The 128,143-nt window shown below is 50.1% G+C and overlaps 2 protein-coding genes and 1 pseudogene across 6 annotated transcripts; 2 read left to right on the forward strand and 1 right to left on the reverse strand.

Annotated features, from left to right (window-relative positions):
• The first annotated feature begins 36,582 nt into the window (after positions 1-36,582).
• On the forward strand, positions 36,583-82,951 carry NSMCE1 (NSE1 homolog, SMC5-SMC6 complex component). Of its 2 annotated transcripts, none has more exons than XM_081132976.1 (8): positions 36,583-36,772; positions 54,187-54,332; positions 74,186-74,307; positions 75,243-75,320; positions 76,728-76,874; positions 81,215-81,331; positions 82,157-82,277; positions 82,757-82,951. In XM_081132976.1, the coding sequence occupies exons 2-8, from the start codon at positions 54,197-54,199 to the stop codon at positions 82,834-82,836; spliced, it is 801 nt and encodes a 266-aa protein (XP_080989102.1). In that variant the 5' UTR covers positions 36,583-36,772; positions 54,187-54,196; the 3' UTR covers positions 82,837-82,951. The 2 variants fall into 2 exon arrangements, with proteins under 2 accessions (XP_080989102.1, XP_080989101.1); XM_081132975.1 differs by having other exon boundaries at positions 36,625-36,772; positions 82,760-82,951.
• A 5,064-nt stretch (positions 82,952-88,015) lies between these two features.
• Positions 88,016-106,656, reverse strand: KDM8 (lysine demethylase 8). Of its 3 annotated transcripts, XR_013998510.1 has the most exons (9): positions 106,563-106,656; positions 103,461-103,983; positions 101,386-101,552; positions 100,933-101,065; positions 96,205-96,249; positions 90,342-90,491; positions 89,504-89,596; positions 89,128-89,424; positions 88,219-88,524 (listed from the first exon to the last, which is right to left on the reverse strand). XR_013998510.1 is itself a non-coding variant. In XM_081133162.1 (8 exons), exons 2-8 carry the CDS (start codon positions 103,953-103,955, stop codon positions 89,260-89,262), a joined length of 1,248 nt encoding a protein of 415 aa, XP_080989288.1. In that variant the 5' UTR covers positions 103,956-103,983; positions 106,563-106,653; the 3' UTR covers positions 88,016-89,259. The 3 variants fall into 3 exon arrangements, 2 of the variants coding, with proteins under 2 accessions (XP_080989288.1, XP_080989289.1); XM_081133162.1 differs by having other exon boundaries at positions 88,016-89,424; positions 106,563-106,653; XM_081133163.1 differs by lacking the exon at positions 96,205-96,249 and having other exon boundaries at positions 88,016-89,424; positions 106,563-106,653.
• On the forward strand, positions 96,732-97,765 carry LOC308555202 (heterogeneous nuclear ribonucleoprotein A1 pseudogene; annotated as a pseudogene). Its single transcript has one exon. The product of its transcript is annotated as a heterogeneous nuclear ribonucleoprotein A1 pseudogene (transcript).
• Positions 106,657-128,143: the final 21,487 nt, after the last annotated feature.

Here is a 128,143-nt window from a genome sequence, read left to right on the forward strand (position 1 = left end):
CTGCCTCCTGCAAGCCCCCAACTGGGAATCAAGCCCGCAACCCGAGCATGTGCCCTGACCGGGAATCAAAGGGCAATCTCCGGGATCCTAGGTCGATGCTCAACTGCTGAGCCACACCTGGCAAGGAATGATGGATTTTTATACACCAATAATGAATTCTCAGAAAGAAAAACTAAAAAAAAAATCGTATTTACCATTGCAACAAAAAAAATAAGATACTTAGGAATAAACTTAACCAAGGAGACAAAAAACCTGTACTTGGAAAACTACAGGACATTGCAAAAAGAGACAGAGTAAGATATAAACAAGTGGAAGAATATATTGTGTTCATGGATTGGAAGAATTAACATCATTAAAATGTCCATACTACCCAAAGCAATCTACAGATTCATTGCAATCCCTATTAAAATATCAAAAGCATACTTCACAGATCTAGAACAAATACTTTAAAATTTATATGGAACCAAAAGAGACCCCAAATAGCCATGGCAATCTTGAAAAAGAAGAACAAAGTTGGAGGGATCAGAACACCAGATATCAAGTTATACTACAAAGCCACTGTAATCAAAAGAGTCCGGTACTGCCCCGGCCGGTTTGGCTCAGTGGTTAGAGTGCTGGTCCACAGGCTAAAGGGTCCCGGGTGTGATTCCTGTCAAAGGCACGTACTTCAGCTGCAGGCTCAATCTCCGGTTAAGGTGAGTGCAGGAGGCGACAAATCAATGTGTCTCTCACGCCGATGTTTCTCTCTCTCTCTCTCTCTCTCTCTCCTTTCCAGTCTCTCTGAAAAGCGATGGAAAAAATATCCTCTGGTGAGGATTAAAAATAAATAAATTAATAAAAACCACCACCAACAAAAAAACAGCCTAATACTGGCACAGGAACAGGCATATAGATCAGTAGAACAGAACAGAGAACCAAGAAGTCAACCCACGCCATTACGCTCAGTTAATATTTGAGAAACGAGGCAGGAGCATCCAATGGAGTAAAGACAGCCTCTTCAATAAGTGGTGCTGGGGAAATTGGACAGATACATGCAAAAAAATGAAACTAGACCACCAACTTACACCACACACAAAAATAAACTCAAAATGGATAAAAGACTTAAATGTAAGACATGAAGCCATAAAAATCCTAGAGGAAAACATAGGCAGCAAAATCTCAGACATCTCTCAGAGCAATATGTTTGCTGATACATCTCCTAGGGCAAGAGAAACTAAGGAGAAAATAAACCCATGGGACTGCATCAAAGTAAAAAGCTCCTGCACAGCAAAGGAACCACTAACAAAACAAAAAGGGGGCCCACTGTGTGGGAGAACATATTTACCAATGACACATCTGATAGGGGGCTAATTTCCAAAATATATAAGGAACTCATACAACTTAATAAAAGGAAGATAAATAATCCACTTAAAAAATGGGCAAAGAACCTAAATAGACACTTCTCCAAAGAGGACACACAGGTGGCCAAGAGACATATGAAAAAATGCTCAACAATGCAAATTAAAACCACAATGAGGTGTCACCTCACACCTGTCAGAATGGCTCCATCAACAAATCAACAAACAACAGGTGCTGGCGAGGGTGTGGGGAAAGGGGAGCCTGGTGCACTGCTGGTGGGAATGCAGACTGGGGCAGCCGCTGTGGAAAACAGTGTGGAGGGTCCTTGGAAAGTTAAAAATTGAACTGCCATTTGACCCAGCAATCCTACTTCTGGTCATATATCCTAAGAATCCCTAAACACTAATCAGAAAGAATTTATGCTCCCCTATGTTCATAGCAGCACAGTTTACAATAGCTAAGATCTGGACACAGCCCAAGTGCCCATCAGGAGGTGAGTGGATAACAAAGCTGTGGGACATTCACACGCAGCTGTGAAGAAGGACCTCGTACCCTTTGGGACAGTGTGGATGGACCTGGAGAGTATGATGCTGAGTGAAATAAGCCAGGCAGGGAAAGAAAAGTATCACATGGTCTCATTCATATGTGGAATCTAATAAACAATATAAACTGATGAACAAAACAGATCCAGAGACAGAAGCATGGAAGAGACTGAGGGATCTCAGAGGGAAGGCGGGGTGAGGGAGAGGGTGGGGAGAGATTAACCAAAGAACTTACATGGTTACATGTATAACCCAGGGACACAGACAATGGTATGGAGAAGACCGGGGGGGGGGACCAATGGGGGAAAAAGGGACATCTGTAATACTTTCAACAATAAAGATAAATAAAAAATAAGAAAGAAAATGGAAAAAGATGACAGCCTGTCTACCAGGCAATTATGGCTCCTTCCCCAGGGCAAAGGGGAGCCGCTTTCCAGAAACACGGTTCAGCCAGTGTGTGCAGAGATGCAGGGTGAGAGAACGAGATGCTGCTGGAGCTGGAGAGGAGGGCAGACTCTAGCCCTGGGCTTGGCAGAGCTTGGTGGCAGCTGGCGGTGGGCAGTTGAGAGTGGGGAGGTGGCCGTGGGCAGATGGTGGTGCTGGAAAGGGAGCTGGCTTGCTGGGGGAGACCCTGCACTCTACCACACTGCGACGGGGCAACTTCCTGTGGGCAGTGGGCCCCAGGAGCCATCCAGGAGGCCAGATGTCCTAGTGGCCAGGACTCAGGAGGAAGGCTCCGGCTGGAGACAAATTTGAGGGTCACCAGCTGTGGCTGAAGACTGAGGGTTATACAGAGTGGGACAGGACTTGGAGAGGGACAGGAGAGGACTGGAGACCATAACCTCCTTCATGGGGCACGGTGGGCCAGACCCCCCAGAGGGGAGTTGCCATCTTGGGGACTGGCTGGCATCTTGTGCTAAGGGGCACTTTATGGCAATGTGTACACGCATGTGGCTGTGGACTTGTTGAGTCCAAGCGGCCAGTGGGGCCCCTGGGGAGGCATAGGTGACTCCCATCTAGGATTCTGGAAGCAGAAGGCACTGGAGGCCCAGGGAGGAGGCTGAGACAGCAGCTGACCTCCATCACCCTACAAGCCCTTCTGCTTCATTTCTCTGCACAGCACTCGCTCCCTGCAGCATTATCACACAGGCACACCGGAGCGCCAGCTCCCACAGGGCCAGAGCCTGTGGGCACCACCTTCCCTGCTGTAGCCCCAGAGCCCCGGCCAGTGCCCAGCACAGAGTAGGTCCACAGATACTTGCAGAATGGAAGAATGAATGAACAAACTCCTGCTGGCCATCCGCAGGGCGCCCGGTCAGCAGGCATTTTCCACCTCTCAGTGTGGAATAAACACTGTCCACTTCTGGCTTGGAGTCCCATTAATACCCTAATGCAGGCACGATGGCCACCCGGGAGAGATGACCTCCAGGGAGTGGTAATCGGGGCATACCACGATTATTACTCATTTCCCTGAAGAGAAGACACTGGCGTCAGGCTTCAGGGCACAGATTAGATTTTGGCTGTGTTAGCGAAGTTGCAGCTTCTTGTGGGCCTCCTTCCTGAGGTCCACAGAAGTCACCACAATTGCCCCTGCATGTCCCCAGTCCCTTGAGCCATTAGGACCATGGGTTCTACCCTCCCCAACCCAAGGACCATGGCAGGTGCTGGCTGTGATTCTCGTTCCCGTTGTAGACATGGGGAAACCGGGGCCCAGGAAGGCTCAGAAACCTGCCTGAGAATGCACAGCTGCTAAGTGGTGGAGCTGGGATTTGATCTTAGACCTGGCTCTGGAGCCCACGGCACAGAGCCTGGCAGAGAGGAAGCACTGTAAACACGGTCCCGTTACACCGCTCTGTGTGCTCCTCCAGCCCGCCCTCTGTGAACGATGCAGCCAAACACCCCCCTCACAGAGGGGAAACCAAGGCTCAGGGGGGTTCAGAAGTAGTTCCAAGGTGATGAGGCAGGAAGTGACCAAGCTAGAACTTGGCCTCCATCCCCTCTGCCCAGGCCTCACCAGGGAACGTTTCTCCACAGTGACCAGGACTCTGTCCCCAAGCAAACCCAAAGCCTGTAACATGTAGGCAGAGATAAGAGCGCCCTGTTCATTTTCTGTCCGCAGATAGGCTGTGGGGGTGGGAGGGGAAGGCACTCGCCCCCAAGTTCTTCCTGTTGTCTCACCCCAGATCACTCCTGGCAGTCAGGACACACAAACATGTGGGGCCACTCATATTAGCAGGGACTCCAGGACACCTAAGACACGGAGCATAATTCTGGGCCTGAGTGTGCAGGCCCCCTCGACTGTCTGAGACTGGCAGGCTGAGCCTCAGTCTCCTCCTCTGTGAAGTGCGGCAGTGCCACTGCTAATGGGGTGGTTGCAGGGAGGCAGAGACCACGGCGGGCGAAGAGGCCTCCGACTGCTGCTGGAGCAGGTGGCCAGCACTAATCTCCAAGCTCCAAGTAAGCTCTCTGAGCCCCTGAGTAAATGGAGCTGCCCTGGCAACAGGCAGGTCTCACGGGTACAAGCAAAAGAAGGGCAGTGCCGATGCCGCTCATATAAAGTGGGAAGGAGCTACAGTAGAGACTCCACACCTTCCCCAGGCATCAGCACCCCCAAAGGTGAAAGGCTGTTTTCAAATGTTCCCTGCCTTCTGTCCCTATTACCTCTTGCTCACTATGGGGTGCTGGTTGCCATGGTGATGAGAAAGGAGGGGGTGCTAGTGTCAGTGAGGATTTTAAAAATTCTGCAAGTCCCACTGCCTTCCTCCTTAGAGGGGGAGCACAAGGGGCCAAGAGCAGTCCTTACACATCTGCACTCTCCCACCAATCCCCAAAAGGGCCACAGGCTCTCCCACCTGTGCACTGCACTTGGGCCAGTCCCTCTGCCTCTCAGTGGCCTCCTCCTGCGCCGCCCCCTCAGGATATTCCAGGTCAAATCCTGCTCTTCCTCAGCCCACTCAGCGCTCTGCCTGTCCCTCTGTCCCAACACCCTTTCCATCCTCGTAACAGCAAGCAGCACCTGACACTTCTCTCCATCTCCAGACTGAAAGTTCCTCCAGGCCCACTAGGGACTGGGTCTCACGCACGTCCCTTTGTGAATAGAGGAGGCAGCCAAGCAAAGGTGGCCAAACTGAAGCCATCCGGCGTCTCATTTGGCGCTGTCCCACCTCCAGGCCTTTGCACGTGCGTCCTTACTGCCTGGAATGTTGGCCAATGTTTACATCCAATGACCAATGTGTACAGGGACGTTTGCCATGCCTTTCATATTCACTGCTGTAGCTATTTTCACAAAAGCCCAGAGGAAAGGGCAAAGCAGGCCACATCCCCATTTTATGGATGAGGGAACTGAGGCCCAAACAGGGAAGTGACTTGTCCAAGATTACTAAGCAAATGGGTTGCAGAGCTGAGACTGAGATGCAAGTTTTGTTTTCTTTTAAATTCATCTGGCTGCCAAACTTGGATCAAATAAAAGTCCTACAACTTTAGAATTGAAGGAAAGAAAATGAAGAATTGGAAAATTAGTCAAGAAAAATGCAAATAAAGTAATAAGTATAGAGATATTAATACCGAATAGAACAGAATCCAAGGCATCAAAGTATTAAATGAATGGTGGCTGTTTTATACTGATAAAGGAGCAATTGATCAAAAAGTTATAACACATGAGCCCTTCTTCTATTCCTATATTCTATTTATATGCACCTAATAAAGGCTTTGAAATGAAAGCAAAAACGAGAAGGCCAAGGAGAAAAGAACAGAACCTCTATCACAAGGGGGCATAAATCAGGGAGACACAGCACAGACAATATACATGCTATTGTTAGCAAGCATAAGCTAATACATATATTTCTAGAACTTTATATCCAACAGAAAATGTGCCTCCTTTTAAATGCAAGAGGATCATACATAAAAATTAATGAGGAAGTCTTATGAAGAAAAGTCTCAACAAATTCTCCATCTTGATATCATAAAAGCCACAAATATTTTCCATAATGCAATAAATTTAGAAATTAAGAGTAAAGAAACTTTCAAAAACGTCACCCACCTTTAAACATTTAGAAGCACATACACTTTTAGACAAAAGAGAAGTTGTACACTATGTTAGTAGTGAATGACATTGTGCAGCAAGACCTGTGGAATAAAGCCAAAGCAGTACTCAGAGAAAAAAACATAGCCTCTTAGCCTTAAGTACATTTATTAGAAATTAAGAAAGACTAATAACAATTGTTAGCCTCAAACAAGGAATCTCAAAATGGAAGAAACTTTAATAGCAGCGTATGTAGAATAGAAACCTGGAGGTTTTAACTGACAAGCCCAAGCCCCAAGTGGGATGTGTCTGCTACAAAGTATCACTGCAGGTTGCATCAATAGAGGTATGGGCTCCAGATCCAAGGAGGTGATAGTATCTCTTCTCCCTGACTGGGCAGGCTTTGGGGGAAGTAATAGGTTTTTTTAAAAAAATATATATCTTTATTGATTTCAGAGAGAGAAAAGGAGAGGGAGAGAGAGATAGAAACATCAATGATGAGAGTCATTGATCAAGCCCGCAACCGGGCATGTGCCCTGACTGGGAATCGAACCCTGATTGCCTGGATCCTAGGTCAATGCTCAACCGCTGAGCCACGCCCGGCTGGGCGGAAGTAATGGGTTTTATATGGGAATCTGACCAACTGGATATGTCCAGAGACAGACTGAACTCTTTACAATTCCCTGAGTCAAGAAGAATGATTAAAAGAACTATGGCTGTGTAGTCTGAAAAAGAAAAGAAAAATTGGGCTATTTTTGGAGTGTGATGGTTACTACCTCCAAGGGGCAGGTAAGCTCCTAGAAACCTCATTTGGCTTAATCTCAAGAAAGATCTCCTCCCAGTCTGAGCTGTCCAGCTGTGGAAATCACTGGAAGGCCTAAGCTCCACCATTGCAGGCAAGACTGTCAGGAGACTGTGGCCCTGAGGGCTCGGAGGGCTGCCAGCCAGGGACCTGGTGCCTCTCCTCTCCAGAGAAATTCGTGTCCTCTTCTGAAAAGGCAGAATACTTCCCAGCTGCTCCAGGAAAACCTTGGGCCTTCTTCCACTCTCCAAATGTTCTCAGTGACTGTGCTCCCTTATCTCCAACCAAGAAATTCGGGTCTCTTGCTCTACTCCTTGTGGGGGGTGGGTCAGAACAGCGGGTAAGTGCAAATCGGACTTCCCGGTCAGCAGCCCTGGGTTTGAATCCAGACTCTTCCACTTCCAAGGTGTGTCACCAGGTAAGTCTCCACCGTGAACCTCAGTTTCTTCCTCAGGGCAATGGGGAGGCACCCAGTCATCTACCTGCCTCCCCCAGCACAGTGTCTGGCCAGTCGGGCCCTCACTGGTCGTATCTGCCTCCCCCCACCCCGCATCCCCTCTGCTTTGGTATGTCCTCACTGTCTGACCCTAGGGAAGGTGCTCATTGGTAAAATGATCTGTAAAATGATTCACACAATGACTGAATCGGCTGTAATGCCAATCCTGGCCTGACCACACCCACACGGTTGCTGGGCTGACCGGTAGCTGGAGGGCACCCCAGCAATAGTGGGAGTAGTAGGTGGGCCTTCAGCATTGGAGCCCCATTTCCATTATCTGTTTAAGCACAGTGGTGAGGACTGAGGACTCTGGAGCTGCAGACTCACCACCCTGCCCTGCCATTCTCCAGCTGTGACCCTGGACAAGTTACCAGACCATCTGTGTCTGCTCCTCTGTGAAATCTGAAGAAGAGCAGTTCCTGCTCTGTAGGGTTATTCTGCAAGTCCAATGAGAATGCAGGTGGCTGCCTCCTGCTTACCTCCCTGACTATGTGCCTGCCCCTCTCCATCTGGCCCAATTTCATCCAACCGCATCAGTTTCCTTGCTGTGGGTCAAACACACCAAGCCTGTTCCCACCTCAGGGCCTTTGCACTTGCTTTTCTTTACTGAGAACACTCTTTTCCCAGATATCCACATGTCTTTTTACTTCAGGTCTTAGCCCAAAAGTCACCTCCTCGGAGTCACCTCCCCCACTAGACTCAGCTCCACAAGAGCCCTGGCTTGGCTGCTGTGTCCCCAACCCCTGGCATGTTTGCTGAGTGAATGTGAGCCATGAGCCCGGGGCTGGCGTTCGAGACACCTTACTTTTAGCTTGTAAGCTGCTCTTTGGGCTGGAGGCTGTGAGTCCCTTGATAAGTCTTCTGCTCAAAACTACACACCTCCCCTCAGAAAACCTGCTCCACCAAACCCTTGAGGGCCAAGCCCTCTTGCCCCACCAGCCCCACATCCTTACTCTTTCCGGGCAGGGGGGAGAAGGGGACTCAGATGCCGGCCCTGCTGCTGATTGTGCCCAGCAAGTCACAGTGCCCAGGCCTGCTTCAGCCAAGACCCTGGATTTCTTAAGCAACCTGGAGACAAGGAGGCCCACGGGGGCCCCAGAGTAAGAATGAGTCTGTCAGAGCCAAACCTGAAGCTCAGGCATCAGCGCTTCTGGGAAAGACACAGACATGCAGTGAGACGGAGCTGCTCACATGGAGCAGGGCGAGCAGTGGCGGAAGTGGGTGGGCGACGGATAAGACTCCTTCCACTGGCCGTCCTCCCAGGCCTCTGTCCCAGCCTTTCTAATGTTCCTCCTCAGAGAGGCCCCTGGCCCTGCCTCACCCTGCTCCACTTGTCCCCCCAGCATTGTCACTACCTGGTGGGACATCGCAGATCCACCTTCTCTTGCGTGAAATCCTGGGGCCAGGCATGTTTCAGGATCCAGAATCCTCAGATGATACAAGGATACCTTGTACAAAATACCAGCCGACGGAAGCACCCCACCCCGCGTGTCCAGAGCAGCACCCCGCATCCCATCACGTGGACATCATCTCTGCAGGACAGACGCACCAGGCAAGGAGGAGAAATAAAGGCCCCAAAGGCCCTGCACTTAGCTCACATCAGGTCAAGCTCCCAATGGAGCTGTGAAAAAACTGCATTTTCCGGGCCATGGACTTCGGAAGTATAGATAAGGGGTGTAGGTCTGTGTATATCTGTTTGTTTGTGTATAGCCTGTCTTTTCAACTAGAATTTAAACTCCAGGAGGCAGGGACTTTGTCCAATGCTCTGTTGTTGGCAGCACGTGCCTGGCACAGGTAAGTGCTCAGTAAGTATTTGAAGAAGAAATGACTGAGGATGTGTTGGATGTGGAGAAGTGACTCAGTCCTAAATGGGGACAGAAATGGCAATCACTGAGCCATGGGCAAGGTGCCTACAAAAATTATCTCATGAACACCCCTCATACCCATTTAACTGACAAGCAAACTGAGGTTCAGAGAGGTTAAGCAGCTGCCCCAGATCACAGACAGGAAGCAGCAAACTTACATCTGATCCTGAGCCCCTGTCTTCAAGTCTGTGCCCTTCTCTGTGTCTCCAGCTCAGAGGAGCAGAATGACTTTCTGGAAGTCACACAACAAGCAACAGGAATATGGCCCATTCAGTGCTGGCTCCTGCAGGACCCTCCAGCCAAGGAAAGTCTGGCCAAACTGTGGGGAGCCGCTGTGGCCCCAGGCAGAGAGGAGCCGCCTGGGTGAGCTGCAGAGGTGCTCTCCTGCTCCCTGACCCAGACCTTGAGGCACCAAAGCAATACTAAATTCTAGAAAGGCTAATTAGGAAGCTGGCCCTGGCCTGAAGGGTTAAGGGATAGTCAAGCCACATACCAAGCCAAGGACTCAATCCTCCCCAGAAGTTCCCATTAGAAGCCGAGATAAAGATAGTTTCCAAGGCCTGAGCTCCTGCAGGAGGCAGGGTGTTTACTCTGAAAAGGCATTCCTAGGACCTTGGAGGAATTACTTTGTATCCGGCAAAGGGAAGGAATGCGGGGCGGGGTGCTATTCAGCACAGTCAACAGGGCCTGTATATATTGAGCAGAGAAAATAAACTCGGGGCTGCGGCAGCCACGAGCTGCAGCCCTCCCGATCCCATCTTTTTTGTGTCTGTCTTTTCTCCATCCTCACCCCTTCCTCAGGACCGTTCGACTCTGCCGGCAGGCTCCGGCACCAAACGTGACCAGGCATGTCTCCGCAGTGCCGGCCATGAGGAATGCTGAGAAAGATGTCCATCTCGGTCACCCCAGCGAACTGGGACAGCGGGAAAGAACACAGGCTGGGAAAGAAAGCAGGTCTGAATCTCTCCGTCAATCCTAGACCAGGGACCCTAGGCAATGCCACCGCGCACATCGCTGATTCTGTTTCCCCACCTGCAAAATGCGTAGACTAAATCCATCCAATGGGGTCCATTTCTTTATTTAACAAATACATAGTGCTTACGCAGCACCGGGCATTGTTCTGTATGACTGACACTTAATAATTCATTTCATCAACACTACAATGTATACAGTAGTCACTATAATTTCACAACTGGGGAAACTGAGGTCCTGAGAAAGCTATTTAGCAAGTAGAAAGCTGGCCTCTGCATGGGCAATGTGGCTCCAGAGCCCCAGCTCTGAACCTCCAGCTATATTTCTTGACAGTAATAATAGACATGAGTTCTTATTGTGGAACTACTATGTGTTGGAAATTGTGTTAAGTATTTTATAAAACAAGATGCCCAGTTTTACAAAAGTAAGGAAACAAAGCACCGAGGGGCCTTTGGTCCCTGCCCCCCTCCCAGGTGCATGGAAAGTAACTGAGAGCAGTGGGCTATTTGATCCCAAACTCCTCCATCCTGGGTGGAGGCAGGAGATAGGAAGTACGGAGAGCAAGGGTCCAGGAGAGGTTCTCTTCCCACTTCTCTGACACCTCACTTCAGCTCCTTTCCAAATCTGAGGATCGGAACTGAATGCCTTAGGGGACAACCTCCCTAACCCTGCCTGGGCTTTCTGCAGTCCCGGGATCCACTGTACAAAACACATCAGTACTGGGTCACTGCTCAGAATGTGGAAATCCTGAGGTCACCCCACACCTGCTGGTAAATGGGTGTGTTGTAACCAGGGTGACTCACAAGTGGTTTTCCCCCGCTGCCTTCCCAGGGCCTCCCTCCAGATTCAACTCCAAAGGTCGGGGTGGGGCCCAGGAGTCTGCATGGTGACTCTTATGGCTCCGGCAAAGGTAGAACACAATGACCTACTCCTCAGCATAGCATTCGAGACCTTCCACGAGGTGGCCAAGCCCACCTTCCCATCCCTCTCTGGCCTCTCCCTGCTCCCTCGGCACCACACACCACTCCCCTCACACCTCCCAGCCTTTGTCCACGCTGCTCCCACTGCTCAGCCTACCTTTCCCTCCCACGCTCCCCCTGCCAAGCTCCTCTGCTCCCCTTCCAAGCCTGGCTCTCCCTCCCCAGAGGGAGACCTCCTTCAGGGCAAACACCAGTGCCCAGAACAGCACTGGAGCAGCGCCCCGGAGGAGCCCTGTGAGTGCTGGTGAGTGAGGGGAAGGCTGGGCTGGGCTGGCCGCCCCCCAGTCCACACCTCAGCATCCGCTAACCACAGCTGGACCAGCCGAGTCCAGGGGCCTTTGCAAGACTCTGGAATCCCGACTGTGTGGGACACTCTGGCGAAATGGACACCAGAGCCTGTTTCCCCAACAGGCTTTAGGATTTTAATAAAGGCACTGATGTCCCAGCAAATGCTCCAGCTCCTAAGAGGCCCCCATAGGGAAGGAGCTACAGGGGGTCACAGCTCACGGAGGACTGGGGACAGTCAGAGCCTAGGGCGCAAGCAGGATCAGTCATTAGTGCTGGCCTGGGGGACCTGTGAACCCCAGCATCGGCCACCAGCATTTTGGTTTTTGTCTTTAAACGGTTTATTTGAATCTCACAGAAGGGAGCCTGGGAATCTGCAGTTTAATCAAATCCCCTGGACAATGAGTTTATGGGGTAGTTTGACAAATCCCGCTGGCGGGGGGGGGCAGCGGGCTCCGGCGGCGGACGGCCTGGGCTCCCACCCTGACCCACGTTCCACCGGCGCCTTAGCCGGGCACGTTGTTCACGCCGCCTGTGCCCACGCGCCCTCATCGGGAACCGGCCGCGACGCGTCGCACTGTGAAAAGTTATCATTATTTTTTAAAATGTGTTTTATTGATTTCAGAGAGGAAAGGAGAGGGAGAGAGAGAGGAGCACCAATGATGAGTCGCTGCCCGCTGCCTGCTGCCCACCCCCGGTCCGGCGGCCACCCCCGCACGTGCCCCGGGATCGAACCGCGACCCCCGGGCTCAAGGTCCGGCCCGCCGCTGGGCCGGGAGACAGGCTGTGTGGAGGTTTAACTCAGACCACTTTCAGTGTTCAGAACAGACAGGCCGAAATACGCCCAGACACTGTGCCCAGTGCGGGCCCATCCGCCGACCTTCCCACGAGGAGGCCACGGCGGGAAGGGCTGCCGTCGGACGCCCGGCCCCCCGCAGCGCGCAGCCCCGGGGCCCACCCTGCCGAGCCCGGCGCGAGTCTGGTGCGGGTCCGAGCGCGCGGGCGGCCTCCCGCCCAGCCCCGCGCGGCCGCTCCCCGCGCCTGGCCCGGCCGCGGCTCCCCGGGCGCCCCCCGCGCCCCCGCCCCCGCGCGCCCCGCGTCCCACCTGCGTGCTCCGGCCCATTCCTCCCGGCGCCCCGGCGGGAAATGAGGACCCGGCGGCTCGGCCCGCCGCGCGGCGCGGGGCTTTCCGGGGGCAGGACCGACCCCGCGGCTGCCAGCGCCCGCCCCCAGAGTCGCAGGCACCGCCCCGACCGCCGCGGCCTCGGGCCGCCCTCCCAGGGCCGTCCCTGCGCCCTCCGACCCGGCCGCTGACCTTCCCTGGGGCGCCCCCGGCTCGCCCCCGCGCAGCAGCCGAGGTCACCCCCCGCGGAGACCCCCGCAGCCCCCGGCGCGCGGAGTGAAGCCCGCCCCGCCCCGCGCCCCACGTGCCCCAGCCCAGGCCCCGCCCCGCGCCTCCCGTGCCCCCGCCCAGGCCCCGCCCCGCCCCGCCCCGCCCCGCGCCCCCCCGTGCCCCCGCCCAGGCCCCACGTCCCCGCCAGCAGCGCGCTCCTCCCGCGCGCAGGTGCCCACTGGGCGCCCGCTCTGGGCACGTCGGGCTTCGGAAAGTTTTAGGTCGTAAAGCAAACTTCCAGTGGGCAGCTGGCGCACTGACGGGCCCGCGCTCACCCCGAAAGCTCACAGCTGCCCTGGGGGCTCCGTTACTCCGCCCGCTTCCCAGACGGGTAAACGGAGGCCCGGGAGCTCGGAGGCGCAGCGCGCGGGGCCTCCAACCAGGCTCCACAGGCCGCTGGCCGCGGACACCGCGGGAGCCCGGGGGCAGCCAGAAGGCAGGGAGGACACTGAATGGCTCAGTGTTCCCGGTAACAAGCGTTCCCAAGAAGAAGGGGAAAGGAGAGGGCCCTAGTCGGCCGCGGGTGTGTGGCCTGAGCGCGTCCTTGAAGCCGAGGCATCTGAGCTGAGCGCCGGGGGAGACATGCGGGAGCGAGAGGGCAGCCAGCGCGAAGGCCCGGGAGGGCACGGGCTCGGCTTGTTGTGGGCACTGCCTGGGCCCAGGTTGGCCGGAGCCGGAGGAGGGAGAGCCAGGAGGGGAGGCGGGAGACGGAGGACTCGGGCCCAGCAGTGCTGGGCACCCAGGGAGAAGCCTGACCCCACCTTGCCCGCGGGCGCCTGGTCTGAGAGTGGACGCTCCCAGGAGCCGGAGCCCGGCTCCGTGCGGCCTGGGCGGGGAGCGGCGCGGCCCCTGGCCGGAGGGCCTGGCCGGAGGGCGGGTTGGCCTGGGCCCTCCTGACTGGCTCCCCACACTCATCGCTCTGGGCCCTGCTCCGTGCCTCGCCCGTGGCAAGTGCTGAGGACGCAGAGATGAAGACACAAAACACGAGTCCCACTCAACACACACGTTCGTGGCCACTCACACTGACCCACACACCCTGCACACACACCCAGGCACACCCACACACGGACTCAAACTTAACTCACGCATTCCTCCCTACACACGCGTGCTCCCTCGCACTCCCCAGCCACGCTCGCGCGCGCCCACGCCCACGCCCACGCAGTCCGTCCGAGCCCGGGCGGCTCCGTGAAGAGCCCTTCTTTCCCCCAGGCCTGGCGTCGGAGTTTGCGCCCAGCCTCATCTGGACGCGACGGCAGAAGCCTCGCTCGCTCGGGAGCGTGTGGTCCGGGCTGCCCGCCCCGTTTTCTGCGTCCTTAGGTCGTTCTTGGCTCTTCCTCGCTCTGGCCCAGCCGCCCGCGCCGCACTCCATCTCTGCTACTTGCTGACGGTGAGACTTTGGGGAAAGCGGATCAGTGGCTGTGCCCCAGCTTCTACGTTTCCAGAGTGGGGGTGGGGGTGGACCACACCCCAGACGGCTGTGTGAGGGTGGAGGGGTGAAATAGGTGAAAAGTGCCGGGGACAGTGCCTGGGACATACCAGGCGCTGGATCAGTGTTCACTGCTGTCCTCATGAGAATGAGAGAAAGAAGCCAGGGCAGAGCCTGGCCCTACAGCTGTTTGCTTGGTTGTGAAAAGGGGGCAGAAACTGAAAAGATAGGAAAGGGTTGAGCAGATGTGGTTGGGTGTGAAGACGTTTGAGAAATCTGGGGGAAGGGAATATGTGAATTCTTTGTACTTTTCTTGCAACTTTTCTGTGAGCCTGAATTACGCCAAAACAAAAAGTTAAAGAAAACAGGGCATTGTCCTGAGGCCCACGAGAGAGGGCAAACACGAAGTCTGCATCTCGAACACAGGCCCTGCCCAAGCTGCCCACTGTATCAGGGGCTGCTGTGTCAGGCCTGGAGAAGGGCCTGGAGGCCCCCACATAATGAAACCTAAGGCCCTCAAAGGGGCTTCCCAAGTGTTGCTGCAATACTAGCTCTGCTCAGATACGTCACAACGCGCTCACTTGTTTGCAAGCCTATCCTTTAGATTTTAAAAAATTAATTGTAAAATTTTACAATTGTAGATGTACAGAAAAACTGATAGTACAGAGAACATCCATAAATCCCCTCCCCTGTACACAATCTCCCTTTTTATTAACATCTGGCATTAATGTGGTACATTTGCTACAATTTGTGAACTGATATTCGTGCATTATTATTAGCTAAAGTCCATAGTTTACATTAAGGTTCACTTTTTCTCTGTACAGTACTGTGGGTTTGACAAATGCAGAATAGCTTGTGCCCACCAATATAGCCAGGTAAAGAATAGTTCTGTATCAGAAGATTGCATAGGTGGGATTCCTCTGTTGCTGGTGGGAGTGGGGTTCTTGCAATATCTTGAAAAAAAAAAAGAATTTTCAAAGACTTGCATGAGGGAATTAGATGTAGTAGAAAGCTTTGTGTGTTTGAAATTATATCCCTCAGTTTCCAAAGTCCCATTTTTCTTAAACCAGTCCTGAAAAATATGCAGCTGGGGCTTCAGCAAAGCTAGGAGCAAAGCCAGTGTCCAGAGTTTCCATTCCATGGTAGAGCCGGGTCCTAGGTAGCATCAGGCTAGTCATAGTCCATTAGTCCATTGTGTGTGGGGTCTACATGGCCATGAACCACGTGGGCCAGTGCAGAGCATGAGAGACCTCCAAGCCAGGAGTCAGGTGCAAGCAGCAGGAGAGAGAGGGGAGCTCCTTTGTTCGGGAGCTTAAATAAAAAATCTTCGAGCACTGCAGTGGCCACACCTACATTCCTACTCTGGCCAATGCTCGGTTCCCAAGTGTGAAGGACAGGCAAGCACCCTGTCTTATGGCACTTAGACTTTACTGAACATGCATCTAAATTGCAGCTTCCCTTTGCTCCTTTCCAGTTATTCATTAATAACCAGGTATCACAATGGTGCCCCTTTCACCTCCTAAAAGTCTCCTAGGTTTCACCTCTCTGTCTCCCTCCCCTGAATCCTGGATACCACGGATCATTTTATTGTCCCTGGTGTTTTGCCTTCTCTAGAATGTTGTATAGTTGAAACCAGACAGTGTAGTCTCCTAAGACTGGCTTCTTTCACTTAGTAATATGCTTTTAGGTGCCTCCATGTCTTTTTGTGGCTTGATACCTCATTCCTTTTCAGTGCTGAATATTATTCCCTGGTCCGCAAGCACCACAGTTTATGTGTCCAGTCACCCGCTGAAGACTCCTTGGTGGCTTTCAGTTTTGGGCCATTATGAATAAACCTACTCATGTGCAGGTTTTTGTGTGGGCATGTTTTCAACTCCTTTGAGTAAATACCAGTGTGGTTGCTGGATCTTATGGTAGGAATATGTTTCGTTTTGCGAGAAACCCAAACTGTATTCCACAGTGGCTGCACCACTGGCCTCCCTGCCAGCAATGAGCAAGAGCCCCTGTTGCTCTGCATTCTCGCTGGCATTTGGTATTGTCAGTTTTTGAAATCTTAGCCCACCCAGTAGACGTGTATCTCATGACTGCTTTAATTTGCAATTCCCTTAAAGACATATGTTGAGCATCTTTCCATGTGCTTATTGGCCGTCTGTATATTTTCTTTTTTGCTTTTTGAGATCTTTTTCCCATTGTTAAATTGGGGTTTTTTCCTTCTTGTTGAGTTTTTAAAATTTTTTGTGTAGTTTGGATGTAAATCCTTTATTGAATATGTGTTTTGAAAAGATTTTTCTCCAAATCTTTGGCTTATTTTTTTGTTCTATTAAGTATTTTTTCCCCAAAGCAGAGGTTTTAAATTTTAATGGAGTCCAACTTAACAAAGTTTTTCTTTCATGGATCATGCTTTAAGTGTTGATCTAAAAACTCATTGCCAAACCTAGATCCTAGATTCTCTCCTAGGGTATGTTCTAGAAATTTTATTGTTCTTTAAAAAATGTATTTAGAGTTTTTGTGGAAGGTAGAAGGTCTGTGTCTAGATTCTCCTTCCTTCCTTCTTTGTCTTTTCTCAGATGGGTGTCCAGTTGTTCCAGCACCATTTGCTGAAAAGTCTCCTTTTCTCCATCAAATGGTCTTTGCTCCTTTGTCAAAAATCAGTTGACTCTATTTGTGTGGGTCTCTTCTGGGGTTTTAGTCTGCCCCCGGCCTGTGTTCTTCCCTCACCAGTACCACACTGTTCTGATTACTGTAGCTATTCCATTGTTTGCTAACCCTCCCTGTTGATTAACAGAGGGAGTGGAAAGGAGGGAAGGAGAGACATCAATGTGAGAGAGACACAGCTGTTGGTTGCCTCACACACACTCCCTGACGGGGGGGGGGGGGGGGTTGGGGGTCGAACCTGCAACCCAGGTACGTGCCCTTGACCGGGAATCGAACCCGAGACCTTTCAGTCCGTGGGCCGATGCTTAACCTTTGAGCACACCAGCCAGGGCTATTTAGATCTTTGATTACCATGTACCCAGTGCTGTATAATCAGTTGTCTCATTTAATATTTAAATAACCGCGTATATTCCCATTTTATAGATGAGGAAATTGAGGCTCAGACAGGTTAAGTAACTTGCTCAAGGTCTCACAGCTAGCATGTGGAAACACTAGACCACCCCCCACACCTGCTCTACTCCACAACCTGTGCTCTCACCCACTCTGCTCTACTTCCTCTCTGGGATTCTACCCAGAGGTGGCACCTATGGGCTCGAGAGAAGGACCCAGACCAAAATGAGCCAATGTCCTAACAACTTGTTGGCATCACGACCTGCTTTTCCCACTGTAGTAGACCCTGTCTATGCCCCGCCCGTATCGCCTCACACTTACCAGTCCCAGCTTCTCGATGCCAGCACCTGAGATTCTGTCCAGGGGCATTCTCTGGCCACAGGTGCCAGCTTCACCTGAGCAGAGGGTGTATGGAGAGTTTACGCCTACAGGGGCAGGCCTCAGCAATGATGATGGAACTGAAGGATAAATACCCAGTGTCCTCACATGTCAGGGGATGTGGGGAACAACTCTGAGATATGTTCAGCAGTCTCCCAGAGGTCCCGGAGAGATTGAGCCCCAGGCCCCCAGCTCATGAGCGCACCTGCACTGGCTTCTTTCCCTCCTCCTTTCACTTTCCCACTCTCACAGTGTCTTCTGGGATCATCCCCCATGTAAATGAAGTGCACTCCAGTCCTGCTTCAGGGACCTCTGGGGCTATCTAATCTAAGTCAGCCTCTCTTAAAGCATCCTTGATATTCCTCTGAAGAGCCACCCTCTCCAGCTCTCAGTCCAGATAAATCAGGTAGAATTGACTCTACCCCAACTCCATAAGTGGGCAGGTAACTCAGGAGTGGCCAATCGGAACACTGTGATCCCTTAGCCTTAGTGATTTGGGCAGAGATGGCCATGTGATCCATCAGAGCCAATGGGACACTTTGAGATTTTTTTGGGCTGCTAAATAGTCACCTCCCTGTACACAGGTGTCTCTCACCTGTACCACCTGGAGGTTATAGGGCAGGAGCTCTGGCAGTCATCTTGCCTGACACCAGATTCACTACTTTTTCTGAATATAAAGATAGAACATGTTTGTAGGAGATTGCAGTGATGGTCCCAATTCTTTACCGCTCTCTGTACCCACACTCCATGCCATGTAACTTATAAGTGTCTCTCACTTGGACTGTGAGCTCAGCCATATGACTTGTTTTGGGAAATGGGCTAACAGATGTGATGGGGCAGAAACTTGAAATTCGCTTCCATGATTTGACTTATTTGCATTTATGCCATGGTCATGAGGATGTCTCCAGGCTGGGTTTGCCCACTGGATAAGAAATAATGTGGCACAGAGTCACCTCCACTGCCCCAGCCACAGCCAGTCCAGATGAGCTAGTCTATGCCCAGACATGAAAAAGCCCAGCCAGGGTCAGCAGAGCTACCTAGTCAACAACCGAGTGTGAGCAATAACAGCGGGCTTGTGGCCGCACCACTATAGCAGAAGGTAATGGATGCAGTTCTCAGAAAGTTAAAGCCATACAGAGAAGTATAAAAAAATTAAGTGAAATCATCTGAAGTCTCAGAGGTAGCCACTGTGACATTTTGGTGAACATCTCTCCATGTCCTTGTGGACACCTCAAACACTCCTCCCATATCCACAGTCACAGAATTACTATGACTTTGGTGAGATTGGGGAGGATCCTGGGGCAAAGGCCACAAAGACAAGGCAGTGATGTTATCCTTATAATAAGAGTTCTTTGCCTCAGCATGTCTGGGAGGGAGTAACAATGGCCTAATACTGGGCATAGAAAATTGAAAGACTAAGGTTTCCGGGTGATTAAAGGAGGTTGTAAAACATGGTGGTTAAAAAGTCAGAGACATGTGGGATGATAAAATAAGCAGGAATGGGGCCTTGGGAAAGAATCAGGCTCATTTATTTAAAACCCAGTTACCCAGAACCCTGGGGTTCATTCATTCATTCATTCAGTGAATATTTATTGATGCCTATTATGAATCATGACATCCTAGGAGCTGGGGACTGCAAAGGTGAATAAGGCATGATATCAGTTCTAAAAGGGAAGGATGGGAACAGAGAGTCTTCTAGAAGAAGGGCCAACTAAGAGGGCATCTGATGGATGAGAAGGAGTTCTCCAGTTTAAGGGTGAATGAGACCAGGTGGGGAGTGACCCAAGGGAAGGAACAGAACTTGCAAACGTATTAAGGGGAGACCAATCACTGGGGTAATTGATATGAGATCAGAGGTGCTGAGGGGGCAGGGAGAGTGACAAGACAGGAAGGAGAGATGCAGGATTCTTATCCAGGAGAAGAGTAGCTTTTAAATCTCTTTGGCTACAACCCACGGTAAGAAATGCATTTTCTATTTTGGCTCAGTATTACCACACACACACATACACACACAGATCAACAAAGCAGTATTTCACCCTGCGACATGCCATTCGTTCTTATATTCTCTATTCTGTCCTACAGGGGCAAAATAAGCTGATCACAAAATAGTACACATGATATCATTTCATTTATGTGAAATCCTGTAACAGCAAAACTAAGCTATAGTGGTTGAAATGAGATCAGTGGCTGCTTGGGGTGTGGGTGGGGTGGGGCAAGGTCAACTGCAAAGAAGTGAAAAAGAACTTCCTTAGGAGATGGAAATGTTCTATATCTTGGTTGGGGTGGTGGTTACACGGGCACATGCATTTGTTAAAAATAAATACACAAAAATAAGTGCATGTGAGGGAATTTTCTGGGGTGGTGTTGATGTTCTATATCTTGATAAGGGATTTGCATTGCACAGGTGAATGCTTTTGTCAAAACTCATCAAATAGTACACTTAAGATTGGTACATTTCATTGTATGTAAATTTTACTTTAAAATAGTGGACAGATATTGAACTGTAGTTGATGGTATTCATGCTGAAGTGTTAGGAGGAAGTATTCTGGTATCTGCAACTCACTTTTGAAATGCATAAAAAAATAAGATCGGTTGATGGATGGATAGAGGAATGGGCAAATCAACAGAAACATCATAAAGCAAATATAGTAAAATGTTAAGGCATGTCAAGACAATTCAATGAGGAAAGACTAACCTTTTCAATAAATGCCGCTGGGATAACTGCATATCCACATGCAAAATAATGAAGTTGGATCCTTGCCTCACATCCTATAGAAAAATTAACTCAAAATGGAACAAGGACCTAAATATAAGAGCTAAACTGCAAAATTCTTACAAGAAAACAGGTGTAAATCTTCCTGAATTTGGATTAGGCAATGGTTTCTTAGCTGTGACACAAAAGCACAAGCAACAAAAGGAAAAATAGATGAACTTGAAATTATCAAATTTAAAAGCTTTTGTGCTTTAAAGGAAAGGACACCACCAAGAAAGTAAAAAGACAATCCACAGAATGGGAGAAAACTTTACAACATTACAATTCAGTAATAACAACACAACTCCATTTAACAATGGGCAAAAGATCTGAACAGACAGTTCCCCCAAAAAAGATACACGTGGCCAAGAAACACATGAAAAGATTCTCAGCATCACTAGGGAAATAAACATCAAAACCACAGGAGGTATCACTTCACACTGACTGTGTCGGCGGTTATCGGAAGACAGACCATAGCAGGCATTGGTGGGGATGCGGGGAACTGGAACCCGCATACTGACTGCTGCTGGGGATTCATTCAGATGGTGCAGCCCTTGGAAGGCAGTCTGGCAGTCCTTCAGATGGTCTAAACATAGAGTTACCATATGATCCAGCAATTCTGCTCCTAGGTATATACCCAAGAGAAATGAAAATGTGTCTGTATAAAAACTTCTATGTGAATGTCCACAGAAGCATTGTTTACAGCAGTCAGAAGGTTAAAGATGACCCCAATGTTCAACCAACTGATAGTGGACAAGTAAAACGTGGTGCATCCACACACGAAAATATTATTGGGGAATTTATCTACAACGCGGGTGAACCTTGGAAAATGATGCTAAGTGAAGGCAGCTGCTCACCGAGGATCACATGCTGTGGGATCATATTTCTGTGAAGTGTCTGTGACAGGCAAATCTGTGGAGGCAGGAAGTAGACGAGTGTTGTCCAGGGCTGGGGGTGGGACTGGAAGAGTAACGGGGAAGGGCTGCGGGGCTGCTTCTTGGGTGGCGAAAATGTTCTAAAATTGATTGTGGTGAAGGTTGTCCAAACCTGTGAATATACTAAAAAAATTGTGTTGTACACTTTAAATGGATGAATTATAGGGTTTATATCTCATAAAAGCTGTTTTAAAACCTTCATGTGGATATAAATGAAAAGTGGAGAAACTCCACTTCAGCAAACACGTCTGCTCTTCAAAAGACACTACTCAGGAGATGAAAAGATAAGCCATGGGCTGTGAACAATATTTGCAAATTATATATCTGATAAAGGTCTTATATCCATAATACATAAAGAACTCTCAACACTCAATAGGAAAACAACTCAGTACATATAGATGTATAGCAAGTAAGCACACAAAAAGGTGACCAACACCATTCGTCATCAGGGAATTGCAAAATAAATCCACAGTGAGCTACCTCCACACACAGCTTAGACTGGCCCTGATGTAGACAACGCCGGCTGAAGGCGAGGCCTGAGACACTGGACTCCTCACAGTCGCTGCTGGGAATACAAAGTGGTACAGCGGTCACTGGGAAAATAGTTTAGCAGTTTTTCTTTTTTCTTCTTTTTTTTAAATCCTCACTGAGGATATTTTTTCATTGATTTTTAGAGAAAGTGGAAGGGAGGGAAGGGGAGAGAGAGAGAAACATTGATGTGAGAGAGACACATCGGTTGGTTGCCTCCCGCATGTGCCCTGACCAAGGCTGGGGACGAACCTGCAACCCAGGTATGTTCCCTGGACCAGGAATTGAACCCGATGCCCGTTGGTGCACCTGGCCGACACTCTGTCCACTGGGCCGCATGGCCAGGTGGGCCATTTCTTATAAACCTAGAACATTTTACCACACAGCCCACTTGTCTAGGTATTTACCCTAGAGAACTTAGGTTCACACAAAAACCTGTCTGCAAATGTTTACGGCGACTTTATTGTAATTGCCAAATAATGAAAACAACCGAGATGGTGAATGGACGAACAGTACATCTGCACGATGGAATACTATTTGGCAATTTTAAAAAGTCTTCTGCTGTACACACACTACAGAAGAATCTCCAGTGCACTGAGCCTTATGAAAGGAGCCAGACTCAAAGTGCTACGCACTGTACGACTGTTTAACCTGGCAGAGCACAGGGAGAGGAGATAGACCCTCGTAGGGGGGCGGGGAGGGGGGAGAGGGGGGAGGGGCGGAGGGCGCTGCAAGGGGCAGGGGAGAATCTTTCGGGCTGAGGGAGCTATTCTGTATCACGGCTGTGGTGGTTGCTACTCGACTGTTTGTCAAAACTCATAGAACTGTGCCCTAAAACAGGTGAATCTCACTGCATGTAAATTATACCTTAATCTAAAAAATTAAAAAACATATGTTAAGGATAGATTCTAAATGGGAATATGGGTGTTGACCATACAATTCTTTCAACTTTTGATATGTTTGAACGTGTTCATAATAAAATGTTTGGCAAAAAACATCAAAAAGATGGTAGATAGTTGGAAAAAAGTAAATGCATACATGACCAAAACAAACAAATGAATAATTAAATAAAAAGTAGTGAGTCATTTCATCTTTCAAATCTTAATAATAAATAACAAATATAATAATTACAGCATTAGGTCATGATCCATGAAATTGATTTTATAAGCTATTGATGGGCCATGACCTTCAGTTTGAAAAACACTGCTTTAGACCAAGGTTAGGCACTTGAACTTTAACCTGAGAGGGCCTGGGAGAGACTGAGGCCCCCAGAAGCGGGCTGAGCTGGCTGATTCCCTGCTCTGGGGCCAGGGCCAGTTGGAGGTCCTGGGGAGTAGCTGGGGCCTGTGCCCAGCTCAGAGGCAATGGCTGCCTGGTGTCCCCAGGGAAGCTGGACCAGGGAAAGGGCCTGAGTCCTGCATCGGGGAGCCAGCTCGGGCAACAGCAGAAGGCAGTGGCCACTCTCGACACCATGCGGGTGGACTGAAACCGCAGGCCCTCCAGCACCGTCTGAACTCAGTCAGATCCTGCATTCTCATGCGACTCTGGGTGGGGAAGGGTCCCAGAGTGACAGTGATTAGCTTTTCACTGGCCTTGTCACTGGGCACACAGGTCAGGCTTAATTTAATTTACTAGTAAAATCATGTTTCCTGCATCCAAGACAATTGTGGTCAGGAAATTTATCCCTATTATGTCTGATTTATATATTGGAGTTACAGTTAATTTCAATTTATACATCAGTTCATGAGTAAGAAAATGTTCTGCCACTTAAAAGTGCCAGTTTAGAAACTTTTATTCCAACTCATTTCTGCAGTTTTAAGCCCACAATTAGACTTGTTTCCGCATATGGGTCTTACCTGGCCCATGTCTTGGAGCTTAAGATGAAACCGCAGTGTCTTCCTCAGCAGCCTCATCTCCCGACCCTGTGCCGTGCACCCAGTGCTCAGGATGCTCAGGATGCTCACAGCTCTGAGGAGTGGCCATGTCTTTCATACCTCTTTGCCTTTGCTTGGACCCTTTTTCCTCTCTTGTTCCCCTGGTGAACTCCTGTTCATCCTTCAGTACCCTGCTTAAGCTGCACCTCATCCATGTGGACTTCCATGGAGTTTTCTCCTTATGACAGAAGCAGCGATCCCTTTTTCTGCATGTCCACCTATCTGTGCAGCTGTAAAGCCAGGCTGGCCTTCTCTCTGGGTTTACGAGACACCATAGGAATTTGTTGTTCCAAGTAATATTAAGTCTGATGCCAAGCCCTCTTGCCCCAGAGTACAATAAATTACTCTCAGTGGTTGCTGGAGTCTCTCCCTGCCTCCAGGCTGAAAGAGAGGGTGGAAGAGTCATATGCAGGGCAGACACTTATGGAGAGCCTTCTGGGCTCTGATCTGAGCAGCCATGGTCCAATTCTGCCTGCCCCTGGTAGGTGGGGTCTTCTCTGCTCCTTCCCAGCTTGAGCCTGAGTGTCCAGGCAGTGCTGGGTGGGGCCTCCTCTCAGAGCATCACACAGTCATTCCCACTGGGGTCCTGTCACCTCCCTGGGCAGTGAGGCTCACTGCATTGTCATACAACCCAGAAATGCCTGCACCCCTCCTCCCAGTTTGGGGAGCTCACCCCCTCCTGAGGCCCCTGGGACTTTCACTGGAAGCACAACATAGTCTCTCTCGCCTAGAGGGAGGGGACAAGGGATGCTGAGGCCAGCAGTTTCTTACTAACTCAGACCCTGTTACACATCGATAGCATTTACATCACCACTAGGCACTGATTAGTTCCCGCCTGGGCCTTCCTCTGAACTGTAGGTCTTTTGAGGTCAAGGACAGTCTCACTGACCTTAGCTTTCTAATTGTGCACTTGTGGAAAGTATTTTAAATCTCTTGGAGCCTCAGTTTCCTTGCCTATAAAATACCAACCTCCTACTAGTGTGGTTGGGATGAACCAAGGGAACGCACGTTAATCCCTTAGAACAATGCCTGACACGTCTCGATAGCTCAATGAAGATCAGCTGCTGTTATTACTTTTCATTCGCATTATTGTTACTTGCAGTGGATGGTTAGTTGCCTATCCAACAGTCATTCCAGCTCCTTTTTTCCACTGTAGAGACTGGAAATGCAAAGAACTCACCTTGCCATCCTTGCTTGCAGCTGGAACATGGCCATGTGACCCAATCTTGGACTTGGATGGAAGTATGCAAAAGTCTTCTGGGAAAGATTTCCTCTCTGATGAAAAGTCAGAGAGACAGAAAGAGACTTTGGACGTAGTCATGGAGAGAGGTGATGCTTGGAGCTGTGGCAGCTATCTTGTGACCATGAGGGTAGAGCTAAGAATAAAAGTCAACATGCTGAAGATGTTAGAGCAGAAAGGAAGGAAGGCTCAGGGGTCTTTACAACATTGTTGAATTGCTTCCCCAATCCTGGGACCTCCTACCTTTGAACACTTTGTTAAGTTATATCTGAAATGTCCTTATTATAAAGGCCACTTTTTGTTGGGTATTCTAGTATCAGCAGCTGAGAAATAGTTCACTGAATACATTATTATAGAAAATGACACTCAGTAACTCTAAAAAGAACATGGCAGCGCCAGGATGGAAACCTTGAACCCTGAGGCCCGGGTGGGTGGGCTTCGGAGGAGTGCCCCCTGCTCTCCAGCCCCGCGCCCCCAGCCAGACTCACATTCACAAGAGCTGGCTGCCAGCTGAGGGCAGACACGGGTGGTGCCTCTTGGTCCACTGGGCAAGGGTGTTGGCCTCTGCGCATAGGAAAGTGAGTGAACACGTGGCAAAGGAAGTGCGGGGCAGTGGGAATCACAGGTGAACAGTCCGAAATCCTCGGCGTTGTTTTTGCTCAGTCTTAGCCCGAGTTCATTCAGTGCGGGCATCTGCAGTCTAAACTGCACCCTTGGGCGCAGCCCGCTGCTGCGCGCCAGGGGCCTCCGCAGGTCCTGCGGCCTCCCCGCCGGTATTTCTGAGTGCTGGCCCGCTGTTGGCTCCTGTCCTGGAGACTCTGCCTTTCTGTTGCTGAGAAAAGGGGGAGGAGGTTGTGGTTCTCTCGCTTCTGGTTAATTTTGTGGCTAGAAAAAGCCCGTGGGAAAGAGGAGCGCACAGCCTGGCGGTCCCGCGGTGCTGCAGGTGCTGCGGGCGCGGGGGCGGCGCCTCGACGGGCGGGCGCGGGGCACCTGAACCAGCGGCTCGGGTCCCGGCCCACGCAGGTCAGAGACCAGCCGGCACGGCGGGCGGGCGGGCGGCGGGATCACGCATTTTAAGAATGCGACCTGTCGCCTGTCGCCCAGCAGCACGTCCCAGCGCCCGGTCGGCCCTGCGCCCTGTTCCTCCCGCCGTCGCGCCGTCTGGGCCCAGCGCCCTAGGGCGGCAGCGTCGCCGCGGGCACGGGGCCTTCCCTCCGCCCCATCTGCTCCTCGCGGAGCGTCCCCGCGCCCACGGACAGGCCTCGGCCGGACCCCCACCCACGGCTTCCTTCCTCCCTCCTTCCCGCCTCCGAGCGGAGCCGGCCCGTCCTCCCTGGCCCCCGGCGCCCGTCGGCGCGGCGCAGGCCTAGGCTCACGCTGCGCCCGGGCGCGGCCGCGCGACGCTTCCGCGCGTGTAGGTGCCGAGCCCGACCCTCCCCTCTGCTCCCGCCGCCTCGACCCCGAGGCTCCCGGAGGCGTCGGCGGAGATGCGGGCTGGAGAGATGCGGGCTGGAGAGATGCGGGCTGGAGAGATGCGGGCTGGCGGAGTCGGTGCAGATGCGCCTCCTGCGCGCAGGGCCCCCCAGGCGGCGGCCCCGCCCCCTGCCGCCCCGCTCCCGCCCACGCGCGGGTGTTCCCCGCCGTCCGGCTCAGCCTCGGGCTCCAAAGGCCTAAGACCAGGCTTCTCCTCCCACCTGCTCCTCTGCGCTCTCAGCCGCCGGCGGCCGTGTCCACGTTGGAGGCCGTGTCTTGCCTCCAGCGTCCCTCTGTCCCCCCCTTCCCCTCCTCTCTCAGGACAGCCTGAGCCCCGGTCCGCCGGCCCCAGGCCCGCACTTCTCCCCACACCGGGCCCTCCCTCTCCCGCGGCTCTGCCGCGTCCAGGCCCGACGGCCCCTGCTCTCTGGCCGCGGCCTCTGGACCCTCTCGCCCTGCTCCCGCCCGAGCGCGCTGACAAGGCCCGCAGGGCGACCGCAGCGCTTCCACAGGGCCTCACTTCCCGCTCCTCGGCCCAAGGGGCGGCCGTGAGACTCCGCTGCCCAGACATGCAGGGCAGAGCTGCAGAGAGGCCCACGGAGGGGAAGACCTCTGCTCACGGCCTCCCACCCCGGCCACGCCATCAAAGGACACGAAACACTTACGTTTTAGAAGTTTAAAGCCTTCAGGCTGGCGTGCAAGGCCCGAACGGCCTAGCTCTCCATTCACTTTTCCTCCAACACCACCCACTTCTCACCACGTACCCCACTTGGCTTGGGGGGTAGGAAGGCCAAGTGCAGGTGTGTCCTCCATGGTAGCTGGTCCCAAAGAGGGCCTCCAATGAACCCATCTCCCAGGGTCAGGATCCTGTGCAGCCCTCCCCCCCAAATCTGCACTGGGCCTATGAGGTAGTTTAACTCCTGGAATGCAAAGGACCCGATGCTGTGCCGGCCTGGGCCACAGGGACTGAGGACTTTGCTTCTGCCCCTCAGGAGCCCAGAGCCGCCGTAGAAGCAGCCCAGCGGTGCCCAGACGGCCAGCAGTGAGGAAGTCTACCGTGACCACGGAGGCCACCGCAGGGAACTGAGTCTCAGCCGCCACAGAAGACCAAGGCCCCAGGCTGGTGAGGGCGCGGGAGCCATGCCAACCAGCTCTCCCCCACTGTGGCCTGAGATGACTCCATGTGGAACAGACAGGCAGGGCAAGTGGGGGTAAGAAACTAAAAATAACTTCTAGTCAAAGTCAACTAGTCTTCTCTTTCCTGCAGAGGGTGGCTACTCTTCTGCATCCGCATGTTGCTCATTCCCTCTTTCAGCTGACCATCGTCTCCCATCCTTCAAGGCTCTTCGTGAGTGCCTCCTCTTCTATCAAACCTTCTCCATTACGTCAGCTCTGCGCACTTGGGGTTTTGAAGAGCTCTGGAGCAGGTATGTTTTTGTCCACCTCAGCAGCACAATTTTGTCTGGATAAATGGTCCCTCCCCTTTGTGGTAGAACTGTCAATCAAGCTGTCCACAGACCTCTGTCCTGGGTGGGACATAAAACCTGACCCCGCCGATCCGCTGCTCTCTCCCTCCAGGGCAGAGCCTGACGTAGGGGACAGAGAACTACTAAAAGGAGCACAGCCTGACTGGGGCTCCTGCCAGCCTGTCTCCCAGCTGCTCTGATCCCTGTCCAGATCCAAAGCTGATGCTTCAGGTTTTCCTTTGAGTCTCTGTACCCCCCTGAAGCAGAGACAGTAAGCTCACCAATTGTTCCATTTGTCCTCTTATATTTCCCAGCCCCCTGCGGTGAGGACAGACCTTGTGACTAGTCCTGACAGATGACATTAGAGTAGAAATGACACATGCCGGCTCCAGGCTGAGGCAGTAAAAAGCCCCCATGCAAACCTCCATCTCTAGAGATCCATCTACATGGCCATTGTGTTTCAGGCTTCGTGTTTCAGGTGATGCAGCTGCAAGATCACGGATCCCCTGTAGGCTGAGTCCCTGAGTGAGTGCAGAGCAGAGCCTGCAATATGTAGCATGACCTAGAAAGAGCGATTTGGAGGATGTTTGTCACAGCACCGTAACCTGGCCTATCCCGAATAACCCATACCCAATACCCTTCCAATAAACTGTTTTGTTTTTTTTTCCTCAAATTACCCGTCAGTTTCTTGCACCTAAAATTGCTAATAAATTCTTAGCACTTAGCAGTTTCTTCTTATTGCATTTACTAATGTGCATCCGTCTTATTTTTTCCTAATCAGCTGAGAGCATCTTTGCATCCTATCACACTACTTACCATACACTTTAAGGCTCTGGATAATTGTTAGGATGAATGCAAAAATGAAAGAAAATGAAAAATTTGATGAGTCAGTTAGATGCTTTCTGTTCAGCCTTGCTCTCTGAATCCATTTTCAAGTAGCATTAAGAGATCCAAAAATATGATTGCACCTCTGTTTCTATGATGCTGGTGGCATATATATATTTTCAATCATATTATGATGTCATAACTTCAAAAGCTTTATTAAATGCCAAAGAATAAGATACTTTTGAAACATCAGAACAACAGCAAAAGTCAGTGAGCTCTGAACTCCTGGCAGACACTACATACAGGTTTTAGTCACTCATCTACCTGTCCTACGCCACTCGCAACCCTGGTGTTTAACATTGTATTGTAGACAGAGGGAGAAGCAGCAGTTTGGAAGTATTTGTCTATTGTTCCTAAAGAAATTAATAATTTTCATATCAGTAAAAAAGTGCCTCAGGAATCTGCTAGACCAGATCCTCCACTTTTGTCCACTTTAAAAGAAACACCTATAGCCCTGGCTGGTGTGGTTCAGTGGGTTGAAGTGTCATTCAGTGCACCAGAAGGTCTCAGGTTCAATTCTTGGTCAGGGCATGTACCTGGGTTGCAGGTTCGATCCCTGGCCTCAGAATGTCTTTGGGTGAAGGTTTAAAAAAAAAACACACACAAAACATTTGTAAGTGAAAATGATTTACAGTCTGCTCCCAATGAGAGAGAGAGAGAGGGTGGGGGGAATGTTTTTGTTAGAATAAACTTGAATGGCATTGGAATAAATTGAAGTGTGCTCTAGATCACGTGCACGTGATTCACCTGGGGAATCTTGTTAAAAGGCAGATCCTGCTGCAGCAGGTCTGGGCAGGGCTGCAGACTCACCAGCTGCTGCTGGCCCACTGCCACCCTGGAAGAGCAGCTGTAGGTGTGATAAGAATCACACCTTCCTTGTGTGATGAGAACCATGACTGCAATTCAGGAGCTCCTGACAGGCCTACCTGGGGCCACACTGAATTTGGGGTTTTGTTCAAGTTGCCTTGAATTGAACCTTTGATCAGTTTTCTTTAAATCTGTTAGGATATCACTTTGTATCTTATCTTGAAATCACTTCTCTGGTAACTTCACTATCTCTTTAGAAACTAGTTGAGGAGAGATTAAAGATGGCTGCAGACTGAGTGGAAGCTACACTAACACTCTCCCAGACTGGAATTACAATATAGAAAAACCATCCTGAATAATCAACTGAAGACAAGCTGGAGAGAATCCTCATAACCAAGGAGGAAAAGGGGAGACTACATAGAGACTGGTAGGAAGTGTGGAAGAGAGAGAGAGGGCTGGCTGAGCGCCCACAGGCAGCAGCTGAAGATCCAGAGGGAGATCTCAGCTGTGGGGGGTTCCCACTGAGGACTCTGGGGCCTAAACCCCAGGCTGGGCTTCCCAGCCCAGAGCACCGAACTGAGAAAGCTGCCCACATAACATCTGGCTGTGAAAAGCAGCTGGATTTCTGTCTCCCAGGGAGAGATGGCTGGAAATGCAGGCACCCTCTTAAAGACCCAACACACAAAGTTTCTTGTGCAGCCATTCACCTTGGGCTCTGACAGAGGGAGGATAGAGTGGACTGGAGCTGTATGAAGAGAATCTAGGGTTGTGGGCTCTGGAGATAGAGTTCGGAGGTCACCCCTCTGGACTCCTGTGCTGTCATTTCCCCAGACTATGAAGGACATCTTTCTTAGGCAGACATTTACCTTTCAAGCAGCTTTTGTCTCAGGGGGGAGCAATTGCCCCACCCAGCTGGAAAACCTCTCCTCTTACCCCATGGAGTTTCTACAGCCTGAGGCTCATTAAGAGAGTCAGATTAATCAGCATGCAGGCAGAGGCAGACCTTAGAGTGCTTTGAGTCTTTGCCCAATCTGCTTCTGAACCCAGACCTTGGAAAAGCAGACTTTGGTGGGCATCTTAGTCCTGTCCAAATGCACCAGCCCCAACAGAGGGGACTTCAAGCTGTGGGTTGTTGATTGCTTCAAACAGGGTATACTCAAGGCCAGCCCCAAACAGCGTCTGACATTGGCCTGCATGAGAGACTGTCCAAAAAGACTGAGAGTCCTAGCAGGCCTACCTAATACATAGAAACAAATGCAAATAGGCAGCCAAAATGGGGAGACAAAAAAACAAGCCCCAAATGAAAGAACAAGAGAACTCTCCAGAAAAAGAGCTAAATGAAATGGAGATAAGCAATCTCTCAGATATAGAGTTCAGAATACTGACTGTAAGGATGCTCAACAGCATGAAAAAAGATATGGAAATTATGAAGGAAATTAAGAATGACATAGCAGAAATAAAGAATACATTGGAAGGAATAAATAGCAGATTAGAGGAAGCTGAGGATCAGATCAGCAAATTAGAAGACAGGGTAGAAAAAATCACTCACTCAGATATACAAAAAGAAAAAACAATAAAAAAACAGGACAGTCTAAGGGAGCCATGGGACAATATGAACTGTAACAATATTTGTATTATAGGAGTACCAGAAGGGGAAGAGAATAAGCAAGGGCTAGAGAACCTGTTTGAAGAAATAATGGCGGAAAACTTCCCTAATCTGGTGAAGGGAAAGTCACACAAGTTCAGGAGGCACAGAGAGTCCCAAGCAAGAAGAAGCCAAAGAGGCCCACGCCCAGACATGTAATTAAAATGCGAAAAATTCAAGACAAAGAGAGAATCTTAAAGGCAGCAACAGAAAAACAATCTGTTACCTACAAAGGAGATCCTATAAGGCTATCAGCTGACTTCTCATCAGAAACTCTACAGGCCAGCAAGGGAATGGCATGAAGTATTCAAGGTAATGAAAGCAAGGATCTGAAACCAGGACTACTCTATCTGTCAAGGCTATCATTCAAAATAGATGGTGAAATAAAGAGCTTCCCAGGCAAAACAAGGCTAAAGGAGTTTATCACCACCAAACCAGCATTGCAGGAAATGTTAAAGGGACTGCTGTAATTAGAAGTAGAAATAGAAGCATTGCAAGAAATGTTAAAGGGATGGCTGTAATAATAAGAAGAAACAGAGAGAAACACAGGCTTTAAGAATTAAAATGGCGCCCGGCCAGGCGTGGCTCAGCAGTTGAGCGTCAACCTGGGATCCAGGCGATTGGGGTTCGATTCCCGGTCAGGGCACATGCCCAGGTTGTGGGCTCGATCAATGACTCTCTCACCATTGATGTTTCTATCTCTCTCTCTCCCTCTCCTTTCCTCTCTCTGAAATCAATAAAGATATATATTAAAAAAAAAAAAAGAATTAAAATGGCAATAAATAAGGACCTATCAATAATAGCCTTAAGGACTTTAAAGGGGAGATCAACAGCAATACAGGCATAGTTGTGGACTTGAACACCTCACTGATGTCACTGGATAGATCCTCCAGACAAAAAGTCCACACAGAAACACTGAATAAATGACACACTAGATCAGATGGATTTAACTGATATTTATAGAACATGTCACCCCAAAGCTGCAGAATATACATTCCTCTCAAGTGCACATGCAACATTCTTAAAGACAGACCACATGCTAGGACACAAAACAAGTCTCTACAAGTTCAAGAAGATTGAAATCATATCAAGCATCTCAGGTCACAAGGGCATGAAATGAGAAATCAACTACAGTAAAAACACTCAAAAACACTGAAACACATAGAGGCTAAATAGCATGTTATTGAACAAGGAATGGGTTACCAACAAGATAAGAAGGAATCAAAAACTTCCTGGGAACATGAAAATGAACACACAACCCCAAATCTATGGGACACAAGGAAAGCAGTCCTAAGAGGGACGTTCATAGCACTGCAGGCCTACAACAAAAAGCAAGAAAAACTTTTAGTAAACTATTGAGTTCTACAACTGAAAGAATTAGGAAGCTCCCCTGTGAGGCCGTCTGGACCAGGGCTTTTGTTTGCTGGGAGTTTTTTTAATTTTTATTTTTTTACTGCTTCGATTTCATCAGTTGTTATTGGCCTATTCAGGTTTTCTGATTCTTCCTGAATCAGTTTCACATGATCTCACTCACATGTGGAACCTAATAAACAAAATAGACTGAGGAACAAAATAGATCCAGAGACATAGAAGCATGGAACAGACTGAGGGGATCTCAGTGGGAAGGTGGGGGTGGGGGAGTAGGTGGGGAGAGATTAATCAAAGAGCTTATATGCATAACCGATGGACACAGACAATAGTGTGGTGAAAGCCTGGAGGGGGAGCCAGTGTGGGGTGGAGGGGGTCAATGGGGGAAAAAAGGGGATATCTGTAATACTTGCAATAAGATAAATTAAAAAAAACCAAAAAACTAGTTGAGCACACAGAAGCAGGCAAAACAGAGGCCTGAGAAGTGAAAGGGGTGTAACCAATTCCAGACACTAAAACGTGTACATTTTACCGATATTTAGGTTTATTTATTTTGCCCATTTTTCAATAAGACTGGCTTTTTATTCGCTTAGGCCAAGGATTGTTAAAAGAAGGCAATTATAAGAAGAGATTAGGACTGCTGGTAGCTTGACAGAGGGAAGGAGATGAAAATATTATGAAAAGCTGACTTTATAATTAAAAATTAAAAACTTATGATAGTCTTGGGGTAAAGGCAAAAAGCCTGAGATGTAGAAATTGTCCTTAAAAACATCCAGGTACTCGTTAGGTCATAAAACAGCAGAAAAGTATATATTTTAGGAATATTAATACAGAAAATAGAAAAACCTTTAAAAATGTTGGTGCTTAAAGGGATAACCTAGTCTTATAGGAAATTCCCTAATGTATAACAATTCTCTGATGATGCTGGATAAATATGGCTGTAAGTATATTCCAATTTTATATAGCATCGATTTCATTATATCCATCTAAAATCTTTGTGATCACATAGAGTCCATTTATTTTGAAAAATATTTCTTGTGATTATAAGACATGCCTCTGGAGACAGTTGAAAAACATTAAAAAGTGACAAGGAAAAGTTTCCTTATAATCCCCCCAATCAGGAATATTCACCAATAATATTTTGGTATATATTCTTCTGTTTTTCTCTCTTAAAATATTCTGCATTATGTTTTTTTTCCTGACCTCAAGTATTCTTTGAAAACATGATTTTCAGGTTACGTAAGATTCTGCAAAATTTTTACTTATTTCTACCATTTTCTTTTGTAAGTATTTGGAGATATTTGAGCTGTTGCCAGTTCCCCTGAAAGAATCAAGGCTGTGATGCACTTCTTTGCACATTTACCTTTGTGAGCATCTCTGATTATTTCCTCAGACAGGTTCCCCAAAGTGGAATCACTGGGTCAAACAACATTTATGCTCAGTCTCTTGAAGAACACAGCCACACTGCCCTTTAGAAAGACTGAGTGGTCTGCACTGCTTCAGGCAGTGTGCATCTTTCCCCATCCAGCGTGAGTCTTCCCCAGACTTCACAAAGGAACCGTTTTTAAAGATGACCTTTGGGGCCGTCACCATCCCTTGCAGGTGAGGGGCGAGTAGAGGGGAATCACTGCCTCTCCTGCTTCACCGGCCCACACCCATTGCCTCCACCAGATCCAACTGAGAATGCAATAAATCAAAAAAAAATGTGAGTATATGGTTTCCATAATCAACTTTCTTTTGTTTCTTGTTTTACTCACTTCTGCTTTTTGCTTTATTATTTCCTTCCGTTTTCTCTAGGTTTATTTTTCTACCTCTTAAATGGAATACAAATTAAATTTTGTTTTCTTGTTTTGTAATAAGTACACTGAAAGCTATAAATCCCCCCCAATTATTGTTTTAGTTGGATCCCACAGGTTTAATTATGTAAGGCTTTTATTGTCATTCACTACTAAATATCTTATAATTTCCATACTGATTTTTAAAAAACCATATGTATTTTTCATATGGTTTTCAAATGTATTATTTTTCCTTTAAAAATGTATTATAAAGTCTGTCTACAAAATGTATAATAAAAATAGAACATATAATTTTGAAGGTTATTGTTCATAAGTCACAGATGTGTAAGATACACCATCCCTCCTCAGAAGTAACTGCAGTTACTAATTTAAGGTGTATGCTATGAATTGCATGGGGTTCTTTTTGGATGTCTTTTTTTTGGTTGATTTTTAAAAAATATATGTTTTTATTTCTTTCAGAGAGAGGGAGGGAGAGAGAGAAACATCGATGTGAGAGAAACATTAACTACAACTGAAGGGCAACCTGGGCAGTACCCTGACCGGGAATGGACCTGGTGACCTCGTGGTGCACAGGACATCACTCAACTGAGCCACACCAGCAAGACTTGCTGTTGATTTTAAATTTTACTTCACTGTGGTTTGTGACTGTGATCTATAGATTCTTCAGAATCTTTTGAGGCTTCCTTTGTGGCCAGTACACAGTCATTTCTGTAATGTTCCCAGTATGTTTGAAAAGGAAAGATGTGCCGATGTTCTTTTTCTGAATTACAAACCTGATCTCACCACTTCCTCTCGGAGCTTCAGTGGTATTTAGGAAAAAACTCGAGCCCGTTAGCCTGTGACCTGGCCCTAAGCTTCCTCCCTAGCAAGGCCTCAGCACCTCCCCATGCACAAAACACTTCTGTCCGCACAGCTTCTGCCTCTCTGGGCCAGCCTGCAGCAGCGCGCTCCTGCCAGGGCTGTCCTGAGGCGGAGGCCAATGTCTGGCGCCTCAAAGGCGACAATCTCACCAGGCACCTGGAGGATGCGCCGTCCTCGGAAGGTGGAGTCCCGCCGGGTCGGCCGGGCCCCTCCCGCAGGGCAGCTCCAGCCCTCACGCGCCCCTTTCTCCCGAGCCCGCTGGCGCCCGCAGGCTGCTCTCCGCACCGCCCAGACCGCGGGGCATCGCTTCAGGGACCCTCTCAGTGTCCAGGCGCTTTGCCCTCTAGAGCCAGCTGCACAAGCCCGACCCAGACCTGCCCCCGGGGATGCACAGCGAGCTCTGGCGCCGGGACGGGAGGCGCAGGACGGTCCTTGGCCCGCACCTCACTTTTGCATTTCCTTTGGCATCAGTTTCAAACTTTTCGTGGCCCCCCAACCCCTCCAGCATCTCCCGGCCCCTTTATTCAGCAGAATGATTGTTGGCCACTTTATGGAGAGGACAGAAGCATCGGGGGAGCCCTCATCTAGCCGTTTCCACCTCCTCTCCTGCTGTTCCAAGTGTCTGTCTGCTCTCTAGGGTAAGAAGAACCCCGTCCCCATATGTCCTTGACCCCGTCCTGCCCGGTCTCCCGTTTTTATCTGCTCGTTCCTCTGCTCCCGAGTCTCCCTCTCCCAAACACCAGCCTTCCTAAGGGTGACCGGCGCCCCCCGAGGCCGCGGCAGCCCCCCGCGACCGTCCCTTTGGGGGTCAGTGTGCCGGTCGTTCCTCCCCGGGCGCCCAGTCCCGCCGCAGCCCGGCCCCCGCGCGCCTCGGGCCCGCGTCCGTCCCCGCGCAGCGGGAGCGCGCGCCTCGTCGGCGGAGGGGGTCGGGGCTCGCGGCCGGCGGGCACTTGGGACGCGGGGGACAGAGGCCGCGCGCTCCCCCGGCCGGGCGCGGGCAGCCGCGGCGCGCAGTGCCCGAGCCCCAAAGCCCGTCCTCGCCGCGCCTCCGCGCGCCTCCCAAACCCGCTCGTTCACGGCCCCCCCTCCCCCCGAGCAGCGAGGCGGGCCGGGGAGCCGGCGCTCGGGCGGACCTGCGACGCAGGGCGCTCGGTGCCCGCCGCGAGCTCGCGCCACGCGCGGTCCGACCGGGAGCCTCGCCGCGCCGGCTCCGTCCGCAGCGCAGGACGCGGAGGCGGCCGGCCGGGGGCGCGCGGCCCCTTCTCCACGCCGCCCCGCGCACGGGGCGGAGCCGGCGGCACCACGGCAACGGGCCGGCGGGAGCACAGGAAGTGCGTCACCGGGGGCGGGGAGACGGGCAGGACTCCCTCGCGAGCGCCGCGAGCGCGACCGCCCCGCCCGGAAGGAGGGGCCGAGCCGCTTTGCCGCCGCCGCCGCCCGGTGACCTGCGCTCCGGGGCCGCGGAGGGTCGCCGGCCGCGCGCACGCGAGGCCGACGGGGACGCCGAGCGCCGCCCCGAGGGGCGAGGGAAGGCGGAAGGTGGGGTCCGCCGCGCGCCGCGAGCGTGGGCGGGGTGCGGGGCGGGGGGCTGAGGCCGAGAGCCGCGGAGGGACGCGCCCCGCGCGCACAGGCTGGGCTCGTGATGCTTGGTGGGGGGAACGCTTTTCATCGCAGGCGAAGGCGACACACAAAGCGTCCGGGCCGAGTGCGCGGAGGCCGCGCCGCCGCAGGCCCGTGGCCGCCCGCGCCGTGGGTGCGCGAAGCCCCCGCGAGGCCCGCGCGTGCAGCCCGGGGCGGCGTCTGTGGTCGGGACGCTGGTATTTTCACCGAGGGGGCAAAGAACGACCGCGGGTGGCCTCACCTGAGGTCGGGTCAAGTTTAAAACTTACGGGACTGGGTTTTCAGAAAGAAGATTAGAGACTTGCCGAGGGACCAGACCATTAACCTTTTTACTCATTTCCCGCCGCCTGGGGTGCCCCGGTCCTTGGAGCTGCCTTGGTGTCCTCGCCCGCTCCCCCATCGCCGACTGCCTGTCGCCTCCCGCTCGCGGCCTCAGTGTCCTCCTCTGTGAGATGGGTCAGCAGGCCCCCAGCCTCAGTGTCCTCCTCTGTGAGATGGGTCAGCAGGCCCCCCGGCCTCAGTGTCCTCCCCGGGGGGCGGGTCAGCATGCCCCCAGCCTTAGTGTCCTCCTCTGTGAGATGGGTCAGCAGGCCCCCAGCCTCAGTGTCCTCCTCTGTGAGATGGGTCAGCAGGCCCCCAGCCTCAGTGTCCTCCTCTGTGAGATGGGTCAGCAGGCCCCCCGGCCTCAGTGTCCTCCCCGGGGGGCGGGTCAGCATGCCCCCAGCCTCAGTGTCCTCCTCTGTGAGATGGGTCAGCAGGCCCCCAGCCTCAGTGTCCTCCTCTGTGAGATGGGTCAGCAGGCCCCCCCGGCCTCAGTGTCCTCCCCGGGGGGCGGGTCAGCAGGCCCCCAGCCTCAGTGTCCTCCTCTGTGAGATGGGTCAGCAGGCCCCCAGCCTCAGTGTCCTCCTCTGTGAGATGGGTCAGCAGGCCCCCAGCCTCAGTGTCCTCCTCTGTGAGATGGGTCAGTAGGCCCCCCGGCCTCAGTGTCCTCCCCGGGGGGCAGGTCAGCAGGCCCCCAGCCTCAGTGTCCTCCTCTGTGAGATGGGTCAGCAGGCCCCCCGGCCTCAGTGTCCTCCCCGGGGGGCGGGTCAGCAGGCCCCCCGCCTCAGTGTCCTCCTCTGTGAGATGGGTCAGCAGGCCCCCCGGCCTCAGTGTCCTCCCCTGGGGGCGGGTCAGCAGGCCCCCAGCCTCAGTGTCCTCCTCTGTGAGATGGGTCAGCAGGCCCCCCGGCCTCAGTGTCCTCCTCGGGGGGCGGGTCAGCAGGCCCCCAGCCTCAGTGTCCTCCTCTGTGAGATGGGTCAGCAGGCCCCCAGCCTCAGTGTCCTCCTCTGTGAGATGGGTCAGCAGGCCCCCCGGCCTCAGTGTCCTCCCCGGGGGGCGGGTCAGCAGGCCCCCAGCCTCAGTGTCCTCCTCTGTGAGATGGGTCAGCAGGCCCCCAGCCTCAGTGTCCTCCTCTGTGAGATGGGTCAGCAGGCCCCCCGGCCTCAGTGTCCTCCCCGGGGGGCGGGTCAGCAGGCCCCCAGCCTCAGTGTCCTCCTCTGTGAGATGGGTCAGCAGGCCCCCCGGCCTCAGTGTCCTCCCCGGGGGGCGGGTCAGCAGGCCCCCAGCCTCAGTGTCCTCCTCTGTGAGATGGGTCAGCAGGCCCCCAGCCTCAGTGTCCTCCTCTGTGAGATGGGTCAACAGGCCCCCAGCCTCAGTGTCCTCCCCTGGGGGCCGGTGAGCAGGCCCCCAGCCTCAGTGTCCTCCTCTGTGAGATGGGTCAGCAGGCCCCCCGGCCTCAGTGTCCTCCCCGGGGGGCGGGTCAGCAGGCCCCCAGCCTCAGTGTCCTCCTCTGTGAGATGGGTCAGCAGGCCCCCCGGCCTCAGTGTCCTCCCCGGGGGGCGGGTCAGCAGGCCCCCAGCCTCAGTGTCCTCCTCTGTGAGATGGGTCAGCAGGCCCCCCGGCCTCAGTGTCCTCCTCGGGGGGCGGGTCAGCAGGCCCCCAGCCTCAGTGTCCTCCTCTGTGAGATGGGTCAGCAGGCCCCCAGCCTCAGTGTCCTCCTCTGTGAGATGGGTCAGCAGGCCCCCCGGCCTCAGTGTCCTCCCCGGGGGGCGGGTCAGCAGGCCCCCAGCCTCAGTGTCCTCCTCTGTGAGATGGGTCAGCAGGCCCCCAGCCTCAGTGTCCTCCTCTGTGAGATGGGTCAGCAGGCCCCCCGGCCTCAGTGTCCTCCCCTGGGGGCGGGTCAGCAGGCCCCCAGCCTCAGTGTCCTCCTCTGTGAGATGGGTCAGCAGGCCCCCCGGCCTCAGTGTCCTCCCCGGGGGGCGGGTCAGCAGGCCCCCAGCCTCAGTGTCCTCCTCTGTGAGATGGGTCAGCAGGCCCCCCGGCCTCAGTGTCCTCCCCGGGGGGCGGGTCAGCAGGCCCCCAGCCTCAGTGTCCTCCTCTGTGAGATGGGTCAGCAGGCCCCCAGCCTCAGTGTCCTCCTCTGTGAGATGGGTCAACAGGCCCCCAGCCTCAGTGTCCTCCCCTGGGGGCCGGTGAGCAGGCCCCCAGCCTCAGTGTCCTCCCCGGGGGGCGGGTCAGCAGGCCCCCAGCCTCAGTGTCCTCCCTGGGGGGCGGGTCAGCAGGCCCCTGGGCCTCAGTGTCCTCCCCTGGGGGGGGGGTCAGCAGTGCTGTCCTGGGGAGGTCCTGGGGAGTGCGGGAGACCCGCGGGGAAGCGCTACCGCTATGCCCCGCCCGCGGCGCCGATGCTTAGGATGGAGATGTGCTTACTCCGCAGACATTTCTATTTTAAAATGAACTGGATGGTAGTAAATGCGCATGGTTAACCTCCCCTACCCAGTCTGTCTTCAGGGACCACTAATTTCTGTGTATAAACAAGCCTGTGTGCTCTCACCCCCATTTTCCTCCCTCTTTCCCCACATTGTAGCTTTCTATACCATTCTGTACTTCCCTCTTAATGTTTATTTTAGCTGTTAACACGTTTACATAATTTTCTTCTCTATTAAGATATGTAACCTACCTAGAAAAATGTGTAAAAATGTAAGTTTGAAGAATGAAAATTAAATGAACACCACAACTTAAGAAATAGAACATTTTCATATCTCAGAGCTCCCACTGAATCTTTTACTTTCCTTGCCAAATACTGTATAAGCACTGCCCTGGATATTGTTATTCATTTTCCTGTTTCCCTTTGTAGTTTCCTTACTGTTGATGTATCTCTAATGCAAGAGTGGGGAACGTCCTGCCTGCTGGCCATAATCATTTGATCTGGGCCTGCCAAGGCAATTGCAGGCGGGACTTGAAATTCAATAAATCTAGGAGTTTTTTTTCATAGCTAATTTTTAAGTTGATAATTTTGTATGGCCCTCAAATGATGTTATAAATATCCAAGTGGCCCTTGGCAGAAAAATGGTTCCCACTCCTGCTTAATGAATGCAATGCACTGTTTCACTAAGTTTTGAATTTTATATAAAAGGAATCCCAATATATATTTTGTGTGACCTGACTTTTGCATGTAACGTATATGAGATGCCGCCTTGTTGATCTGAGCTCTACTTGGTCTTCCTCGCTTTGAATTCCGTGGTGTGATTGCACATGCTTTCTGCAGGCGTTCTTCAGCTGCTCATCGTTTCTGCTCTTGCCTGAGTTTTGCTGTTACGTGGTGCTTTTATAAACCTATTTCCTGGGGCGGATGTGGAAAAGTTTCTGTAAAGTGTATATCTAATAGATTTCTAAGGACACCCAAATGAGCTACTGATACCAAGTTGTATACAGTGGTTATAAGAGTTTATGCTCTACCAGTGGTGGATGAAAGTTTCAGTCTCAGCCATTCCTAAGGATTTTTACCTACCTAGCGATGGTTAAGACATTAATCACTGGTTTTAATACTCATTTACCTGAAGACATTGAGGTTGGTCATCTTTTTATGTGTTTGTTAATCATTTGTGCATGCTCTTTGTAAAATTTGTTGCTTGTTTTCTCTTACGGTTGTCTTCCCGTTACTTATTTGTAGGAATTCTTTATATGTTTTTTCTGAATATAAATCTTTTGTGGCTTAATGTGTTTCAAATACTTTCAATTTGTAGCTTGTCTTCTCTTTCTCTTTCCCACTCTCGGGTGTTTTTGGTGAACAGATTTAGCAAGGTTGAATATATCACTGTAATCCTTTATGGTTTGTACTTTTTTTATTCATTACTATAGCTTTATAATAGCTTTGCATCTGTTAGGACAAGCCCTCCTTTATCTTCTCCGAGAACGTCTTTGTTGTTTTGCCTTTTTGTTTTCCATGTAAATTTTAGAATCATCTTGTCAGATCACACACAGCACAGACACATGAAGCCTGTTGGGAATTTGACTGGAATTGTGTTGATTTAGTTGCATTGGATTAATTTGGATTTAATTTTTTAAAATCCTCACCTGAGGATATGTTTTTACTGATGTTAGAGAGGAAGGGAGAGAGAGAGAGAGAGAAAGAGAGAAACGTCAATCAATTGCCTCCCACACACACCCTAACCAGGGATGGAACCTGAAAGCTAGGCATATGCCCTGGTCTGGAATTGAACCCACAACCTTTTGGTGCACAGGAGGGTGCTCCAACCAACTGAGCCACCTGGCTGGGGCTGGATTTAATTTTTTTAAAATTAATTGAGTTTAGAAGAAGGGGGGTGGGGGGGGAGAGAAATAAAAAGATCGATTTTTTGTTCCACTTATTTTTTATTTTTTGTTAGTCCTCATCTTAGAATAATTTTTCCATTGATTTTGTTTTGTATTTTATTTTTTAATTATTTTATTTTATTTTTGTTTAAAATATTACAGATGTCCCTTTTTCTCCCCAATGACCCATTCCACCCCACTCCATGCCCCTCCCCAGTCCCTCTCCCCACCATTGTCCATGTCCTTGGGTTGTACATAGATGCATATAAATTCTTTGGTTACTCTTTCCCCCTCCACCCACCTGCCCTCCTTCATCCCTCTGACATTCGCCAGTCTCATCCATGCTTCCATGTCACTGAATCTATTCTGTTCATCAGTTTATTGAGTTCTTTAGATTCCACGTATAAGCGAGATCATGTGATGTTTGTCTTTCTCTGCCTGGCTTATTTCACTTAGCATAATATTCTCTAGGTCCATTCATACTGTCATGAGTTGATTCTTGAATGTGCCCTGTGCCCTGATGGAGGATCGAACCCGCAACCTTCAGAATGATGCTCTAACCAACTGAGCTACCTGGCCATGGCCCAATTTGGATTTTATTTAATTTATTTTTTAATTGTTATTTTTTAAAATATATCTTCATTGATTTCAGAGAGAGAAAAGGAGAGGGAGAGAGAGAGATAGAAACATCAATGATGAGGGAGTCATTGATTGAGCCCACAACCCTGGCATGTGCCCTGACTGGGAATCAAACCCCGATTGCCTGGATCCTAGGTCGACTCTCAACCGCTGAGCCAAGCCCGGCCGGGCCTAATTTGGATTTTAAAATGATTGCTTTCAACATTTTATCCTTAAGTATTATGTTTGTTATAGGTTTTTGTAGATGTCATTTAGTAGATAAAGGAATTTTCTTCTGTTTCAAGTTTAAGAGTTTTTATTATTATTATTTTGTTAATCCTCACCTGAGGGTATTTCATTCTATTGATTTTTAGAGAGAGTGGAACGGAGGGGGAGAAGAGGAGAGAGAGAAAGAGAGAGAAACATTGATATGAGAAAGACACATCGATTGGTTGCCTCCTACATGTGCCCTGACCAGGGCTTGTGATCTGACCTGCAGCCCAGATACAGGCCCTTGACCTGGACTAGAACCTGCGACCCTTCAGTGTGCAGGCCGACGCTCTAACCACTAGCCATATCGGCCAGGGCTAAGAGTTTTTAGTATGAGTAAATGTTGAATTTTATCAACTGTAAGAGATGGTATACTTTTTTGTCTTTATTTGTTATTAGTGTGACTCACATTGATTGATTCCCCCCTCCAGCTTTGTTATTTACTTATTTTTACTTTTTTTATTCAATTTATTGAGGTGACAATGGTTAATATGAACATATAGGTTGCAGGTGTGGTTGTACCAGTCTACATTCCCACCAGCAGTGAATGACAGTTCCTTTTTCTCTACAACCTCTCCAGCACTTGTTATTGCTTGTCTTGTTGGTTATAGCCACTCTAACAGGTGTGAGATGATATCTCATTGTAGTTTGATTTGTGTTTCCCTAATTGCAAGTGAGGTTGAACATCTTTTCATATATCTATTGGCTCTTTGTATGTCTTCTTGGGAGAGGTGTCTGTTCAGGTCCTCTGCCCACTTTTTGATTGGGTAGGTTGTTTGGTGTTGAGTTTTATGAATTCTTTATATATCGTGGAAACTAAAACTTTGTGGGAGCTACTGTTTGCAAATATCTCCCGTCTGGTTATCTGCCTCTTTGTTTTCTTGTCAGTTTTTTTTTTTTTTTTTTTTTTGCTGTGCAGAAGCTTTTAGTTTGATATAGTCCCATTCATTAATTTTTGCCTTTGAGGTCAAGTTTATAAAATGTTCTCTGTGACCAAGGTCTGTAAGTTTGGTACCAGTGTTTTCTTCTATGTAGCTTACTCTTTCAGGTCTCACATTTAGGTCTTTGATCCATTTTGAGTTCATTTTTTATACATATGGACAAACTGTAATCCAGTTTCATTCTTTGGCATGTGGCTTTCCAGTTTTCCCAGCACCATTTATTGAAGAGACTACCTTTACTCCGTTGTGTGTTTCTGGCTCCTCTGTCAAAATGTATCTGCCCATCTATATGCAGTTTTATGTATTGGCTCTCTATTCTGTTCCACTGACCTGTGTGTCTGTTTCTGTGCAGATACCTTGCTGTTTTTATTACCATAGCTCTGCAGTATCATTTGAAGTCAGGTAGCGTGATACCTCCAGCTTCCTTCTTTTTTCTCAGGATTGCTTTGGCTCTTCGGGGTCTTTTGTGGTTCTATACAAATCTGATGATTTCTCGTTCTATTTCTTTAAAAAATGACATTGGGATTTTGATGGGGATTGCACTAAATATGTATATTGCTTTGAGTAATATGGCCATTTTAACTATGTTGAGTCTTCCAATCCATGAACACGGGATATTTTTCCATTTTATTATGTCTTTTTCAATCTCTTTTAATAATGCTTTGTAATATCCAATATATAGGTCTGTCGGGCTCTTTAAGTTTATTCCTAGGTACTTTATTCTTTTGGTTGCAGTTGCAAAAGGAATTGCCTTTGTTTTTTTTGTTTAATTTCATTTTTTTTTCTGAAGTTCTGTTGTTAGTATACAGGAAGGCAATGGATTTTTGTACATTGATTTTGTATCCTGCAACTTTACTGTATTTGTTTATTGTTTCTAATAGTTTTTTGGTGCAATCTTTAGGGTTTTCTAAATACAGAATTGTGTTATCTGCAAAAAGTGGCAGTTTTTCTTCTTCTTTCCCTATGTGGATGCCTTTTATTTCTTTCTTTTGCCTGATTGCTCTGGCTAGGACTTCCAGAACTATGTTGAATAAGTGGTGAGAGTGGACATCCTTGTCTTGTTCCTGATCTTAGAGGAAAAGCTTTCAGGGTTTCACCATTGAGTATGATATTAGCGGAGGGTTTATCCTATATGGCCTTTATTATGTTAAGGAACTTCCCTTCTGTTCCTATTTTATTGAGTGTGTTCATCATAAATGGATGTTGTATCTTACCTAATGCTTTTTCTGCATCTATTGATGAGTTCATATAATTTTATTCTTTTGTTAATGCAGTGTACTACATTGATTGATTCATGTATGTTGAACCACCCTTGTGCCCCTAGAATAAACCCCACTTGATTGTGATGTATTATTTTTTGATGTACTGCTGTATTTGATTTTGTTTAGGATTTTTGCATCTGTAGTCATCAGAGATATTGTTCTGTAGTGTTTTTTTGTGTTATCCTTGCCAGGTTTTGGTATCAGGTTATATTGGCCTCATAAATGTGTTAGGAAGTATCACCTCTTCTTCAATTTTTGGAAGAGTTTGAGAAGGACAGATGTTAAATCTTCTTTGAATGTTTGGTAGAATTCACTGGTGAAGCCACCTGGTCCTGGATTTTTATTTTTTGGGAGATTTTTGATGGTTGTTTCAGTTTCCTCACTGCTGATCAGTTTATTTAGATTTTCCATTTCTTCATGATTCGGTCTAGGAAGGTTATATATTTCTAGGAACTTATACATTTCTTCTAGGTTATTGAAGTTGGTGGCATATAGTCTTTCATGATATTCTAGTATGATCCTTCGTATATCTGTGATGTCTGTGGTGACTTCTCCTCTCTCATTTCTGATTTTGAATATAGGGGTCTTTTCTCTTTTTTCCTCAGTGAGTCTAGCCAGGGATTTGGCAATTTTATTAATCTTTTCAAAGAACCAGCTCTTTGTTTTATTAATTTTTGTGTAGTCTTTTTGTTCTCTATTTCATTCAATTCTGCTCTGATTTTTATGATTTCTTCTGCTGGCTTTGGGCTGTTTTTGTTCTTTTTCTTATAGTACTTTAAGACGTAATGTTAGGTTGTTTACTTGGGATTTCTCTTGTTTCTTGAGATAAGCCTGTAATGATATTAAACTCCCCCTTATCACTGCTTTGGTTGCATCCCAGAAGTATTGATATGTTGTATTGTCATTTTCATTTGCCTCTATATATCTTTCGATCTCATCTTTTCTTCTTTGACCCAGTCATTTTTTTGTAGTATGTTGTTTAATCTCCATGTATTTGTGGGTTTCTTTACTTCCTTTTTATAGTAGATTTCTAATTTCAAGGCCTCGTGGTCAGAGAATATGCTTGGTATAATTTCATCTTGAATTTGTTGATGCTAATTCTGTTACCCAACATATGGTCTATACTTGGGAATGCTCCATGTGCCCTGGGGAAGAGCGTATAATCCGATGTTCTGGGACGAAAGGCTCTGTAAATGTCAATTATGTCTGTTTGGTCTAGCGTTTCATTTAAGGCCGATATTTCTTTATTGATTTCCTGTTTGGTTGATCTGTCTAGAGCTGACATCCAACTATTATTGTGTTTTGGTCTACTACGCCCTTTCATTCTGTCAGTAGTTGCTTTATGTATTTAAGAGCTCCCTGGTTGGGTGAACATATATTAAGAAGTGTTGAGAGATTAAAGATGGCAGCAGACTGAGTGAAAGCTACACTGACACTCCCAGGAACAAACTGGATTTACAACTAAAATATAGAAAAACCATCCTGAATAATCAATTGCAACTGAAGACGAGCTGGAGAGCACCCTCATAACCAAGAAGGAAAAGAGAGACCGCACAGAGACTGGTACGAAGTGTGGAGGCATGAGAGGGCTGGCTGGGCTCCGACAGGCAGCAGCTAAAGGTCCAGAGGGAGGTCTCAGCTGTGGGGGGTTCCCACTGAGGACTCTGGGGCCTAAACCCCAGGATGGGCTTCCCAGCCCAGAGCACCAGAACTGAGAAAGGTGCCCACATAACATCTGGCTGTGAAAAGCAGCCAGGTTCTGTCTTCCAGGGAGAGATGGCTGGAAATGCAGGAACTCTCTTAAAGTCTCAAAGCACAAAGTTTCAGGTGCAGCCACTTACCTTGGGCTCCAGCAGAGGGAGGGCAGAGTGGACTGGAGTTGTGTGAGGAGAATCTAGGGTAGTGGCCTCTGGAAATAGAGCTCAGAGGGCACCCCCCCTGGATTCCAGTGTGAGTCATCCCCCCATACTGCAGAGTCAGACATTTACCTTCCGAAGAGCTTTTGCCTGAGGGGGAAGTAATTTCCCCACCCTGCTGAAAACCTCTCTCCCTACCCCGTGGAGTTTCTACAGCCTGAGGCTCATTAAGAGAACCAGATTAATCATCCTGCAGGCAGAGGCAGACTTCTGAGTGCTTTGAGTCTTTGCCTGATCTTCTGGACTGGGCCTTGGAAAAACAGACTTCGGTGTGCATCTTGGTCGTGCCCAAATGCACCCAGCCCCAACAGAGTGAACTCACGCTGGGGGTTGTTGATAGCTCCAAAAAGGGTACTCAAGGCCAGTCACAAACAGTGTCTGACCTTGGCCTGGACCAGAAACCTTCCAAAAAGAATGAGAGTCTTGGCAGGCCTACCTAATACATAGAAACAAATCCACACAGGCAGCCAACATGGGGAGACAAGAAAACAAGCCCTAAATGAAAGAACAAAAGAATTCTCCACAAGAAGAGCTAAATGAAATGGAGATAAGCAATCTATCAGATATAGAGTTCAGAATACTGATTGCAAGGATCCTCAACAGCATATAAAAAGATGTGGAAACTATAAAGGAAATGAATAACATAGGAGAAATAGAGAATACATTGGAAGGAATAAACAGCAGATTAGAGGAAGCTGAGGATCGGATCAGTGAATTAGAAGACAGGGTAGAGCCAAGCTGGGCATGGCTCAGCCGTTGAACATTGACCAAGAATCCAGGAAATCACAGTTTGATTCCTGGTCAGGGCACATGCCTGGGTTGTGGGCTCAATCCCCAGTTGGGGGCATGCAGAAGGCAGCTGATCAATGACTCTCTCATTATTGATGTTTCAAGTCTCTCTCTACTTCTCCCTTCCTCTCTCTGAAATTAAAAAAAGGAAAAGAAAAAGAAGACGGTAGAAAAAATCTCTCAGATCCAAAAAGAAAAAAACACACAAAACAACCAGAAGGACATTCTATGGGAGCTGTGGGACAACATGAAACATAACAACATTCACATCATAGGAATGCCAGAGGAGGTAGAAAGTAAGCAAGGGATAGAAAACCTGTTTGAAGAAATAATGACAGAAAACTTCCCTAACCTGGTCAAGGAAAAATCATGCAAGTTCAGGAGGCACAGAGAGTCCCGAGCAAGAAGGATCCAGAGAGGCCCACACCCAGACACATCATAATTAAAATGCCAAGAATTCAAGACAAAGAATCTTAAAGACAGCAAGAGAAAAGCATTCTGTTACCTACATAGGAGCTCCCATAAACCTGTCAGCTGACTTCTCATCAGAAACTATAGGCCAGAAGGGAATGGCATGAAGTATTCAAGGTAATGAAAGCAATGATCTGAAACCAAGACTACCCCATCCATCAAGGCTATCATTCAAAATAGATGGTGAAATAAAGAGCTTCCCAGACAAAACAAAGCTAAAGGAGTTTATCACCACCAAAACAGCATTGCAGGAAATGTTAAAGGGGCTGGTGTAATTAGAAGTAGAAATAGAGAAACACAGGCATAAAGAACTAAATTGGCACTAAATAAGGACCTATCAATAATAGCGTTAAGGACTTTAAAGGGGAGATCAACAGCAATACAGTCATAGTTGTGAACTTGAACACCTCACTGATGTCACTGGATAGATCCTCCAGACAAAAAGTCAACACAGAAACACTGAATAAATGACACACTAGATCAGATGGATTTAACTGATATTTATAGAACATGTCACCCCAAAGCTGCAGAATATACATTCCTCTCAAGTGCACATGCAACATTCTTAAAGACAGACCACATGCTAGGACACAAAACAAGTCTCTACAAGTTCAAGAAGATTGAAATCATATCAAGCATCTCAGGTCACAAGGGCATGAAATGAGAAATCAACTACAGTAAAAACACTCAAAAACACTGAAACACATAGAGGCTAAATAGCATGTTATTGAACAAGGAATGGGTTACCAACAAGATAAGAAGGAATCAAAAACTTCCTGGGAACATGAAAATGAACACACAACCCCAAATCTATGGGACACAAGGAAAGCAGTCCTAAGAGGGACGTTCATAGCACTGCAGGCCTACGACAAAAAGCAAGAAAAACATTTAGTAAACTATTGAGTTCTACAACTGAAAGAATTAGGAAGCTCCCCTGTGAGGCCGTCTGGACCAGGGCTTTTGTTTGCTGGGAGTTTTTTTAATTTTAATTTTTTTATTGCTTCGATTTCATCAGTTGTTATTGGCCTATTCAGGTTTTCTGATTCTTCCTGAATCAGTTTCACATGATCTCACTCACATGTGGAATCTAATAAACAAAATAGACTGAGGAACAAAATAGATCCAGAGACACAGAAGCTTGGAACAGACTGAGGGGATCTCAGTGGGAAGGTGGGGGTGGGGGAGTAGGTGGGGAGAGATTAATCAAAGAGCTTATATGCATAACCGATGGACACAGACAATAGTGTGGTGAAAGCCTGGAGGGGGAGCCAGTGTGGGGTGGAGGTGGTAAATGGGAAAGTAAGGGGGGGTATGTGTAATACTTCCAACAATAAAGATAAATTTAAAAAAAGATAGTGCCCTAGAAAGTAAAAAAGAAAAAAAGTATGTAGTGTCCCCTTTATCATTATCAAGTGTCCATCTCTGTCTCTTGTTATCTTTGTTGTCTTGAGATCTATTTCATCAGATATAAGTAAGGTTACACCTGCTTTTCAGTGGATGTTATTTTTCTTGGAGAATCATTTTCCACCCTTTTACTTTGAATCTACTTTTGTCTTTGCAGCTTAGATGTGCCTCTTGTAGGCATCGTATGGTTGGGTTTTGTTTTTTGATGCACTCTGCTACTCTGTGCCTCTCTATTGGTGAATTCAGACTATTTACATTTAGGGTAATTAGTGATGCAAGAGGATTTCCTGTAGCCATTTTATCTTCTGTTTTCTGGTAGCTCTGTGCCTCCATTGGTTCTTCTCCTTTGTACTTCTGCCTGTTGTTTTGTTTGGTGGTGTTTCATATGTCTTTCCTCTGTGTCCTGTTGTCTTAAGCTATGTGTCCTGGTTTGGGGATTTTTGAGTGCGGTTACCATTAGGTTTATAAAAAATAAAGTTGCACATATACAATAGTTTTTTTTCTTTCAAGTTCATCTGATGTTGATGGTCCTTTTCTGGTTCAGGCCTTTACCCGCTCCCCTTTTATGTTTTTGTTGTCACAAATTACCCCTGTTAAGCTATACGTATTTTGGTGATCTTACTGGTAGTGTTGTGACCTTATGTTCTTTGTTTCAGATAGAATAACTCCCTTGAGTATTTCTTGCAATGGGGGTTTTCTGGTGATAAAATCTTTCAGCTTCTGTATGTCTGGGAAAGTCTTTATTTCTCCTTCATATTTAAAGGATAATTTTGCTGGATATATTATTCGTGGCTTGTAATTTCTCTTTCAGATGTTTGAATATTTGGTTCCAGTCTCTTCTGGCTTGTAGAGTTTCTGTTGGGAAGTTGGATAAAATTCTGATGGGTTTTTCTTTGCAAGTCACATCTTTTCCCTGGCTGCTTTGAGAATTTTTTCTGTGCCATTAATTTTTGACAGTTTCAATACAATGTGCCTTGGAGAGGGCCTCTTTGGATTGAGGTAACTAGGTGTTCTGTTTGCTTCTTGGATTTGAGGATCTAGTTCTTTCCATAGGGTTGGGAAGTTCTCACCCAGTATTTGTTTGAATAGTCTCTCTGTTCCCTTCTGCCTCTCTTCTTCTTCTGGAATGCCTGTTATTCTAATATGCTTTTTCTGATGGCGTGAGATAGTTCTCTTAGAGCTTTTTTGTTTTTCTTTATCCTCAGGTCTCTCTTTTCTTCCCTCTGCATCATTTCTAGATTCCTATCTTCAGTATTACTAATTATTTCCCCCATCTGGCTGGCTCTGTTTTCTATGCTCAGTAGCTCATTGCTAATCTCCTTAATTGCATGCTTCATTTCCAGGACTTCTGATTTGTTCTTTTTTAAAGTTTCAATCTCTTTGTTAAAGTACTTGTTTTGTTCATTGGTTTGTTTTCTGAGTGCACTGAATTGCCTGTCTATATTTTGTCACATCTTGTTGAGTATTTTCAGAACTGCAATCCTGAAATCTGTTACTTACATCACATATTTCCATGTGCTCCAGCTTGTTTTCTGGGAATTTTCATTTTCTTTCTGATCATCCTCGTTACAGTGGTTGTTCATGGTATTTGCTTCTCTCTTTTGTCTAGGCATAAATGTCCCTTCTATAGCAACGTTCTCTAAAGAGGTCTTTTTACTACTTTCCAGTAGATGGTGCTGTATGGCAAGATTTTTTTCTCACGTCTGTGATCTCCCAGACTTGACCTCCAGGGTCAGGCATCTGCTGGCTCAGTCACTGTTCTCTTCAGTCACCCTGCTGGGCTCCCCCTCCAGCTCTCTGTTCCTCCTGGCCAGCTGAAGAAAGCACCTGTTACTACCGGCTTCCTCCCCTCTCCTGGCCGTGCTGAGAGCTCCCGGCTACAGGGCTGTGTCTGTGGGGCATCTGAGCTTTCCTCCCTTCTTATCTCCCCGCTCTTTCCCAGTTGCCCACCTTTAGATGTTTTAGTGCATGGGACTCTCAGGCTTACCTCTGTATTGAGTAGGGAATTCTTTATTGGATTATAGTTGGTTAATTTCTTGAATTTTCAGGAGGAGAGGGCAAGGGTATCTCTCATGCCTCAATTGGTCTTCCCATCCAGCTTTATTAAGATACTGACATATAGCATTTAATTGATTTTTAAATGTGAACCATTGCTAGGGTAAACCCACCTTGGTCAAGATGTATCACCCTTTTCCATGGCTCGATGTGGTTTGTTAACATTTTGCTTAGGAAGGACTATAGCAATTATGTTTCTGAAATATGCCAGCTTTTCATTTTCCTTTCTTTTGAAGACTTTGTCAGATTTTAATGCCCAACTTTTGTCAGCCTTATTAGATGGTTTGGGAAGGGTTGCCTGTTTTCTGGCTCTGGGATATTTTGTGTCACACTTGAGATTATTTGTTCCTAGAATTTTTTGTAGGACTTCTGGATAAATCCTTTGGTACCTTTATTTGTGGGAAGTTGGATTTCCCATAAAATGTCTTCAATGGTTATAAAACTTTTTAGATTTTCAAATTATTCTTTAGTCAATTGTGAATGAATTTTTAAAAAATACATTTTTATTGATTTCAGAGAGAGGAAGGGAGAAGGAGAGAGAGATAGGAACATCACTGATGAGAGAGTTGTCATTGATCGACTGCCTCCTGAAGGCCTCCAACTGGGGATCGACCCCACAACCTGGGCATGTGCCCTGACCGGGAATCGAACTGCAATCTCCTGGATCCTAGGTCGAAGCTCAACCGCTGAGCCACACCTGGCCGGGCGTGAATGAATTTTTTTACGACTTTGTACATATTTAAAACTACATATTGCTGTGTTACTTATAATATTTTTAAAAAATGTTTGAATCTGCAGTCAGTTTCCCCTTTCATTCCAAATGCGATTTATTTGTAAATTCTCTGTTGGAAGATCTTGTCAGAGGTTTGTCACTTTCATTACGTTTTTCAAAGAATAATTTTGGTTTTGTTGATCTCTTCTGGTATGCATTTATTTTTTATTTCATCAATTTCTATTCTTCATCATTTACTTTCTTCGGATTTAATTTGCTATTCTTTTTATAGCTTCCTTAGATGCAGGTCTTTCATGCCTTCCCCTTTTAAAAAATACGAACATTTAATACTGTTAATTTCCCTTAACTGTTTTAATTGCCTCTCAGCAGTGTTCATGTATAATATTTTGTTATTTTTTAATTTCCATTAATAATTCTTCTTTGTTAATGGATTATAAATTTGTTTCTTAAATTCTAAGCAAACTTTTTCCTGCCATCTTTCTGCTTCTGTTTCCAGCCTATTGTAGTGTGGTCAGAGAACATGTTCTCTGTGAGAGCACTCCTTTACCTTTTGCTAAGACTTGCTTCCTGGCCTAGTATGTGGTAATTTACATGATCATTCTGGGCTCTTTGAAGATTTTGTATTCTGTAGCAGTGCAGTGTTTTTTGCATGTCCATCAGATTAAACTTTTTGCTTTGTTGTACAAATTATTCTAACCTTACTGATTTTTAATTCATTTTATTAATTGTTGATAGGGATATGTTAAAATCTTCTACTGTGATTCTAGATTTGTATGTTTATCTCTGTAGTTCTGATCATTTTTGCCTTAACCATTTTGAGTCTCTGTTATCAAGTTGCACAAACATTTAAAACTGTCGTATGTCACTGGGGTTTGAGCCTTTCCGTTTGACGCTCAGGTCTGTGGAGTTTGCATTCCGTGTGGACTGTACCATCTAAACCAGGTGGTTTGCAAAGAGGACTGAGGAGAAAAAGGGTTGAGGATGCTGGAGAAGGAGTCCAGTTTAGGATTTGTTGAGGCTGAGATGCTGGTGAAATAGTGTCAAGGAAATCTAGTAGGTGGTCAGAGAAACTCATCCTGTGACAGTGCATCTTCCCAGTTCTGAGCTCCAGTTGGTGCTGCTGTTCAAAAGAACAGTAACTAGTCCTTTTGTGTATCTCCTATGTGCCAGGTCCTTGGGAAACCTGTGGTAGTCATATCTCATTTAAACTTATGCCTTAAATATAGTTATATTACCCCCATTTTATAGATGAAAAGACTGAGGCTTAGGGAAATTAAATGTGTTAGCTAAAAATGTTTCTGTGCTGTATTTGCCTAGGTAACAGCAAATTTCTTATCAGATCATGGGATAAGCTGAAGTGAATGTGAAAACCTCAGAATTCCAGGACCCTCTGCATTCAGAACCTCCAGAAAAGAGGACATGGATGTGTATTTTTAATACACAGGTTAGGTGATTCATAAGACCAGGCAGGCCTAGCAAGAACTGGTCTCAGAGCCTGTCTAGTTCTGAACTCACACACTTAGCCCCACAGAGCAACAGAGGTTCATTCTGGCAGGAGAGGCTTTTTGATCAGGGCTTGTGTAGTACTTTGTCAGCTCTGATCTTTGTGGTTTGTGGAAAGGTAATGTTTTACTAGACAGCAGGAGATATTAAAAATACCCTGCAGTCCTATAATGTCAGTTTTATTAGTGGTTTGAGAGAAGGGAAGGAAACTGACATTTAAGTGTTTACTAGTAGTTCTCTAAGCAGTGAACATTATTCTAATTTTTTAGTGAGAAAATGGGACCTCAGCTAAATTTATCCAGGGCCATAGATCTGGTAAGTGGCTGAGCCAAGTTTCAGACCCAGAATCATCTAATAGTGAAAATAGCTAACACTTATTTAGTGCTCAGTCTGTTACCAGGCTTTTATGTGTATTATCTCATTTAATCCTCCTGGTAATTGTGTGGAGGACGTTTCTATCATTATTCTGATTTTACAGGTCAGAGACTGAAGCCCAGGGAGGTGATGTTTCTCCATTTCACACCCTAAGTGGGGGAGCAGGCTGTGAATGCTTGCCACTGCCCAGTACTCATTTGACTAGCCCCTGGCTTGTCCTGTTCATTTTTGTACTGTTCAGCATGGTGACCTTTATTTTAAAATCCATAACAAATTTATATTTGTTAATGCAAAATCATATAAAACTTAGAACATTGCCTTTGGTGTGCTCACAGGTAACTTGATTTCATTGACTTCCTTTTAGCCCCTTCACCATGCAGGGTAGCACAAGAAGGACGGGCGTCATGACTGATGTCCACCGGCGGTTCCTGCAGTTGCTGATGACGCATGGAGTGCTGGAGGAGTGGGATGTCAAGCGCTTGCAGAAGCACTGCTACAAAGTCCATGACCGTAAGTGTCGGTTCTGTTCCCAGGCACTCTGGTACTGTGTGATCAGGGACATACTGTGGTTCAGAGGGATAAGAGACACGATACGTACAAAATACCTGGCACAGTGAAAGTGCTTGGTTGGCTATTGGTAGTCAGAGGGCAGCTTAGCGTAGGCTGGGACTCAGCCGTCCCTGGAGAAAGCGCGTTTCCTGCCCTGTGCCGGCTGTATGCATTTGGAACTTCTTCTCAGTGGTTGTCCAGGGGGTAAATAAGATAATACATGTGAAGCACTTGGGGACAGGACCTGGTGCATACTAAGTTTTCAGCAACTCAAGGTAGCAATAAAGCCATGGGATCAATGTTGATAGATTGATAAAATGAGTATTAGTAGATCTTGTTGAGTGAAAAGGAAAGTTTATAAGTTATACTTTATACTTGTAAGACGTCATTGTATTAAGGTTTGTGTAAAATGTAATGATTTTTATTGTTCATGAATATATCTGCTTGTAGGAAAAGGCAACTGGACTGGAAGGATATGCAGCACACTCACGCTCTTGCCTCTGGGGAGAGGAGGAGGTTAGGCTTGTCACAAGAAATCAAAGGACACCTCATCTTTACCCTGTTCTGTTCTTTTATTGCCAAAAAAAGATGAGGCAAACCTGGCATTATTAGTCCAGGCCAATGGTTGTCACTCCTGATGAATGGGAATATAGGGTTTTTATTCTGTATTTTTGTCTTTTCTCTATTTAAAAAAAATTTTTTTTAATCCTCACTTGAGGATATGTTTTTTTATTGATCCGAGAGAGAGAGAAAGGAAGAGAAAAAGAAACATCAGTGTAAGAGAGAAACATCGATTGGTTGTTTCCTGCATGCACCCCAACCAGGAATCAAACCCACAACCTGGGCATGTGCCCTGACCGGGAATCAAATCCCCCACTTTCTGGTGCACAGGATGATGCTCCAGCCACCTGAGCCACACCGGCCAGGGACTCTCTGTGTTTTTAATTTTCAAAAGGAGAGTGGAAAAACAGGTGACAGGAAGAAAACATAAAAGGTATCCAAATTGGAAAGGGGGAAGGAAAACTGTCATTATTTGCAGATGACATGATATTGTACATAGAAAACCCTAAAGACTCCATCAAAGTACTTCTAGATTTGATAAACGAATATGGCAAGGTAGCTGGATACAAAATCAACATCTGGAAAACAATGGCATTCTTATACACCAACAATGAACTTTCAGAGAGAGAAACTAAAAAAACAATGCCATTTACCATTGCAACTAAAAAAATAAGATACCTACGTATAAACTTAACTAAGGATGTAAAAGACCTGTACTCAGAAAACTGGGACACTGAAAAAAGAAATAGAGGAAGATACAAACAAGTGAAAGAGTATACCATGCTCATGGAATGGAATAATTAATATCATTAAAATGTCCATACTACCCAAAGCAATTTATAAATTCAATGCAATTCCTATTAAAATACCAACAGCATATTTCATAGATCTAGAACAAACATTTCGAAAATTTATATGGAACCAAAAAAGACCCCAAATAGCTGCAGCCATCTGGAGAAAAAAGAACAGAGTAGGAGGGATCACTTTGCTGGACATCAAACTGTACTACAAAGCCATTGTAATCAAAATGACCTGGTATTGGTACAACAACAGACGTAGATCAATGGAACAGAACAGAGTTTCCATAAATAGACCCACGCCATTATGGTCAGTTAATATTTGACAAAGGAAGCAAGAGCATACAATGGAATAAAGACAGTCTCTTCAATAAGTGGTGCTGGGAAAATTGGACAGATACATGCAAAAAAATGATACTAGACCACTAACTTTCACCATACACAAAAATAAACTCAAAATGGATAGAAGACTTAAAACGTTAAGTCATGAAACCATAAAAATCCTGGAAGAAAACAGGCAGTAAAGTCACAGGCATCCCACGTAGTGGAATTTTCACTGATGTATATCCTAGGGCAAGAGAAACAAAAGAAAAAATAAACAGGGGACTACTTCAAACTAAAAAGCTTCTGCACAGCAAAAGAAAACAGCCTCAAAATACAAAGGAAGCCCTCGGTCTGGGAAAACATATTTGCCAAGGATGTATCTGATAAGGGGCTAATTTCCAAAGTGTACAAAGAACTCATAGCACTCAGCAAGAGGAAGACAAACAACCCAATTAAGAAATGGGCAAAGGCCCTGAATAGACACTTCTCCAAAGAGGACATGCAGATACCAAGAGACACATGAGAAAATGCTCAATGTCAATAATCATCAGAGATGCAAATTAAAACCACACTGAGGTATCACTTCACACCTGTCAGAATGGCTCCATCAACAAATTAACAAATAACTTTTGCTGGCGAGGGTGTGGAGAAAGGGGAACCCTAGTGCACTGCTGGGGGGAATATAGACTGGTGCAGCCACTATGGAAAACAGTATGGAGTTTCCTCAAAAAATTAAATATGGAGCTGCCTTTTGACCCAGTGATCCCACTTCTAGGAATATATCCTAAGAATCCTGAAACACTAATCAGAAAGAATATATGCACCCCTATGTTCATAGCAGCACAGTTTACAATAGCTAAGATCTGGACACAGCCCAAGTGCCCATCAGTAGGTGAGTGGATAAAAAGCTGTGGGACATTCACACCGTGGATACTACGAGCTGTAAAGAAGAAGGACCTCGTACCCTTTGGGACAGCGTGGAGGGACCTGGAGAAAATTAAGCGAGGCAGAGAAAGACAAACATCACATGATCTCGCTTATACATGGAATCTAAAGAACTTAATGAACTGATGAACAGAATAGATTCAGTGACATGGAAGCATGGATTAGACTGACAAATGTCAGAGGGATGGAGGAGGGGGGTGGGTGGAGGGGGAGAGAGTAACCAAGGAATTTATATGCATATATGCACAACCCAAGGACATGGAAAATGGTGGGGAGAGGGACTGGGGAGGGGGATGGGACAGGGTAGAATGGGTCAATGGGGAGAAAAAGGTACATCTGTAATATATATAAAAAAAAGAATAAAATAAAATAGTCAAGTCAAACATAGGAAAACAAAAAGCCAAGCCAAGAGGGGTGAGGAAAGGTATGGGAGAGGCTCCAAGTTCTTAGATGAAGGGACACGAGAACCAGTGTCACATTTGAAGAACTGCAGTCTGTGGCATGATAGAGGCGGAGGCCAGGTCCCAGAGGGTAGAGAGGTGTGCGTGTCAGAAAGGAGAGAGTGAGTACGGAAACAATTCCTTTCATGATGGCAGAACAGTGGAGAGGGTGGTGTGTTAGAGAAGAGGCAGGGATGAAGCCACTGGCCATTGAGGTGTCTGGGGAATTCTGGAAGCTTTGGTACATGGCCACAAATAAAGGCTTGGCGGGTTCGACAGTGAGGAAACCTGTTTACCTTTGTGAATCCTGTGTATCCAAACTTAATTGACCTACAAGTGACATGCTTTGGGAAACCGTAGATAAGACTGTGTGATATGTGGGAAGAAAATAAGTGTTTTTGGTGTGTAGGTTTACAGATCCGGGAAAACCCATAGTGCGTGTGCCGTAGTAGTGCTTGTTATTTTAATCCTCACCTGAGGATATGGTTTTACTGATTATTTTAGACAGAGAGAGAAACATCGTATGCACCCCTGCCCTGCAGCCTTTCGGTGTATGGGACGATGCTCCAACCAGCTGGGCCACCCAGCCAGGGCTGCCATAGTTGTGTTGTTGTTTTTTCTTATTCTGCAGACAGTGCAGATCTTGGGAAGGATTTGAAGCAGGGAGTGAGATAGGTAGTGCTGTGCTTGGGAACGTTCCTTCTGGCGAGGACACACCTGCTCTAATTGCCTGCTCTGTGGAGGACGGGGTCTTTGGTGAGGGCCTCCCTCATGGAAAGGGAATATTATACCTGTCAAGCTAGCTTCTCTTGCTCTTTAAAAAGCACAACAGGGCTTTAAACCTACCCCTCAATATTCTCCAGTGATGGGCATAGTAGGCTTTTCTTGTATCTACATCACAGTCCATTCCTTTTGCCATTAGTATCTTACAGATGTCTGGGATGTGGACTTTACTATTGATGGGGAGGTTTCATATCTCATTGCAAAGAGCCACGAAGGTATTTTTGCCTTTACTTGACCTTTAAAGTTGTTCTGATCTGATATAGGAAAGTCCTGTAGGACGTGTCTAAGAATTCCCTTATTCTCACACTTTACGTATCATTTCTGCACATCAAGGTGTAGTTATGCTGTGATCATCAGGATAGGACTAGTTTGTTTTCTCCTCTCCTTCATTTTAAAAAAAGTTGTTCACAAACATTATTCTTGTTTGAGAGATTTTAAACTAGGAATGATGGAGGAAAAAGTCTAAAATTAAGTAAATACATATAAAACCCAATATTGATATCTTGAAGAAATACCCAGGAAAGGCCCCTTTTACCAACTAGAAACATATTTAGCTTCTAAGAGAATTAAAAACAAAAGAGTAATTGAAACTGCAAGTTACTCTAGTTGTTGTTTCCCGTGGGGCTTGTCCAGTTTATCAAAGCACTTCCTATTCTGGGCTTTGTTTTGGGCTCTCTTCTTACGGTCACTAGGGGAAAACAAATTTCCCGAATCTCCTGGCTAGTGAAGAATTTAGACTTTGTTCTGATGTCCTGGTGGAAAGCCTTGGGTTTGGTCTTTCTGAATGGCACTAGGACCTGTGTTCTTAGTGCCCCTTAGATTCTGTGCTAGGGTTTGTGCACATGCATGTGGTCCTGCACAACTTCCTGAGACTCTCCTGGGTGCCAGGCCTCTGTGCTAGGGACTGGTAGCACAGAGACAAAGTTTTTGCTTCACCTTGGGTCTTGCGCATCCTACAGATACAGAATCAGTTGATTCCAGTAGACATCCCCGATGGAGGTGGGTACAGGAGGCCGCAGGAGTGGTGGTTAAGAATACTTGGATTTGAGGATTTCTGCTTTGGACTGAGACAAAGTAACAGGGACCAGTTTACCTTCTGTCTGAAATGGTTAAAAAATGGACAGAATATATGAAACATTGGATATTAGTCAGTGAAGGACAGTGATCTTTTGACATACAGGCAATGAGGGTTTTTTCAGTCTTTTTTCAATCCTCACCCAAAGATATGTTTTTCATTGATTTTAGAGAAAGAGGAAGGGAGAGAGAGAGAAACATTAGTGTGAGAGAGAAACACTGATCGGTTGCCTCCTGTACGCACCCCAACCAGGGATTAAACACACAGCGTAGGTGTGTGCCCTGACTGGAAATCGAACCCAGAACCTTTTGGTGCACAGGATGATTCTCCAACCAACTGAGCCACCCACCCAGGGTGTTTTTTTCCCTCTTGACACCAAGTACATGCTGTCTTTTCTAACACCACCTCTCCAAGTCCCTGGACACCAGATGGATGTCCAGTAACTTAATTCAGTTCTGACAGTATCTGCTTGGTGTTAGTATCAGATCCCACAAGTTAAAGGGGCTCAATCCCACAAGACTACCCCCACTTCAGATGCCAGCCATAAGCCCCGGGCCACCCATACTTCTCTTATGACACCCTTCTTGGGTTCAATAATTTGCTAGAATGGCTCACAGATACCAGGAAGACACTCTACTTACATCTGCCTGGACTGATGCAGCAGATGTTTCCTACAGAAAACTCAGGAGACCCTAAGGAGCAGGACATAAACAAGATAAACAGAGCCTCTGGGCTTAGAGCAAGAGGGGAGTCAACAACTGTCTGTACAGAGTTTAAAAAGCCAACAGCTATTTCTGATTAAAACCCTTAGCAAAGTAGGAAAACATGGGAAATTCCTCAGCTTGGTAAAGGGATCTATGTAAACATCACACTTAATTATGAAAGACTTAATACTTTCCCCCTAATAGCAGGAGCAAGACAAGAACTTCAGTTCTCACCATTTCTTTTGTAACCAGTACACTCAGGCAAGAAACAAATACAAGGCTTCCAGACTGGAAAGGAAGAGGTAGAACTCTTTTCACAGACATGACCTCTGTAGAACGTCTGATGGGATCCTCCCCAGAGCCGTCAGAATTGGGAAGTGAGTTTAGTAAAGCTGCAGGGTACACATCCCAGTTCTACCCGCTAGTTTGAGCATCTGTTGGTGTTTCTTCCCTAAGTTCTTTATTCTTTATTGGTTGCCAGCTCGCTATGAGGTGCCATGCCGTACTCTAGTACCATCATTTTGTAATTAATTATGCTGTGTTGTTATGTCTTATTTTAACTTTTAGTGTTTTTTTTAAAGTTATCTCTTGTCCTAAGAACAAATTAGGTAAAGTATCTAAAATTTTAGGTTAAAAAATTAACACTTTACATTATTTCAGTGAGTAGAATAAATACTATGATGTTCAGGCAAAAAAACAGTTACCTAAATATACATACTAAGAATAGATTAGTGAACACAGTCTCAGAAGAACACTGGGGCTTGATAGATAATTGTTTTGTCAAGCCTTTGCTGCCTTCATCCTAGCTTTGTTTTTCTCGAGCTGACTTAGGAGACAGTATTGGTTCGTTGCGTTGGTGAGTGCTTCAGGACACGCACACCAGTAGACTGCACCGTGCGTGGTGAGTCACAGTGACACTGTTGACATCTTGCGTTAGTATTCCATCTCGTTTCTGAAGTTGTATTTGTAAGTACCTTCTCTTTCCGAGGACGACTCAGTGATAATTAGAAGCTGGCTCCAAATAATTTTTCCTCCTACTTTTAATGATTTCAATAAACATGTCTCCTCTTTGACCATGATGAACAGTTAATAAACTTACCATTGTCAGGGCCTCTGCTTGCCTTTCCAGTCAATCAAGGGGGATTAGGTCTGTGGTCATAATTGAAACGTGGTGTTAAAATTAGCATGAAAAGTAACATCTAAGATGTAACTTGGACTTTTCAGCATAAGCAGTTTCACAACAGGCAGTTGTTATGAGCTTAGGCAGGAATCTTTGGGTTCAGGAAGCTCTGCAGCCACGATGAAGCAAGTGTTGTGTTTTCGTGTCTTTGGCTCCTGAAGGACTAGAAGTGTCCCAGCCCCAGCCTGCTCTTGATGATTTTGTGCCTAGGAACTCAGGGTGGGCGGGCCCTCCCAAACCGGAGGTTATGTGTGGTTAGGTGAGAGGACGGGATGAATTCTTTAGTAGGAAGGAACTAGCGGGAACAGTGAAGCCATTTGTTAAAGACACAGGTTCAAATCCGGGATTTGGAGAAGTTCTTTTACTTTCTGTTTTTTAAAGGAAATCTTATTTACTTCACAGAAAAGTTGTGAGGATTAAACAAGGGCACTCCTGTTCCGTGCCTGGCTGAGTCTTCCTGGTGCAGTTCAGTGGGTGCTACGTTGGCCCCTTTTGCACCCTCTCCCTCCCTGTCATCTAATTCCAGGTCCTGGGGGTGGGGGTTGTGGCTGTCAGAAGATCCGTAATGTTGGTAAATAGTGTGATAGGAATTACTGTAGACCATAGGGCTGAAATTCTGGGGCTGGGATTTCCTCAAAAACTCCAGAAAGTGTGCTCAGCATTTCCAAGTGGAAAGAAATCACCAGTGCTTGTGCTGAGATGGGGAAGCTTTGCATGTGTAAGCAACAGAAAGAAGGCCAGTGCGACCGGAGTGTTGGGGGTGAGTGTGGCTAAGGGTGATGGGAGCCACCGGTGGCTTGTGTGTGTGTGTGTGTGTGTGTGTGTGTGTGTGTGTTGGGACTGGCCCTCCTCTGGCTGCATGTGGAGGACAGGTGTAGGGGGCTAGAGTGGACATTGGGAGACTGGAAGAGGCTGTTCCACACCTTGGGGCCAGGTGGTTGTGCTCAGAAGAGGGCTGTAGGGAACTGGGGAAATGAGGCTGGAGTCATCTCCCTGACAGCACCATGGGTCTGCACTCACCATTCAGCAAACTTCCTGCACATCCTGCACATGGAAAGGGTGAAAATACGGGAAGACCACCTAAAAGAACAGGAAAAGGCAATTTAAGCAGAACTTGCTCCAGCAGGGAGTCAGCCACCTTCCCTTGTGCTTTGGCAGAGACTGAAGGCAGGCAGAGGAGTGGGGAAGCTTTAGAGTGGAGGACATGGGAGGCTTCCAGGTGCCCTGATTGGAGGCTGGGGCATGGGGAAGCTGCAGGCGGCCAGCTAGAAGCAGGACATCTGTGATTGGTTAAGGAGCATATTTGGCTGTCTCTGGTTGGTCCTAAGTTGGCAGTGGGGACAAAATTTAGGGAATCTGCCAGTTATTAACCAAGTCTTGGTCATTTCAAGCTGATAATTATAGGGGTTATTGTATAGCTTTCTGGATGGTGCCAGACATAGTGGTCTTATGTGCTCCGGAACTGACTTAACATGAGCTACAGAGCAGTGCCAACTTCCTGGGCTGCTTGATGCAGACTGTGGGTCAGAGTCCTGTAAATTTTATAGATGGCCTGCCCATTACCCTTTTGTATACCCAGGCGCTTGGAATGAGTGTGACACAGTTGTGCCTTTGAGTTGTTTATAATCCAGCCTGTGGGAGAAACTATAGCCACTGTCGGGTGGGCCAGGGAACATAGTGGCCTCATTAGTTATCATGTCTTGTTCCGGCAGGCTTCCAGCTGACATTGGAATTTTAAAGTTGGTGGGATGTCAGTGGTATCTAGGTTACAGGTAGTTCATTTGTTTCCAATTTATAAAAATTAATTATCATGTTAAAAAAACAACCAAGAGATTTCCCATAAAAATCCTCAGCTCAGGCATTTGTCTGGAGCTGAGTAGTTCTGCCTTTCCACTTCACCCACTGTGCCTGCTCTTGTCTACATCTGAGCTTCCAGATCGCCTCTGGGCATCTGATTCGTCCTCTCAGCTTTGCTCAGGTGAAATCTCAGGAAGAGGAAGCTTCTACAGCAGGGATAGAGCAAGCTGCTCTGGTTTCAGGGCTAGGGAGCGGTTGTCAGCAACTTGAGGTTCCCTGAGGCGGGCAGGAGTCGGGGGCTGCTACTCATCTCAACAGTCCACCTGTTTTCAAAGGGTGAGACAAAAATGAAACTCAGATTAACAGTATCAACAGTAAAGTTCAGCTGAAAGTGGTTTAGCTTCCTGCAGTGACTCAGATTGGACTTCAGGACTTCCCCTGCCTCAGTGCCTTCATGATGAAGTGTTGGCACTGCTCTGTAGCTCACTGACCAGCAGACCTCCGGTGAGAGGGATGACAATAGGTGTGTTTCCTGCACACATAGGGATAGTTGGCATATGTCCCTCTTACCACTCCAGCTGTGCTGTTTATGGGTTTTAGGGCATGCGGCTGATATGCAGGGACTGTGCCAAGTACTGTAAAATAAGTTTTATGCACTTTCATTTGAAGAAAGGTCAAAGAGTAGACTTTCTAACTGAAAGAATCTCTTGATTTAAAATGATTTCTATATACTTGGAAACAGATCTCTAAACAAAAGATTTGAAAGCAGTTCATTATTAAAGCCTATTCCCCCTGTACTGAGCCAGTCCCCCTTGTCACAGGGCACTGTCATTTTTCTCTTTTTGATTCAGACTCCTGAGGGGTAAAGTGTCAAGTTACATTGTTGTTGAGCACTGAAATATTTTTTTAGGCCTTTATTCTGGAAAAAAGTCAAACAGAGAATAATACAGTGAGGTCCCATGTACCAGTCACCCAGTTAAAATGATAACTCATTACTAGTCTTGTTTTATCTGTACTCTAACCTACTTATCCCATATTATTTTAAAGTAATTCTTAGATGTCATTGCATATCTAAATAAGAATTTTCTTAAATGCATGCCCAAGTCCTTTTGTCACTGCACCAAACTAAAGTCCAGACATCTGATTTCTGGTCCAGACTTTGTCACTTACTGGCCCTGTAATCTCGGGTAAGTCCTTAACCTGTGATCCTTGGTGTCCTCTTTTGAAACACAGACTGTGCTGCATCCCAGCACCTCTGTGGTGTTTCATGAGGCTCTGATGAGACCATGAGGGGCAGAACTGTAGCACAGAGTGAATGATGTGCAGTTGTAGAGAATTTCTTGTCTCATGTGTTTGCCATGTGAAAGACAACTCTCCTCCTCCCTGTTCTTTTCAGCACCATTCACCAGCCATACTTGGGAATTGCCTTTGTTACCTCCCATTTTCACTCACATATATTAATTTCAAGAGAACCATTTTCCCCTGGAAACGAATGCAAAAGCCACAGGCTGAAAAGTGACCCCTCACACACGTCTGTGGCCCACTGCCCCTGTGTGCTGGCCTTTCCCAGTCCTGGAGTTTGCTTTCTCCGGCTCAATGTGCTCCTGCTCCCCTCTGGTCCAGGGCCTGGGCTGCCCCATTTTCAGGGCCACACTCAGCAGGACCACCCAGCCAGCCCCATCCTATGAGAGGGCTGTCACAGGGAAACTTAGCCCACAAGTGGTTTGGTCCCCTGGGGTCTTATTTTTTGCTGTTATTTCCTCTGCCTAACAATAGCATTTCCTATATGTGATGCCTAGTTTGGAACAAACCTTTTTGCTGTTCAGAAGTTAGGGCAGCAGACTCCCTGATTGCCTGCTGCCCACGAATGCAGCAAGCCCTAGGTTCCAGTACCCACTGGGAAGCAGGGGCCCTGATTAGTAAGAAGAGGTTTGTTGGTTAAATTAAAATTTTATTTTAAAGGAAAAGGAGATAATATGTGTAGGGATGGCCAGAAAAAAACCTCTCAGAATGAATTGAACCAATCTCTGCTCCTCAGAGGAGAAGTGTCCCATTTTGTTCAGTGCTGCTCCAGCCTGTCCACTGCCCTGAGTCCAGTTTTTTTACTTGCCTCAACAGAAAGACATTTCCTGCCAGAGAAAGTGCTGTTCTGTCCTTTCCTGGGTCTTTGGTCTTTAGTTCAGCTCCTTTTGCAGCACTGTATGCTGACCCTTGTGACCTGGACAAGTGATCAGAGCTGTTCGGCAGTGGTGGATGTTGCCCAGGGCCCAGCCTCCACCGTGTCCTCTGAGCGCAGCCCTCTGTCTTTAGCACTGTCTCTGGTGTATGTCAGACACTGCCCAGACTTCCATCTCTCTCTGTTGTCTGAGTCCCTCTGTGACCCTGAAGCTGCAGTGCCTGGCTCAGAGGGTGCAGATGTGACTGTGGTGGGGTCTGGCATAGGGAATGTTCTCAGAACATTAGATCTGCTCTGCAGAGGCTGTGGCTTAGTGCCAGGAGCCTGGGATCTGGAGTGGGGCAGGCCTGGGCCCCATTTCCGAGCTGCAGGAACTCTGGAGAAGTTAATTAACCCTTCCAAGCCTCTTATAAAGATGATGTTAGTAACTCACCTTATGGAGTTACTGTTCTTGCAGTGATGAGATGAACCAAGCTAATGAACAGTGCCCAGCATATTCTCTGGTGAATTTCAGCGGAACATTTGCAGGCCTAACAATAGCAACTTCATCATAGCCCACAAGACATGCACAAGCAGAAAGAGCACAGGTGACACCTAAGATCTATAGACCCTTGCTTGGTTCAAACATGGTGCTAAGTGCCATGGTTCGGGTGTCTCTTTGCTGACTGAGAAGAGGCACATGTGATAGGTGCAGGGCCTTGCTCCTCACTTCTTGTAGCCGGTCATCCCATGTCACTGACTGCGGTCTGTAGTGTCGAGGGACCCAGCCTCTGGTCCAGCTCCACCTGCCGAGAAACCCTGGTATTTTCATACTTAACATGAAGTTTGTAGCTTTTTCTTAGTTGGTTTGGGATTCTGAAGGGAGAAGTGATTTATTAATTAGTTCCTTAAAGTCCTTAAAGTGGTAGAACCAAGACTGGAAATGAAATAGTTGCCTCAGAATCGTGTGATCCCATTTTTATCTCGTGTACTTTATCTTGAGCGTGGACTCATAGGATATTGGAGCCAAATGAGTCCTCAGACGCTCTTTTAGCCCAGTATGTCCCTGCAGATTTGCACACTTTATCCTCTCAGCCATGAGCTGTAGCATCAGGGGAGGTAATGGGGCAGAGCCGTGAAGAGTAGCTGATCTGAAGACAGTATTGGAAGCACCAGCCTGGCGTAACCTTGACACTTAATGGGCATGTTCGGGATCTTGTTAGCAAGCAAGAGACCCCAATTATGGCCAACTTAAAAAGGAACATGTTGGAAGGCTGCTGGGAAAGGGGCACGCAGGACTGACTGATGGCTAGGGGCCAGGCTGGGATTTGGCAGGAACCAAGGGACACGAGCTAAAGCATAGCTGTGCCTCATGGCCAAAGCCACCTTCCCTCTGAAGCGCCTGGGCTTGAACCACCTCCAGCTACTCCCTCTGCCCTTTCCTCAGATTGAGAATGTGCCTGATAGGCTAAGCATAGGTACGGGGCCTACTCCTGGCTGACCTGAGATCTGCCCCTTCAGCTTCCTGCTCTCTGGTTCTCTGGATATGGGAATAATTTTCCCACCAAAGTCATACATATAGGAGAAAGACAATTCAAAATAACAACAACAACAAAAACAACAAAAGCTAGGGTTTGGTTAGGGTTGAAAAGGGCTGCAAGGCAACCAAACATCACCAGATGACTTTAGTAGGGCAGCCAGGTTTGGTAACTGGAACAAAGTGTATTGGGGAAGGCAGTGCTTGAGAACTGTGGATGGCATAGGAACCACATCTAGTCGGGTCAGGGATGGCCTGTACGGGAGGGGTCAAGTCTAGGACACCAGAGGATAGGAGCCTGGGTGGTTGGAGCCAGGGGTGGTGGTAGAGACAGGGTTGGAGGGATGTGTCCTAGACATGTGTGAGGTTGGAGGTAAGGTGATGGGGTGGCCTTCAGAGGTGAGAGAAAGGGAGAGACTTGCTGGGGCCCCACATAGAGGTGGGGCAGGACTGGGCTGGAGCCCACACGCTGCTGGCCCCATGGCACCGACTGTCTCTGTTGCCAGAAAGTTAAGTTGGTGGGGGAGTGTTGCTGAACAAAAGAGAAGTTTATTCTCAGGTAATAAGAAAGCTTATGGAGTAGGGGAGGGTGAGACTCAAGGGAACGTGAGCAACTGAGCAGATGGCTGGTTTCTGTAATAAGCAAGGACAGCAGTCGGAAGTGGGCTTTTTTCCTTAAGTGAAAACACAGTAAAAACATTCATGTTTTTGAAATATGAGGCTGGACAACAAACCAGAGGTGATGGGGACAGAGGAAGGCTCAGGGTGGCTTTAAGCTCATCTTCATGTGGCCGAGGTGTCTGGAAAGGCCGATGTATTAGAAAGCTTTTGATCTGCCCCCAGAGTACATTTTTCTGAATAACACCCAAGAGAGGCCTTTTCAGTGGAACATGTGAACTATCACTTTCAGAGGGAGATGGGACTTGCCATTGTGCATGTTGGGTGGACAGGAGTGGTTCTTGCCTTTGAAGAACCCTGTCAGTCAGTGAGAGGTGGTTCTTGCATGTCTGAGGTTCTCAGAGTTACTGTGCTTTGCAGGTACAGGGTTTCCGGCCGAGGGCCCACACACCACTAAGCGATGTTTTGGGCGGTGCAGAAGGGGAAGAAGGTGCAGAAGCACTTTGTACTGGGGGCAGCAGAGAACCTTTCATGGAAAAAAGTGCCATTTGAGTTGGCTTTCATAACTAGTAGGCAGAAATAGGAGTGGGAAGGAGGGAGGCATTTTGGAAAGGAAGGACGTGAGCAAAGGCACAGAGGCAGGAAATATGGTTGTCTCACCCCTCTGATCACAATTTTTCAGCAGTTGTGGCTAAATTTCATTGTCATACTACTGTCGTGATTCTTGTCTACCTCCTTTGTGTGGCCTTCATGGCTGTGCCTTCCAGTGCCACCAGCATGATCGACTGTTCTTTATGTACACAAGGAGCTTAGAAATAACTTTCTCAGTAAGAAGTCAAACACAGCGTTTAAGTGCCTTGGAATGACCCCCTTGGTCATCAGCTTGGTGGGTAACCTGCCAGGCCTTTTTCTTGCAGTAATGTTTCGTTAGTTTTATTATTGTTTTTAACATAAATGGTATCATCAGTGTGTGTTTTTTGCTGTTTTTTAATCCCCAGAGTGATATTTTAGGGTGCAAATCTTTTGCAATCAATTATTATTTTAAAAATTTTATCATTTTTTATTTTCAATTACAGTTGACATACGTGATTGTATTAGTTTCAGGTGTACATTACATAACTTACTAAGTGATCATCCCGATCTGTCCATCTGACACCACACATAGTTATTAGAATATTATTGACTGTATTTCCTGTGCTGTGCTTTATATCCCATCTCTACTCTGTAACAACCCATTTGTACTTCTTAATCCCTTCACCTTCTTCACTCACCCCCCTACTCCCTTCCCATCTGGTAACTGTCAAAATGTTCTCTGTATCTATAAGTCTGTTTCTGTTCTGCTTGTTTGTTTATTTTGTTTTTTAGATTCAATTGTTGATAGATACGTATTTATTGCCATTTTATTGCTCATATTTTTTATCTTTTTTTTCTTCTTCTTCTTAAAGAAGACCCTTTAACATTTCATGAAATACCGATTCCTTTAGCTTTTTCTTTTCTTGTCTGGGAAGCTCTTTATCTGTCGTTTGATTCTAAATGATAGCTTTGCTGGGTAATTTTGGTTGTAGGTCTTCTCTTTTCATCACTTTGAATACAGTCAAATTTCAGTTCTTGAATTTCTCCCATCTTGAACAGTTCATTTCTCAAACAAGTTGTTCACAGAAAAAATGTCTCAGTTGTCCAAACTTTGAACAATACTTTGGTTCTTAACCCGACAACCCTTTCATGCTGATACCTGTATGATCAGTTATAGGTCTCTCAGGCGACAAAGGAGAGAATGTGCGAGAATGAGTCAGTTTACTGCTAAACCTTACGTTGTTAACTTCTCAGGAAATTGTGCTGTGAATATTCTTGTGTTTTTTGTTTCTTTTGCTGCTTATTATTAAATATGTACAGTAAGTCACCAAGGGTTCTAACAAGCTTAGTGATAGCAGCAAAGTGGAAAGGAAAGTTGTGAGAACGATAGAGCTTAAAGAAGAAATAATTGCTCCCTGGCTGGTGTTGCTCAGTGGTTAGAGTGTTGGCCCGAGTCCGAGAGGTCATGGGTTGGATTCCCTGCCAAGGGGCGCATACCTGGGTAGCAGGCTTAATTCCCTGCCCTGGTCAGGGTGAGTGCAGAAGGCAACAGTTGATATGTCTCTCTCATGTAGATGTTTTTCTCTCTCCCTCTCTCTCTCTCTCTCCGTCCCTCCCCCCCCTTCCCATTTCTTCCTCCCTTCCAAGGTCTCTAAAAATCAATGGAAAAAAATATCCTTAGGTAAGGATTAAAAAAAAGCCCTGGCTGCTGTGACTCAGTAGTTGGAGTGTCGGCCCTTGCACTGAAGGGTTGCAGGTTTGATTCCCGGTCAAGGGCAGATGCCTGAGTTACAGGTTCAGTCCCCATCCCCTGTTGGGGCATGTGCAGGAGGCAACCAATTGCTGTATCTCTCTCTCTCCCCCTCCCTCCCTTCCACTATCTCTAAAAAAAGAATCATCAGTGGAAAACATATCCTTGGGTAAGGATTAACAACAACAACAAAAAAAGAAAAAGAAAAAAAGAAATAATTGCAAAGTATGATAAAGGTGTTTGTGTGTCTGACCTGGCTACCGAGTATGGCATGGTGAAATTGACTATTAGCACAATTTTATTTTATTTTTTAAATAAATCTTTATTGATTTCAGAGAGAGGAAAGGAGAGGGAGAGAGAGAGAGAGAAACATCAATGATGAGAGAGTCATTGATTGGCTGCCTCCTGCACAGCCCCGACTGGGGATCAAGCCTGTAACCTGGGGATGTGCCCTGACCTGGAATCGAACCCTGATCGCCTGGATCCTAGGTTGATGCTCAACCGCTGAGCCATGCCTGGCCAGGCTATTAGCACAATTTTAAAACATAGAGACCATCAAGAGTGCTGATGTTGTCTGGCCTGGCTTGGCTCAGCGGTTGAGCGTCTACCTAGGATCCAGGTGATCTGGGTTCGATTCCCAGTCAGGGCACATGCCCGGGTTGCAGGCTCGATCAATGACTCTCTCGTTGTTGATGTTTCTCTCTCTCTCTTCCTCTCCTTTCCTCTCTCTGAAATCAATAAAGATATATTTTTTAAAAAAAAGTGCTGATGTTGCTAAGGGTGTGAAAGTGTTCACGAAACAATGATCACAGGCAATTGAGAAAGGTTAAAACGGAATCATTTAGGAGAGTTGGAATAGATGAATTCAATTTACATTATTTCTAATGGTAAAAAAATGATTTGGTTTTCGAACAAATTGCTTCTAGAACAGCCTTCCAGAACGAATTAAGTTTGAGAACCAAGGTTCCGCTGTGTTTCTTACCATTTCCTTCTGGTCTGCAAAGTTTCTTCTGAGAAATCAGCTGACCGTCTTATGGGAGCTCCCTTGTAGGTAACTTAACTGCTTTTCTCTTGCTGCTTTTAAAATTCTTTGTCTTTAACCTTTTGCATTTTAATGATGATGTGTCTTTCTGTGGGCCTCTTTGGGTTCCTCTTGTTTGGGATGCTGTGCACTTTCTGGACTTGTAAGTCTATTTTCTTTACCAAGTTAGGGAAGTTTTTGTTGTTATTTTTTCAAATAGGTTTTCAATTTCTTGCTCTCTTCTTCTGGCATCACCATGATGCGATTGTTGGTACACGCGAGGTTGTCCCAGAGACTCCTGACACTATCCTCATTTTTTGGATTCCTTTTTCTTTTTGCTGTTCTGATTGGGTGTTTTTTGCTTCTTTATATTCCAAATCGCTGATTTGATTCTCAGCTTCATTTATTCTACTGTCGATTCCCGGTAAACTATTCTTCATTTCAGTTAGTTATCCCTCATCTCTGAGTGGTCCTTTTTTATGCTGTTGAGGTTCTCACTAAGTACCTTGAGCATCCTTATAAACCAGTGTTTTGAACTCTGCATCTAGGAGATTGCTTATGTCCATTTTGTTTATTTCTTTTTCTGGAGTTTTGTTCTGTTCTTTCATTTGGGACATGCGTTTTTTGCTTCTCATTTTGGCAGCCTCCTCCCTGTGTTTGTTTCTATGTATTAGGCAGAGCTGCCATGTCTCCCAGGCTTGGTAGAATCGCCTAATGTAGTAGATGTCTTGTAGGGTCCATTGGCACAGCAACCTGATCACCTAAGCTGCGCACTTGAGGTATGCCCCCGTGTGGACTGTGTACATCCTCCTCTTGTAGTTGAGCCTTGATTGTTGTTGACACATCAATGGGAAGGATTTACCCCTGGGCCGACCAGCTGCAAGGACTGGCTACGACCACTGACCATTAACTTCCGACCGATCAGCTGTGCAGGGACCCACTCCACTGAGCAGGACTTACTTCAGCAGGTCTCTGATACCCACTGAGTCAGCCACTTGACTGTGTCGCTTGTGGTTGGGTAGTAGTGCTTTGATGTGGTCTGAAGCTCCGCTCTGGCACTTCCTAGGAGGTGCAGGCCAAGGTCAGCCACTGCCTGCATTCTGCCCTAGGGCCACCCAGCATGAGCTACAAAGCAATCTTCAAGTTGCTGCTACTTGTGCTGGGCTTGGAGGTCCCCAGGCAAGGCCAGCTGCTGCTAGTGCCAGGCTGGGGCCACTTAGCGAGAGGTACAGGACACACTGAAGCCAGATGCTGCTTGTTTGAGCGGTTTTAGGAAAATCTGAAGCATGAGCCAAGACAGACCATTTGCACGGAAAACCCACTGGAAACAGCTTGGGTCGGCCCCAAAGTTGAGTGGGGCAGGTCCTCAGGGAATCACCAGGGAAGGACAAACAGTATGAACCAGGTTAATTGAGTCTCAGATATGACACAGACCTGCCAGCTCTGGGAGGGGGGGCTCATCAAAGGAACAGTGGCTTCTGCCTGAGCTGCTGTCTGGCAGAAAGTTGCCCCCCAGCTCTCGCCCTGATGCCAGACAATTCTGTTCCTCCCCTTATGTCTCTGGTGCCTTTCGAGCTGCTGCCTTTGTGCTGGAGCTCAGAGGGAGAAAATCAGAGTTAGTGTGTGTGCTGGCTCTTTAGGAGACGGTGCCTGGGACTCCAGCAACCTCAGCCTCCCTCAGCCCCGATCCTTGCTCGTTTTTACAGCCAGAAGTTATGGAGACTTCTCTTCCTGGCACTGGAACCCTGGGCTGGGGGCCTGTGGTAGGACTGAAACCCTTCTGCTACCTCTGCAGCCAAGATACTCCAATTTTTATCTACCACACATGGGTGTGGGGCCAGCTCGTTTCACATCTCTGCCCCTCCTACCAGTCTTGACGCGGCTTCTTAATATCCTTAGTTGTAGGACTTCCATTCAGCCAGATTTCAAGTGGTTCTGAATGATGATTGTTGTATAATTTAGTTGTACTTTTGATATGGTTGAGGGAGGTGGTGAGTACTGTGTTTACCTAAGCTGCCATCTTGACCAGAAGTTCAGTTGATTATTTATTTTTAACATATTTTTATTGATTTCAGAGAGAGGAAGGGAGAGGGAGAGAGAGATAGAAACATCAATGATGAGAGAGTCATCATTGATCAGCTCCCTCCTGCACGCCCCCTGCTGGGGATTGAGTTGACAACCCAGGCATGTGCCCAGACTGGGAATTGAACTGCGATCTCCTGGATCATAGGCCAGTGCTCAACCTCTGAGCCACACCTGGGGGCCAGTTGATTATTTAACCCTTTGCGGTCGTTTGTCTACTCTCAGCCACCAAAGCTTTTTTACCGTTCCGGTTGTATGTCTGCTCTCAGCTACCACAGCAAGGAACCGTACGAATCTTAACTCCATTCATGTATCAGTTCATAATTTCTCTTGTTTATCCTTCATAATTTTGCATGTTATGTATCACTGCTCTTTCAATGGAAATTAATTCCGACCAGTACGACACCCATGTCCAAATTTAATACGACCGCAAAGGGTTAAATAAGTGAAAACAGGAATACATACTCTTGGTTTAAAAAAGTGTCATAGTACAAAAAGTAGAAGATGAAAGGTGACCCTGATCCTCCTCTGCTTTTGCCTCTGAAAGGCTCCCCGTTGCCCACGGGAGGAAGATCACACACTCCCCTGGTTCGCACAGCCCTGAGCCATCAGGCTCCTGCTTCTACTGCAGTCCCATGGGCCCTCCTGGCCCTTCTTCCCTCTCAGGCTCTCAGCTGTCCTTTCACCCCAGACCCTGCAATATGGATTGGTGGCCTGGCCCTGGGCTCTGTACATACCCCTCCTTTGATGGTCTGATGGGCCATGTCAGTGGTACCTGCGTCCTTGTGGTCTCTGGGCTCTGCATCTCCTGTTGGCATCATGGAAGTGGGATAGTGTACGGTCAGCACTGCTGTTCTCACGTCCCTGCTGGTGTGATGCTGGGGGCTCCAGCCCCCTTTCTGTACCCAGGAGGAGGGTGGTAGTGCCTGCCTTGGAGGGCTGTTGGCAGGGTTAATGGATTACTGTGAAGAGTACTGGGAACAGGGCCTCTCCTGTAGGGAGTGCCCACTGTGAGCTGCTGCTTGTACCCCTAGCTGCTGTTTTTCGGTGTTGCACCTGCACATTTGTGAGGACGCTCAGGGACATAGGCTCCTGGGGAGCTGGGAAGAAGTGGGGGAGCTGGGCTCTGATATTGTGTGCAGTGAGCGGGAGCTCAGCACAGGTTCTGCGCCCATGAGTGTGTGCGAGGTGTTGCGTGGGGATGGTAAGTGGGCAGCAGGGAGCTGTGTGGGAAAGCAGGCTGGGGCTGTCAGCAAAGACGAAGACTACGCAGGCCCAGATACCATTTCCTCAGGGCTTTCTACCTCACAGCACCCTAAGGCTCCCTGAACAGTCCAGGAAGAAAGAAGCTACATTCACCCAAGAGGGCCGAGGTCTTTTCCCATTCCTGGCTTTGCTGCCCGGTTCAGGTTGACAGATTGAAACAAGTTACATATGTTTGATGAAGTGCCCTCCTCCCCCCTTATTTCCAGGCAACGCTCCTGTGGAGAAGTTGGAGGACTTCATCAACAACATTAACAGTGTCTTGGAGTCCTTGTATATTGAGATAAAGAAAGGAGTCACCGAAGATGACGGGAGACCCATTTATGCGCTGGTAAGTGCCAGACAGAGCCCTCTGGTGGCATTTGTTGGGAACTGGGACTGAGACAACTGCCCAGTGCCCTCTGTGGGAAGAGCCAGGGCGACCTGCCTCAGCAAGGGCTCTGAGATGGAGACAGACAGAGCCCTGTGCCTCCCGACCAGCTCTGTGCTCTTGCTTCCCAGGCCTCCGTGGTCTGTAGTCTCTGTAGTACCCCTGCCATTACCAGGGCGGGGTGACCACAACATGTACCTGAGCGCTTGCCTCACTGCCCCCTAGGCACCAAAGTCACCCGAGTGTATGGAATATTAGCATTAAAGAGATAAAGTGCTTTTCATTTGGAACAAGACAAACTATGAAAAGAAAAGGTGTGGGGGCACAATGGATTGAGACTCCTGTTTTCAGATTTTCCCTTCCAGCTAGGGAACGAGTGAAAGAGAGGTGAGAGAAGCTGACAGGCCCCCCATCCTTGGCTAGGGAACTGCCTTAGGCTAATCAGAGATCAGGCTGCTACCAGCCAGGCCCACACAGACAGGGACTCCAGAGCAGGGTTTCCCAAGCTCTGTGCCAGAGGAAAAAGGATTGTGGAGTCAAATAACTGTGGAAATGCTGGTTTAAACAGGTGGGTCAGATTTCTTTACTGCCCTTTTCAGTGCTTTGTGCATTTGAAGCTCCATTGGCATGCAGACAAGTTTTCCAAATTTTTCTGAGTTTGGAAAATATTGTACAACTTCTAGAGTTCTCAGATCTCTGAGAATTAGCATGTTGACTGAGCTAAAGTTTTATGTCTGTAATATAAGACTGGTTATAAATCCATCCCTGTGGCCCACAGGGCCTGGGCATAGGTGCTCAGTGACTGACGAGGGGGGCAATAGGGAGGGAGAACCAGCGAGTGAATTAACTGACAAGTGAAGGGCACAGCCTGACCATCATGCTGACTTATTTTTTAGGTGAATCTTGCAACGACTCCAATCTCCAAAATGGCCTCAGATTTTGCAGAGAATGAACTGGACCTGTTTAGAAAGGCTGTAAGTTGTGGTAACTCTCGTCGGTGGAGCTTCTTATGGGAAACTTTTGCCTTCATCATTAGAAGTGGAAACTGCAGTCCTCAAAGGTCACCCCCATTGTTGCCCAAGAAAGCCTTTGCAGGGGGATGTCAGTGAGCGCATCACCCGGAACTTGCAGCTGCCCCGTGATGGACGGGAAGGTCACTGAGGCTGCCTGGGAGAGAAGGGCTGGTCCAGGTGTGACCCCTGGCTGATCATTGGCCTCGTGGGTGTGGGATTGCAGGTGAACAAGCGTTACTGCAGACACCGGCAGTGCGGTTTGGGACCAGCAGCATCACCTGGGAGCTTGCTGGAATGACCTCATCCCACCCTCACCCAGACCCTTGAATCTGAGTGGGTCTTAACAAAGTGCCCACTGATTCATTGGCACATTTACACTTGAATGGCACTGCTCTGCCTGCCCTGCTTCAGAGCTCTTTACTCAGTCTTTTCATTCACCTGGCGGAGTACCTGGGTAAGACAGTGGTTTTCAGCCCTAGATGTACATTTCAGTAACTGGGTAGGTAACAATAATTTCGACATTTGGCCTCACAACAGGTCTGTTGAATCCAGGGTCCTAGAATCATTCCTTTCTAAGCCGCCTCTGGTGACTGCAGCCAGGCTTGAGAACCAGGCTCTGAGACATTGGACACATCCTCTGTGTGCAGGAAGCCTGTCTTTCCCCAGTGACTCTGCCCTGTTGGGGCCACCTGCCTGTCAGCCTCTTCTGGCCTGGTCCACAGTGCTGCTGTGGCTCCCAAGCTTTCTTGCTTCCCAACCCACTCTGGCTCTGCTTTCCTGCCCTTGCTGGCTCCAGCCTGCCAGTCGCACCAGCCTCGATGGCTGGCTGCCTTTGAGTCCGAGGGATGCTGCTTCGATTACCCAGTCATTCATTCTCAGCTACTCCCCTTCAGGGAGGCAGGGACCTGAGGGGTGAGGTGACCCTCCCTGACTGGGGGCATGGAGAGCATTTATTTAGGATGATGCCACAAGAGTGACTATTGAATTAGAAGGCGTGAACATGGTCATGCCTTTTTTAAGAGTGGATTTTAGAGAGAGGAAGGAAGGGAGGTAGAGAGAGAAACATCGACGTGAGAAACTTCGATCGGTTGCCTCCCGCATGTACCCCAACCAGGAATCGAACCTGAAACCTGGCTATGTGCCCTGCCTGGGAATAGAACCACCACCCTTCGGTACACAGGACAACATTCAACCAACCGAGCCACCCAGCCAGGGCAGTTTATGGCTTTTGATGCATGTGATGAGATTGTTTTCCTGAAGGATCAGACCTGTGTACAGTTCTGCCTGTGATATGAGTAGTTTTATATTCCTGCGTAAAACTTGTGTTTGCCAATTGCCAATTTAATAGATACCTGCTGTTTCTTCCAGTTGGAACTGATTATTGACTCAGAAACTGGCTTTGCCTCTTCCACAAATATTTTGAACATGGTTGATCAACTTAAAGGCAAGAAGATGCGGAAGAAGGAAGCCGAGCAAGTGCTGCAGAAGTTTGTACAAAACAAATGGCTGATTGAGGTACTCCGCCCTGTGGTTTCCCAGCCAGCTTGGCTAACTTTTTAGAATTAATAGTAATTTTTCCCTCAACACTATATTGTATCCAACTGATGTCCGTTGAGCCTTTCAGGTCCTTTATCTGCTTTGATGCCCAGAGTAACCCTGTGAGGAAGATTTGGAGCCTCCTGATCACTCATGTGCTCTGTCCAGGGGGCCACAGCCAGTGGCAGAGCCAGGGCTTGTGCTGAGGTTTGTAGACTCCAGGATTTGAGCCCTGGTCCCTAGACTGCGAGGCAGTGTTGTACAGTGGTCAGGAGCACAAGTGTAGCGTCAGGTCTGGGCCTGACTCGTGCCCCAGTGGCCTCGTGGCCTTGCTCTCTGCCTCTGTAATAGTGCTCACCTCAGGGCTGTGAAGGTCAGAATGATTAGTGTGTGTCAGGTACCCAGAAATGCCTTCATTGCCATGGTTACCACTGTCACCAGGAGGACACGTAGACAAACTTTTGGAGGTGTGTGGAAATCTGTGAGAGGACCGGACTGCAGGCTTGAGTTTCTAGATGCCCCATGTCTCGTTCTGCTGACTGGAGCGGAACCGATGCTTTCGTTCTTTTTTCACAAAAGGCATCCATGTTTCCAAGGAACCTGAGCTGGACAGGCTCCCCCCCTGCCCAGTTTACCACAGTGCCACACTGTCTGAGTGCCCGTTGTCTGCAGGACCACTCAGCGTGGCCTCAGCTTTCCCACTTGGTGGTCAGACCTGGGCTCGAGTCAGCTGGTGGCTAACATGTCTTCTTCACTTCCTTTCGGGGGAGAGATGCCTCTGGTTGTCATAGTGACAGTGTTCGGAGTTAGTGATCCCTCAGGGGATGGGCTGTCCCTGGCAGTCTGACTGCATATGGTCAGTTCTGGGGTACTTTCCTGATGGGAGGAAGATTGCCCGAGAGGTCATGGGCTGGCGGGAGCTCCAGTGCCAGGATCTCTGGGCATGTGGTGCCCATGATGCCCTCAGGTCCTCCCAGCCACCCTGTGACAACCAGGAAGCCCTTAGCTCTGTGTTTTAGCTGAACAACTTCAGCTCCGTGGTCTGGGTGATGTCCCACACTCAGCAAGTGGCACAGTCATCTTTAGAGTCATATTAGGGTGGCTGCAGCTCCCCATTAATTGCTTTGTCAGTTTTTCTTGCTTTCTGGGTGGATTCAGGAATATAGAACATGCCTGGGCAGCTATAGCTGACCTCACTCTGTCCTCCAGCCAAGCTCTTCAAGGCAGAGGCTACAACTTCCTCACATTGTACCTTGTCACACCTGTGAGCACTTGGTAAATGCTGAATGGGTGACTGGGCAGATGGTGCAGCTCCAGAGGAACAGAATTTATTTAAAACTTACAAAGGATGATACCAGAAATTCTGGTATTTGTAGAGAAACAAATTGAAGCCATGTTACCTCACCCGTGAGAGCTGACCAGCCCAGCATCCAGTCCACCCTCCGCACCCTGCCTTGGGCTGGGACCCAGCACGCTCTGCAGCCGATGCTGGTGTCAGCCCGTGATGGTTACAGGGATGTGTGCCCGACGTTATTGTTGGACTCACCCTGGGCCCTAGCCCTTTGCTGCTCAGAGAGGCTGGGGAACATGCCTCTGTGGTCTGTTGGACTTGAGCTTTGGGTCCAGGCTCCTGTCTTCTGTTTCTTCCTCAGTAAAATGAAGACGCCAGGGCCGCCTTCCTCAGGGGTGACTCTGAGCTCCAGTGAGATGGTGGGTCAGGTTCTGTGAGCGGCCAAGTGAGGGAGCCCTGCAGAAATGAGTGTGCGCCCCCTGCAGCCCAGGGCCCTGGCGACCCCGTGGGAGCCCTTTTGTCGACTGGCGCTCGGCCTCACATGGGCAAAGAAGCAGACCCAGTGGGGCAGTGGGAGACTGCTCCGGGTTCCTCCTCTGGCATGTGGCTTCTTGCCTGGGCTTGTTCCCATCCAGAGACTGTTGATTGCTGTCAGGTGTCTTTTGTGAGGGTTGAATGCTTTCTGAACTGGTTGGCACCATGAGGATTGCCATGAGCTCTGTGGCGTTTGGAGGACTAGCTGGGGGCCTGTGGATGGGTGCTGGTTGGTGCCCAGACCAGCCTTCTGGGGGCAGCACCATGATTAGAGGGACTGCATCTGATCAGAGGGACTGCAGTCCTCAGCCTCAGAAATGGGACCTTATAGAGACTCATACTTGTGGGCACATCGCCCCGGGGGCACTTCATTATCACCGGAGACTCTAGTGCGGGGGCCTGCTCTGTGCCCTGCGCAGCACTCCCTGCAGCATGGAGGTGTGGAGGTGGCTGTGTGGCCTGTCAGAGGCCCTGAGTCGGGTAGTCAGATGCAAGGCTGTGAGGCCTGGGACATCACGTGTGTGGTCTTCTCTAGAGGGCCTGGCACCCATCCTGGCCACCCCGCCTGGCCCTGTGACGTACCCACAGGGCTGATAGGATCACGAATGGTAAGCGCTGGGCAGTTTCAGGCACATAGTAGATGTTAGTCCACGTCGCCCGATCCTGACTCTCAGCTGGAACAAGGTCTGCTTAGTCTTCCCTCAGATGTTCATCAGGGGTTGAGGGCCGGGTCACCTCATTGCTGGGGACACAAGAGAGAGCAAAGCCAGGCCAGCTCACTGCTCTCAGGGCTCACGTTCAGGGGGACAGGGTGGGGGGCGGGAGGGGACACACACACCAGAAATTAGACATCTCACTGAAGTACTTACAGATAGAAAGCAAACATGTTGTTATAACTTTAACAAAGGAGTCTGCCTGCAACTGAGGACTGCCATTGAGTTGGGGTGGGAAAGGTCATCCAGGCTGAAGGAGCAGCCTCTGCAAAGGCCCTGTGTCCCTAAGGGGACATGGTGCTCCAGGAGCTAAGGACAGAGTGTGTGGAGCACAGGGTTGTGGGGGACAGTGGGACACAGTGAGCCTAGCTATGGGCACACAGGGGGTTGGCTCTTCAGACTAAGGGGGGGGCAGCCCTGAAGGCTGGAGACAGAGAGGGACAAGGCTGGTTTGCCCAGCAGATGTCAGGCTGTTGGAGAGTGTTACAGAGGGGCATGAGTGGGCTGGGCACAGCTAGGGGGTGAAGGTGGCTGTGGACATGGACACCACACACATTTGGGAGCTTGGGTGAAGGAAGCAGCCACAGGACTATGCATCGCTTCTGAGATGCACAGGGCCCCTGCCCACTTGGGCTGGCCTGACAGCCTGCAGTGCGGTGCTGGGTGCGAGTGCCACCCGCCTGCGCTCCCTCTGGGTGGTTACTCAGGCCTGCCGTTGGTGGCCCTGGGTGGAGTGAGTGCTCTTCTGGGCTTGGTCACACAAGCACACCATTTCCTCAACACTCATGTGGGGATGGGGGCAGGAGCCACGGTGGGTGGTGTTTAATGTTAGAAACAGGAGAAATTGCTCTTGCTTGTTGTAAAACTTAGGACTGAATAGACATACAGGAGCACTTGGGGATGGCATGGAGGCTTAGTCTTCAGTGGCATCTCCTGGAGAGGCACCTCCTTCTCTCCCACCAGAGATGAGGCTCGAGCCTAATAAATGCTTGATAGGTTCACATCCCATTCGTGGTGGACTTTATGGATTGAGTTAAACTTACAGGGGCTTCGGTGATATTTGCCTCTGAATGGGGTCTCCCTCAGCCAGCCCCCCCTCTTTCCTGTAACTTGTGACAGGCCAGCTGAGCTGTCTTTCGTTGGGTTTTCCTGCACTTCCTGGCTTTCCCAGGGATTTTAGGTCACATGGTGTGTGGACTGTGTCTGGACCTAGACACTGGGAGGCCCCACCACCAGTGCTACCACAGTGTGACTTGGGGCCTGTCCCTGCCCTGTCTGGACTGTTTCCAGCTTTGTCTGTAAAGTGATGTGGCCAGAAGTGATCTCGGGTGGTCCCTGTGGAGGCTTCTGGCAGTAGTGCTGAGAAGCACCTGATGTGCTTTCTGGGAGTTGGGTGCAGGTTGTCTTGAGTTCACCCCTTGGGGAGACTGCCTGTCTTCCTGGCCTGTGTCCCCATTTTAGGTGGCTGTGAGAGTGCATCACACATGGGCTGCTGTGCAGACTCATGACTCATCTATGAAGGCATAAGCGAGGTGCTAAGAAAATGTGGGGTTGGGGGTCCTCAGTTTTCTTTCAGGTCTTTGCCTAAGTTCCCGCTTGAGACTCTGCCAAAGGTCCAGCGTGGCTGGGGCTGGTGGAAACCTGCAGTGGTGAGGGGTGTCCAGGCCCCTGTGTCTTTCTGGGCCTTGGGTGGTGGGACCGTAGAGGGAACAGGATACTTAGAAGGAGAAGGTCTGGTGTGCAGCAGCTTGAGCGGTTGCTGCCCCATTGTGTCCCTGCAGAAGGAAGGAGAGTTCACCCTGCACACCCGGGCCATCCTGGAGATGGAGCAGCACATCCGGGAGACGTACCCCGACGCTGTGAAGATCTGCAATATCTGCCACAGTCTCCTCATCCAGGTGCCACCGCGGGCTCCCTGCCTGAGGCTCTGGCCCCCCGGGCCCTGTGGGCCCCTCACAGAACTCTGTGCCTGGCCTGTCATCTCCGTCACCTCCTGCGACGTGAGCAGGAGGGCCTCTCCTCAGAAGTGTCTGGGACGATCCCACAGATGCACCACCTGTTCCCTCCTGGCCTCTGCTCTAGTCCCAGGGCCCTTGACTATATTTGTACCTGTGTTATCTTGGCAGCTGTGTGGTGACCCACCTTCTGTGTCTATTGCTGGTTTTCTGAGTCCTCGGTTTTCTGTGGACTTTGTAGGGCTTCCCAGCTGCTGAACCAGTGCTAGACATTAGGTTCCCTCTTTGTAACTTTCCTCTTTGTGCAGTGGTAACTACACTCCGATGAGCTCCTTTGCACCTGCTGCCCTGGGTGCCTGGTGGGTGAGTGCTTCCTTTGGCTGGATTCCTGGAAGTGGAATTTCTGGGACAGAGAGTGTACATGTTTTTAAGCGTTTGAAATACATCGCCAATGCCTCTTAAAAGCTGTAGCTCCCCCAGGCCCACCTGCAGGCTGTGAGGCTCACACGTGTGGGGAGCTGAGGGTCAGGGTGGCCTTGCAGCTTTGCGGGGCCTGGCTGGCCACCGCTGCCCACTCTGGACGTGGAGTCTTGAGCTTGCATCTTTTGGAATTCTTTAATATGACACACTGCACTGATGGCTTGGGGTTATCATCATTATTAACCTGGGGCTTGGAAGACAAAAATACATAGCCTGCTGGGCAACTTTCTGAAGGTCTGTGAGCAAGGAGGTGTGTCCATGGCACCACAGCTGTCGCTCTTGTTTCAGGGTCAAAGCTGTGAGACCTGTGGGATCAGGATGCACTTACCTTGTGTGGCCAAGTATTTCCAGTCGAATTCGGAGCCTCGCTGCCCTCACTGTAACGACTACTGGCCCCACGAGATACCAGGTTGGTGCCCCTGGGTGCTCATGGGCTCTCATGCCCTGTGGGAGGGGCTGGGCTGGGAGGACTGGTGCAGGCACTGAGGGAGCCCTGGGAGGTGGGGTGTGTGGGGTCGGCATCAGCATGGCCTGAGCCCACATGCTGAAGCAGCGTCTGCGGTAAGTGAAGGCTGCCTTGTTGGCACGGTCAGGGGGCTCGCTGGAACCAAGTAGAAATCCCGGGGCTTGTGGGGCTGGCCTAGGCAAGGCTCTCTCCCCAGCAGCTCTGCGGAGCGGGGATGGAGGCGGCCACAGCTCCCTCAGGCTGTGCATCTGGAAACTGGCTCATCCTCTTGTCCTCGTGGGGAGGGGGCCAGCAGTGAGGCTGTGAGACAGGGCACGGCCCTGGGCACGGCCCTGGGCACGTCAGGTGTCGTTGTGAACGTGAGCTATTGTCAGAGCACAACCAGCCCTGCCGTTCGTGTCTCCTGCGTTTTCTGTGTCCAGAAGTCTTCGACCCTGAGAAGGAGAGGGAGGCTGGACTCTCCAAATCGAACAGAAAGTCCTTGCGATCCAGGCAGCACTAGATGGTGTGCTGAGGCCCAGGCTGGAAGATGTCAGTGTCTCTCGTTTCACATGGTCACCCCTTTGTGCTTTATTTTCACTTATTAGCAGGTTTGAAATAAAACTCACTGAGGAGTCGCTGCAGCCTCCGTCCGTTTGTGCACTCGTCTGTGGGAGGTTCCCATCATGGCAGTTTCCTTCTTTCCTGGAGCTCACTGATAGTGGGTCCCCTTGGGTTGGGTCCCGGCAGGGGAAGGTACCAGACAGAGTTCATGTACAACGCCGGCCCAGGGTGGCTCACTGTCCTTGCTCAGGGTGGCCTTTACCAGCAATCTCTAGCCCTGGTTACTTGTCCCCAACACTGGCCAGCCCAGCCTGGACTTGTGAGGGCCTTGGCCTTGGCCTCCTCACAGTCTGGACTCTCCTCCTGCCTGTGATGCAACTGGCCCAAATGGGCATGTGACCAGCAGGCTGAGCTGAAGGTGCTCTCCTCACTGGGCCCTCTGCCCCGGCTCAGTGACTGGCAGCCCTGCCCATCAGCTGCCCCAGCTGGGAGCTGGGGGGTCGGCCTAGATGCCTCCCCCTCCCTGACCTGCTGCACCAAACCTGTCACCACATCTGTGCAGCCCACCTGCCAGGTGGCCCCCAGCCCACCACTGCTGCTGGGGTCAGTCCCTCCCCTCACATCCCTTCTGCACCTGCTCCTCACTGATCCCGCCTCCAGGCTGCCCACCCGCTCCATCTTTTTTACCACAGTGACCGTCCCATGATGCCAGTCAGCCTGGGCACCCCTGCTGAAGACCGGTGACCACTGACAAGGACTCGAGTCTAGGCACACAGGACTCAGGAGGCCAGATGAGGAGGCCCCTGCCCACCCCACAGCCTTTCCCTCCTCTTCGGCAGCGCAGCATTCCTCCCAGTTCCCAAGTGAGGTCCGGCTCCTCCCTCTGAGCCTTTGCTTAGTCGTCCCCTCTGCCCATATTCTTTCTTGTGTCCTGCTTGTGCCTGCTGACACCTGCCCACCCTTTAGGTCTTGGCTGGGCTGTCACTACCTCCAGCCCCAGCCCCCCAGCCCCGCACTTCCTGGGTCATCACACGTGCCACACTATTTTAACTCCCCGTCTCTCTTCCCCTCAGTACCAGTCAGGACCCTTTTAGTCATGACAGAAAACCCAGCTTGAACTGGCTTAAACAAGGAAGGACTTGGCTAGAGGGGGCCTTCAGGAGAGGCTTGGCCTGGTGGTTCCGGTGTCAGTCACCAAGCATCCGGACTTCTCCCTCTCGTCAGTGGGCTGGCTCAAGCTTGGGGCCTAGATGATGTTCTAGAAAATCCAGCCCCTTTCCTCCTGGTGGCAAAACGGCTGCACCACTTCCAGCCTTACACGCCCCTGCCCAGTGTCAGGAGGAAGTGGGTGGGTCTCAGTGGCTCCCCCACTCGGCAAACATCCTCATGCTTTACAGTCCAGTCTGGATACTTCGCCACCTGGCTGAGAGTGAGAGGGGGTTCTCCCTGAGCACGTTGAAGATGCTGTTACCAGGCAGAGAGTGAACAAACTGTGGGCACCGAGTGGGTGGGGAGGCCTCCATCTGCTGTGCCCGGTTCACCCCCACAAACAGTGTGGAGCAGGCATCTAGGACCTGTGAACAGGTGACACCTGCTGGCGGGATGCCCACCCTCCCAGCTGCGGTCTTGCGCCTGGAGCCCTCATGCCAGCCTCCCAGGCAGTGAGAAGGCTGGAGCCTCGGTGAGCTGGCCTGGGGTCCTGCCCAGCCCTCAGAAGGCATGTGCCAGCCCATTGGCAAAGGCCTATGGGTGCTCGCACTGGGTGGCGGGTTCAGTTTTGTCAGATAGGCAACAGGAGTCATCCCTGGTCATCTGAAGAAGGATTTTTGTTTTAAAAATATATCTTTATTGATTTCAGAGAGAGGAAAGGAGAGGGAGAGAGAGAGAAACATCAGTGATGAGAGTCATTGATCAACTGCCTCTGCACGCATGTGCCCTGACCGGGAATCGAACCCCAGTCGCCTGGATCCTAGGTTGACGCCCAGCCGCTGAGCCACGCCCGGCCGGGCTGAAGAAGGACTTTTGGATGGGAGTGAGAGAGCTTGCAGAGAGAACCAGCCCAGAAAAGACTGGGTGGCAAGAGTCACTCGGCCACATGGCACTGCTGCCACCATAAATGAGCCCCAGCTGTTTCACTCACCCTCCCAACCTCCTCAGGATGCAGTGCCAGGGGCTGGCCCGATTCACACTCCCGCCACTGCTGGGCTGCACTCGGGCAGCCCATGAACAGACCCCCGAGGAGCTAAGAGCAAACCAACCCCCTGGACGGGGGCAGGGCAGCTCCTGTTCGTCCTGGCAGGTGGTCTTAACAGTCAGGGGGAGGCAGGGTCTTCCCTGCAGGGAGAGCTGAGTCCTAATTGTGACCTGGGGAGCTCTGAGCACCCTGCTGCTGGGGACAGGCCCTCCTACGGTCTCCCTGTGATGATACCCACATGCACTCCCCGGACTCCTTGGCCCAACCCACCCAAAACCCTTACACAAAATCCCAAAGTCCTTGCCTAGCACTCCAGGCTGCTGTGGTGGCCCTGCCCACTCCCTGCACAGCCTGCCCTCCAGTCGCTCTAGGAGTTACTCGACGGTGACACTCACCCTCTTCGGACTTCCCGTCTTCCCCCTTTCAGGCCCTTCTCACACAGCAACAGGCAGCCCACAGCTCTTGGCCTAGCAACCCCGCCCTTGCCACTGCTGCTGCAGTCCAGCCCCTGAGGACCTGCCCCGGCCCCTCCCCCTTCCGGGCTGCTCCCCCCGCACTGGCTTCTCCCCTCCCAAGGCCAAGGCTTTCCTGCCCCAGGACCATCACACCTGCTTGGGGCTCCTTCCCCGAAGCTCATGGGCAGTTCTGGATTCCTGGTCATCCGGACTTGCTGTTTCCACCTTTTAACTTGTGGCCCTGCTCTGCTGTCTTCACTGCGCACGTCGCTGTGCACTATCCTCTCATCCCTGCATGGGTCCCCTGGGCGTGTGAACCACCACGGTCCACGTCTGATGGGTGGGCAGTGGGGTCCTCGTGCCCGCGCCTGTCCTGGGGGCTTGGCCAGAGGGCACCGGAAGGTTTCGCCTTCTGTCTTCCCACCTGTCGGGGCGTCTGCTCGAGGTGGCCCAGCCTCCCTGTGGCTCTCACGATCTCCCTCTAGCCCGACTTTAGAATCACACATTCCAGTGGGATGCTGTTCTCCCAGAGCGCGCAGAGCGGGAGTGGGCGGGGGCAAGGGCTGGGCCCCCGGCGGAAGCTGGAGCCGCCATGCCCTCTGCCCTCTGCTGCCAAGGGCGAGGGTTCTGCTTGAGGCCCACCTTATGGCTCCTCTGCAGCCAGCAGCCGCCAGGCCTCGTTGGTGCGCGAGGCCGGTGACATTGCTATTTTACGCCTCACTACCTTCAGCAGTGTTGCTATTTGGTGGAAACTCTTCATATGAAAAATTAGGTCAAAACCTATATATTAATGATGCCAGGTAGGGGAGTAAACAACCTCACAGGCAGTTGCCCAGAGCCCTCACCTCCACGTTCTAAAGAGCTCTGGTGTTTGCCCGTCCTCCGGGCACACTGCCCACCCGAGCTCACTCCTCAGGTCAGTCCCACTCCCCCCGCCACCGGCCAGCTTGTGTATATTCCAAGTCTCTGCTCAAATCTTGGAAGCCCCAAGACCTTTGTGATCGGGTTCGAATCCCTTGGACTGCTACATGGGAAGCTAGTTTCAGCTTTCACCACCTTTCCATCCCTCCTCCCCTAGTTACCAGGGTGGCCTGGGAGTCAGAATCTCCCCCGGGGTTTCTGAGCCTGCAGGTCGGGTCTGGTGCTGAGGACATGGGGCTGACCAGCTGGGGTCATCTCCCCTGTGGAGGCGGCCTACCTGCAAGAGGAGAAAGACTGAAACCAGGGCCAGACCAGCCGGTGTGGCGGGGAGGGCGGGCGCGGGCGCGGGAGGCGGCGGAGGCCTGAGCCCGGGCTTCCTCCAAGCATCCCTTTGTTTCGGGGCAAGTTCCCCTGCTTTGTCTAGTCCGAGCTGGGCTTCTGCCACAACCAAGCGAGCCCAGCCGGCCTGGCAGAGCCTGCACAGCCCAGACTCTTATTTTTTAACCCTCACCCGAGGATATTTTTTCCGTTGCTTTTCAGAGAGTGGACAGGAGAGAGACATAGATTGGTTGCCTCCCACACGTGCCCTGACTGGGGCCAGGGATCCGGTCTGCAGCCGAGGCACATGCCCTTGACCGGAATCGAACCTGAGACCCTTCAGTCCGTGGGCTGACGCTCCAACCACTGAGCCAAGCCAGCTAGGACCAGCCGAGACTCTTAATACACTTTTACTTGTATCCTGCACCACGGCCCGCACCCCATCCTGCCCTCTTGCAGTCCCAGTCGCACTGAGCTGGCCCCCTGGCTCCAGGCCCACGCTCTGTCTCCTTGTGTCCTTCCAGACCCACCTCTGGCCTGACTCCCCTGGTCCCATTCTTCCTCCTTCGTGTGACCACCTCACACGGCTGCCACTAGCCTCCAGCACCATGATTACTGCCACCGCGATGGACTTCTCCCCCCGCCCCCCGACTGCCTGCTCCTGAGGCCTGGGGATGGCCTGCTCTTCTGTCCTCGGTGCCAGAATGCTGCTTGCCCAGAACAGACTTGTGGGACTGAGCCCTTACCCTGTGGGATCTGACACTCCCTCAGGTAGACAGTGTCAGAACTGCAGTAAACTGTAGGACACCCAGCTGGTGTCACAGAACTGCTTAGTGTGGAATCCGCCCCCCACGGTGACCAGAAGTGTCAGTAGTATTCCAAGAACCTTGTAATGAAAAGGGAAACAATGGAGCTTTATCCTTAACACCTGCCATTACAAATGACCCGTGGTCACTGTGTGCATCATGCATCTTCGACCAGCTTTCTGCTGCCCCTTAGGACGGATTTGCAGAGCGGGATGACCAGGACCCAAGGTGCGCACACGCCTGTAAGGCTTGGTTTCTGCTGAGATTCGGTCAAGCTAAACTGCCAGCAGGACATCTCCCCATCAACACTCAGTACGAGTTTTAAACATGTTGCTATAATTTAGTTGGTAGCTTTGTTTCAACTGCATATTTTTGAGTATTATTAAGATTGTACTTTCTTTAAGGTTTATTATAAGCTTTTAAAATTTCTTTTATGATTCATTTGGAACAGATTGTTTACCTCACAGTCATGGTGTGACGAATGTCAAACCCAGACAATACTGCATAAATGTCACTGATCAGAGATCCTCCCGGCAAGCCGGGGCCGGGGATGTTTCTGGTGTTGGCTGTTGGGATCTGCCTGCCTGTCTTCAGCCACAGGGCTGGGGAAAGTCTTAATGGTCGACCACAAACAACAAACCACATTTATATAAACAAAACCAACACGTTTTATATAACAAAATAGATGCACATGGAAAGCCCGATGTTTGGGCCTCTCCCCAGAGTAGTGACCTGGGGGGATGGAGCTGGCAGGGGGAGGGGGCAGGAGGGCCTTCTAGGTGCTGTGAGGGTTCTCTTTCTTGCTTTGGGAACAGTTTCCTGGGAGGGTACACAGGTGAAATTTGTCCAGCTTAGAAGATTCCGGGCAGTTCTGTGAAGTCGGACTGCACCTCAGCAACGACAGCGCAGACAGAAATAGAGCTCAGCTCCAGTGTCGTCCAGATACGCCAAGGCTGTGGGTTCGATCCCCATCAGGGCACATTCAAGAATCAACCAATGAGGCATGAATAAGTGGAACAACAAATCTCTCTTTCTCTCTCTCCCTTCCTCTCTAAAGTGAACACATAAAAGTAAAAAAAGAAACGTCCCCAGACTCCCCATTACCAGCAGAGGTCTGGGCTCCCCAGCAAGCTGATAGGGACCTTCCCCTCGACCAGGGCCATGCCGACCTCTCCAGAGCTGCAGGTTACGGTGTCTAGAGAGGCCCAGTCATAACAAACAAGTATGTAACAATGGTGATGATTACTGAGATCAGTGACAGCTACTGTTGGTGGAGCAGCAGGGCTCTGCACACACTCCACCACGCAGACCCTCCCTCTGTGACGACAATGCTCCCAGTTTTCTAGGTGGAGACACACTTGCCACAGATCACAAGGCAGTTAAGCAACAGGGCCAGGTTTAAACCCAGGCAGCCAACCTCAGAGCCCAGGCTCTGCCAGGGCACAGGCTGCCTGCCTGTTCGTGTCCCAAACACGTCAGGCCTCATGACACCTATGACTCGCAGTGTGACCTAGTGTCCTTCTGGGCTCTCGCCTGCCTGCCTCTGCCGCACATACCTGACCCGGCACTCCTCGCAGTGTCTGCCCAGCGCTGGAGCTTGGCCCCCAGGGAAGGCTTCTTCAGGGCCCAGGCTAGTCAGCTTGTCACCAGGTTCCAGGATCCAGTGCCAGGCTGGGCACAGAGCACACCTATGACCACCAGAAGCTGACCGAGAAGCTCAGGTCGAGGGCCCGCACATAATGCCAGTATTTAACCGGGATGAACAGGAGCTCTCCAGGGGACAGGATGCAGGACAGGAATGGGGCCTCAGCAAACTTGGGGAACTTCTCTAAGTCAGGATTCTCCACGTCAACCTGAGGAAAGCAGAAGTCACGTGCCTGGTCTCTTGAGATGGGGTGGGGAGAGGGGCTGCGATGCCACACTGGGTCCCACCTGGCTTGTGTTATGAAGAAGGTGCGTGTCGTGAGGATACAAAGCTTCCGACTCCTGTGGGGAATACAGCCGTATATACTTCCTCCCGAGGACCTGGAAGAGAGACCCGTCCATCAGTGGGCTGGTGACCTCACCTCCCACGGCTCCCATCCTGACTGCAGGCCCCGGAGCCCACACCCTCCCTTGCCTCTCTGTACCTTTCCGTATGCTGTTCCCTGTGACCAGCCAGAGCCATCCCCACCGCACACGTGCTGATCCCAGGGGGCTTCCCTCCAGATACATTCTAACCCAGTGAGCTCGGCACTGTGGCTGACAGCTAGGCACTTTCTGTGGCAGCCACCATTCCAGAGCCTTACGTGGACCAGCTCTGACCCTCACAGCAAGGGATGGGCAGTCTGCCTCTGTGCACAGGTCCGCCTGGCTGGAAGCATGTTCTCATCGGTTTGACCCTCTGCTTAGGAAAACCTAAGGTGGCTTTACAAGCTGCCCTCCCTTTGCCCTCTTCGGGGTCTCAGGAAAACCATTAGGGATATTCCTCATTTGGAGAGAGGGTTTTGGCAGGGAGAAGCCAGCAAGGCCGGGGGCAGGAGGGGAGAGGAGCTCGCTCCATCCCACCCAGCTGCTCTGGCCCTGCTCTGTGGGAGAGGATGAGCCGGCTCCAGGAAGCACACCGGGAAGCAGCTCCCCACACGCCCCCAGCCTGGTGCTCTTCCTGTCTCCAGGTGTCTACAGCCAGGCCAGTCGGTGCTGCAGCCCTGGTGTGTAAAGGTAGGTTGTGTGGTGGGCTCGGGGCTGGGCCGGGAGTGGAAGAGGGTCGGTGCTCTGGAGTGACTCCCACCTGGGCCAGGAAGTTCTGCTGGGGATCCTGATGAAGGGGGGACACGGTGCCTGGGGGCCCAAACCAGGCATTGACGGTGATCTCTTCCTCCTCCCCATCGCCCAGGCAGCAGTAGTCAGGAATGCTGATGTCCTGCTTCAGCTCCGGGACCTGTGGGTGGCAGAGCAGACAGGAAGGCTGAGACCAGGCCTGGGGGCGGCGCCAGGCCAGAAGTCAAATGACTGTGACAGAAGGGCCACACACACAGTCCTCTTGTGTAATAACATGACTGTACCCACAATTGCTGTCACAGGAATTAAAAACTTGATTTAAAAAATACATAATCACTAGGAAAGTGTTACAATTTTATTTTCAGATTTGTTTCCATGTCACATTGTTACAAGGCAGCAGGAGCTAAGGAAATTCCAGGGCAGGTGGAATAGGGGAACTGAGACAGGGAAGTTGAAACAAGGCCACACAGTGTGGGCAATCTGCAGCCAGCCTGCAAGTAACAGGCCATTATCTTCCCAGCCAAGGGCACGTGAGAGAAAGGGTTATGCCCTCCCTAAGGAGAGATGCGGGAAAGGAGGGGAAGGGCAAAGGAAACCAGGGCGGTCTCACTCCCTAAGCAGAGAAGCCAGCAGCCTCAAGGTTTGGCAAAATAAAACCGCCAGGCGCTTCTCAGGAGTTCTGGGAAGGCCAAAGTAAAAAGGGACCTTGAGAATTAATCTGAACCAAAGTACTCAGCAGAGGGATGCTGAGGCCTGCAGACAGCAGGGTCTATAACGCCCGGGACCCCACCCACCTCGCCCTTCAGGTGAGCCGAGAGCGGCCTGTGCTTCACCCGCTGGATGTGTGGATGTGCTCGCCTGCTGCTTTAACAAAGGTGCTTGCTCTAACTGCTGTAATACAATCGGCTTTTCACAGCGCAGCCAGGGTTTCTCGTATAAATGCACTGACATGAGAAGACCAGGGTCGAGGTTGGGGACAGTCCTCTCCAGCTGACTCAGGGGCTGTCTGGTAGCACCTCTCTGGGGCCCCTGGGGTGTGCCTCTAATGATATGCATTTTTTGTTTGTTTCCTTTTTAAAAAACCTAATACCAGTGCTTTTTACTGTGCTTAAAGATAAACCAGTTGGTAATTTTCTAAAGAGTTAATTATTTTTAAAAATCAAGTTAAGGAACAAACAAAAAGAAAATGGGATTGACTTTTACATCTCTGAAGGGAAAATTGCCCAAATTTACTAATGGTAGAGCAATGACAACAGGGATGTGCTAAGTAATTTAATTATAAAGACGAGTAGACTAGGAAACCTACTTGAACTAGTCTGGTAAAGAAGGGTTAGTGTACACAGTTCATACCAAATAATAAGAACCCAAATACAAAGGACAAAGACGAGATTAATAAACAAAAATGAATTAGATATAAGGGCGTGATTCAGTCGCACTAGCAGAAAAATCCGAAGGAAATGTTTTCCTTTCCCGCTAATCAAAGGAGCAGAGACTGAAGAAGTGTGGCACCAGCCCGTGGGTGAGGAAGTGGTGGAGGGGCGGGCGCTCTCCTGCAGGGCTGCCTGTGGGCCAGCGGTGAAGCCACCCCATCACAGGTGTTCGAGCCTTCACATTCTTTGACCCAGATGGTCCCTGTGCTGCTGTGTGGGGGCACTGGGGTGCCTCAAGGAGGCTGTGCTGCTCCCGCTCACAGGTCACACAGCTCGCAGCTCACAGCTCACAGGACGGAGGCTGCAGGAGACAGCTACCTGCCCGGGGCACCATCAGTGTCTGATGTCAGCAGCCTGACGAGATGCGCTCCAAGACTGCCACCACCGGCTCCTCCAGTGCCTCCTCACCCCTACCTCCTCCCCAGCCCACGCCCTCTTTGGAAAAGGCATTCTGACACCTCTGCCTCAGGGGAAGGGTGAAAGGGGAGGGCACCTAAAATTAAGGCGTGGCTTCTAGGCTTTCTCCTTTTAAAAGCCCAGGAAGGTATAAAGCATGTTTCCAGAGGTGGCAGAAACAGGTGGGGCATAGAAACCATCTGATGAGACAGCAGGCCCTGAGTTTGCGCTTAATGCAGTGAGGGAGGCCATCTCTTCAACATTTTCACTGCAAGCTCAGCACATTTTATGCTCACAACCAGATTTACCTTTATGGCTTTAACACATGTGATTCTTTTAGGGCCCAGGCTTCAGTTTCTCTTTAATTTCCCAGAGCCTCAGGGCCAGTGCCAAAAGAGCAGGTTTGGGCAGGGTGGCACTGGTTTTGGCCTCATTTGGAAAGAACCAGCCAGCGGCTCACTGAAGACATCTCTCACTCTGAATGAACCCACTTCCTGACCTGACCTTCAGCGCGGACCCCACCAGAGCCAGCCTACAGCCCCATGCTTAGGGTGTCTCCTGGTAGGACAATCTCTGAACCCAGTAGCATTTTCCAAGCTTGAGAGGCATGGAAACAAAGCTGCCCAGGAACTGCCTCTGCTACTCTACTCAGGTATTTTCAGAGTAAGCACTCTGGTCTCCAGGGTACCACAAGGAGACTGGCCATTCCTTCGGTAGCAGCTACTCCCAGTTCCGGTTGCTGGATAAGAAAGTGCTGATCACTAAGAGCAGCTGGAATGTTCTGCAGGCAGCCCTGCAGTCTGTACTCTAAGTTGGCCTCAAGCAGCCTGTGTGGAAACGGTGCTGTGTGCGCTGCTCTGGGCGAAGGTAGCAGGTCCCTGTCCCGTGCGGGGCCCTCAAGCTGTGTGCAAGATTCCAAAAGGCTCTGGGAACCTCCCCACAGCAGCTTCCCCAAGGCCACACGGCCCTAAGGAATGCTGAGAAGCTGACTGGTTACTGATGACATCATCAGGATTTCCGAAAGGTGATTGGTCGATGTTATCAGAGCACTGGCCAAGGATTCCAAGACCCCAAGAGAAGAAAGCTCCTGCAGTAAGACTTATAATTAAAAACAGGCCTAGTGTACTAGCCAAAATATTCTAAAACACGGGGTCCCTAGGAAGAAAGTAAGTGATTTGGGGGCAAGTGGTTTTGAGTGGGAGCCACTGAGCTTCAAATAGGCAGAGAAGGCCCAGAAAGCAGTGCAGAGGCCTGCCAGGCACCCTCTGCGCCAGGGCGAAGCCCCAAGGTGGGCTGCTCAGACTTCCCCTAACAGAGCTCTGAACAGCAGAGGTGAAAACACCCCTGGGGGCCCAGATAAAGATGCTGGTGGCCGTGCAACAGCCATGATATCTTCAGAGTAATCACAAGCTTTGCCTTCTCCTCAGGCTTCCTCTAGTTCTACTCAGATGGCAGGTGGCTGCTCCAGGGCAGGGGGTCAAGTTTACACTGTGGCTTCAAGGGGCCCCTGTGTGGCTGTGCCACATATCACTGAGGTCAGGGGAGATGCTAGTCTTTTGGGATCACACAGTAGGGCTGATCAATTAGAACCCCCTTTTCCTCTTAGCAGAAGTTCAGGAGGCAGAACCTGTAAGTCCTAAGAGGGGAGGTCCAGGAAAGAAATACAGCACACCAGCCCTTTTTAACATCAGGCTGGGAGGTTCCTGGAGGCTGGCACAGCCCCAGCTGGCACAGCCCCTGTCAGGACAGGCAGTGAGGGCAGCCCTCGCCTCAGCAGCAGACATGGCAGCACTGGCAGACAGGGGCCCAGCTCACGCTTGGCTGTGGTCCTGACCCCGACTGACCTGCCTGGCCTTGCCTCCTGCCAGGAGCTGCCCTCCCTGGGCATTCCTGCTGAGCTCCCACCATGAGTGTCTGGCCTGGCGGAGATCACATCAGCCTCTCTCCTGGACTCCTCAGCCAGTTGGTTGGCTCCCAAATCTAGGAATCTACCTTGATTGTTCCCTTTCCCTCAACCTCTGCCATCCACCAGTGTCCAGGGGCCAGCTCTCCACATGTACCTTAACCCTGTCTACCTCCACGGGCATTAGCCAGCTCTGGGCCATTGCAGCTACCTCCTGATGGTCTCCCTGCCTCCACGTCTGCCCACATTACACTCATCTCCAGAAAGTGGCCAGATGCAGGACCACCCTCCAGTTCCCCATCACATTCAGAAACCTGTCCTTCCTCACCCAGCCCCCACCTACCTCTCAGACCCACTTGCTGCTTTCCGTCCCCTGAAGGTGAAAGTTCACTCCTGTTGCCCTCCTAGCTGGCCTGCCCTTTCTTACCTCCTCACATGGCTGGCCCCTGCTCATCTTTTGGATTGCTGCTCAAATGTTACCTTCTCAAGACACCTTCCCTGACTGCCCATCTAGAGAGCCTTCTCCTGCCCAGCCTCCTGTGAGGTTGCCTCTTATTTTCCTTGGGGCACTCATCACCATCTGATGTGCTGGTTGTAGGTCCACTGGGGCAGGGGAGTCACTCCGACTTCTTTAGCCCTGTATCCAGGGCGGAGCCCAGGGCTTGGCACACAGGGTCCATGCCCCTCAGTCCTGACCCAGCCACACCCCCAAGTGCCAAGTGAGGAAGGGAGCGGGGGACGAGGAAGGGACTGGGTAGAACACCAACCTTCACTCACTGCCCCAGGATGAGCCTTCCTCTGACTGACCCAGCGTCCTAACCAGACAGCATTGAAAACATGGAGCGCCACAGGATTCCTGCCACTTTGCTTTGCTTGCATTTAAAAACAAAGTCTATTTTTCTCATGATGAGAGCACATCATTATAGATGATTTGGAAACTGCAGAAATGACAAGCAAAGGCCACTCAGCGCCCACAATCACTGGTTTCTTTTGTGCACTTCTCCCTCCTCAGCCCAGCTAAGAGCATTCTTTGCAGTCATGCACACTGGTTTTCTCACGTCCCACAGCCAGGCGGCCCCCAGTTCCCATACCGCTTCCTGAGCTCCGTGTTTGGCAGCGCTGGAACCTGTCGCCTGAGCCCAGTCACCGGGCCCGGGATGGAGGCTGCACTGCTGACAGCTCCCAGTGATGCCAATGCTGGCCGGGGACACACTCTGATGCCTGTCTGCAGGGGGCTGATGTGTGACAGAGAAAGAGCCAAAGCGGCACCTCTGCTCCCTGCACGTTGTTTCTCTTCTCACCCCTGGTCACTATCCCTAGCAAGTACCCTGGATTCTTTTGGAAATACCACCTCTTACTGGGAACCCTCCTGCTAAAAACCTTGCAGGGCTCCTCACCGTCTTCCAGATAAATCTGAGTTCTTGGCCTGGCATTCAAGGCCCTCCCTGGATTGGCCCCAGCCTCCCTCTTTACCCTCTCCCTGCTCTGCAATTCTGGACGAACCCTCCCAGGATGGTTGATGCACCCAGAACCTGGGGCATGTCCCACTCCACCCCTCTGGGCCTCTTCAAGTGACGCTCTGCTCACTGGGAGTGCCCTCTGCCTCCAGCCTCGCTGGGCCCTCTTCCTCTCAGCTGCAGCCTGCAACCCCTTCCTTCTTCAGTCTTCAACAGTGTCCTCAGGGCCTTTCATCTGGCCCACCAGGACTGGGTACCCAGATAATTAAACCTGGCCCCTGCCAGGAGCCTGCAGGACCAGGGGTGGGGAGACAGCCTTGCTAGGAGACATTTGAGATGTGGTAAGGGCGGTGCCAGAACCTGTCCAGAAAACTTGCAGGGAAGGCAGTGACTCACTTTTCCTGGGTCAGGTCAGAGTCTGCTGCCCTCGCCTGGCTTCCAGGACCCCTTCCCCAGTTCTGACCACACCTGATGCTTGTGGACTCACCTTCCTCCCCCAGTCCTGGGGCCCTGGGCTCAGCCTCTCAGGCCTGGTGGCCTTGCCTGCTTCCTTGCTGCTCACTGCAGGGAGTGGCACCAATGGGTGCCAAAGAGGCTGCTACACCCTTTGCTGCCCTCTGGGGTCAAAGCCCAAGAAGGGGGTAGGGGAGCTGAGAGTGAATGCCAGAGGAGCGTGGTCTGACTTACCTGGTCAAAGAGCTGGTGCTGGGCCAGGTACCCGACGTTCCTTGGCTAGTCCATGGGAGAAAAACCAGAGGTGACACAGAAAGCCCGTTAGTGTGAGATGGACGCCCTCCAGGGGCTACTACTGTTTAGCTGGGTCTCAGCACCTGCATGCTCCTGCCCTAGCCCTGGGCAGCCGCCCCGATGGCCCTTCTCGGTCCTGCTGGTCCCCCTCCTCCGGCCCATGGGCTTATATGATCTCCCTCCTGAGCAGGACTGGCTGCTGGGGGAGACGAGGGATCTGGTGCTGCCCCTGCCACAGAGGTTGCCCGGAGTTTGTCACCCTGTACCCCAGGGATCAGTTTCCTCAAATTGAAAACAAAGGGGCAGGCCCTAGCCTGGTAGGTCATTTGGTTAGAGCATTATCCCTATATACCAAGGTTGTGGGTTCAACCCCTGGTCAGGGCACATACAAGAATCAACCAATGAATGCGTAAGTGAAATAAAGTATCAATGTTTCTCTCTCTTCCTTGCTCTAAAATCACTTTTTAAAAAAAAGGGCAGATACGTTTGTTGGATCATTCCTTTTTGCCGGTGGACTCCGCCGAGTCAGCATCGTTGGAGTCTCCCCTCTCACAGTCATCACATCTAAGTCCGAGTCTCACCAAGAGCCGGAACAGCTGCAGAACCTCTTTATTGGAGGTTTGAGCTTTGAAACAACCCGTGAGTCTGAGGAGCCACGTTGAGCCATGTGGAAGCTCACAGACTGTGGAGATGAGATCAAACACCAAGCGCCCCAGAGGCTTTGGGTCTGTCACGTGGGCCGCTGTGGAGGACATGGATGCAGCCACAAATGCAGGGCCACGCGAGGTAGAGGGAAGAGTGTGGAGCCGAGAAGGCTGTCCCAAGAAGAGTCTCAAAGACCTGGTGCCCACTTTCGTCGGGGTACTGAAGATGACACTGGAGATGTCACCTAAGAGGTTTTTTGAACAGTGTGGGAAAGCTTAAGTGATTGAAATCATGACTGACCAAGGAGTGACAAAGAGAGGTTTGCTTCTGTAACCTTTGATGACCATGACTCTAAACAAGGCTGTCATTCAGAAATACCATACTGTGAATGGCCACAACTGTGAAGCAAGCAAGAGATGGCTAGAGCTTCACACAGCCAAATAGGTTGAAGTGACCGTGGAGGTGGTTTTGGTGGGAATGACAGCTTTGGTTGTAGCCGTGGTGGTGGTGTAGGTATGGTGGCAGTGGGGATGGTTGTAATAGATTTGGTAATGATGGAAGCAATTTTGGAGGTGGTGAAAGCTACAATGGTTTTGGCAACTACAACACTCAATCTTCAAATTTTGGACCTATGAAAGGAGGAATTTTGGAGGCAGAAGCTCTGGCCCGTGGTGGTGGAGGACAATACTTTGCCAAACCACGAAACTAAGGTGGCTTTGTCGGTTCCAGCAGCAGCAATAGCTATGGCAGTGGCAGGTTTTAATTCCTGCCAGGAAACAAAGCTCAGCAGGAGAGGAGAGCCAGGGAAGCTACCAGTTACAACAGATTTGTGAACTCAGCCAAGGAGAGTGGTGGCAGGGCCCAGCTGCTACAAAGAAGACATATTCTAGACAATACTCATGTGAATGGGCAAAAACCGCGAGGACTGCATTTGTGACTGGTTATTTTAGGTTCTGTTCTGTGGAAAGTGTAAAGCATTCCAACAAAGGGTTTTAAAGTAGATTTCTTTTTTATCCATGCTATTGATTGCTACATGGAATCATCTGATCATGACACTGAATAAATGTCTTTTATCAAATATGTCATGCAGTCCACTCTGAAGTCCAATCTTGGTAAATTATCCCAACAGTGTGAAGTCAGAATTCCTTCAGGGTGATGCCAGGTTCCATTTGAAACTTATTTACAACCTTCTGAAGCCAGTGTCTTCAAAAACCTTGGTGTAGCTGAATTGATAGTGACTATGTTGTGACCTGGAGTTCACCATTAAAAGCGTCACCCAAGCGGAGTCACGGAGTTTATGTGGTTATCAATTACTGTTGGCACATCCTATGCAATATATCTAAACTGAATTATAGTACCAGATAAAATTATAGATGAGAATGAAGCTTGTGTATCACCCACTATCATGTGTGATCAATAAACGATTTAATATCCTCTTAGGAAAAAAATGAAAGGGCTGTACACATGATTTTAAAAAAATATAAATGGAATCATACTATATTACTTTAAAATCTGCTTTTTTCATCTAGTAATACATTATAAATCTCTCTTCAAGTCGATACATATGTGTCAGACTCATTCCTTTGATGGATACACGTTGTGTAGACAGACACGTTATTAAACTCACCTCTCCCCCTATTGGTGGACATTGGGGCTGTTCTGCCCATTTGGGTTGTTTTGCCAGTGTTTCAATAAACAGCCTAATATTCTGGTCCTTATATTCGTGCACGTCCAAAAGTAGGCCAATTGAGTCAAGAAGTATGCATTTTAAATTTTCATAGCTCTGCCAGGTTATCTTCCTCGAAGTTAAATAACTTACACTCTTTCCAGGATTCACTGTGAGTGCCCATTTTCCCACATCTTTGGAGATTATCATTGTGTGAAAAGGTCAGCTTCTTACACAGAGCTCCGCGCCAGGGCTTCTCTGCAGGTTCCCACAGCCTCCCTGAGGACCCGCGGGGGCGGAGCCGGCTTTGGTCTCATGGCTCTAAGGCTGAAACAGGGAAGTAAAGAACCAGGATTCCTGGAAAATCTGTCTTTCTGCTTCTCTCCTTCATTCCCTTTTCCTTCGGACAAACACTGAGAGTTCACAAAATGCCAGGCCGCATGCTAAGCGCTGGGCAGAGCCAGATGTGATGTGACGCGAGGACACCACCTGCACCACAGGTAAGCCAGCGCCGCTCGGGCCGTGCTTAGAGTTCCACGTGTTACCCTCGCAGCGCCCCTATGAAGCATCGGTAACCTCTCACTAACCCCTACGCACCCTAACTAACCAAAAGTCGGCACTGACACAGCCAGGACCAGCGCTGGATCCTGGGCTAGGCCTGAAGCCGCAGCGCACATCCCGCCCGCTGCCCCTGGTTACGCCTTTGCCAACCCCCAGGTTTCTCCCCAGCGGATGGAGACTGCGGACCTCCCACGCCTACAAGCAGAGGCAGCTCGTCTCCAGGCCAGGCTCCCCTTTCCAGGCCTCCACGTGACAGTGAACTGAGCAGACACGGGGGTAGGGGAGGAACGCAGGGGAAGCAGCAATGAAAGGACGTCTGGGCGCAGTCCCGGAGGCGCCTACAGCACAGTGAACCCGCCAAGCCAAGTGCCCGCGGAGGAGGCTGGAAACGCGAGTGCCGGAGACGGGATCAAGAAAGGTGACCGGGCCGTCCCTCAGGAGTTCAGCCACAACGTTGGGAAGGCCCGGAGGAGAAACTTAGCTCCCATGGTCACAGACCTGGACCCGCTGATTGCAGCAGACCCATGACCAAGTCTGGCCGGGGCTTTACAGAGCCGTGCGGGCTGCTGGGAGTGTGGAAGAGCTGCAAGGCACTGACGCTGACTCCCACACCTGGTCAATGACCTTGCCCACCACTAATTGGGTGCACATCCCTCCCCCGAGGGTCTGTGCACCCACTTACAGGCTCTCTGCTCCCAGCCAGCAGGGACAGTTCAGGCACCTCCGCAGACAACCTGCATTCTCTGCCACCCCGCCCTTACTGTTAAGAATCTGAAATGAGAAAAGGGTGCAGCTGCTTTAGAAAACAGTTTAGCAGTTCCTCAAAAGTTAAACAGAGCTGCCACGTGGAGTTACCACAATTCCACTTAGTATATACCTAAAAGAAACAAAACCCTATGTTCACACAAAAACGTGTACACGAGTGTTCAGAGGAGTTTTCTTTTTCTAATCCTCACCGAGGATATGTTTTTATTGATTTTAGAGAGGGATACAGAGGAGGGAGAGAGAGACATCAATGTGAGAGAGAAATATCGATTGGTTGTCTCCCATACGTGCCCCGACCAGGGATTAAACCCACAACCTAGGTATGCTCCCTGACTGGGAATTGAACCCACGCCTTTGTGATGTTCTGGAGGAGGCTCCAAGTAGCTGAGCCGCCCAGCCAGGGCTATAGCAGCATTTTTTATACCAGCCAAAAGCGCACACAACCCAAATGGATATCACCTGATAAATGGACAAACAAAATGTGGTCTCTCCATACAATTGAATATTACCCAGCCGTAAGAAAAAATGAGGCAGTGCACTGATAAATGGTACAACAGAGATGAACCTTGAAAACCTTGGTGCTCAGTGACGGAAGCCAGACACCGAGGGCTACATATTGTATAACTCCATCTATAGGAAATGTCCAGAAGTGGCAAATCCATAAACAGTAAGCAGATTAACAGTTGCTGAGGGACAGGGGTGAGGGGCGTGGGGAGTTACTATTACTTAGTTTGGGGTTTCTTTGGGGTGACAAAAATGTTCTGGAATTACATAGTAGTGATGGTTGCACTATCTTAGAATATACTCGAAACCACTGAAATGTACAACAAAAATTTTTGAAATGAGTCCCTCATGTCCTGTCTGCCCACCTGCCTACCCAGCAGCCTGCCTTTCTGGCTGTGGCCAGCCTCCTAACTGCTTAAAGACTGATTACTCCAAAACCTTCCAGTGCAATGCATGAGCTTATTTGCTCAAATGTAATGTGTTTTCCCCCTTGTATGTATTAGGAGAAAGGAGTCAGAAAGACATACCTCATTCAGGATGTATTTGCTGATGAACTCACTGACCGTCATGAGTCTCTGGGACCATTCCTCATCTGTGTACCTGGAGCCCACTTCCACTGGGACAGTTCGGCAGCCAGCAATTTCTTGGATATACTCCAAACTATTAGAAAAGTATGCATCGTCATTTCATCAGTATTGCCAGTGCTTGCTGGGCAATGTGATAGACCTGGAGATCTTCAGCAAGTTACTTAACCTTGCTGAGTCCTTGCTCACCACCGCAAAATGGCGGTGACAATGCTCCAACCCCTGAGCCACTTGGCCAGGCTGTCAGTTCTTGTTTAACCCTTGGCCACCCACCCCAGGGCCCAGTAGAGACCTGTCCAGGGGTTGTGTGACTGGGGGATGGTGGGGGAGGAGTGCAGGAAACTTTGGGAATGCTAAAATGGGAGGGAAAACCTCTGGCTCTCGGCAGCCACCCACCTCCACTTCTTCATGCACGGCCAATGGTCGGCCACGCCTTGCAAGATCACAGGCCTCTGTGGAATCAAATAGTGCTTCCTGAAGTACTGGAGGGATGGACAGGAAAGCCGGGGAACTGCTTTTTCTGAGCTCATATCTGGAATTGAAACATGGCCACTCCTGGCTTTCTGTTTAAAATCAAAACAAAACAAAATGGCAATCACCAAGGAGAGATGTGCTTTGAGGCACTTCCCTAGGAATCTGCATCAGTGGCAGGCACTTAGGTGTCATGAATATTAATGAGTTAACCTGTATCATCGTTACTGCTGCTGCTACTGCTTACTTCTCATGAGAGCAAGATCTTGTTTTCTTTACCAAGTCATGTCAAATGTTTGTTCAATTATGAAAGTAACAAGTTGCTTTCACAGAAATTCTGCAACAAAGGAACACTTCCTGTCCCACGCACCACCATCTAAAATCAAGAGCGTTCCTCTCCCACCTTCTCCAGACACAGCCCTGATCCATGGGCAGTAACAAATAGGCAACTCTGCCTCTTCCATCCAATGACTTATCTAAAGCAGTGTCCCTGTTACCACCAGTCCTTGCAACGTCTCAGGAGTGGTTGCATCATAATTTAATCATCTACCAACTGACCAACCTGAGTAAGTTACTGTCTCTGAGCTTTAGTCTCCTCCTCTGTTAAACTCCTGGGAGAGCTCTCATGTGTAAAGTACCCAGGATGACTGCCTGGCATGTGTCGCATCCTCTGCCACCTCTGCCGGACCCCAGGCCAGCCCTGCACAGCTGCAGCAGTGCAGCTAACACCCTTCCCTGCACGTGAGCACAGGGCTGTGCAACTGCCTGTTCTCGTCAGTCCCAGCCCTCATCTATGGCAGACTTTTATGTTCACACGTCCCTCATCAAGGAAGGCTTCCCTGAGCACCCTCCATGAAGCTGCCTTCCTCCACTTTTTACAGCCTCACTAGACTGTCAGCGCCAGGAAGACAAGGTCTGGGTCTTTCTGTACCATCACTTAGTGGCCAGCACATCTGGGCCACCACTGGTGCTCAATGAAGCTGCTGAGCAAATCCCCTCTTATAGGCAAGGGAACAGGAGGGTGCAGAAGGGCTGATACTTGCCTGACTCAGGTAGTGGATGGCAGCATGGGAACTTGAGCCCAGGCAGGCTGGCTCCAGAGCCTGAGCTCTCAGCCCCTTAGCTATATACAGTGCCCCAAACCACCCAAGCCATGAATACCAGCCTGGGCGTGAAGTCACTTTCATATGCTTTTGGGACAGACTTAGCATGGGAAAGGGCACTGTAAGCCCTGGGTCAAAGCAGACAGGTATTTGTCTCTTGATCTGCATGTTTGCCCTGCCTTCTCAGGGTCAGTGAATACACTATGTCCATGGCACCCCTGGATATTGTATAAAACCTTGTTAATTTCACAGCTAAAAATGACTGCCTGTTTTCATATTTTTTAAAACCAGAAATGAGGTCAAACATTTCCCACTTCTTTAATAGATGCTTCCTCCTTGTGAATGCACTTGCCCAGAGGTACTTTGTGAGGTCTGTGTGTAGCACTGGCATAGAAACCTTTTCAGTAAACCACGCTCAGTGTCTCAGACTACCCTTTGCCATGTGCACTTAAAATACCAGTAAGGACATGTGCAAGGATATACAGCCAAGTGACCAGAAGACAGCTAGTTGTGGTATCTCCCCCAAACTCAGCAGTGCAGAGACACAGGCAGCCAAAAAAGCGGGTGATACTTCAACCAGCTGACCAAGAAGCTGAAAGAGATGGGCTAACTGGCTGCAGCTCTCACCCATGCAATCCCTGTGAGCTGCTTCTCTCAGGAACCACAAAGCTGCCCCTTCCACCTCTCCTAAAAGGGCACTGCTTCTGCAGAAACTGGAAGAAAAAGCTGAGAAAATAGATGGAACTGTTCTATTTCCAAATAATGGAGATGCTATTTTCAGCCAGAGAGGTCAGCATGCCAAGGCCTCACCTGAAGGGAGGGGTGACTTGTTACTTCTAGAAAAATAGGGCTGTTAGATTACATTAGGCGTGGTCACTGACAATCCCATCAAGATACCTTTATGTGGGGCTGCTCCTGGGCCAGGCCTTGGGCAGGCCTTTTTCCAGGGAGAAGGTGCGTCTGGAGGACGGCAACTACTTTAATGAGAATATCCTCAAAGATGGCTGCTCCCATCAGTAGGCCCATGTCACAGACTCTTAGGGCTGCCACCACGGAGCTAGGGTCCCCAGGAGCTTCACACAGACACATGGCTTTCAGAAGGCAGCCAAAGGCATAAACCCGACGCCAGTCTTTGTCCACATCCTGCCACAGCCCGGTATTGAGTTTCTCCCAGGAATAGTCAAGGATTGCCTCGCTTGTGTGCAGACACTCGCCACTTCTGCCCTGGTAAAAGAGGTCGGTGGCCTGCTGCAGCAGCAGCAGCACACTCCTCTCCATGTTCTCACTGAGGTCCAACTTCAGTTCTTCTTTAGTTCGGGGCAGGAGTGCCCTGAGGGCCTCCTGGAGAGCCCCAGTTCCCGCCAGTGTGTCTCGGTTGCTGTCTTTTGCCATCAGGCCCACTGCCAGCTCAGTCTGAGTGCTGGTGGAGGAACAAATAAAAGTTATAGCAAAACACCATGGTGGACACTTGAATTCATACAATTTTATTTTTAGTAAATAAAACTAGAGTGAAAAAGCTAGATCTGTGATGACATCCAGTGGCCAAAATGTCAACCACTGAGAATTAGAAAACATATAGAGAGGGAGACCACGTACAGACTTGGTCCCCTATAGGTTCCTGCACTTGTCCTTTGTAACACACATCTCATCTGTGATGATTCTTCAATAGTGGTCTTCTCTGCTAGGCATAAACTCTGGGAGGGCAGGGCCCCCATCTGTCTGGGGTCATCACTATCTTCAGGGCCTGGCACAACACCAGGCATGTAGTGGGCATAGGAAAAATATTTGTTCAGAGAACATGTATGGTCCTTGCCTGGAATACTTCCAACATCCCTCCTCTCTGGCAAACCTATCCAACCTTTAGGCCCATCTTTAGTGATCTTCTACGTGAAGCCTGCCAAGACTCTCTGACAGTGTTTTGTGTTCCAATGGTCCTGGAGCTTCTTTCATAGCAGTTGTCACATGTACCGCAAACACCTGCTTACATGTCTCTCTCTAATGCTAGCTTGTGAGCTCTTCCAGGGCAAAAACATTTCTCTACACTTCCCTGGAGCCTACAAGCAATCTGACTCAGAGTAGACACTCAAGGCTATTGAAAAAATAAGACCTTAACTTCTCAGAAGAAACTAGAAATACATTAAACCTATTCAGAAGGGAAAAACATCACAGATGGTGCCTCTGGTAACATGACCCTGGGCACTACACATGGATGGCAGGCCAGTCCTTAGGTAGTATTAACATGTGAATAGGTTCTGCTCAAAATTATGATGATATATATTTAATGACAAGTCATAAAAAATGATATATATTTACAAGTCATAAACTGGAGTTATTCAAGGCAAATTGAGACCTATGGTCAACCTAAATATAGGCCATATGAAGAAGTGGCTTTGTCTTTTCACTTAAAAAGTTTCCTAGAGCTCGACAGTACTGGCTCTAAAAGACATTATTGGTCATAGGCTTTTTCAAAAGGAGGTGAGGGTGAAGACGTCAGGTATAGAAAGAGCCCCAGTAGTCTTGTGTCCCGGCTTTATAAACTAGCCTTCCAGAGTGCCACCTTTATGGGCCTCATGACAGCCTCAAGGGAAGATCAGGTACAGGTTGCATAAAACAGCTTTTCTCAGTGGCTGGTGTCTTGGCTTCTTCCATGAAGATCTGTTGGTGTATAAAACAACAATCTTGGAAAGGGGGATAGATCAAGGTTGTATCAGCTAACCTCTGAGTGCCTTTTTTCTTGGCTTCATAAATCAGCCTACTGTAACCTTTATAAAAGGCTTCTTATTGGTCACATTAAACATCATCCAGAGTGCACAACCTAAGCCGGCCCTTGGTTAGCTGTAAACAGCCCAAATGGGTTCCTACTTGGTTATAAGACACAACCTTGTAGGAAGCCACCAGTCATCCCAGAATTCTCTTAAATTATTATTATTTTTTTTTAAAAAAATCTTTGATTTCAGAGAGGAAAGGAGAGGGAGAGAGAGAGAAACATCAATGATGAGAGAGTCATTGATCAGCTGCCTCCTGCACGCCCCCCACTGGGGATGGAGCCGGTAACCGTGGCATGTGCCCTGACTGGGAATCGAACCCCGATCACCTGGATCCTAGGTCGACGCTCAACCGCTGAGCCGCGCCCGGCAGGGCTCTCTTAAATTATCTTTAAATATCTAAAGCACTTCCCAGAGTAGTCTGTACACTGGCTGGGTGAGACGGCTTCTTGGGGAACCTCACCCCGATTCCCAGAGGGAGTGCGATCAGCCGTATGAACAGCGCATGGAGCCTCAGGCTGCGCTGGGTCAGGACACTGCCTCTCCCTGGCTGTCTGGGAACAGGCTGCCCAAGTAGTTTTGTAATTTCTCCAATTGTATTCTGGCAGCATCTCACAGAAACTGCAAAAACGAGAGCTTTCTGGAGCGCTCTCTGCAAAACCTTCCAGAAAGCTTAATTCACCGGAGCAGGGTACCTTTCGACACTGAGGGTCCTTATGACTGATTAAACGTAGTTCCAGTCCTAGAAAGCATACCCTCCCCTCTACCTACCCCTCAGAGTCCCGGCCTGTCCCCTGGATAATCGGGACCCCCCCCCCCCCGCCTTCCCCAGGCGGCAGGAGCGGGGGCCTGGGCCCCGGCCCGACGCCCGGCCACTGGTCTGGGCCTCCGCAGGCTAAAGACAACACCTAGACCTAAGTTATGTTCCAGACCGGGCCCTACGGTCGTACGGCCGCCTGGCTGCTCCCCCACGAGGCGGACAGAGGGCCGCGGAGGCGCCTTTCCAGGGCCGTCCCCAGCGCCGCCGCCCCGTCGGGCCCCGCCGCGCCGTCCCCCCGCCGGCCGCCAGGCTCCCGCTGGGAGCGGCTGCGCCCGTCCTCGACGGCGCCTTCCACGGGTGACAGCGGCGGTCTCACGCCGAGGCTCGGGCCCCGGGGCGGGCCCGCTAGCGAGGGGCGGGCGAGCCCGCCTGTCCCACGCCGCCGTCCGCGCCCCGCCGGCCGCCGCCGCTCACCTTTGCCTCCTGCGGGCCACACGCGGACCCGGCGCTGGTCACCTCCCGCCCGCGCGGAGGCGGGTCCGTGAGGCGGCCGGCGCGGCCCGCCCTCTAGCCCCGGCCTCCTCCTTGCCCCCCCGCGCCTCCTCGGGCCTCCACTCCCGGGGCTCCGCAGAACCCCGCGGCTCAAGCGCTTCCGGTCGGCGGGTTCCGGGACTAAGCTACCCGCCCGGACGAGGACACGAAAGACCGCGCAGCGCACTAGAGTTGAACCTACGCGGCGTCAAGAACTGCGCAGGCGCAAACAGCTGGCTTAACGCATGCGCAAAACGAAATTCTGAAATCAAACCACTGCCCATGCGCAGGGCCTCCTTCCTACCCCCCGCAGCGCGGCAGCTACGTAGAGCTGCGGCCCCGCCTTCTCAGGGCGCTTGCGCCCGCTCCGCCGTCCCGGACGAGCCTGCCGAGGCGCATGCGCGAGGCCGCCTCGGCTCCGCGCCCGAACACGACGCCTGCGCAGTTCTCCCGCCGCGGGAGGAGCGTTTCGCCCGCGGGCCCCCGCCCACCGTCCGCGCGTCCGCGGCGTGGAGTCGCCCGGGCTGGCGGCGGCTCGCTCCTCCCGGGGCGCACACCGCGGCTGTCTCCCGAGCTGTGGGGCGCCGGCTCGGGCCGCCTCGCGCTCTCCTCGGCTGGTCGGAGGGCGAGCCCGGGGTGGCGGGGCCGGGGGCGGCGCGCCGCGGGGCGTCCGGGCCCCTCCGCCGGCCGCGCGCTCCGGGGACCGCAGTCTCGCCCCTGGGCAGCGGCCCGCCGCCCGCCTCAGCTCCCTGCGTCCAGCTGCGGCCAGCGGCTCAGCCGCGCGGCGCGTGGGCGAGGTCGGTGGGCAGCGCGGCCCGGCCCGTCCTCCGGGGAGGCGCCCGTGCGGCTCGGGGCGCGCTGGGCTTCGGCGGGGCAGCCCCGGGGCTCGGCCCCGAGGGGCCTGGGGGGCGCGCGGGCGGCCGGGCGGGGCCGCGGGCCTGCGGGGCAGCTCCGCACGGGGACGGTCGTGCCCTGGTCAGGGGGGGCGCGGGCCTCGGGGCAGCTCCCCACGGGGCCGGTCGTGCCCTGGTCAGGGGGGGCGCGGGCCTCGGGGCAGCTCCGCACGGGGCCGGTCGTGTCCTGGTCAGGGGGGGCGCGGGCCTCGGGGCAGCTCCCCACGGGGCCGGTCGTGTCCTGGTCAGGGGGGGCGCGGGCCTCGGGGCAGCTCCCCACGGGGCCAGTCGTGTCCTGGTCAGGGGGGGCGCGGGCCTCGGGGCAGCTCCGCACGGGGCCGGTCGTGTCCTGGTCGGGGGGCGCGGGCCTCGGGGCAGCTCCGCACGGGGCCGGTCGTGTCCTGGTCGGGGGGCGCGGGCCTCGGGGCAGCTCCCCACGGGGACGGTCGTGTCCTGGTCGGGGGGCGCGGGCCTCGGGGCAGCTCCGCACGGGGCCGGTCGTGTCCTGGTCGGGGGGCGCGGGCCTCGGGGCAGCTCCGCACGGGGACGGTCGTGTCCTGGTCACGGGGCGCGGGCCTCGGGGCAGCTCCGCAGGCCGGGGGATTCCAGCTACTTACTAGCCCCAAGGGAAAGGAAGGGAAACCCAGCCCCTGCCCTCAAGGATTTCACAGGGAAATGAGATTAACAAATATTTATGGTGAATTTACTACACACCTGGCACTTTCAAAGCACTTAAACATTAAAATCATAGATAACTATTAATTTCCATCCCCAGTTCAGTGGTGACAACACTGACTTTCACCTGAGCCCTGTGCTCCTGGAAAACAAGCTAAGGAGTTCCCCTCGCCCTTTGTGCCCCAGAAATCAGCTCGCTGCAGAGAATCACCCTCGTGTCACAGGCGCCCACTGTTTACCTGTGAAAAGACTCCAAATTCCCATTCTTGGCCTCATCAATGATTAGCTGAACCGCTTGTCTCTGCTGATCAATTGGAGCAAAATGCTTGTTATCAACACTTTGGTTCAATTCTCTCCTCCGGAGCCTCTGACTCGAGACCACCCTCCGCCTGAGCTAGCAAGCGGCTCCTGAGGACGGCCTGGGAGTCTCACCCCACTTCCCAGCTCATCCCAGCCGTGCCTTCTCCTCCCTGTGAAGAAATCCTCGCCGCCCAAGCCTGAAGGCACTGCAGACCCTGGTCACAGGATTCTCTATCACCATCGTCCCCGACCCACGGCAATCATCCTTTCACATAAAAGTCTCCCCTTCCTAAGTCCAGTTTTTTAAAACTTGACAGTGGGTAGGCAGAGACTGCAGTCGGTGGGCACTCTAGGGGCCAACGGATACTCAAACACAGGAACCCCCAGTGCTCTTCACAATGGTCAGCAGTGAGGTTTCGGCCTTTCACAGTGAGTAGGGGTGCTGTGAACCAGGTAGAGACAAACACTTCTTTGCCAGCGTGTTTGTGCAGATGAAATGTTTTCATACAAGGGAAAACCACAGCCTTTCACTCTGGGGCTTTCCATCCCGTGGTGGTATTGCCACGCCCGCCATGCCCAGCAGCCTGGGCATTGGCCATTAGGCTGACCCACGCTTCTGAGTACTGCAAAGGTGGTGGCCTTACCATGCCACTACCTATCTTCAACATGTTTCTAAATATTGGGACAGTGTTACATTTCTCATATGCATTATTTATGCCACTTCTACGTTCAGAAAGGAATCGAGACTGATTACCATTATAAATCTATTATACATTAGAGGAAGAGGCAAGAGGCAAAAAGTTAGTGACTTGAAAGTCAAACATAGTAACAAAATCTAATATATGACATCTAAAATAATTTTTATACTAAAAAGTATGTATGTGAATTTATTTTTATGTGATTTCATTATAATTCAGAAATTTTGTTTGCTCAGAAAATTTAATGCATTTAACATATTTGTTAAACCCATAGTAAGTATTGTAGTTTTTACTTTAAAAAAACCCCTGGATTTTAGAATAGTTTTAGATTTATAGAAAAATTGTCAAGATAACAGTTCCAGTGTACGCTTACCCCCCAGTTTCCCTGTCATCTTAGGTAAGTGTAGTACATTTGTGACAGCTGGTGAACCAGTGTTGGTATATTTTTATAAGTAAAGCCCATGCTTTATTCAGAGTCCTTGGTTTTTACCCACTGTCCTTTTTCTGTCCTAGGATTCATGCAGGATTCCATATAGTTGTCTTATCTCCTATGTGGCCTTTGGCTATGGCAGTTTCTTATACTTTCCTTGTTGATGACCTTGACAATTTTGAGGAATATGAGTGAAGCATTTTGTAGACTGTCCCACAGTTGGGGTTTTTCTGATATTTTCCTCATGATTAGGCTGGGATTATGGGTTTGGGGGGAGAAAACCCCAGAGGGGAAGTGCCCTTGTCATGAGGTCACATAGGGGTTCCTACCACCAGCACGACTGGTCACTTGAGGTAACGTGGCTGAGGTAGTGTTTGTTAAGTTTCCCCCTTTTTTCACGCTGGGGGGTTACACTCCCCTCCCTGAGGGCAAGATCTGCATGAATTATGTACACTTCTGCACAGGACATTTGCTTATTCTCCCCATTTATTTTTTTATGCGATCATTGGTTTATATCAGCACTTACTCATGGTTATTTGTTTCATACTTTGGATTATAGTCCAGTAGTACATTATGTGTTTTGTTGCTTGAGTTGGTCCAGCTTTGACCTTTGGGAGCTCTTTCAGGTTGGCTCCCTGTCCCTTTCCTTCCCCGATTGGGGGGGGGGGGCGGTGCCCATGCGTGGCCTTACCTTTTGCCACTAGGAGATGCTCCTGACTTGTGTTTATTTCCTGCCCATCTGGAATCAGCCATTTCTCCAAGCAGCTCTGGTTCCTTTTACTGGAGAATGATATTGGAAACTACGACCTGTTCACTAGGTGTGCTGTTTGTTACTGGTGTGTATTTCCTTTTAAAATGAACCTTGGAAGTGATGGGTTTCAGTCTGCTGTAACCGCAGGCCAAGGGGAGAGAACACAGACCCGTCCTCTTGGGGGCGGTCTGTACTGTCGCCTTGTGAGAGCTGATGAGATGGGATGTGTTGGTGTCGTCGTCTTTGGAAAGTACCATCTGTTACGTCAGTGATGCTCTTGTGCACCAAGGACTCTCACATTACTTAAGACATCTTTCATCCCTGTCTGGCTTTTGTTTTGCTTCAAAGAAACTTTCCAAAGTTTGGTTATTTTTCCCCCCACAGTTTGTTTATTCTTGAAGGTGGTTCCGGCTGATACAGGGCCCAGTACTAACATGAAGTCACCTGTGGGAATCGTTTCCTTCAGAGCCCTCTCCTAGTCCTTTTGTTGGAGTCCACGAGACGGTCTGCCTGGCGCTAGAAGTGTTTTTAACACACATGTAATACTTGCTAATTTCTTTCCTTGTTTAATGTCCTGGCTCAGAGCTTTCTTACAGCACAGGCTTTAAGGTAGAATTTAATCATTGTTTTGTTGTTGCGTTACTTGGGCAGTTACCCCGGCAGCAGAGACATTTGCTGCTTACCAGAATGCACGCACACCCCTACACGTCCACCCCCTTGCAGTTAGGCGGGGTGCTGTGACTGTCCGGGGCCGATGGATTGTGTGTGGGAGATTTAAAACCCTGGGAGCCAGCCTCCAGGGTTCATCTCCTGCTCCAAGCAGATACGCCCGCCCTCTGCCCGAGACCCGCTGACGGGACCCTCTGCCAGCCCACGTGCACATGCAGCATTTGTTGTGTTAAACCTTGAGCTCCTGGGATCGACTGTTATTGCTGCGTTGCCTAATCTTTCCTGACTAATACACCTTTTAAACAGGGAGAGTGACACTGGATTTTCATTTACATAATGATGCAAAGTTTACTAATAAAAAGTGAATTGGTTCAAAGAAAAATAGGTGAGCAATTTGCTAGGTGATACTCAGACATAGGAAACTCCTCAGGGCAAGGGCTCAAATGACTGACATTTGGGGACATTACTGCCAGCGTGTTCTCATTTGTCCTCTGCATGGGAACTCTGGCCTTGATTGAAATTGGCCAGAATGTAAATCTGTTAATTCTCATTCATTCCCTGTATGTCCCGTTGCTTAGACAAGCATCACCAAAATCTCTTCATTAAAGCTGATTAGTCAGAGATTACATGAAAATATCTGAATTTTCTATTTGATTTTAGAGCCAAGTAGCTTGCCTTTGCCAATAGTGATCCCCAGACACTAATCAAGAGTGTGAACCTGGTGAGGTTTCATGTCTTCTGTTCATAGGGTGCAATTTCAAGGCAGAAGCAAACGACAGCTGACTCAGAATGAGTGACCACCGGGCGCGGAAGCCAAGGGGGAGGGCACTGTCGTTCCAAGTCGGTGCCCCAAAGCCGGCATGTGCCGGTTAGTGAGTAATTGGGTCTTGGCACAATGATTTGCATGTTGGAAACTGCTAAAATATTCCTGTACTTGACCGTGTCTCTTCCAATTAGACGTAATAAATGCAGATTTGACGGCCATATGTTTCATTTTGATGTAATGGCTTTAACCTTTATGGGGGGGGTGTGTGGCTCTCCAGTTCTCTAGGGTTGGGCTGATTAGAGGTAAGCTGGTGTTTGAAGATGAGATGTGATCAGCTTATTATTAGAGACTCCTCCTTGGAACTGAAAGAACAGGCAGTATTAGCTTTTTAGTTTGGAACCGACTGCTTTCATTTATTTCTCCCTCCCCCTCGTCTCTCCTTCCTTTCCTCCCTCCCTCCTTTCCCACTCCCTGTCTCCTTTTCTTGAGCAAGGTGAATAATCTCTCTAAGCCTCAGTTTCCTCATCTGTAAAATAGAAATAATAGCAATACCTGTGGGAATTTTTATGAGGAATAAAAAAGATACTGTGTTTGAGGCATTAGCACAGTGTTTGACACATACTAAGAGTTCAGAATATGATAGCTGTTACTGTTATCATCACCAGGTTATGTAATCTTTCTGAACCTCAGTTTCTCCATCTGAAAAATGGGCTCATGCCATTCATTACAATAGATTGTTGTGATGTATGAAGGAGATAATTAGGTATTATTTTTATTAGCTCAATGAATGAATGAATTCTGGGACTTGTGTGTGAGGGTAGGATCCCTACCATAACAAACTGCCCCCAAATTTGGCCTGAAAGTAAGTTTATTTCTCCCTCTCCCCACATCCCAGCACAGGTGGTCAGGAATCTGTTCCACGCAGTCAGAGACCCTCACTCCTTCCCGCTGAGACTCTACCCTTTGCGGGTTTCTCAAGATCCCGTTCGTTAGCCCACGGGCCGGAAAGACGGTGGTGGATTTCAGGTGGGAGATTGTTATGGGCCAGCCCTGACCGGTCACTCCCGTTCTGGTTCCAGTGGCCTCTCAGTACAAACCTGGCCACAAGGAGGGCTGGCAGATGGTCTAGCCATGTGCCCGGGACAGCAAAGAGGGTGCACCTCTGTCTACATCGTGGTTCTTAGAGATGACAAAGAGGGTCGCCAACTGCTCTGAAACTCCCAAAATAAAAACAAATGAGTTTGACTTGCCATCCTAACAGCTTGAAGAGGCAGGGGAAGGTTGGAAGACGCAGAAAGGAGAAGTGTGTGTGGAGCAGCGGTGAGGCCCCACATCTCTTCTACGGCTCGGGGTCCCTGACCTTGGAGCTACAAAGAGGCCCATACCCTACCCCTCGGTCCTAGGCCTTTTGCTCCTTTGGAATTTCTTGGCAATCTCCAATATTGTTTTTCTGCTTTCTTTAAAAATGCCACCAAGACGCACACTCCACAGTACACCACTTCAGTCCTAAGTGGGCATTTTTGCTAGATGGATTGATTTTTTAAATGGCAGCATCTGTTTGCATGTACACATTTATTTATAATTCTTCCCTTGGCAATTAGAGCAGGGGATTGGTGAATGGCAACCAGATGTTTGAATTAGTGGGGATGGGAGGCAGTGATTTGATCTGTGAAGGAGTACCAAAGCCCTGACCAGAGCCATGAAAATGGAACAGATGCCCCCAAATACACAATCCTGGCGAGGGACTTTAAATCACACTGCCAGCCCTGGAGAGGCCATGGCCAAACTGGGTGAGCCTGGAAAGCCCGTGACAGTGGGTGGCTGTGCCTGGCCTTCCCTGAGACACGGGGGTTGATGGATGTGCGGAGGACAGCAGAGTAGCCGCAGGGAGTGGACCTCAGCAAGTTGGACCCCCTGGTGAGTCCCCATTTCACTCGGTGAAACGCAGAGCCCTTACCATGGTGCACTGGCCCTGCCAGTGCCCAGTGCCCGTTGGCCCTGTTACTCCTCTGCCCTCATCCCATCTGCTCCCCACCCGCCTCCATGCTGCCCGGTGCTCCTCCTTGGGTCTCTGAGGCTCCAGCTTCTGTTTGGAGCTCTTGTCCCATCTGCTCTCTGCGGGGCTCCCTCTTCTTTCAAATCTGCTCCAGTGACACTTCTCAGAACCCCCCAGTTAACATCACAGCTCCAGCATTCCTCCCTCTCTCCTCATTTCAGTTTCTTAGCACAACCTTTCTAACAACGTACATTTAAAAAATGTTTATTTTCTGTCTGCTCCGTACAAGATTTGCGATGACAGGGACCTTGTCTGACTTGTTCACTGCTGATCTGTGCTTGACACATAGTAAGGGCTCAGTAAATATTTGCTGACTCAATGACAGGATTTTTTATTTGGGGAACACATTGCCCTTTTTTACTGCCCCTCTCTGCAACTTCAGGGGTGTGAATCACAAAGCCCAGGTCACTCAGGGTGGCTCCCTGGGGACACCAATCCTATATTCTTCATCTCTGTAGCTGCCCAGGGTCTAGCCCAGAGCCTGGCACATAGTAAGTGTTCAAGAAATAGTTGTTGAACAGAGATGACAGAATGACCCAAGATGACAGTCAACAATGCTCAAGGCAAAAACAAGTCATCCAGATTCCTTCTTTTATTTCTTTGACCAACACCAGCAAGTCTGACCAGCGGCACCTCTCAAATACGCCTTCACACAAACACCAGGCTCTGGTTCCTCCATCAGCACCCTGGTCTGACCCCTCATTTCCCAGCCTGACTGCCGCAGTTCCTAACCACTCCTGGCTGCTACTCTTGCGCCCCCTACAGTGTGTTCTCCACACAGCAGCCAAAGAGCTAATAAAAATCAGATCATGCTGTTCTTTCCCTCGGCCTGAAATGCGTTCTCCCTGGCTGGGTTCCCAGCTGGTGTCTTTATGCTTGGAGCCTTCCCTGACAGCTCAGCCTCAGCCAGGAACCCGGGCCATCTCCTGCCCCACAGAGAGGAACGGCCTGGTTTCAAGTGGGTCCCAGTGACCCACTGCTCTGTGGGTCTGCTCTGTTGCGCCCCCCCACCTGCTTTTGATACACAGCTATGCTCTGAAAATGGTGTTTCAGTCAACGCTGGAGCGCATACGCGGTGTGGTAAACCTTAACCCAGGTGTGCAGGAGGCTGTACCATCTAGGTGCGTGCAAGTGCGCTCTAGGATGTTCTCACCACCTCGAGATCGCCCTTGTCACATTTCGCAGGATGTATTCCCATTGTTAAGCGGTGCGTGACTGTGTACTTTATCTTTCCTGTTGTCCCTCCTCCCCTAGTCGCCCCGCCCCGCCTTTTCCTTCTCATCAAAGCAGGCAGCTGTCGCCTCAGAGGAGGGACATAGCAGCAGGGAAGGAAGAAAGGGACTTTTCTTCTCTTTTAGAGCTGAGAGGCTGCAGGGGACTTGAGGTACCATGAAATGTCTTGAAGAGAGAGTAGGAAGAGTGGCACCCTCCCCAGACTCAGAGTCCCCTCGGCTGAGGCGGGAGACGGGAGGGGAGTGAGGGAACGCACGCCAAGACAGCCGCACATCCACCAGAACCCCTTTCCTTCCTCCTCGGGGCACGTGGCCTGCGTTTCCTGCTTGCTGTTGAAGGTGGCCATGTGACTGAGTGGTGGCCAGTGGATTGTGGGCCTAAGTGATGCCATCACCTCCAAGCCAGGCCTGCTGCAGCCTCCCCCATGCAGTCCTTCCTACCCTTCCCCTGTCTCCTGGCTGGATGGGAGGCTCCGGGAGAGGCTCTGACACCTTAGAACAGGGCTTGGCCACCTATGGCCCTTGAGCTAAGATCCCTCCTGCTGCGTGTATTTTAAGGAAAGTTTTATTGGGACACAGCCACATCCATTCATTTATGTATCACCTGCTGCTGCACATTTGTGCAGTAATGGCAGAGTTAAATAATTCTGACGGAGACTGTACGACGCACAAAGCCAGGAATGTTCCCTCTCTGGCCCTTGATAGAAAAGAGCTCCCCTTGCCCTGGAAGGGGGTGGTCAAGATGGGAGGAGCCCCGCCCGCCGGGTGTGGCTGCGGGGAGTCCACCATGAACTCTCCAGGAACAAGAAGGGGACGTTTATTGTGTAAACCTCTGATATTTGTGGTTGGTTAGTCACAGCAGCCGGCGTTGCTTATTCTAATACAATGCATGCAGGTATCTAGTGAGCAAATGACAAGTGGCACTTCCTCCTCTCCATACTTTTCCACTCTCCATGGATTGTCATATTTGGAGTAGCTCAGAAAAATGAGCTGGGCTTGCTTCACACGGCCTCTCCTCTCCAAGCCTTTGCCCCAGCTGTTCCTAACCCTCTGCCAAGAACATTCTTTCCTCATTTCTTCACCTCACTGTCCCTGCTAACCTTTCAGGCCTTGAGGTAGCCACCAGGCAACTTTCCCTTCCTACTGTGTCCCCAAGACTAGGTTAGATGCCTCTGTTCGATGCCCCTAAATAACCTTGAGAGACAAGGGGGTAGAGTACTTAAGAGCTGAACTTGGGTTAGGCTGCTGGGCTTCAAGTCCTGGCCTGTTACTTAACGCCTATGACTTTGGGCAAGTGGCATAACCTGTGTGTGCCTCAATTTCCTGATCTGTAAAATGGGAATAATATTATCTGTCTCCTAGTGTTACTGTGGGAATAAGTGAACTAAAGTGCTTGGAGAAACATCTGCTATGAATGAATGTCAGCAGATATTATTGCTGCTCCTCTCTCCGTGGATCCCACTTCCCACTGTGGTAACTCTTCTCTGGTGGACTGAGGCACTGAGGCAGAGCAGGCCCCCAACACGCTGCGGCTGGTGCTCAGGCTCTCCCGACAGCGCTGCCCTGGGCAGTGCCTCGAGAAGGTGAGAAACAGGTGGAGTCACCCGGCCGAGCAGCGCAGTGTCTGCTCAGTGGGGACAGGCTGTAAGCCGTGGATCCCAGTTGTATCAGTCAAGGCTCTTTGTTGCAACCACAGAAGGCACTCCAGCAGTCTAAGTAGAAAAGGAATAAAAGTGACTGAACAGAAATTCCAGACGGCTGCCGTCAGCCTCAGAGCTGTGCAGCCGGAGGACACTGACACTGTGCCACCAGACTGCTGGGGTGGGGGCCCTGGCCCTCCCAGCCCCAGCCAGGGGCAGCCCCCTGCAGGGTCCCACTGCAGCCTGGGTGGTAGCTGCTCTGAGAGCAGGAGCTTCTGTCCTGCTGGGCATGTCCCCACCGACGAATGGCCCTGGGGAGCATGAGGGGTCTGGGGGGGGTGCCTCCTGATGCCAACCCCCAAGCAGCCCTTTCTACTTGTCTGAGAGAGTGGTGGATAATCGTAATGATGACTATCATTGTTAAGTCCCCACAGTTTCATCATATGACCCATAGCAGCTACCACCAGGAGTGAAAATGAAGACGCTGGTGCAGGGGCGGCAGGACTGCAGACCTTGCCGTGCTCTGGGGTTGCTTTGGAACACCTTTGGAAGTCGCCACCTCAGTAGCCCTGCCGCCATCCACCCAGAGACAGAAGCCAGGGCTGCTGTTTGGCAGCCTGCCTTGCAGCTGGGGCGCAGACCAAGGCCTCAGGACAGTGGGAGGAGGGTCCTGGCGGGAGAGCCCTGGGCCCAGCCTGGCAGCACGCTGGTCACCACAAGCCTTTGTTGGAATGTTCTTCCAGTGCAACTTGGGGACTCTTCCTGGCTTTGGGGCCTCCCAGCTTGACCCTGGCTCTCCTGGAGACTTGGTGAATGCTGCCTGATAAATGGCTTTGTGACCCAGACTAGCGGTGGTGGAGCCTGCTGCGGGCAGCCGAGAGCCCGGCCCAGCGTGGATGGTAGGCAGGCGCCCTGTGGGAGTCAAGGGCAGGAACCCTGGGGCTGGTAGGAGTCAAGGGCAGGAACCCTGGGGCTGGTAGCAGTCAAGGGCAGGAACCCTGGGGCTGGTAGCAGTCAAGGGCAGGAACCCTGGGGCTGGTAGGTGAACAGGCATCAACTTGCTCCCTGGTTTTACCTCTCACCTCTGTTTCTGTCTGTGTCACAGGTATGGCTTCCCAGACTTGTTCATGGGGGGCTGTGTTACAAGTTCTAGCCCTCACAGAGCAAACACTGTGTCCCTTGGGCCCAGAACTAATTCTTCTGAGAAATACACCTGATTGGCCCTGCTGGGTCAGCTGCTCAGTTCTGCCTGTCCCATCACTGGTCCAAGGACTGGAGCTAATGGTACAACAGCTGCCCCGTTCCCGCCAACTCCCACCCCTTCCTCGGTAGTTTTCAGGAAGGAAAGTTCCTTGTGAGCTGGGCAGATATCTCCAGGGAGGGATCGATTGTAATCACGAACATTCCTATGGCTGAAGCCAGAGACACTCAGATCTTTTTGGTGGCCCCACCAGTGGGGCCTGTCTCATCCCAGGCTTGGAGACGCTGTAAGTCAAAAGGAGCTGCTTCAATCTGGGACACACTGGGCCCAAGCAGCTCTGATGTGAGGCTGCTGCAGCAGCGAGTAAAAAAACCCCGATCTTTCCTCTCCACTCCTCTGTCCCCACCACAGAGCACACAGCTGTGTCCTCACAGCAGCACCCATTCTTGCCTCTGCCCCACTCCTCTTCCATCTCTGGGCCTCCAAAGACAACAGACGCCTTCTCCTGCTGGAATGTTGAACTAGGCGAGCCCTTTGCCGCTTTCCAGCCTTGTCTTCCCGACCCTCCTCCAGCTTCCTCTCCGCGGCAGGCATCTTAGGCAGCCTTCTGATATCAGAAATCTAACATGTATATATCTTTGGAAGGAGAGGAGGCAACAGGGTGCTCACCAAATACACCTCCCAACCTCCCTTCAGTGAGGGTGTGGGTGTAATGCAGGCACCGCCTCCTCCAGCAGACTTGTAGCTGAGAAGAGATGGCATCTGGGCAGGTCTACGATTCTCAACCCCCTCCTGCTCAGCCAGCGGGCAGAAGGATCGAGAATCAGACCACCTCTGGTTGTGTGGCTTCTGCACAACTTGTGTGAGCTCAGCAGAGCCTCAGTTTCCACATCTTGTAACAGGATCGATAACAATGCTGACTTCTCAGGCTGGGGTGGGGCAGACCAGAGTGTAAACTCCACGAAGACTATGTGCCCACCTCACTGTGGCCCGTGAGGGTGATGTGCACGCACTGCACATGGGCACACAGTAGGTGCTCAGCAGATTGCTACCACTGCGCTAGTCTCAGCAGACTCAGGGGTCAAGAGATTGTAGCTAAAAAGCTAAATGAACACGTAGGCAGCACCTGGGCCACGGGTTCCTGTGGGAGAAATGGGGAGGGCGGGGAGGGGAACAGAGTTTGAGTGGTGGGTCCCGCACCACCCCCCCTTGCCTGGAGCAGATGTATGTGGGGGCTTCATTCCTGCTGCGATGCATTATTTGGCTGAGTTTCCCAAGGGGGGGCGTAAAGCACGATCTGCATTATTTCAAATCTGAGCATGCAGGGTCTTTACCGCCAGGGTTCCAAGCATCAGGATGCAAAGTTGCATAAAACATAATGCACCAGTTTCAGGGTTCTGGATGAGACTTGGGGGGCAGAACTTTTCCCGGGGTTAAAAGGTTGCACCCCACGCTGGCCTCCCAGACTTGTGGTGGGGGCTGTAAGCAGAGGTGAGGCTGGGTCACACTTGTCTGATAGATGCCAACATTATGAAGGATTCACTTTAACAAAATTAGAGCTGATTCAAAGCTAACTCTAGGCAACTGTGGGAGCTACTGAGAAACTAATTGGCGCCTTTTTTGCTTTTTGCTCACAGTTTTACCCCCATTTCCTAGGACCTTGCTGCAGATACAGAGTACTGGCTCGAAATACAGACCCCGGGTCCTGCTCCCAGTGCAAGGAGGCTCGAGGCTCTGCACTGTAGCACTTTAGGAGAGCCTGACACGGACACTGAGAAGCTGGGGTGTGCGCCTCTCTGAAAGGCAGTTGGCTGGCTCACCTGGGAGGCAGAGGTGAAGGGGGCTGGTGCTTAGAGGGGTATTTTGGCCACTGGAACTGGGTAAGAAGGCGTTGAGGTTATGGGGGGAGGTGAAGATGTGGGTGAGTCCCTTTGAAAAGGACCCTTCAGGTGGCAGGTCCTAGGTGGGGGTGACTCCATGAGGACTCAGGCCTGCATCCTTGGGAATGTCGTGGCACCTGAAACAGGCCTGCATCAGTGGCGAGGGCTCTCGAGGGGCATCTGTCACTAATTCCCAAGGGCAGTTGTTGACCGGGGCCTTGTGCATGGAGGTGACGATGACAGTAGCAAACATTTATCAGTTGTTCATGAGTGCCAGGCACCCGTCTCACTGATCTGAACGCACTAAGTCATAGGTCTTGTTATTACCCTCATTTATAGATGAGGACACTGAGGAACAGAGAGGTGTCATTAGCTTCTTGCCCAGGGTCACACAGCCAGTGAAAGGCAGAGCTCAGAGTTAGACGTGGCCGTGGCGGTCCCTGTGCTCTGCGACCACACACAGGAGCTGTGAGGATGGTAACTGCACTAATTGAAGATTGAAGTTTCTCTAATTATTTTGGACCAAACCCTTGGATGTTTGTAAGACCAACAGAGAAGAGAAGACTCTAGAAATTGAATAATATCGATCTTATTATGTATATTAACTAATGGGGGTTTGACTTGATTTAGAAATGGAAAGAAATGGGACCTATCTTACACCTCAGGAGTTACAGAGCAGCTCATACCTGTGGCCCCAGATGTCAAAGTCACGTGCATGCATTTTTGATATGCTTTCTTTCTTAACTTAATTTTTGAATAGTTGCTATATTGTATTGTGTAGTTCAAAAATCAAAACAATATGAAGAGATATGTACAAAAAAGCATCAATCCCTCTTCTGTCTCTTGTACGCTCTCTCTCCCCTTAGATGGCCACATTTACTACTTTTATGTGTCTTCCTCCAGGAGCTCCTTATGCAAGCACAGCGGGTGTGTGTGTGTGGGGGGGGGGCGGGACGTGGACTTTGCTGGGGCACGGCAAAGGGGAGTGTTGAGCACCTCGGGCTGGCCTGGGTAGTAAATGGAAGGGTGCCCACGCTGGGTGGCAACAAGGAGAAAAAGTAAGTCCACAATCGTGGGCGGGCTACAGATTTGGAGGGAAGAGACTGCGCACACAGGCGCACAGCACCCTGCCCAGGGCTGCACCAGGCGGCTCCCCGAGCAGGCGCGCCTGCTGCTTTCCTGCCCTCCCTGCGGTTCCCTCCACAGGGACTGGTTCCTATTGCCCCCCCCTCCCCCCGGCTGCCATCCTTTGAGAGCCAGCAGTCTCTTGCTGTGACACGGACCTTCTGTGCTTGACCGACATCTGTGAGGAAGTGGCCCTGGCCACCTGGGCACCCTGTTAAAGGGCATTTTACACCTTTGGCTCTGCTGGTTCTGAAGCAGCATCCTTGCGCAAGGGGAGAAGTAGAGCCGGGACACAGGGCTCCTGAACGGTGTCTACTCCGCCTGCCCGGGAGGCAGGGCCCACCTGTGCAGGAGGGGCTGCCCCCAGATTCGTCCTCACAGCATCCCTCTGTCTGATATATTAAGCTCTCAGTGAATACTGGTTGAGTGAATGGTTGAGCCCCTTCAATGGGATCTTATGATTCCTGTTAGCTCTCCGACTTCATGTCCTACGGCTGTCCCTGCTCACTCTGCTCTGGGTGCCCCGGCCACCTTGCTTTCCTGGCCACTCCAGGCACCCTCCTGCCTCAGGGCATTTGCATTTCTATTCCCTCTGCCTGGACACTCTTCGCCCAGGTGTCCATGTGGCCGGCTCCCTGCCCTTCTTCAGGCCTTTGCTCCAAATGCCCCTTCTCCGTGGGGCCTTCCCCAAGTACCTGATTTAAGATTACAACAGCCTGTTTTCCTTCCCCTACTTAACTTTCCCAGAACACAAATGATCTCTTTCTGTTCTGTAATAATGCCTCCTGACTGTCCGTTGTCTGCCTGCCAGCTAGGACAGGCCTTCCTTCAAGCACGAGTTTCTGTCTGGCTGGCTCACTACTGTCACCTGGGGACCTATGGCAGGGCCTGGCTCAGAGCAGGTCCTCAGTAAGCATTTACTGACTGCGGGAAAGAATGCAGGAGGCCCTTTTTACAGAGGAGGAAGCTGAGGATCCCAGAAAGGAGCTGATCACTGTCCAGGGGGCAAAGGTGGGATTCAAGTCCAGGGGGACTCCAAAGCGTTGGGCGTAGGGGTATGGGGCTGGATCCTGGAAACAGTGCTGGGCGAGTCTTTTTAGATGGGTCCCAAGGTAAATTGCCTTTTGGGTGTGTGTGTGGGGGGAATTCCTTCTCCCTCTACCCATCTTAGATTCACTGGCCGGGAGCCTACGGATTGGACTGATAAAAGCCAGATTAACAGGAGAAAAGCACCACAAAACGTTTATTAACATGTGCATCAAGCATACAGGCGGGAGCGCCCGGTACTGAGCAACTCAAAGCGGAACTTGGAACTTGGGCTTGCACAGCAGCGCCCAGAAGGACAGATTGTGAGAGAAGTGACGAGGTGAAGGCGCGGGACTGGGCGTCCAGGGCAGCAGATCGTGGGGAGGAAGCTGTCTGGGAAGCTAATGGTTAGTAAGGTGGTTCTGTGGATTCCTCTGGTGCCAGCTCAAGTTGTTTTCAATACTGACCTCTGTTAGGAGGTGGGATGTGGTAGAGAGGGGAGGGGAGACACCTTTACAAATGTATGTCCTGCTTTCAGACGAACAGGGGGAGGGCAGAGAGCTTTTCTTGTGCCTGTCTTTTCTCAATTGCTGTTAGCTCAAAAGTAATCCTTAGGACAAAGTGGCGTGTTTTTGAGTGGCATATCCTGCTAACCCCTAGAGGCAAAGGGCTCCCGTGGCTGACTTTGCAGCCTGCATAGAAGCAAGGAAACTGTCTGCAGCCATTCTGCCAGCGCCTCCCGGCCAGGTGGTCTCAGGAAGCTACAGGAATGGGAGGATGCTTTGGGCTGGAGGCCTGCCGTGGCCTTCATCGTCATTGTTATTTTCCTCGGGGCACAGGGGCCTTCTCGGAGCCTGCTGTGGGGACATCTGCACGTACAAGTCCTTTGTCTGCGGACCCCTTCCCTGGGAGTGAGCTCGCGGCTTCGTCCGCACCAGGGCAATTATGTGGTTAATCGCTCCAGTGTGCCCATCAGCTGACACAATCAGGGAGTGAATTAACTTCTGCTTTTCTGGCTGTATTTTAAAGGCATTTTTTAAATGCTTTTTAAATTTTTGGGAGCCTATGCACTCTTCAGAAATTAAATTTAGACTGTGATTTTATTACCCTTTTTATTTAATTTATCCTAACGGTTGCATTCAAGCTGTGAACCAGCTGTTGACTTTGAAAAAACATTGTTCAATTTGAAGGGAGCGTTTAAAAACTTAATGTAATGGCTGTAAGTAATCACTACAGCAATTACACACCCTGGAGCTGGGTCCTCACAGGGGACATGCGGGGCTTGGGCAGGAGGCAGGCATGAAGATTTGGGGGAGAGGGAGGTAAGGGGTGCTAATGGTTGGTAAGGTTGTTCTGTGGATTCCTCTGGTGCCAGCTCAAGTTGTTTTCAATACTAACCTCTGTTAAGGAGGTGGGATGTGGTGGAGAGGGGAAGGGAGACACAGGGACAGTGGACCACACACCAAGGTCGCTCCTCCCTGGTGCCCAGGCCATGGGGAGGAGAGTGTGTCAGGGGCCCAGGTTCAGCTGAGCCCTGCGTACCGTCCCAGCCACTGAATTTCCTCTGCCCGCTTCCTCTGCCACTGCTCCTTGCCCAGGTCCAACAGTGTTCGGGAACTTGACGACAGACGTAACCCTTTCGTCAGCCCCTTTCTATCTTTCTGCTCAGGCAGCACAAATCCTTCCATTCCGAATGCAGGTCCCTTTGCAGTGTGCTTCTCCCACTAGGGAGTGAAGTCCACTTCTCCATGTGCTCTTGAAAAAAATGTGTATTCTGCAGTTTTTGAGTGAAATGTTATAAAAATGCCTATTAAGCCTATTTCATCTAATGTGCCATTCAGGACACATGCCCCATTATTTCTTTATTTTCTGTCTGGATTACCTATCCATTGATAGAGGTGTGGTAATAATACCCCTGCTATTCTCGCATTGTGTGATTTCTCCCTGTACGTCCGTTCACTGTTGCTTCACATGTGTAGGTGCCCTATGTTAGGTGCATATATATTTACAATTCTTCTGCCCTCTTCTCAGATTGACCCCTTTGTAATTATGTAGTGTTCTTCTTTGTCGTTTTTTAAACATATAGTCTATTTTGTCTGATATGACTATTGCTATCCCAGCTTTCTTTTTGTTCTGTTTGCTTAGGATGTCTTTTTCTATCCCTCCACTTTCAGTCTGTGTGTGTCTTTAGATCTGAAGTGAGTCTCTTGTAGGCACCATATAGATGGGTCATGTTTTACGATCCATTCAGTCATCCTGTGTCTTTTTAAAATATACACATATATATCTTTTTATTGATTTCAGAGAGAGGAAGGGGGAGGGAGAGAGGGAGAAACATCAATGATGAGGGTCATTGATCAGCTGCCTCCTGCACGCCCCCTGCTGGAGATCGAGCCCAAAACTGGGGCATGTGCCCTGACCGGGAATCGAACCCTGACCTCCTGGTTCATAGGTCGACGCTCAACCACTGAGCCATGCCGGCCGGGCATCCTGTGTCTTTTTATTGGCTCATTTAATCCGTTTACATTTAAAGTAATTATTACCATTTTGTTCACTGTTTTTAGACTGCTTTATAGCTCTCTTCTGTCCCTCTCTTCTTCCCTTGACCTCTTCCCTGGGGGGGGGGGTATGCTTTGTTTGGGTTCCTTTCTCTTTGCTCTTCGTATAACTTCCGTGGGTGTTCGCTTTGTGGCTACCCTGAGGTTCATGCAGGTCCGTCTTTATCAATAGCAACTGCTTTACGCTGACGGGAGTTAAGTTTGAGTGATTCTGTCAGGACGACGCTTCTGCTCCTCCCCAGGCTTATGTTGGGGCGTCTTGTTTTAGCTCGTCTGTGCTGCGCGTCTCCTGACTCCTGGCTGCAGTTTGAGTTGAGTTTGATAATTTTTCTTTTGACCTTAACCTTTGTAGTAGCTTCTTAAATGTCTGCTTTTCTGTGTTTACTGAGTATTTGGCTTTACCTGTGAGATTTCTCCCCCTCTCTCATATTTTCTTATTTCTGGTTATGACCCTTTCTTTTCTTCCTTTAGAGACCCTTGGACGTCTCTGGTAACGATGACAGTGAACTCCTTTAGTTTATGCTTGTCTGGAAAACTCTCTCCTTCAATTCTGAATAACGCCCTTGCTGGGTAAATGAATTCTAGGTTGTAGGTTCCTTTCCTTCAGCACTTTAAAGATGTCCCATCACTCCTTTCTGGCCTGTAAAGGTGAGGAGCAGGTGCTTCTGGCATCTGGGGCACAAACGGGCACTTCCTGAGCCTGGGCAATGAGTGGGCACTTCTGGTGCTGGGCACTAACCTGCTGGCTGGGGCAGCTTCCAGCAGGCCGCCGGGCTGCGGCGGTGCCCTGCTGCTTCTGCTCCCCTCTTGCGAGGCAGAGGCTGCAGGTGGTGCAGCTGTGGACAGGCTGCGGGGCCCTGCCGGTCGCCCAGAGCCCCAGGAGGGGCCCGCTGGCCGTCCAAGCGGAGGGGAGGTTAATGCTGCCACCGATCCCCTGGCCTGAGGCTCCTGTTTGGTCTCCTTCTCTTGTCTGTTGTCAGGAGCTGTTCATTCGGTGCTCGGCTGTCTTGCAGGAATGATTGCTGCTACACACGTGTGTATTTGGTTTTGCTCCCGAGAGGGCTGAGGTCAGCGGCCTCCTTCCCTGCTGCCACCCGGGACCTCCTGCAGGGCACCTTGGTGCGGAGCACAGTGTCCGTGAAAGACAGTGACGTGGAGCCGAGTCACTGCCAGACCTCGATGGACGTCTAGCTTAGCTACTCGTCTGCTCTCTGATGTTTCACATCCCTGGGCTTTATGGGGCTGTTATCACACAGCATTACCTGGGCTGTGCTGACTGGCACACTTGGGCAACATAACTTAATCCTCTGGGCTGTAGTTTTCCCCACAATGCTCCCTCCTTGTCTGCTTCAGAGAGAACCAGATATGATATGCATGTTACCTCTGGCATCCAGTTGGCATTTGTAACAGTAATTCTTCTTATTGAGAGCAGCATCTTAACAAGTGACTCATTTATGTAGCTGATTGCAAATGGGTTGGAGCCAGGCCCTCCATGTTGTCTTTGTGCAGTTGGGAAAAGGGCACAGCTTGCTGCCTCTCCAGGACCTGTCTCCATTCTCTCTGCTCCTCTCCTTGTCATTCTCTGCATTTGTGTCCAGCTGCAAATCCCAATCTAGGGGACTGAACCAAAGGCCACCAGTCCCAGGGACAAAGGGCAACTCTTCAGCTTTGGCTGCCCAGTTACTGTTGCCGTGGCTGCTACGTGCCCAGGTCTCTTAAGTGGAGTCAAAAATGCCACCCAGGGAAACAGTGGCATAGGAGGACCATAAAGGTTAATGTCCTGAGAAATGGCCTGGAGACACTGACAGCAGGAAGACACAGCAGCTTTAATACAGAATAAGAGCAGATGGACTGACTGCCGCAAAGCTTGGCTGGGCCTCACAAGGGCGCCAGCCGCGGGGGCGGAGGTGGGGAAGGAGCGGTCCATGCGGGCCAGAACTTCGGAGCACAGCCTGGCTCCAGGCAATCCCGGGGGCAGCCCGGTTGGAGGACCTGTGTTCGAATCATGTTAGGTGATTGCAAGGACCTGGCCTCTGAACTGCATTGACTGCTCAATAGGAAGACGTGGGTGTCTCCTGAGGTGGCTGTGAGGTTAAACGTGATGCACTCAAGCACTTGTTAACAGCCTGTCAGAAGGACAGCCATTAAATAAATGACCAGTATCCACTGCTGTTAACACTGTGAGACAGACTTACACTCACTGTTATGACACACCCTCCAATAAATCCAAGCGACAAGGCCGAAGGTGAACGTCCTTGTGGTGTGTTCCATGGGGGGAGCAGGGGTCTGGGTGCCATCAGGTCTGCTTGGATATACCTGACTCTCAAACCTGTCACAGCATCACCAGTGGGGACTGGAAGTGGGGATGGGGTAACTGAGTAAGGTGGGAAAACTGCCTTTCACTCTACAGCCTCTGATTCTGCTGCGGTTTATTACCGCACAGATCTCTTACGTGTACCTTTGTTACCAGAAAGGAAGGTCCTGGGGTGATTGGGATGCCCACCAGGCTTGGGAATCGCCCCGTCCTCATGACACCAACCCAGTCAAGTGCGACGTCGGCACTGCGTTTGTGAAGATCCCAGGTTACCTAACAGTTATTTTTGAGGTGCTGTGGCTGGGTTCCTGTAAGGGGGGCCCTACAGCCTAGGGCAGGAATGATGTGGGGAAGTGGCAGGGGGTGGGGCGACTCTCTCGGGACAGTGGTCACACGCCAGAGGACAAGGAACCCGGGGCGGCAGGTCCAGGGCTCGCAGGGCTCACTGAGTGGCCGGGCACGGAGCGGCGTCAGACACAGGATCTGTGGACTCCTGCTGTTGCTGCTCGGTTCCCTCAATGCTTGTTCACTCTTAGTCCCCATGGTTAGCAGCGGGTCCCTGCACCCCTAACCTGTCAGAACTCGCCTCCACAGACCTTGCATCGTCCGGACACCGTCTCTGGTGGGTTCCTTGGTGTCTGGAAGTTTCTGGCACTTGGGTGTTCTGATCTTCAGCCCTGCTGGGTGGGAGATGAGTTGGGATTGCTTGGGGTCCCTGAGATTAGGGACAGTTCTGACTCCATGACCCTTTTCTGGGCTCTTGTCCTCCCCGACTCCCTGGTCCCAACTTTGGGCGTTGGTCCTTGCGTGCCCTCCTCCTGGTCCCACCAGGGCTCTCTTCCTTCAGAAAGGCCTCTCCATTCTTCAGGGAGGTTGGTTGAGGACCTCAGGTTGCCTCTCTCAACAACCTCAGGCCTATGGGAGAAACGGTGCGAAGGAGTCTAGGATTAGCAAACGGGCCCCAGGACACTGGCCAAAGTCTGCCCTCAGGAATGAAGGGAGCATTCTGGGGGAGAGGGGAACTGGCTGGGTCCCATCTTGTTACGTCAGTAGCTGTCCACAGGTGGGGCGCTGTGGCCTGTGTTAGGGAGGTTCGCCCATCTTGTCAAATGCACCTGGTGCATTTGGTGTCCTCAAGGCCTAGCTGACTCCATTTTCCCATCTGGAGAACCTGAGCAATGCCATCACTTACAGGGCTGCCTGAAAATGCACACCAGAGCTTCTGCCTACCGTAGGCAAGTGTTAGTTGCATCTGGATAGGGGCGGGTCCTACTAGGGGATGGCATGTCTCTGGGGTGTAGATCTTGCTG

Source organism: Miniopterus schreibersii (genome assembly GCF_964146895.1).
Source record: "Miniopterus schreibersii genome assembly, chromosome: 3".
In the NCBI taxonomy this organism is placed as follows: Eukaryota; Metazoa; Chordata; class Mammalia; order Chiroptera; family Miniopteridae; genus Miniopterus; species Miniopterus schreibersii.

What these genes read in the sequence shown, in the direction of transcription:
- KDM8 (XM_081133162.1), bottom strand. Translation starts at nt 103,955, where the DNA reads ATGGCAAAAGACAGCAACCGAGACACACTGGCGGGAACTGGGGCTCTC. An exon ending in AGCAGAACTTCCTGGCCCAG is followed by an intron (nt 89,597 to 90,341) that starts GTGGGAGTCACT and finishes TCTCTCTTCCAG; the next exon opens with GTCCTCGGGAGGAAGTATAT. An exon ending in TTCTTCATAACACAAGCCAG is followed by an intron (nt 89,425 to 89,503) that starts GTGGGACCCAGT and finishes TGCTTTCCTCAG; the next exon opens with GTTGACGTGGAGAATCCTGA.
- NSMCE1 (XM_081132976.1), top strand. Translation starts at nt 54,197, where the DNA reads ATGCAGGGTAGCACAAGAAGGACGGGCGTCATGACTGATGTCCACCGG. An exon ending in CTGCTACAAAGTCCATGACC is followed by an intron (nt 54,333 to 74,185) that starts GTAAGTGTCGGT and finishes CCTTATTTCCAG; the next exon opens with GCAACGCTCCTGTGGAGAAG. An exon ending in CTGGCCCCACGAGATACCAG is followed by an intron (nt 82,278 to 82,756) that starts GTTGGTGCCCCT and finishes TTCTGTGTCCAG; the next exon opens with AAGTCTTCGACCCTGAGAAG.